Below are 118,860 nucleotides of genomic sequence, written 5' to 3' on the forward strand. Positions count from 1 at the left end.
CTACTTTTAAGAAAATGAGAAAAAAAACATAAGAAATTCTTATTTAGGATCCAGTGTGTCTCTGCGAGTCTCTGGCAAAGTTTCAATTTGAATCATCTGTATAGCCCTGCATCCTAAGTGCCTTTCCCCCCCCACCCCCCCTCTTTCTCTTGGCAGTAAGTATTAAACACCATCAGGGAACTGTATATCTTGCATAGAGTTATTCAAGAAAATTGATTTCAAAGCTAGCTGCTGAGTCCTATCAATTTTTTTTTTTTTTAATTCAAGTTGAAAGAAAAAGCAATTCTTTCTTCTCCACTGAATGAAACATTTCCCCCCCAAAATGGACAAGAAATAGAACAATTTCTTGCATCATAGAATCCAAATGTTCTGTCATAGTCACTGTCAAAAATGCAGAAGGTATTCTTTGCTAGGTGTGTGATGTTACTTTCTATCTCTTTCAAAATAAATGTATGAGGTTTCTCTAAATAATCTGAGAAGGCAGTACACACAGAAGCTTTGCAAATCTGCTTTTGAGTTCCTTGTCCATATTCATCCATTCAGTCCAGTAACTCAGCTTTTTATTTATTTATTTATTTTTTTTCTTTTTTCCACTTTCATATACCCATTTTAGGACACTGACATGAAATTTGCTGTTCCAAAGTCTGCATTGGGCTCTAAAAAGATCATGAACATGTTACAAGGAATATGCAAAAAGAATAGAGCGCACTGCATTTTCACTAGCCAAATATTACTGGAACAGTAGTGGGGCCAGTAAGAAGAAAGTCCCCGTTTCAAATGTTATAAGAAAGTATATCTTGAAAAAAGCATTTTGAAATACAAGACATTTTTACACAGACCAGCACTGATTAAATGGGCCTTGGGGCATACTCTTTCAAGAAAAAGAGTCAAAGGAAGAAAACCACTGTGTGTTCTGAGTGATCTTCCTTTGCTTTTACTGTAACTTTAAGTCCAATTTGTCACAGCGTAAAATGCATTTAACCAAAAATTTAGTTCCATAGTACCCATGTAGTGTAAGACATGAATAAATAGAAAATAGCAAGCATTACAGTCCTTAGAACTTCCAGGCTCTCCAGATAAACTGCATAAAATATCGATGTAATTTCTTGTGGGGGAAAAAAAAAAAACAAAACAATGGAATTTAGAGGCAATGCTTCCTACAAACCCTACCAGAATTTGCCATTAAATATCCTTTAGGCTGTACTTTTACTTAGAGCTGGAATGAATTTATCAGGCATTAAAAAGACTACTGTAGCATGTTCTAATGAGATCTATGTTTACACTAAATCTGGTTTGGTCAACATTAAGTGAAAGGTGCATACCTAAGGAAACTTGCATTTTTTCTTCTAGTGGAAAAGGGAAGCATTACTCTGGAAATACTTAACAAACTAGAGACCAAATTGAAAGTTGGAGGCATAACCTTCTGGTAGTTGTATGTGTGTATACATATATATATAAAAAATACTATTAGCTGTCAACTTTTAACATTATCCCTCATAAACTGTTAAAAAAAAAAAAAAACCACAACAAACCACTTTATTTCTGTTTTGCAGAGGAAGAGAGGTTCATAAACAGCATAATGCTATAAAGCAAAGGAAAGCACAGCAATAATAGCAGGGTAGCTAAGTCCTAAGCTGCAGCGAGGATAAGCACAAACACATGAACAAAGAAAAGAATCTGCTTACCCTTAGAAAGCCTCAAGTACAAAGGAACTCCAGCAAGATACCCTTGCCTCCACTGCCAACCCTTAATTGAGGTCTTGAAACAGGTGAAGCCAGGATCCATTGGATTGCATGCACCTGAGTTCCTCTGGGCTTACTCTGCTTTCCCACCAGGTGCTCAATCACTGTTTCAAGCCACGACTTAGTATTTCCAATACAGATGTTCATTACCTATTTCTTTTAGTAATGATCAGGATGATCAGTCATTAGTGAAGGCTGTAAGGTACCTGAGAAATGAGAAATGGAAAGTTCTGTATGTTTATAGGATCATCTGTGTTGGGAAGGACCTCCAAAGTCCAACTGTCAACCTGATCTACAGAGTTCAATCAGTGTGTTGCAAAGGCTCAGACTCCAAGCACAATCAGTTTAGGATTCAGCCACAACCAAACCAGAAACATAAAAGAAAACAAATAGACAGATGAGATAACCAAACTACCAATAATTAGAAACTGTGTAATAGCCTGATACACACAGTTTTCTCTTACTAGTAGTTCAGTTTCCTCAAAAGATTATACACATAATTCAGAAAACATTTATGTCATTTAAATATTCAATGGACCTGTCTTCAAATTTGTAAAAATCTTTGCTTGATAACAAAGCAAAAGAATGATAAAGGAATTTACTTCCTAGTGAACTCATAGCCACATAAAATTGATATCTAGGGGCTGAGAAGTTTATAGTTGTATAGATTACTACCAGTGAGCATGGTAAATGACAATTTTTGAATAATGCTCTGAAATAATATTCTTTACCTAATTTCCAATGAAGTACATAAAAATGAAAATAAACTGCACTTCTCTCTATTCTGTACAATAAAATCTGTTCTCAGTTTAATTTTGTGGAACACAAACATACATAAAACAAGGAGAGTGTGAAAAGGTAATATATTGTCTCACAAGTGCAGTTAAATCAGAAAGTTTTGCTAAAATATTTTCCTTTCTGTACTGAACACATTATCTTGTGAAGTCCTGATATTCCCCTGCCATCCATCTCTCCTCACTTATTTTACTTGAGTCTTTTCTGTCTGAATATTGCAAAAGAAATGTGTCATTAAATTCTTTTCAAAGTGGCGTTTCTGAGTATGCTGGGATTATATTCTGTGTTCTTCATGAATCACAGGCTGCACAACCCGAGTGTCAGCTGTGAGCAGTTCATTACTGCTACAACTGCAGTGAGTGAAATGACTGTTTTCAGGGCTCCTCAAAGGATGCGATCCGCAGACAGCCCTCATTGGCTGCAGAAAGGATGAATCCTACAGCCATAATCTTTGGGGTTTTTTCCTTCTTTTTTTAAATAGAAAATAAATTGACAGCCAAGGGAAAATAAATAAATAAATAAATGATATATTTCTATGAGACACAGAGACCTTTGAAAGGAATTTGTCTAAACAAGGCTAACTGGAAAGCAGAAAATAGTTTACCAGAAATTATTCTGGAACAATCCTCTATTTTTCCTTGATGGTTTGCTTTTATACCTTGTAGAGGTTTTCGAGCTCAAAAGCATTCAACATCTGGAAAGCATACATAGGGCCACTTTGCATGCTGGATGTATATTTGAAATTTTCTGAAATGTTTTCATGTAGTTAGACCTCCTGTTTGACTTATAATTACTGATTCAGGCAGTCTTTCTATAAACTTAAATTTACATGTATGCAGTGGGTTCAGTACATTCCTAGTGGCTGAAATAGCATTAAATCTTTATGACTAGATTTTCGTGAGTGGAAATTTAGCCAGTATATTCATTTTGCATGCATCTCACTATCTTACAGGCATGGATGGGAAAGTGAAGAGCATGAGTCTCTTAGGAATTGCAATGTAGAATAATTCTGAATGATAACTATCTTTATGTTAAAGCCTAGGCTATTCCTCACCAAAAATATTATTTACAAAGACAAAATATTTTTAAAAAGAAGAGAAGAATGTTTTAAAACATGCTGTATTCATTCACTAAAAACATTTGTCAAGTTTAAGCCTGAACTCTAGTCCTGGGCTCCCAAGGGAAATTCTACGAAGGTGATGAGAGCCCTGGAGCATCTATCTCCCTTATGAGGAAGGCCTGTGACTGTTCAGCCTGGAGGAGGCTGATGGGGGATCTAATAAATGCTTATAAATATCTAAAGGGCAGGAGTCGAGTGGATGGGGACAGACCCTTTTCAGTGGTGCCCAGTGACAGGACAAAGGCAACAGACACAAACTGGAACACGGGAAGTTCCATGCAAACATGAAGAAAAACGTACTTACTGTCAGAGTAAAGGAGCACTAGGAATGACAGCCCAGGTTGTGGAGTCTTCTTCTCTGAACACAAACATCCATCTGGATGTTTTCCTGACCTGCTGTAGGGAACCAGCTTTAGCAGGGAGTTGGACTCTATGTTCTCCAGAGGTGCCCTCCAACCTCTACTATTTTGTGATTCTGTGATACTTCCAGAACCTCTTGACATTGAGGTGGAGCGCTGGAGGGGGGACCAGACCTCATATCTGGCAAATTGTATCACTGAGGACTACAAAATAAGATGTAAACAGTCATATACTTAAGTTTTAAGCACAGGGGTGACTGGCTTCTGGGCACATTTGCCAAAAATGCCTGCTACTCCTGAGATATATTTGACAACCTCTCACACAATCCAGGACAACAAACATTATATTGAAGCAAATTTACATTTTCATGATACCACACTCCAAAACGCAGATTAAAAGTGTAGGAATGTTCCACTTTTTAGGCATGTCTTTCCAAAAAATTATTAGATACCAACTGTCACTTAATCTTTCTGAAGGATCTCAAATTTGAACATCTTGTATCCCTACTTGTCATTTCTTCTTTACTTCTTCCTTTCAATTTTGAAGACGTAAGACACCAGCAAAGTTCATGACAAACTCCAAACCTCAAAGATTTTAGGCTGGATAAACACCATCCACACTTCCTTTCTGAATCACAAAACCATAGAATATCCTGAGCTAGAAAGGATCAACAAAGATCACTGAGACCAATCCAGGGCTCCACATAGCACAACCCAAAAACCAAACTCTGTGTTTGAAAGCAGTGTCCAAATGCTCCTTGAATCCTGGCAGCTTTAGAGATTATAAAAGTTCTTGTCTGAAAGATGCTATTGCGGTGTCTAGAAACTGTCCAGCACAAAAGCAACTTGAATGTGGTCATGACTGTGTGTCAACTAAAGTCAGTTCAGATTGGCTCAGCTATTGTGAGGTACATAATTAGACATGATTAATACACCAAAAACAATCCTTCCTTAGTGGCCAAAAGTGAGTGGCAGTTTTCAACAACATATCTGGTGGAGACAGAGAGAGAGATGAGGACTGCAGACCCTTCATTAATGAAACCAGGTGTTGGATCAGTTGCATGCCCATATTTCTGCAACTGAGTGCTTCCAAACAACAAAAACCCTCTTTTTTCTCCAAACTGAAATGGAGTTTCCAGATCAAAGAGCAATAAAAACACAAACAAAGAAAAGAATAAACACAGTGCATAGCAGCTCTGGGCATATCATCCAAGACACGATAAACAAAGCTGCATGTGATCATTTTTTCCACTAAGGAGAAATGAAATTCTTTTGATCTGATAAAATGCACAGGTTAACAATCAGAATGAGAGCTGCAAAATCACAGGTAAAATCCTATTTTGTTCTTGACAAAGCAGAAATTATTTCTTCAAAACGGAAAAATACCTTTTGACTAACCTTATTCTTTTAGAGTTTACCTCTTTTTATTTATTTGTTTGTTTGTTTGTTTACATATTATTGCAAATAATATTTGCAATTTTTTTTTTTTTTTACAGGAATAGATCTTTTTACAGGAACTCTTCATTTCTTCAACCTGCAGGGGAAAAAAAAAAAAAAAAAAGAAATAGATCAAATATAGATTTGACACAATTCAAGTCAGAAAAATACATCATACAATACATAAAAGTAGAAAGCAGGAAAAAAAGTATTTAAAAATTTTGTCTGAGAAAGTATCACATATATTCAAATGATAACTGAGTACTGCACCTATTTTTTCTTAGTCTTTCTGTAGTTTATATTTTATATACACACCGCTACAATTCACCAGAGAATTGCACAACATATCAGTATGCTCATAACACCGAGCATTCAGCTGAAACCACCAAGAAAATGTTAGACTCTTTGTTAGCCAGAAGTCTGTTTGCACGTACAATAACTATATTTATTACCATGATTTTTTTAAATCTCTGATCTTCTGATCGATTTAAAGTAGTGAAAGATTTTGTATTTTTTACACTTCAAGTTGATAACAGAATGCATGCACTTTGAAGGACTTTAATGCCATGTCATCCATGGGTATAACCAGGTTATTATTGAAGATAAAGCACAAGAATTCCAACAGATGCAGCTTTGCATTTGCTTTATTTGGCTTATGTTTAAACAGCTCCACTTCTCTGCACTTTGACAGAATAAGGCTATAGATTGAATTAATAAATAAAGCAAACGGGACCAATTAAGTGCATACAGCCCTTTCCCTAGTGTGCTTGCAGGTATACTTGCAGCACTGGGCAATCTTTTTCTTATGTTAAGTAAGCAGATCTGTTACAGAGCAGAGCTCTTTTATCACTTGAATCCTTTTTCAGGTTTGAAAAATGGTACACAGCAGGAGAGCAAGATATTGCTTATAATATATTGCAAACCTTTGTTATCATTAAATTAATTTAAATACTTCAAAATAACCCAGAGATTTTAATTTATTTTCTAGGCATATTCCAACTCGCATGCAGTGCATGGTCTTAATTCTCTTTTAATATCCCATATGAATTCTGTGTAAAACAATCATTATTTACTCAGCACCAGTGGCAAAGGAAACCACTGTGACGAAACCAAGTGGATTCTCTATGGGCAGCAGCATGGAAGAAACTGGTGTCCATTCAAATGATTCAACTTCTGAAAATAAAATTCACATGTAAATTACCCAGGGCATAGAACTTGCAGTGGAACACTGATGGTCTTAAACAACATTTTGACAATAATAAAAAATAAATTAAATAAACCAAAATAGCAAAATGCATTCATTGAGCATAAAAGGAGCATTTCAGTGATTTTCTCTACAGGCTTTTCACTCTCTCTCTTCTATAGTAGCTTCTGATATTATATTATAATATCATAATATCTTTCCATTGCTATTTCACCAGCTTTCTATACAGTTCCACATTTCTTCCACCTGCAGGCAGCACCTCACCTGATCTCTGACTACAACTGGAGAAGCCACACTTCAGGAAACAGGTAACCTGTAGGTAGAACCTTGCTGACTTTCAGAAGAGAAGCTCTTGCATGGAGTCACTGATGGGATCTGGCCTTCAGCTGTAAGATGGTGCATGGACTTTGCAATAGCTTTCACATCTGGGGTCCCCATGTATGTATGATTAGTGATGAAGTACAAACAGTGAAAGAAATGATTTTGATACCATCAAATAAATCATTGCATTTCAATATAATATAAAGATGCTTTCACTTTTTTACTAAAGCCTCCATTGTTCAGCTCTGGGTGGGTGCTGTGGCTGTAAATTGTTCTTTTCTTCTCTTGGAGAAATAAATGGGTGATCTGAGGTAAAATTTTCATTGACCTGAGCTTCAAGAAAGAAAATCTGAAAGAACAACACACAGCATTGTGGCTATAAAACTGTCTGCTTAACAGCTTTAAGTAATAGGCTGTATTTCAGGAGATTAATTGAACTGTGGTCAAATTCAACTCAAAGCTCTTTCATTCCCATGTAATTTTCAGCCATCCATTGTTCACCCATTTAATCAACTGCTGCTTGCTTTGTAGGATCAAAAGAAAAAAAAAAAAAAAGTAGCAGCAGGCAGATTGCCATTGAGGTTAGAAAGACAAAAGCAGTGATTATGAAGTTCTCAACACCCTCATAACTCTTTACTGAAGGTAACCTAGCACAGCATCCAACTCAGATCACCCAACCCATGTGCACAGAAATGGACAAGAAAACAGAGAGTGTGTGCCCGCAGCAGTTTTAATCAGTTACAATCAAACTAATTTTGAGTTAAGTTGTTCTCAGGGAGGTGGCGGGATAATCACTTAGAAACACATCCTCTGAAATAACAGTCATTTGATAATCCCATGCTGCTGTAATCATTACATTCCTTGTTCATTTGCACTCCTACAAAGCAAGCATTTCCAAACATCCCCTTCTGATGTACAAACATAAGGAGAGCAAAAATTATATGTAGGAACCTTAACTAAATGACAGTAGAAGTAATCAAGCTGAAAAACATCTGCCATTACTGGCTGTGCAGTCGAGTTTGCTTTAAGAACTACAGTGTAGCAGTCTCATCTTGTGAACAGACAAATATCTGGTTAGCTGCCAGGAGAATCAGCACAGCCTAAACCTTCAGATACAAGTCAGGTTTCATAAGTTTGGAGATATTTTCTAATAAAGGTATTACCACAGTACCCAGCAGCCTTTTTATTCATTCAGGACACCTAAGCAGGATGTGATGTAATGGCAAGGATTGGGAAATCAGCACTTCTTATTTAAGCAGAAAATGTTCTGTCCTGCTGCTGACTTGTATTTTGCCTGAAGGTCCTGCAAGAACTAGGCTCACTGAAGCAGCTGCACTTTCACCTTTGATATTTCCTGAAATTGAAATATTTTGCTTATGCACTGTGACAATTTTGCCTCTTTCCAGTGCCCCTCCAGATCTCTTTGCTACTCAGACTCTTGCAACCCAAGGCAGATACCTGTGGTCTGACCCTGAAGCTCAACTCAAACTCAAGAGGGTGAGGAAGATTTCAGGAGAAGCATAGGGAGAGCTTCTTCCTTCCTGGAAAGGAATGAAAGCTAGGATTGGCAACCCAGTCGCAAGCCTACAGGGCATCAGCACAAATGTTGCAGATGCCTAACAGCACTGCTTCATGCAAGAGACGTGTTTCCAAATATGGTCCACTCCCACAGCTTCGAGTGAGAACATCTACCTTAGGATGGATGCAAACAGAAATAAGCTATTCAGATGCACAGTATAAAACAATATCAAATTCCCCACAACCTGGGCAGGCAACCTCTCTTTTTCTCTCTTGCTTCTCCTTCTGTCTTTCATTGCCATCTTTTCAGCTTCTTCCCAACAGGATAAAACTCAGCAGAAAACAGCTTCCTGACTTGGCTTGCCCTAACCAGAATTCAGATGCACATACATGAGATGTCATTTTAAAAAACAAGGTTCTTCTTACAGAGAAGCAGTGCTTCTCATAGAAGTGTTTTCCAAAAAGGTTCAGTGACAAGAAGCATGTTTTCCCAGTGGATAAACTGAGGCTTGGAGTAATGGCATGTGTGGTCATCCACAGACCATTGAAGGAGCATTGCATTCTCCCCAGCTTTCTCATATCTCTATTACTAAGAAAGGTATTTCCTCAGGTCCAAATGGAAACTTATGGCTAGATCCACTAAAGGGCATATTCTAGCATTAGGCACACACAGCATTCACACAGCATGTAGTTTTTGAACACTGTCTATAAAGTATAGGTTTTCCAATTGCCAGGCACTGCTCTAAAGCCTTAAGAATAAAAAACTGCAGACAAGCTCTTTATTTTCAGCTTTGCATTTTGCTGGAAGCAGAATAGCATCTTTAGAAGAAATTACTATTGCTCCCATGCAGCGTAGAGGGTCTGTAATTATTCAGAGCCTCCTGTGGGGCCCTATACAACAGTGATATTCCCTGTCCTCATCAGCCTTTTGTTTAACTGCAAATATAAAGGTAAGTAAAATACTTGGCATTAATCTCTACCCTAAATCTGGGGCCAGGTGAGTGTGAAACTTTACAGTTTTAGGAATAGGTTATCTCATTCAGTCACTGAATTACAGAATGGCTGAGGCTGGTAGTGCCCTCTGGGTCCATCAGGCCCAACCCCCGCTGCAGCAGGCACACCAGAGCAGGGGCCCAGACCCACAGCCAGGCAGCTCCTGAAGAGGGAAACCTCATACACAGTCTCTGGGTAGCCTGTGCCAGTGCTCCATCACCTGCACAGCACAGAAGTGCTCTGAGGGAACCTCCTTTGTTCCACTTTGCACCCATTGCCTCTTGTCCTAGCACTGGGAACCACTGAAAAGAGCCTGGCTCTTTCTTCATTGAACTCTCCCTTCAGGTATCTATAGACACCAGTGAGATCTCCCTGAACCTCCTCTTCTCCAGGCTGAAGAGCCCCAGCTGTCTCAGCCCTTCCAGAAGTGTTTAGCCCTAACATTCATCTTTACTGAGACGGAAAGCCCAAAGCACGCACCCAGAAGATGCCTGTACTTCAATTTTATCATTTAAAAATTGTGCAAACATCTGCTCATTCTTTCCTCAGTCACTGAAGTACTGAATTACCACAGCAGCAAGTTTTCCCTGCCCCGCTGGAGGAAACATGCTGTGCTGGTGCGAGAGGGAATATTCACGGAGAGCTCTGGCTGGAGAAGGGCTGTGAGACCCCACAATGAGCAGGAATTGGAGGCTGTATCAGCACCCTGTGGCTGCCAGTGAGTTCACCCCAAATCATTTTTAGGGGCAACTACTATCCTTTCCCCTCTACCCTACCCTCTCCCCCATCTCTGTGCGTTTCCCATCTTTTACCTGTTTCCAGACAGAACTGTTTCTTACTCTGTGGCTTTGCCCCTGCTCTGTTCAGTTCCCATCACTTTTCCCTCCTCTCTCCTGTGTCTCCATGTGCCTTTCTTCCCACTGAACTACATTTAGAAATGTCTCAACCTGTGTCTTTCCATTCCTCCTCTCCTTAGGCAGCTTAGAGACAACTGATTATGGCCATAGTTTGTTCCTTTAAGGGTGTTAAAATAAAATATTTAATCATTGGAGGTTGAAAATCAACCTACCAGAACCAAAAGGTAGGGCTTTAGAAACTTAAAAAAACCCATAGGTTCCCAAGCAAAAATCAGCACCTTACTCTTCCTTGATACAATATTGGCAATATTATTTTGCATTTTCTCTTTCACTGCTGTTAGCCCTTTTTCCTCCCATCTTCTCCAACTCGCAGAACAAACCCAGTCTCTCCTTTGTGCTTGTTACACCGCTTCCTTTCCTCATTTTCTGCTTCATCTGCTCAGCTCATAGCCCTCATGAATGTCCCATGTCACAGACTTCAAACCAATTCAGAAAAGGCCTTGCTTTAAATTTGAACAAATTATTTCAAGGAAGAAATGCATAACAAGAAACTGGTTAGACACTACTTTTATACTGTATTCCTTTCCTACACACTTCATTTTTTCTTTGTCTTATGTTATAAGCTGTTCAGAAACAGAAGGATTTTAACAGTAGTGAAAACCTTTATAAAAGGTAATAGGATAACTCCTATTGGTTTCAATGAAATCAGGATTTCATCTTTTTCACAGTTGCTCCTCAGTAGACTGCTGCTCTTTTCAAGATGTATCAGTTTCATTTGCAACTGTTAGTGCATGGATGCTATAAGGAAAATCCAAGACAGGAATTTCCATTCAATTTAAGGAGCTAACATCTCTAGAACATCTGTTTCCAGAGAATAACACAGTAAGATGTTTACTGTTCAGATATTTTCTTCAATGATTTTATTGTCTGTTCTTTACTGTATCCCTAAGCATTAATTAGAAAATTGTTTTGACAACAAAAAATTGCCAAAGAAGCATAATTGTTATCCTTGCCATAACTGTTTGTGACCACTTTCAATAGCCTTTTCAATCACCCGTATTTATATTGATTTTGAAATCGCCATGGAATTTAGCAACAAAGCAAGGCTGTATCATTTAAGGCAAATGACTTACAAAAGCTATAATCTTTGGAGAAAAAAGAAAAAAAAAGAAATTAACATAAAGCATATGCAAACAAATACACATTTTGCTCCATGGTGGAAAATACCATGTTGTTAGTTTGCTTTCTTTGGTTGGTTGACTGTTTTTCAAAAGAGTCAAATACATAAAAGAGACCTGCTGTCCTGCTATTTTGCTAAAGCCATGCTTCTCAGATGACTTAAGTATCTCAGCATGAAATTCATAGCAGGCAGCATGATGATATATGAACTAACTCAATTAATTAGATACAAATATGGAAGCCAAAGAGAGGAAAAGATAGAAAAATTCACTTCCACAAATTCTCTCTGCATAGATAACTGTCACAGGAGAACTTTCATTCAAAATCTTTGTCATCATGACTTTGAGAGAGGACTTGTATCAGTACCTCTTCCCTTCTGGAAATGCACCATTCACCATCTCTGAGGTCTGAGGCACCATGCAGAAGTGTTTGACCTTTCAGGACAAATTGAACTAAGAATTATCTGCTCTGTGATTCTCATTCAGTGGGAGGACATCAGCGAAAACGTTACGTTAAACAGCACTGCAAGCTTCAGGGGTCAGAAGCAGCAGTTGAGTAAAAAAGATACGAACATACAAACTTCTAGTTTAAGTACCTAAAATAGCAGCTAGAAAATTGAATGCTTTTATGGGCCTTAACCTATGTGATTTGCAAGTCCCCTTGGTTCTCTAATTTTAATTTGCCTGAAAAGAATCTCTTAAAAACAATGCTCACTGACATTCCATGTTTCATCTCTAACCATTTCCTAGAGCAGACATTCTCCCAGCATCTTAGGCAATCAGTGTTTTGCAATTAATGACCATAGAAGTCCATGGATAAAGTCAAAAGATCAGTGGTAGATAAAAGAGACAAGGCTACTGTGACAGAACTGAATCTGTCCAATGACAACTGCTACCAGCACTGCAGAGAAAAAAAAAAAAAAAAAAAAGGAAAACATTAACACAATAGTTTGAATAGCAGTAAAATAAGATATTATGCTTACAGAAAAAAAAATATATATATATAGCAGACTTTATTACTAATCTCAGATTAGGAACACATCACTATCACTCCCCAAAATGTCAGTTTCCTCTTCTTTCAGCACACACACACACAAAAACAACCCTGAAAAACAAACAAGCAAATAAATAACAAATAGTGATCAGTTTTGAAATCTAATTTCTGAAATAAGTTCACCTCCCTGGACTTGTGCAAAACACTTTACTACACTGTCCCACACGACATCATTGTCTCTAAATTGGAAAGGTGTGCGTTTGATGGATGCACCCCTTGGTGAATAAGGAATTGGCTGGGTGGTCACACTCAAAGAATTGTGAATACCAGGTGGATACCAGTGATGAGTGATATTCCTCGGAAGGTCAGCACTGGGATTGGAAACATTTAACATCTTTGTTGGTGTGATATGGATGTAGCAGGTGTGCTGATAGCACCAAGCTCCCCAGTGCAGTAAACATGTAGGAGGGAAGGGCTGCCACCTAGAGAGACCTTGAGAGGCAGGCTTGAGTGAACATCATATAGCTTAGCTAGGCCAAGTACAAGGTCCTGCACCCTTGACAGGGCACTCCCATGCACAGATACAGGCTGGGCCAAGAGTGGATTGAGAGCAGCCCTGTGAAAGAAGGACCTGGGATACTGATAGGTGAGAAGCTTGATGTCAGCCAGCAATGTGCTTGCAGCCTGGAAGGCCAGCTGTACCCTAGGCTGCATCAAAACAGGGGTGGCCAGCAGAGAGAGAACTGCATCCCCCTGCTCTGCCCTTGTGAGGGCTTCATCTGGAGTACTGCATTCACGTCCTGGGCTCCCAGCACAAAAAAGACATGGTTCTGTTAGATCAGGCCCACAGGAGGACACAAAAATGATCAGAGAGCTTCTCCTATGAAGGGAGTTTGAGATAACCAAGCTTGCTCAGCTTGGAGAATTAAAGACATAGGAAAACTGATCATAGTCTTCCAGTACCTAGAAGGAGCTAAACTACAAGAGAGCTGAGGAGGGTCTTTTTACAAAACAGTGTAGTAATAGGGTAGCAGGGGATGTTGAAGGAGGAGAAAGTTATTTTAAATATAAGTAATAATTTTTTTACTCAGAAGGGGCTGAGATACTGGAACATGTCACCCAGAGAAACTGTGGATGCTCCATCCCTGGAGGCCAGGTTGGATATGGCCCTGCCTACAAGCAGGGGTTTGGAACTAGATGATCTTTAAGGTCCCTTCCAACACAAACCACTCTATGATTCTACAAAATAAAGTCATGGAGATCCGTGCCATATTATTAAAAAAAAAATAAAAATAAAAAAGAGAGAGAGAGAGAGAGAGTTAAAGAAAATCTGAAAAGTTCCAATGCTTAGGTACAGAAGAAGCCACCAGCTACAGGTAATTAAGATGATGATGCTGTTACTTTCCAGAAGATACTCACACAATCATTATTTTAGAAGGAATTAAATAGAGGAGCTGTGGAACAAAGTAGTAGAGGATTTCCACAGGAGATGGATCTTGTCACCTTTCCCATGTCATACAACATACAATCTTTGGCCAGAAAGCAGCTTAAATGTGTTGCCACATGGTCTAGCAATTAGAATTGATTATAGATGATCTGTGAGGTTCTTTTCAACCCAAGCCATTCTATGATTCCATGATTTTGCTGCAGCCTAACTACAGGCTTTACTCCAACAAGAAAAAGTATTCGTATATTTGTACTTCTAAAGCTTTTCCAGTTCCTCTATTCAATAGTGTACTAAGTAAATACATACTGCCAAGCTTTGCATCTATGCAAAGTCTTAATCTGGCCTTGAAAGGTTCAGCATTCACCTCTTCCTGCTACTACTACTACAGCAGTTTAGGTACCTGTCTTATTTTTCAAGACAATTTGAAACTGTGTCTGATTAAGATTGTTGCCAATGCTCATCTCAGCACTGGCTTCATTAGCAATGCTGAGATCACACTGTTGGAAACAGTATGACAGATCTGTTTGTCTCAAGCTTTAAATAATACACTTGCCTTTTCAACCAGTATTTTGTATTAATTCCAAATTTCAGAAGTAAATCAGCAATTGCCAGGACAGTGGTAGGACTCTCAGGACAGCAAAACTTGCATAATCCAGAGGCTCGACACCACTGTGGCTGTTGATACAAACACTGAAGGTAGGACTGAGGTCTGCTTTTGGCATACCTCGAGGAAGCGGGATGGAAAAAGTTCTCGCTGCAAGCCTTTGGTAACACACTTGGGTGTCCACCCTTTCCTCCATCACTTACATTGTTGTCTCTGGAAAACGTACCGCTGTGGCCAGGATTTAATGCCAAATGCTTCATAACATTTAATATGCATTCACTTCATGTCTGTTTGCCTCTCTTACAGTTCATAACAGTAGGTGCTGGGTTAATGCATCAGCACTTCACACTACTCTTCAAAGCAGATGAGCAGCAGTCCTAGTAGCAGCTAGGTACAGCATGCATGGATAATGCAGTAGGTGGCTGTTGCTAAGTCAGGCACAGGGATGGATTGCAGCAGTTTTCTACAAAGCCATAGGTTCTTCATGTACAGTTCCGAAGTAAACATGGGTATGAAACTCAAGAAGACTTGGGCAAATGAAAACATCTAATACTTAAATTACATTGCTTCTACAGTGTGATACCCTACATTTCTATGAATGAAAGGCTATAACTACATCAGAAAGTCTGGAAAGAGCTCAAACAATTTGCACCCCAAAAGAAATTTATTATGCTAAGCTTCTGAAACAGTCATCTCAGACAAGTATTTAGAAAACCATAAATGCAATCACTTAGAATGATTACGCACCTCCCAGCTATATATCTAAGCAAGTTAGCTCAGAAACGTTGCATTATATAAGGTTGTTGTTGTTTGTTTTTTTTTTAACTGCCTCTTCTAGTTGTCAGCACACCGCATCTGCTATAATGCAATACTGCCCTCTTCTGGTAGAATTTAATAAGCACAAATTCTTGATGCAATTCCACAGCAAGATGAGAAAGCATTTTTAATTTTAAGGGATATATTACACTCTACATTTTGTACGAAACAATTTTGGGGGGAGAAGACAACAAAATAAAACAATTATTATAAATATTGAATTTAGTTTTGTAGGATGTCATGCTAAAGGCCATTACTTCTATCAGATTATTGAAACTCAGTGTTATAAATTTAAGAGCAAAAAGTAAAAAATACTGCAAAGTTTGCTCTGACTGATTTCAACATGTAAATCCTGCCTAAATACTATCATTTAGTAGAGAGAAACAAACTGATGGCAAAGACAAAAGTAATTGAAAGTTTTAGCAAATACTTAAATTGAACAGCATAAGTGATGAGCAAAACTTGCTTTCTCACTAACAAAGATCTTTGACAGTACAGATGTGAGAATATGTGTCATTAATATGAATATACAAACTGATCTGCTGTTCATCTACCAATTACTTCTCCCTATAAAAATTTTTCCTCCTTTAATCCTTAATCCCTGCTCCTGTCCCAGAATACAAAATAATGACAGCCCAGGAGTCAAGGTCATAGTCAAGCTTGTTTTCACACTTCTGTGATGAGGTTTTTATGATCATAACGCAATGCTGCAGCACAGAAATACTGGCCTTCTATAGTAGCAGAACTCGGAGAAGCAGGTTTGGGATAGCGAGACGGGACCTACATGTGGGATGTGGACCCCAAGTACGCACAGCTCCCCAGGCATCAGTTCATGAACTGGGCAAAACTGCTCAGGGTAACAGAAGTACAATCTGAAATGCAGGGTGCCACATACAGGTGAGTCTGGATACTAGTTACAGCTGCAGAACAATGATGAAAGCTGCAAACGCACACAGCTCCATGCAGATCCTGGTAGAAGACAACAGCAGTATCAACAAATTTCACCTCTCAACGACCACGCACTTCAGATTCAGCGTTACCCTAATAGAGCAGTTAGAAACTGTGGATATAAGATGGAAACAAATGACAGCTGAGCATCACTCCAAAAGAAGTGCTTTTATAAAATGCAAATAAAATTGTAACACCTGCACTTCTAACTGCTCATCTTCTTTCTATCTTCCAAAGATGGAAAACTACCTACTGCACTCTGCTAACAAGAGATTAGTGAACCTCTGGATCTGGATAAGGAATCAAGTGGAAGCTTCAGTGAAAACAACTTCAGTCATGTTGGTTTACATTAGAATACAGAAGAAGTCCTTGTTATGGACATACATATGGTACTGTACCTGAAAATCATTTAGTGCACAAGAGCTACATAGTTTTCTTTATAGATTTCAGAAAAACTTGTAGTAAAGATCTGAAATTTACTAATACAATTCCAGAAAGTAGGAGTCTAAAGTAAGGATCCTGAAATATTATTTATTGTTTTTTGGTGTTTTTTTTTTTTTTTTTTTTAAACATGTCACGATTTTTAGAGATGCAGCATGAATGGAAACTATTAGACTTCAAAAATCAAAGTATACAGAAGTCTGTTAAAACAGAATATACTATTGCAAGACCTCCAAAGGATGTCTGAAAGAAACAGAAGTCTGTTTATTTGCCTGCAAGGAATACTTCTAAGTGTGAGGCAAACATACACATGTAGCTAAACAACTGAGGCAGGCCACTCAAATAAGCAGTGCTGTAGTTCTGTATTGTCTTAGATCAGGAAACTCATGAATTCTTTTCCACTTAAGAACAAAAGGCCAGAAAAATGACAAGTAAACACTCAGGAGGGGAAAAAAGGAAATATTTAGCACGCACTCACAGCTGCTTTATTTCCTCTCTTTGTCGATATTCACCATGGTTGCTAGTGAATGCATGAAAGAAGAAGGAATGTTTCAGTGCTTTATCTCCAGCACTGGCAAGGTGTAACAGATCCCTAGATTGCAGCAGCAGAGGGTCCCTTAATCTCTGAAAGTAATACACAGAATACAAAGGCTGGCAATCAGAAGACTGTAGAAAGAAAGTATTACCATCATATTACAAAGCACTGATAAATCAGTATTCTTGGTTACAAAACTGACTATAAGCATGGTGCAAACCAACTGCTAAACAAGCCAACCCTGAATTCATGAAGATGATGGTACACTCCAAAGTTACAGAAACAAAGCAGGCATTTATCAAGCCATCAACCTAGATTTTACTGGAAGTTATCAAGAATCGCTTGAAAGCTTTAGCAATCCATCAAAAAGTCCAAGAACCTTCCCAAAAAGAAGTTTATGGAAAGTGCCTTAGCACTATTCAAGTATTGTCAAAATAATTACCAGGTCATTAAGGTGGAATTCTATGTACAACTTCAGGAAGAATGCAGCACACAATTCCTCTACTTTTCATAATAATTAGAAAAGTCAAACAAATACAGAAGCGTTTCAACCCATATCAACTATACAGATAACTGAAGGAGACAGATTATTACTCAGTGAGTTAAAACTACTTTAAATGAGAACTGAGCAAATTCATTTAAAATTCCCTATTTGTTTTGAAACTGACCAGTACACATGCACTCCTAAAGCAGCTTAGAGGAAAGGTAGATGGGTATGTTAAACAAACAAAATACGTATGCACACACACACAGGAAAAAGCACATTGAGTCGTCAGTACCTAAACAAACAAAAGAGGCAGTATCCAGTTGAACAAAGCTCTTCCGATTCATTTAAATGTAACAGATTCTCAAATTCTTGATATGGCTTTGTCGTCTTACCTACACATGGGATTAATAACTTCAGGTCTTCAAAAACATTTGTGTTGGTCTCAATACCTCCTCCAGACCAAAGCGTTTAAAACCTTGCAATTTGTTCAACACCCTTGCTATTCTTACCTCAAAGTTGTTCCTATTTATTTTGACCTATTAGCTCTGTTCAAGGTTAAACCAATCTCAATATTCAGAAATGAGAGTAAAACTATTCTTGAGTACATAGCTGAAGCATAGTTTCTGAGCTCTCTCAGAGAAAACATACTCTTTACGTAAGTGCTTTGGAAGTATTGTTGGGCCCCGAATACTTCTTCTGTGTCAAGAATAATATCTCACCTTCCAACCTCTACAAAAATTCAAAATGTAGCAAGTACTATTCTTCCAATATTTCTGAGACTCAATGATTACCTTCATTACAAAATCAGTGTCCCAATTATGAATAAACTGACACCTGAAATTCCAAATAGCTTAATACTTCCACACAAACACAGGAATTCAGCAAGCAGAAATCACCAGAAAAACCATTTTATTGCAACAACGTCCCCATCAAGTGAGATGGCAAAAATTAAGTTTTATTACATTTTGCATTTCTACCTTTTTATGTAAATATAAATTCAAGAGTGTAAAATAAATCCACATATAAAAACACAGAAGAAACATTCTCTTTCAGTGAATGCAAAAAGACTTACATACTGAATAATCATGACAAATCATCCGTTGTCCATTTTTCCAAGTACACAGGAGTGAAAGAATGCAGTTTATTCTCCAAAAGCATCCTGTATAGAGTCCTTAAAGTATATAAGTGATATTCAATAATCTCAATTTCTTGAGTTTATTGATGTATATTTCCAAGAAAAGGAGAGAGAAAAACCATCTCAAACTTCAGATGATTTAAACTCCATCTAAAATAACCTACTTAAAACAAGATTACGCTCAATTCTTATAGCTGAAGCATTACAACTACTTTATTAGTATCATTATTTTGGAAAATTATTTCTTAGTAGTTCTTCCTGTCTTTAGAATGAAGTCAGAGTATTTAATTCAAATAGCATTGTTTACTTATACTGTAAATATATTGCGGAAAATAACTCCACATGCTGGTACAACAGGCCTTCATGAAGTTCCATTTAAACATTACTATCATGTACCTTAAAAAAAGAAAAACAACAACCAGGGGCTGCAGCATGAAATGCACAATAAAGGGTCACTGTCATAGAGTTATGCATCTTCTTTCTCATCTTATATATATGGAAGTCAATACTGGACTGTTAGTTCAAATTAATATTGGCTGGTTATAAATACTTGGACTAGGAAATTTACTGTTTTAAAAAAATTGGTTATATTGTCTGTTATTTCACACACACAAAAAAATATCAGTATTAAAAATCTATTTTGCAGGATATTTCTTCATAAGGAATGTTTTTCACTGGGTCCAGGCAGATTGTTCCAATGACTGTGGCTTTTAATGCATATCATGTCAAATTCTTAATAAACAGAGTTTTGCCTCATGGTTACATTACAACAAAGAATTATGAAATTAAGATGTTAAGAACAAAGTTTAAAAAAAAAAAAAAATCAGAACTGCAAGTAACTTCACAACTAGAAGAGGAAAAATTGTAAAACAATTTAAATCAGCACTATCGTGGATCCCCACAGGTGCACTGCTACTCATAGGTTTCCAAAAGATGCATACAATTTTATGAATAGTTTTGTGCTAAGAGCCATGCTCAGAAACAAAATATAGGCTAGCACAAGTCTACCTTCTTGGAGATGCATGTTAAGTATAAAACCTACTTACTAAAGTGCATTTGCCAAACAAATTCTAACTTTTACTATAATAACTATTTCAATAAGCAATACAAACTAAATTTTGTTGAAGTTCTACCTCTACTTAAAGCAGTAAATACAGATGACAAATCTAAAGTACAATCTTGTATTACAAAACATTATGTCTCAATGCCATGAGCTGCAGAAATAAACAAAAAGTACTGTCCTAAACATCTCACAAGTGAGGAAGTGCCTCTAGTTAAAATACTGAAAGCATACAATGGAGTTAAGTATAAGCAGAGCTGAAGTAAGCATTGCTTTCCTTTTCATTCAATATGATGTTTCTTTAAGGCTCCGGGATAAGCTGTTACTTTTCTCAAGATCTTTTGGCAAAAGATAAATGCAGAAGTAGTAGGGTCACCTGACGTTTCAGAACTTGCACTTTCATATTTCATTAAAGCCAGCTAATTCAGTGTCTGTACACATTTATTGCACTTGTGTTGTTGGAATACATTTATACCAACATAGTAATAATGATTGCAACAAAGCCATAGTAAAATTAACTTTTTAAAGGGTCTGGTACTGACATTAGAGGATAAGTGTCTGCATGTTTAAAATGTTCCCTAATAATAAATACAGACAAACTGCTCAAGTCGGATGCACGTGTTTAACAATTATTTAGCAGATATAAAATTTCACTCATCCTATTATCAATACAAATCTGTTAGGGATCAAAAAGACATACCATGCAAAATATTGTTTAGTGCTGCATAATGGAATATATATTTCTATCCGAGTTAAAACAGCATTTTCAAAATTTAAAGAAAAATAGATTTTTAAAAAGGGATTTTACTGTTGAATGCAAGTCTTCCTTGTAGCAAAGATAAAGGTATGATTTATCGCTGTACTTCAGTCTTGATGAAAGACTAATAATAATTTGTCCACCTATTTCTTAATAAATGCTACATTTTCAAGAATAAAGGAACTATCAGTAGGCATTACTTCTACTTAAAACAAGTTACTTCTCTCTGTAATAGGTCAAGTATGCTTTTAAAGATTCAGGTAATGGTAGACTCATGATTTTCTCTCTCAACAGATTTCGAGGAGGCTCTTCTGGCTTCAAGGCCTCACTGTGATCTTTATCCTCCTCCTCTTTGTTATCATCTTCCATTCTTTCATCTTCTTCACTATCTAGAGGCTGAGGAATGAGTTGATTACCAACAAACACGTAGGTGTTAATCCTGCGTCTACGACATCGCCTGCGTTTTCGTTTAGGGGGAGCCTTCTGAGCAACGCCTTTAGCTTTCATCTCCTCATTTATGAAGTTTCTCAGGGTGCGTCTGATATATATTCGAGCGAGGTCCTGAAGATTCCTAACAGCACATGGAGCTAAAAGGAAAGAGAGTTATACTCAGTAAGCAGAATGTCCCTCTAACAAAAACATTAGTTGCAAGACAGTGCGATTCGTGTTTAAGAACAAATGAAATTTTAGCACATGATGAAATACAGAAATGAAATGAGAAGATTGAGGGTTCCCAACAAACCCTGTAGCATATTCTCTACTGAAAAACATCTCTTACTCCAGACATACTCAGATTTGGACTGAAGATGGCTTCTGGAATATGATTACTCTTCCAGAGAAAGCACACAGTCCAAGCTATTAAGAGATCTTTGGACAGATGTGCAAGTGAATATCAACTATTTAAAAATTGATTTTAGACAGCACATGCTTTGGGAGTACTGCTTGATGCTCAGTTGAACACAAACCAGCAGTGTGCCCAGGTGGCCAAGAAGGCCAATGGCATCCTGGCTTGTATCAGAAATAGTGTTGCCAGTAGGAGCAAGGAAGTGATCATCCCTCTCTGCTCAGACCTGGTGAGGCTGCACCTTGAGCACTGTGTTTAGTTTTGAGCCCTCACTTAAAAGAAAGACACTGAGGCCAAGGAGAGTGTTCAGAGGAAGGACAATGAAGATGGGAAGGGGTCTGGAGCACAAGCCTTATGAGGCTGAGGGTGTTGGGACTGTTCAGTCTGAAGAAGAGGAGGCTCATGGGTGGCCTCAAGTTTCTCCAGGGGAGATTCATGTTGGACATCAGGAAATACTTTTCCAAGAGAGGTGAGGTGCTGGAACAGACTGGAAGATTCACCATCGCTGGAGGTATTCAAGAAACATTTAGATGTTGTACTGAGGGACATAGGTTTGTGGGAAATATTGGCAAGTCTATGATACTACATCAGCCAAACCTGTCACTTGTTCAACTTCTCATTTTTGCTCCTACATAAAATAGTATAAAATTTATGGATACTACTGCAAAGGAGAAAATGAGCATAATGAGGAAATAAATTTTATAAAAACATTGCCAATACAGATCCAGCTTAAAAACACTCAATGAATTTCCAACTAAATATTTTTTTTTTCACTGACTTAAAACTCCATGCTAGTTATTAAAATTTGAGACCAAAAAGATGCTTAATACTGGCAATACCGATTGCAGTTGTAGCCAACAGTAAAAAGACAACATGAGTGGAGAAAAGAAGCGTTACCTTGCTGATTTCATTTCACAGGGCAACTTCAATTTCCTAATGCATTTATAATTGGATAGTAGTGGCAAGGTAATAGCATATTTGTATGTTATTTCCTTCTTTCTCTTCTAACTACACAGTCATTTTAAGAGTATTCTTTTAAACTACTTATAAGAAACACCTTTACTGTACTGCAGCTCATTTCTAAATGCTACCAGTCTATACCGTTCGAATTTGTAATATGAGAATGGTAATAGAGAACTCTAAAATTCTTAAGTTGATCTCTTACAAGATCAACGGGACTAAGTCCAGAAGTCCAAGGGACCCAATGAGACCCATCCACAGATTCTGTGGGAAGTGGCAGATGAAGTTGTCATCCATCACATTTGAAAGTTCATGACAGTCTGGTGAAGATCCCACTGACTGCAAAAGGGGAAAGATAACCCCCATTTTCAAGAAGGGAAAAAAAAATAAGATCCAGGAAACTATAGGCCAGTTAGACCTTGCAAGACCATGGAGTAGATCCTCCTAAAAGCCCTATTGAAGCACATGGGAAAAATAGATAAGGTGAATGTTGGTAACCAACACAGCTTCACTGAGGGCAAGTCAAGCCTGATAAGCTTGGTGGCCTTTCATGATGGAGTTACAGCACCATTGGATAAAGGAAGAGCAACTGATCTCATCTACCTCGGCTTGTGCAAAGCATTTGACACTGTCCTGCATGGCATCCCAGTAGCCAAATTGGAGAAAAATGGATTTGAATGATGAACCACTCACTGGACAAGGGAACTGACTTGATGTTTGCACTCACAGTTCTGGTCAAAGACTCAACGTCCTAGTGGATACCAGTGACGTTTGTCAGGGATTCGTTTCTGGACTGGTGTTATTTAACATCTCTATAGGCAACATGGACAGTAGAATCAAGTACACGCACAGCAAGTTTGCAGACAACACCAATCTGAGTGGTGCAGGTGAGAAGAGATGCTTTCTCAGCAGGCTTGATTGGTGTGGACTCAACACTCTCATGAAGTTCAACAAGGCTAAGTGCAAGGTTTGGGGCAATCTCAAACACAGATAAGGCTGGGCAGAGAATGGCTTGAGAGTAGCCATGAGGAGAAGAATTTGGGAGTGTCAGTTGATTAAAGATTCATCATGAGCTGGCTATGTGCACTTGCAGCCCAGAAGGTGAACTGTGTCCTGCACTGCATCAAGAGAAGTGTGATCAACAGGTCAAGGAAGATGATTCTGCCCCCTCTACTCTGCTTTTATTATACTCCCCCTGGAGTTTTGCATCCAGTTCTGGAACTGCTGACACAAGAAGGACATGGAGTTGCTGGAGCAGCTCCAGAGGAGGGACATGAAGATAATCAGAGGGCCAGCACACTTTCCCCGAGGAGGAGCTGAGAGAGCTGAGGCTTTTCAGCCTAGACAAGAGAAGGCCCCTTGGAGACCTTATAGCAGCCTTCCAGTACCTGAAGAAGTCATGTCACAACAGGACAAGGGGAAATGGTTTTAAACTGGAAGAGGGTAGATTTATAGCAGATACAGGGAATAAATCCTTCACTGTAAGAGTGGTGACACACTGGAACAGATTGCCCAGAGAGGCTGTAGATGCCTCCTCCCTGGAAGCATTCAAGGCCAGGTTGGATGGGACTTCGAGCAATTTGGTTTAGAAGGAGGTGTCCCCTGCCTATAGCAGAGGGATTGAAACTAGGTGATCTAAAAGGTCCCTTCCAACCCAAACCATTCTATGTTTCTATGATTTTTAGTAAGGAACCATTCTTCACAAGCTTACATATACCTCAAAATTAATAATCAGATCAGTAGTTACAACTGATGCAACCTGATATGGCATCCTAGACTTGTGAATGGCTTTTCTCTGTTTTGCATTTAAAACTGTGCATGGAAGCAAGAGGCATGTAAATACTACAGGAGAATTAGTCCACATTGGTATTACGTTAACAGGAAACGAAGTTAACAAAGCAGGAGAAAACTGTTATTGTCTAGTTTCTTTGCTGGCTTTATTTAAATTCCTGGGTGCCACTGAAGTCCTATGTAATACTACTCCTTGCTTTGTCTGTGGTAGCAGAAATTTTCATCTCTGTACCTTTCCCAGCCTTTATTTTTTTTTCCTCATCATGCTATCATCTTATCTCTGCAACAGCTATGCTTTCAGAGACTTTCTAAATGCCCTTCCTAATCTAACTGAAGTTTTGTGTAGTCACACAGAAAGCCCATATAAGAGACTACTAAAGACAGTGAGAATCATCAGCTTCAGACATAAGGACAACTCAGCTATTAAACTTCTGCAGTACCATAGCTGCTATGTAAACCAGTTTCTTCCATTTCCAGAGGGGAGAGAGAAGAGGAATTTTTTTTTTCCTCTGTGAGATTGTCTGAACATCAGTACTTTTGATAAACCTAGTATTAGCTCAGTATGTTAGATGTATTTCATTGGAAAAGAAGCTGAATCCAAAAGGAAAAGAAGTCTGGAAAAGTAAGCTGGAAACAGTGCACCATTTTAATCTGAGATGTTGATTGTGCAGCAATACAGCATAGCCAGCAGCACAAACTATCAGTGAGCTGCCACTATGTGAGGTTCTATGCTCCTATTCCGTCACACATATGTAAAGGATAGCCTCTCCTCTTCTAGAGTAACACCAGCAAGCACTATTAGAACCCACCAAACCAAAGGGAGCCAGTATAAGTGACACTTACGCAGTCCCACAGTATCATGTTTGCCATTGTCATTTCTGTTTGGTTGCACTAGTGGGGCAAATGAAACAGCAAGGATATTTTTACTTTCCCATGTGTTCTGTCCCGTCCTCAAGATTTGTGTTAGCTGCATAAGAAGAACAAAAAATAAATAAATAAATAAATAAATCAGTGGTTACAGTTTTGTCATACTCAATACAATTCAGGCTGATGTTCAAACAGTGCAGTTTTGATTAACTTTAAAATTAATTTGTAAAGGTTGTTCTCTAAACAGCCAGCACTTCCATATTCCTAGAAATATTTTTCTGTCACTGGAGTACTGAAGAAGGCTATTCTGCAGTGGGGAGAGATGCAACTCGAAAATGAAGTCCTAAGGTTTTCCCTCTATCAAGGCAGAATACTGTTACTACAACTACATTTTTATTTAAATTCCCTGTGCATCTGCAAAAATTGACTCCTGTCTACCACATAAATGCTCCAGGAATCAAATAATAAGATGTTCTGTAGCCGAGTGCTTCGTCTGTGATTGGTTTTGTTACTTTCTTTTTCCCCCCCTATGTTTTTTCTCCCTTCTTTCCAGGTTAGAGGAACTCAGATCTTTTAGCATCTCCTTATGTCTTACAGTCTCTAGTGTGCTAACTATCTGTATATAAGACAGACCTAACGACAGTTTTAATTTTGCTACCTAGACTACCTTTGAGATATGCAATCAATCTCAGTTGATAGTATCTTAGTACAATAAATACTTTCTCTAGTATTTATATAACTCAATGACACAGACTACATTTAAATCACATGGATATTCTGAGAAAGTAAACATATAGTTATTTTTGGAAGGTAACCAGCAAGCTTACCAGCAAATAATTTAGTAATTATCTACATTCAAGAGAGCATCCACATAAATCAGTTTTTTGTTCCCTGGTTCCCTATTAGCAAAACAGGGAGAATAATACTTACCTTTGTAAGGCCTTTTGAGATCTAAGGATGAAAAGTGATAACAGTGTGAAGTATTATTAAAATAATACGCCTGTCTGGAAAAAGTCTAATCTAACACAAAAAAAGCAATATTGAAAATTGCTGGAAATAAGTCTTTTCCTCCACTCTTTTTCATTTCTCCTACCTTTAATTACAAACATAAAATCAATTCTCCTGTTTCAGAGAGTGATTTATGTTGTGTTAAAGTATTAACTGAAGATGTGTGGCAAGGATTTCAAGACAGTACTAGGACTAGCATAGTATACTTAAAATATTTAAGAATGGAGTACTAGCTTCATGGAAGAAAAAACAGTTTCATCACAGATAAACAGGATATTGGCAGTTTCCCATCATTTAAAGGAAAACAATTTCAAGACTGCATTGCAAAAACACCTGCTGAATTGCACTAATACACTGAGTAAAGACAACAACAGTTAAAGTTCAACTTTGTCAACTATACATGTTAAAACATTTATTAAATTATGTATTTCTCATACTATATGATAGCAAGGGGAAATTGTCATTAAGTCACCTGATCTTCTATAGGCATTACTAAAATGCCTCCGACTTTCAATAAAATTTTCATGTAGTTTTCATGGTCTTTCTGGACTCCAGCTCCACAGTAAATCCGGTCATACTGATGACTGTCTGAGGCTATTTCCAAACAGTTACCAACCACAAAGGCAGGTTCACAGAACTCAAATCTGAGGAGAAGAAAACAAGAAGAGGAGGCATTTTAAAATAAAATCAGCTTTCTTGAGAAAAGCCAGTCCAGTTAAAAACAAAAATATTTTTACTATCTTCCTTATGTAAAGAAAAGGAAGATTAGCACACATTTTAACAATCGGCATTAAACACAGCAATATTAAACAGAAAACAATGTGCAATTTCTGCTCAATGAAGGATTAAATATATATATATATATATATATTTTTTTTTTTTTTAAGTTAGCGAGTGCATCACATATGAACAAAAAAGCCTGAAAGAAACACCAGGCTTCTTAACAGTAAGCAATCAGACTTGTGATGTTTCTCTGGACAAGGCATACAGTCAGGTCCCTTTAAAGCAGACAGATGTTAATCGTGGAATATTTAGGTTATATATTGTACAAATGTTGAAACAGTCCAATTCCCAATACCTTCCCTCTCGCTTTTAAAAGAGGAAATATAAGTTATTTTAAGAATCATTTTCCTCTACATCTCCCACTTTCCATTTTGAGAACAATCTGTTTTTCTCAAAAATAAAATTTAATAGAAAAGTTCCGACCACACACAAAGCAAGAAAAAAAAATTAATTCTGAGAAACATCTGTTCTAATTTTCTTAAGCAAATGAAAGTCACATAACTGCTTCTGAGTGGGCTTAAGTATAAAGCAGAAGTTGCAAAGACTAAGTTCTCCTGACACTGCATAAAATAGCAAAAGGTGCACACTGTAGAGCTTTATTGCCAAAGCTGCATATGTTCGCCATTACAGAGATATTTGCTGACATTTTTCACATCTTTGCAGCAAGTCTCTGGTTCAATGTCTCAATGGAAGTCTCAATGGAAGAAGTGAAAGCTACAATCAATACTGACAGATTAAAAAAAAGGAAGGTGGCAGGTGGGGAGTGCAGCCAACTGCACACAAGCAGACAGCAAAAATAAACTGTGGTTGAAGTAATTTAAAAAAAAAAAAAGAAATATCTACAAATACATTTGGCAAGGTTAAATGCTCAGAAGAAAATGAAACCCAAAGCACTGATTATTTCTTCAGTGAAATGATCTCTTAAGTGCATGGGGGATCACATATTTTTCAACATTTAGCAAAAGTCAGACAGCTCAACGTACAGTTTTAATTTCAGGTTGTCTACAGCTGAAGTAAAGCATCATCACACTGATTTTACTTGAAAATTTAAGCAAAGTACCGTTGTGGGCTTCAAAAGTACAATAAAAGCCAGAGATGAGTAATAGGGCACTCCTCTGAAATGCCACGTTAGATAGCAAACAGTCACTGGCTCTAAGTTATATACTTAGAACAACAGAAGACAGACTGATGTTGCATAATCCGACAACTTTCATAACACCGTTACTCAAAATGCTCCTCCAAAATCTTACTACCAGATATTCCTAAAATGCTTCTACTGGAAGCACCCTCTTAAAACAGAAACACAAAATTCCCAAGAAAGCAAAGACAAGACAAAAAAAACACAAAACATTTCCCAGACAAAATATACGCTATATATAGAGAACTATAAATACAATAAAAGCTGGAAAGAATTTCTCATTTAGCTCTACAGCTTGCAGTCAGAAGTACACAAGAACAACAATGAATAAGTTTCCCATTACACCTGTAAGAATCAAGACAGGCTGAGCACTAGAGACTATGTCTGCCTATTGGTGCGTTAAACTAAGGCTGGACTACGTTAATACAAATTTGTGGAGGCATAAGGCTTATTACCAAGACAGAGAGATAGTGGTTAGGCCTACTACTTCAAAAATGACCTTCTTCACTCCAGTAGCTCCAGCTAGTTTAAAATCTATTTGTCAAAAGTAAGAGCTTCCTGAAAGACTCATTTCTCACAGTAGTCTTAACTAGAGTACATGCAACTCAGAAAGACATCTTTTCAGTTTATTTCAGATGGAAAACAAGGGACTCAGCTCACTTGGCAATGCAATAACACCTACAGTAGTACGCTGACTGCCCATTTATATCACATAGTAATAGAACTGCCATACACATCTTTCTACCCAGAAGTCTATATAAGGGTAGGAGTAAATGGGTGGAAAAGATTTTAAGCTGTATCTAGTCAAAGTAACACTTGAGTTCAAAAGCCAGTGCCGTTCATTCAAGCTGCCTGCAGAATTACCTACTTTGTGTTTTATGACATAAACAGTGTCAAAACACAAGAAATAAAAATGCATATGAGGTTCATATTTAGAGCATTATGGAATTCTCAAATTTAGTTAAGTTGTAAAACAACGGATCTCAGTGCTTCCTCTGCACTCCAAGTAAACCTTCATCACTGAAGAAATGAAGACTCCTTGCTCACCCCCTGAATCTTTGACTGTTACCACAAAACTGTACGCATATCTCAGAATCAGGAAACTGACAAATAAATGTATCATTTTGTGGTATCTATGTAATCTAGTAATAAGTAATTAACTTCCAAAAGACTAAAATACAATGTATAGAATTTGTTATCACTGACTTTCCCAATCCATTTCCAAAATGAGCAAGGTTAAGCTCTACTGAAGTATAAGCCTCTGACCATCTGATCAGGGAATGATCTTTAAGTTCAACATAAGTTTTAGCAAATAAATGAGAATAATATCTACCAACAGTATAATAAGTTTGTTAGTTTTAACGTAAGAAAACAGCATCAATCACATTGTTTTACAATGGAATTTAATCTCAAATCCAAATTCCATCAGTCCCTTATGATACTACATCCAATGAGGTAATTTCAATACCATTACCTCCAGGATATGAAAACAGATCAGATATTCAACTTCCTTCTGTGTTACACTGAGTTATTTTTATTATAGTAATGACTTTGTTGAAAAGAAATGGTTTAGTGCCTCAACATGCAGTACTGGCAAATACATAAACTACCAATCAAGGAGGGGTAATATTTCACTTGGTTACCAATTTGAAATGGAACTATGAAAACAACTTAAGAAACAGCAAGTTTTATTTACATTTTGTTGATCACAGTTAAATAGCCAGGGTACAATTGTATCTGGAAAACATGATTTATTTTTTTTTCCATAGATTAGGAGCCAAAAAAAAACCAAAAACCTGAGACTAAAGAACTAGAAAAACATATAGATGTTTGAATCACATCCAGTTCTTCAGTTGAATCTGGTATTTTGCTTACAAGAAAACAGCCAAAAGAAAAGAAGTTAAGAGTTTCTAGTACAGATAACACATTGACTGTGTTCCTGTGTATGAATGAACAATTGCCATAGGATAAATTTAATTTCATATAGAACTTGTTTAGCAGTGGACCAAGATAGTAAAGCAGTTTCAAGTACCTGAAGTGCGTTAATCTGATTCTGTCCTTTCTGCCTTGTCCCTCAAGGATAGGCATTTCATGTCCATCCCCCCCAGCACTAAAGTTTTACAGATTCAATACAGGCACAGCACTTTTCTTTCAGGTAAGTATCAAAAATTACCTGTAAGATTTAAAGAGTGTTTTTGTCTTCATCACAGCACATTAAGAAAATAAGTAAGGAATAGTTCATTACTACACACATTCTTTTAAGAATCTCCACAGGTATCAACACAAAGAAACACTATCATCGGGATAAAATGAGCTTCCATTTAAAAAAAATAAATAAATAAACATTTTTAAGCGAAGAACTAAGACTGAAATTATTTTCTCTTGTATCCATATCCACCAATCTAGTATTCATGTGGTAACAAAATATGTAAACACTAGTAATCCTACTAAGTTTTTTTCCCAAGGTAGTTAATTGGTAATTCCTATCATATAACCTACCCAGACAATCTAATTTCCAATTACTTCCAGCTCTGAGGAGTACAGCATCCCTCAAGGGCTAAGCTCTCCTGCCTATACAGCCTTCATGGATGTAGTGCATTATTAACCCTGACATCTCTTCAAGATCAAACTAGAGGTAAGGAGTTGTGTTTTAAGAGATGTTCCTTTCTAAGGAATCAAGTTCAAGTTTAATAAAATTGGGCATAAAATCACATACTTTGAATAAAAAGCAACTTTTAAAATCCACAGATTCATGTTTAAAGCAAACAGTGAAACGTGTTGTAAGATGCTTATAAAAATACTGGGGAACTATTTGAACTGCTGACATTTGTCTTTTACACAGAGAAAAAACAATTCTTAAAGTCAGCATTTCTCCAGTTACATTTTACACTTGTCCTTAACCACTAAAATTCATACAAGGATACCACCTAATAGCACACTTCTGCCTATTTTACTGCACTTCCATCTCAGCTTGGTGCTCAGTCCTTACAGAAAGAAAAACCCTTTCAGTATGAATTTAGGATGCTGGTTTGCCATCCACAATCATTTCCTTGTGTTCAATCAACTGAAACCCATACAAAAGGGGACAAGTGTCATCAAGCTGTTCTCCCCCTAACAGTCCAGAAGGCTCTTTAATAAAATAAAATACACAGTAACCCTCTCAGCAGGTCCAAAAAGGGAAAAATAAAATAAACTATAATGCATATTTTTATTACTGACAGAGGGGGCAAGAGGATCAAAACAAATAAACTTACAGCACAAAGAACTACTGTTCAATGAGAAGACTGCCAAGTTGTTACAGCAAGCCATTTGAACTATGCTGATACTACATTGGAACAACAGAAAATTTGTGTTTTAAAACATATTCACCAACAGTAGGGAATTAAAAGAAGAGTACACAAAGTTAACTTCAAATCAAACTTCCCTTAAATCCATTATTTTCAGCTAAAAGATGCCTTAGGATGGGCAAGGATCTTCTAAACCGTCTTGACCACCACAAAAACCATCCTTTTAAAACACATCTATAGAAACTGAAAAATAAGTATTTCCTGTAATTATCCTCAGAGAATGAAGAGCTACAAATAATCTAGGAAGTTCCAACTCATATTCATTTTTGTTAAAAGAACAGTACTTTCAGGGCTTCTTCTGTATAAAACAATTTCATAATTTACTAATCTTACTCCAAGTATACCTAAAGCCAGAAAGAAACTTTAAAGAAACTTCCAGATTGTTTAATCTATTTCATTTTTTAAACTGACATAAGTCTTATATTCTGTGAAAACTACAGTTGAAGGTGAAACATGACTTTCTGTATACCATGCCACAGCAATGCACAACATTCACAGAATGGCTTGTTAGCATTTTTCACCTTACTTTACTGCAAAAGTACTCTAGATCAAGTAACAACCAGATTTAAAGATGCTTCTAATAAACTGCAGAGTATAGGAATAAATTTTCACATTTCTCAATAAATATTTCCCATATTCTATCCTGTTGGTGATGTTCATTTAGGATCCTATCACTAAGAACTACATTAGATACTAAGAACAATTATTAAAAATGGAACAACAGAATGACAAGAGAGCAAATTTTTTTCCTTGTTTTTTTTTTTTTGTTTGTTTGTTTTTTGTATTTTTCTCTATTTCATTCTGCCTTACTTATGTATTTATTAAAGCACTTAACAAGTACGGCTCATGTATAAATGCATTCTTATGGCCTGCTAGCATGCTTCCCTGGAAAGTTACATGCATTTCACTTACTGGGACTTCCTGCATGTACTCTTTGAACATTAGAATAAACAGAAACAAAAGTATAAAAACTTCTGTAACAAAACAGTTGTTACTATCTACAGTAGCAGCTTTTAAGCCCCTTACATACAATTGCAATAATGGAGATTTTATTAGGATTACTAAAATAGCCAGAAGCAGTGCTGACTAAATTTTTATGCAATAATTTTTTCCTGATCATTTTTCTCATCCAGGTAATGTTGTAGGCCAGTGGGAAATGCATTCCAGCTTCACTTCTATTTGTTATCTCAGCTTTAGAATAAAACTGCTTTTGTGCTTCTATTGGGCAACCTCAGCTACCTTTGCCTGTTTATAATTTCTAATAGCCATCAGCTTCACTGAAACATATGAAAAAACACTGCTCTTATTTATAAAGAAAAGTTAGAATGCTGGACCTTAAAAATACTACGACTAACCTTACTCTCTCTTCAGCACTAGTTAACAAACTTAAACTTCATTAGGTACTACATCTAAAATCTTGATGATAAAAGCAAAGTAGTACACTGAAGGAATATATATATTTTAAATCAATTCCACAGTGAAGTTTAAGAAACCTGCATTCCTAAAAAAGGAGGTGAAAAAATGTTTTATCACCTCACTCTGTCACCAGGACCCTAGTAAATTCATGGATGCAAGTCCCCTCAGAAACAGTTTATTGTTTCTGTAGACAGAAGTATTTGCTTTTTTTTTTTTTTTTTTGGTACTGAAGCAGAAAAGGTAGTTTTATAGATTTAAGATCATCATATTCTATACTAAGAGTTTTTGTGAAGCTATAGATTTGATTTGGTAGCAACAATCCATTGCTGTTCTTCTCAACTTCTTTAATGTAATAACAAATGCTCTTAATACTATCAAAACTTGCAGCAACTGCAGATTTCCAAAGAAGGTAGTGTCCACCACACAATTTGTCTTATTTCTAAAAGATTTTGTATGTGCTTAGAGATAGCAAGAATACAGATTGCTCCAACTCTCAAACACTTTCAAAACAGTTTTCTTTCTAGAAAGCAGTAAACTTGACTGCCACTTTTGGAGCCTCCTGGCTTACGATGTTTATGTATATTATTTCTCTTTAATACCTCTAACTGAAAAAGAGACATTTCAAAAGCAGATTTTCTTTCTGAAAATGTTAATTTCCAGCGTCAAAGAATCCCTCTGAACTTCTTACTGTCATATGTTTTTCTCGCTAGAGCAATAAAAAAAAGCACAAAATTTCCACTAACCAAATCTAAGAACAAGTTAAAAGTAAAATATGAACTGGAAAGGCTACCAAGGGGCTTTGAGACAGGTTACTTTTCCTGCACAGATTTTTATTGCTATCATTATCCAGCTGAACAGCAAAGAATGGTTTTTCTTTGAACATATACAAGGAACTTTCAACTTCAACTCTACTTTTATGAAAGTGAGCTTGCAGTGTTCTACAGGAGCCCTGAATTTCAACAAAGACAAATAAATACTTTGTTGGAAAATTAAGCCATTTTTCAATGCCAATAATTTTCTTATAGGACTTCAGAAAGAAGCTCAACCCATAACAGTTATACCAGAAGTAGTACTAGGGTTCTTGCAACTTACCATTGAAGTGGTTTCTTTTGATCTTGAGAAGGTTTGGTGATTCTTTCACATCAGGGACTTCAGCTTACCCAGGTTTGGTTTTTGATAGGGTGCTAGAAGATGGGCAACCTAGCCTTGCCCTGTGTCTCTCTCTCCAAGCTGGATATTCTAGGTCTAGAAGTTGACTGGGAGCAGAAAAGACAACACATTCCCCTTCAATAAAAACAGGTGAAGTGGGGCCTGGTACTTGCACAATGTGTTTCAGATAGCCTTCTTAAGGAATTTTTTTTTTTCCCCCTTAAATGGCATGCATTCCCTACTCAAGGTTTAAAGTACAAAAGAGAGTCATATATATACTTTCAACTCAAGAGTATTTCGTTTAATCTACACCTAAAATCTTCTGCACCTCAATCATAACAATACTTCCAGACGATGGCAAATCTCCCTTGTTTCTACTAGAAAATATACACCAAATAAAACCAAGGCAGTATTTTACCTCTCAAAGGAACAACTCCATCTCAATTCAGACAAAAAGTATTTTTAAAAGATTGGTGGGATATGGATACAGATACAAGTGCTTACTGAAATTATTTGTCTTTCTGAAACAACTGTATTAAAAGCTTTTCCTCTAATGAACAGTTCAACAGACAACTAATAGAAGGATAAACTGCCCTTTAAACAAAGAGTATCTCAGATTTTTTATTACCTCGTTACTTTTACATTGCTACCAGACTTTAATCAAGTACCTACCCCAATCATTAAAAAAAGTCACATGTAATTACATTTAAACAACATTTTTATCAGGAACCATAAAAAAGCATTATTATATCACACAATGCTGTATCATCCCCTATGAAAAGTGGCATCAAAACATCTTGTTTCATCAGGAGAAAAAGTAAATCATCATAACCCAGCTCCATGCTGCAAGTCAGATGCAAAGATAAAGGTCTACTGCTTCAAGTGAAAGAACACGACAAACAAAATTAAAGCATTTATTTAGGATCCAAGCTGAAGATTTTGAAGGATCTACATTTAAGGTAAAAGCCCTTTTACTTTTGTTTAAGAAAGAGACTTCTTCAAATACTCAGATCAGACTGCAGAATATTATCCACTGAAGAACACAGAAAGGGACGAAGGGTTTCGCAGAATTCCCATCTGCAGATCTCAATTACATGTGCTCTCCGTATTCCTTCTATACCCTATGAACCTCCTTAGAAGCTGATCACAGGTGTAAGATATTTTTCCTCAAAACATGCATACATTCATTGAGACAATCAGCTTCATTCATACCAGCCTGACAGACAAAATCAGATTTCAAACAGTATATATGTCTTCTAGGTATACACCAGTGTTCAACAGCAGGCAGACACTGCACACCTTAAGAGTTCTTTTTGACAGAAGATCTTTCCTCTGTGTATTAAGCAAATCAAATCAGTAGCTAAGTTCAGAAGCAGAAGTCCACACAACTTTCAGTAAGTATATTTCATATATTTCTTTTACAAGCCAAAATTCAGGAAAAATTTCCTGAAATAATAATCAAAACTAGCTTTACTGACCTAGAGTACATTACTTTAAGAGGCAGACTAAAAGTGAAGACATACTGTATATATTTGATATAAATACATACAGAAAATATTATATATAAACATAAATGAGCCAGTCAATCAGAAGAAAAATGTGCCATCTTCAGTAACTATATTAAAATACAGTTAACCATAATTAACTATTCAGACAAGGAGTTACAAAACCTTCCACTAAATCCAAAACCCAAGCAGTCAATCAGTATTACGTGAACAGCAGTTCAGTTACTGTCAAGTAGATTTATGCAAGAAAAATTAAAGAAACACGTTTGTTAGGTTGGTGAGGAGGATGCTTCCATAGCCAGTGCTTTATATTTTTTCTGTTGTAGATTATTAGAAGTATATGCCAAGTGATGTACATGTAAATTAGTGAAAGCATAAATTATATTCACTAATTTTTTTTGACTCCTCCTCTGTATAGCACTATATAACTAAAAATCAGTTTAGCTATCAGTGTACATAATGCATAATTTAGAATATTGTCTCCAGAGCTGAACTCTAAATTAGCAGAAAGTACATTTCTTCTGCTTTGAGAATACTTACATCTCGTATTACACATACTCACTTCCTTCCTTCCAACAGTACATGTGCACACATTCAGTTATGCCAAGTTTAGCAACACTGGGATTAGTTCTTTTCTCCCGGTACTTGCAAATTTTTAAATACAAACCATACATTTCTGGTATTTATTCACATAAATCAATCAGATTGATTTTGTTTAACAACGGTGTACTTCTTTGCTTCCCCTCCAATTCAATTTCTCCTCATCATGTATGCAAAAGTATTAATTACCAAACTGGTAAGACTTTTCAGTCCAAGTCAACCCTCTGTGTGTCAGAATACATATGCACGAATACAGGCGCACACAGGAATTCATTAGCAGGCAGTTGCATCTTACTTAAAAGAGCAATTAATGTAGTATTAATGATGATCGTAAGTGATCACAGATCTCACTTCTGTATTAATATCAGCTAACAGTAAAAGTCTGTATTAAATTTGAGGCGATGATAGTAATATATACATACTAAAACATGACACAGTTTTAGATCTCTGTCCCTCCAACATTCTTCCAACTAAACAACTAAAATAATCTAGTTAATGCTAGAAGTACAGAACTGAATACAATTAATTACAGCTAGCTCTAAGATGACTCTATTTCAAGTATAAGAGCCTTCTTTTATGTAGAAGAAGAAAAAGAATGGTCTGTTGTCAGATGAAAGTTCTTTAAGATTGGTGTAAGGAAAAACTAGACGGAGTTCCAACTAAGAAAATCAAATGCACAGTAGTTCTTAAAGATATTACAAAGGCAAGAGGATAAGAAGAATTTTCTCTGCTCCCCTCTGAGCAAGAGAAGATGGGTAAGGACATGCAATTCTTATGCTATGAATACAATTTAAAACATTCTTCTGAATTTCCAGCAGCTACCTTACAATTACTGGTAGAGAAATTATTATCCATGAAGAGTTTTTACACATAATAGACCTAGCTGGAACACAGTTTTCCATTTTGAAAGGGCAGAGAGGCCCAAGTTCTGCATTCTTACGGACAACTTATAAACTAATGAAAAAAATGGTTTAGGAAGTCAAACCAGTAAGGTTCAAAGCCTTATAAAACTGAGATAAATCAGGAAGAGCAGGTGGTGCCTGAGCGCAGATGGAGACTCTTAAGTCCACCTCTTCAGGTAATGAACAAATACAATCAGACATTAAAACCAACAGATGCAAATTAGAAGTTAACTGCGTACCAAAAGATGTCCAATTACGTAATAAGAACTGACTTAACAGATACAAATTGCACTGTAAAAGACATCCGCATAGTGCATCATGTATATATGCATGTACATGTAGTATATACACATGTATATGAGTGTGTGCATGTACACGCACTCCCAAAATGCAGCAAGATCAATTTTGTGAAGTACTACACAGCAAGAACAGTGTCACACTTCAAAGCCTTCTTTCCTAAGCCTTAACTTACCTTGTGAACTAGACCGAGAAACTGTTCTATGTTGCAGTAACAAATACCGTTAGCCATGTGTGATGCCATTCTTCTACTTCCCTCTCTAAGTTTATGAGCAATGATGTGGTCAGTTAAAATAAAAAGTTGCTGCAAAGTGAACCAGACAAATGAGATACTTACTTATCAAAGCTATCACTATATTTTATGAAGCTCTCCAATTTTTCCTTGGCATATTCTACCACATCTGAATGAAGCTCTATTCCATGATTTATCCCAAAAGGTCCTGTAAATAAAAACAGCAGTTTCTTTAGTCACAGCTCAATCACACAGAACAAAACTGTACTTTTGCCTGTGAAAGTACTAACATCACGTAAACACTGAATTCTTCAAACACACTAGGCAAAGATATTTTTGTATCTGCCTTACAGATGGTTAAGAGGAAACAAAACAAGGTAAAAAGTCAAAAGATGGAAAAAAATATAAAGAACAGCAATAGAATTGTAGCAAAACAGTTTTATGTAACTAATTTTTCATCGTAAGGATGCAGAAAAGATTGACTTACTACAGACTGAACAACTTCCTTTTCAACAAATTATTTAGTTGGAAGACAACAATAATTATGATTTAGTTCATACTGTGTTCTTAAAATTTTGAAACGTTTTCTTAGTTTCTGACAATTCAGAGATTTTGTATTATATTCCCACAATTACATTTACTCTATTTTGCAGAAGTCTGCTCCTGTTTTACTCAGATAGCATTTAACTTCCACCTAGAACATGGCAACTGGCCACATTATGTTCATTCATTACAATACTACTACAGCTGCAGCACTGATTGATCCTGCAATCAAACCCAAGTACATTTCCAAGTTCATTTGTATGCTAGAAGTTAAAGCTATTTTCCAGGAACAAGAAGAAATCATGAGACACTTATGACTACTTTCTACATCAGGAAAGTTCTGAATCAGTCACATTCACTGTGATGTTTCCATATTTCATATATAGTCAATAACCCAGATACTTTAGTCACTGGAACACAACTGGAAAAAAGAGAGAGAAGAGAAAAAAAAAGCAAGCAAATATCAATAATATTAGAAAAAAATAAAATTTGTATGTCTATAATTCTAAACCTTGCTTAAGTATTTAGCTCAAAGATATTATTCCAAAGAAATAGTTTTCTTAAGACACTAATTACAAAAAAACAGTTGCTAAAAACTTTTTCTCCAATATACCAAAACCTACTATACATCACTAAAGTGATTACTAACAACAATTCTTAACGTAACACATCATACCAGATAAAACCAAGCTATATGCTCTGCTCATGAGACCTAAGGTCAGCCAAGAGGTAGATAGATCTTTCAACTTGTGAAAACACATACCTCCTGCTGACAGCCACATCTATTTAAATTTATCATATTATAAAAGGTACCTCTTACGGTATCTTTTGTGATGTTTATTTAATGCTCCCTTGCACAATAATAACCTACCACATTACTAATCAGCATAGGTGCAGACCATTTAATGGTCCCTTGCACAATAATAGCCTACCACATTCCTAACCAGCATAGGTACAGTCTTGTAACATGCAGCAGCATCCAATGCATGCTTTCTCCTATTATAATTGCCACGCCTTTAGTCTCATAAAATAAAAAAACACATTGATGCCTCCGGTCCCAAAATTACTCAGTCCTTACAATACTCAATTTTGAAGAAAAAAAAAAAAGAACTAAGGAACTGTAAATGCCCCAACAGTCTCAAATCTGCAAATGCAACATAATGTCATGTTGTAATATACCGTATTACCCATAATTTGAACAGAAATGCAAGTAGATTCTATTCTTTCATTAGTACATTTGCAGATGCCAAGGAGTCATTCATTTTAAAAACCAGAAACCAACTTCTCTGTTACTCTCCAGACTGAATTCTCTTTCAGCAGAATTCAAACGCTGAAATATAATTCCACCATCTAGTTTGAACTATGTATTTTAATAGCATCAACAGTTAATCTAATCTATTTAGAAGTTTTCTTTTTTCACACATCGCTATACTTAGCAGTGTAGTGTATACCACTTCCAAAATCACTTGCTATTTTAATTTCATTTTGATGCTGACAGCATGGCAAAAACATACCCACTACATTATCAAATTGGAAGATACCCACCTACTGTCAAAGAACACATGGTTCCCTGTTACTATTCACACTGCACACTGAAAACTGTTTAAAAACAGGTGGGCTTTTAAATATACATACACAAGGTCAGCTCCAAAAGTAACACCTCCCATTTTATTACGTTGGCCCACAATGACAGAGGCAGATATCAGTGTTATGTCAGAGACTGAACCTTCCCACCAATGCTCTGCTTTGTTGCTGTGAGACGGATGGCAGCAGCGGAGCAGTCTGACATGGAAATGCATATGAAGCAAAGGTGCATCACTGAACTCCTTCATAGTGAAAAAATGGCTCCCACTGACATTCACTGATACTTGTTGAATGTTTATGGAGACCAAACAGTGGACATGAGCACAGTGAGATGGTGGGTGGTGCATTTCAGCAGTGGTGATAGGTCATCTCTGTTGGTGCAGATTGAGAGCACTGCATGCAAACTCTTGTTCATCACTGGCAAAAATGCATAGCTAATGGTGATGACCATACTGAGAAACAGTGTTTTGCCGCTATTTGCTCTATCGAATAGCTTGACTGTGCTCTTGGTATCTGTTGTAGTTTCTATGGAAATAAGTAGGATGTACTACTTTTGGAGCAACATACGTATTTATCAGAAGCATATTTGTTTCTACTCCTTTACTCCATCGTTTAAAACAAACACTAAAATAAGGAAGAATTATTATACATAATTAGTGATCTTATCAATGGGAGCAGAAAATAAGAAAATGAAGTACTATGGAAACATGAGAAGCTTGCTTCCAAATGTAGCTGAACAGCTACTGCTCCAGGCTCCTCAGCACTACTAAGGATATATCAGCACCTGAGTTGGAAACAAGGAACAGCTGTAGCTTAACTGTGTTCCTTAGGGGGCTGTCAGCCCATCTAATGCTCAAAGACAAGTCTTTTTTTTTTTTTTTTTTTTTTTTTAAATTCCACATATAATATTCTGAAAGACAAGAACTCTGCTTGATAGGGTCTAGTGAAGGAGCATTCAACAGGTAACCAAACACCATTTAAAAAAAAAAGGTGAAGCACATCAATACAAGTGCAATATACATAACATCTTGAACATCACAGCTCAGGAAGAATACTGAAAGAACAAAGCTTTACACAGAGCAGGGAAATGTATGAATACTATTACACAGGTATTCTTAGCATAGAACTTAACTCATAATAACTCATATTAAACAGAAACACCCTCCAAAGCAGATATCTTCAGTTTAAATTTTTACATGTTAATGAACATAATTTCTGTCTCTACAAGGGAACAGTACCTTTGCCACTGCATTTATTAACAGGAACAAAATACAATGCCAGAGATGCCAAAAAATGAAATCAACAAATGAAATTTGTTACGTACGTATTAGGGACAATTTCTTTACGTGAGAATGAATGATAAAAACTGAAATCAAACCAGCTTCTCACATTTCAGATTTGTGTGTCTATCAACACACGCAACAAAATGCCCAACCTGCTAGAAGGCTTTCTTCAACAAATAGCATCCATTTAGTAGTCACTAAAATTGCACCTATAAGAACTATGTACTGAAGTAAGTAGTAATATAATGAAATTCATATGTAAAATAAAAACAATTTTTAGCATAAATGCTTTGTATTCTAAGTATCATATTGAGGTTAGAAAATTAAAGCATTTTTTCTTCTAAAGGTAGGTTGCGCATGGATGGAGACTTAATTTTCAATTAAGTTTCTTCAAGAGTCATGAGGCAACATAATTTATATTTCTTCCATAAATGGCATAAATATGATACATATGCAAACTAGAACTTTAGCCCTCAGATTGTTCCTCTATGCTTTTCTCTTCTGAGAAATGAAAGGTTGTTTCCTCTCATATTAAAATTCTATGCTACAAAAAATACAAGCAGAACTTCCTCCAAAACACTCTGTGAAATGCCAGTGGACAGAAGCATCTGTAGATAACAGTTTATCTACAGCCTGCAGATAACATACAATATTGTAAAAAACATACATCAAAAATCCAGTTTTGTGTGTCATTATTATTACTTTTAAAGAAGTGCAAGTTCTACAAGGCTTGTATAATATTCTAATAATATGCAGTGGCAATGTATTAAAATAAATATTTTCAAAGTTACCTAATATTAATCCCACCATTGTACTCAAATACCCGGTTCCACTACCCAGATTTAGAAAAGATAATCCAGGCTGAAGCTTCAGAGCTTCCATGACTTCAGAATAAATGCAAGGTGCTGACAAGTGTATATTTCCATGCTTCCAGGCCAAGTCTTTATAAGCATTGTCCCTGTATCCTTCCAGATAATAATCACCACGATCAATTGCTCTGAAGGCTTGCTCCACACTCTCAGTGCGGATATATTGAGCTTCTTTCAAGTTATCAATTAAGTCATCATTGTCTTCTCCAGCACTCACAGCTCCTCCCATGCTGAATTTCTATGGTGATTCAATTAGTTTGCAAAATACATCAGGAGGAGAGTTTTCTCAAAAGCATTTAGTATGTAACAGATCCTTTGTTGTTCTTTCAAAAGCACATCACAAATGAAACCTAAGGGGAAAAAAAAAAAAAAAAGATAATTTATATAACTTGAGTTTTTAGAAAAATACATCAACAGTTATTAGAGGGTAATGAAACACTGTTTGCACTGGATCTCTTAGAGAACTATTATAGTTGGACATCATACTCGGTCAAAAAAAACATCTGCCCTTCAGATCCAATGGTTTTCAGCTTAACTTTAATATTTCACTGTCTGTCTACATTAGCAAGCACTAGAGTTTATATGGACTGCAAAAAAGTACTGAGAGACTCTCACCCATCACTACGTTTGTGAGGCCAACCAGCTTTGGACTAGCTCTGGAGCAGTTTTGAGAACTGAATACCAAACAGCAGATGAAGCATAAATATAGTTGAATTTTAAAGAAACCGAGTTAACATGCTCAAAAACCAACAGTGTAGTGGAAAACAAAGCAGACAGTTGGTAATGACAGTGAGATGCATTTCAGATATTCACTTGTGTGCTGAACCAGAACACAAGTGTAGAAAACTGCACTGTTCTGGATTCAGCGACTGGGAATCACACTGAAATCCTCCTAATGGATCTAAAGGAATTAAACTAGTACCATTTCTTTAAGTACCTAGAATGTTTTATTAGCTTGCCAGATTTTAAGTGACCAGAAAGTTTTAGGAATTCTACATAGAACACTCACTTCAAAACAACTCATTCAGAATGGTATTTTATCCGCAGTTATGACATTAACCATTGCATTCTCAAATGCAAAATGTTAACATCTGGATTTGTTATGTAAATTATCAGCAAAATAGGAACTGAATACTGGAAAAAAAAACATTTTAGATGAATAGCTTACCCAAAATGAGCTAGTTACTAATATTATTTACAATGCTATCTCAACCAAAATAACAACAACAACAACAACAAAAAAAAAAAACGAAGAATCTTAGTCCTTCTGCCAATTTACTTCCCTCCTGTCTTTTACCTAGTTTTATTTGTTGAACAATACATCAAACATAATATACAACCTAAGTCTGAACACGAGTTGTTTCTCCCAGTATTTGGGAGACTTTTCTCAAGAAGAAATAAAATACTGTATTTCAATATAAAAGGTAGACTTGGCTATTTCTAGAAGTATCATTCCAAAGGTATAATCACAAGTAGTATGTTAAAACACGTAAAGAGGAACATAAGTGTATCAGGCAAGTAGAGGTATTAAATTGTCTCCAATCAATAATAGAAGGATTCGTGAAACATATTGATAATAAACCTTGTAATCAGAAAAGAACAGCCTACTCAGTTCCAAAGGCAAGAGCTTGCTGAAAACTCCCAGAGGGAAGCAATCTCCAGAGATGTTTCCCTCACAGCTACCAGCCCTTAAATTAGGTCAGGGAGGGGTGGACCCCAGTTCCACCCCTTCCAGTACACAGATGAATTGCTTGCACCTGTGCACCCAGAGGTGGACACAACTCTTCACCAGGAGCTCAGTCACTGGTTCAGGCTGTGACCTAGTAGTTCCCTTCCAATATTTCTGAAGCAAATGTAACCTTTTATCAGAAATTACTCCAACACAATCCACCAAATTCCTGTTTTTGTAAAAGCCCATCTGTACTGAGCATGACACCATATGGTATTAGATATACACTTGTTTGACAAGTCTGGGTAGGCTGTCCAGCTGAGTCTTCTCCCAGCTTCTCACCAGCAGGACAGCATGAGCAACAGGGAGGATTGTGTCTCTGTGTAAGTACTGCTCAGCAAAACATAATACAGTGTCATCAACAGTATCATCAACCCACAAAGCAGCATCAAATGAGCTACCACGAAGAAAATCAACTTTATTCCAACCAAAAAAATCAGTATAACTAGTTAACTAGTTAACTAGTATAACTAGTTAAAATTAATAACTACTAAAACAACAGCCATCTTGCCATCCCCTCACTCTAAGAGATTCTTGATTGCCCCGAGAAATCCAGTTCAAAAGATTTTTAACTAAAGGCAAAAATTTGATTGTTATGTTGAAAGATGAATGCAGCTGCTAAAGTTAATAAACATCACTTTCAGCCCTACCTGCAGAATGCATTCACTGCCTCATGCCAGCAGATGGAGAACTTCACCAACTCTGTATTCCATTGCTGAGCAAGCAAAACAAAACAAAACCACTCTGAAGAAAAAAAGCCCTTTCTCTCAAAATAAAGCCTTATAGTTTCTGTGAGATAATATCTCCTGTTTCACATGAAAGTACTTTGCCACCAAAAACATTTGCTAATTTCAAGATAGTCACAGTAGTAATACATTTAATTTATTTAGGTATTGTCTAATTTTATGTTCTTGGGATTACCCAACAGTAAAAGTTAGTTACTACAGTGGCACCACACTTTCCAGTGATGACATGCTTTGAAACACACCAAGTTATGGTCTTTTCATGAAAAATGAATTATTGTGCAACAGAGAAGTATCTTGCTAAGGCATAAATACTTCCTTTCAATGCTTGTTTATAAGCTTTTTCCTTATGAAAGTAAAATTACTTGCTTCCAACAGAAGAAAGAGACACACAGTCACGTTTTCTATTTTTTTAAATACAGAAAAGAAACCATCCCACAAGTTTGTTTGGTAGACACTAGAGGGGAAAAAAAAAGGCAAGTTAGTCCAGGTGCTGTGCTTTTGACAGCTGACCGAGGATCAAAACAAGTGCAGTAGAACACGGCCTGGTAAAAGCAGTCTACATAGATTGCAAAGCTTATAGAAAGCATTCCGTGGAGCATACAGATACCTAAATCGCAGCATCTGCAGATGGAGAGTATTACTAACATTCTAGTTACTATTTTACATAGAGATACAGAGATCATAAAAGAGAAAGCTGCCTAAAATTAATGAAACGCAATCATTAACTTTAGCCTTAGAAATCCCTGGAATACAGTATCCAAAAGAAATTATAGTTTAAGAATTACAATGTCAACAAAGTCTTAAGAAGTTCATTCACTGATTAAAACTAATTAAAAATCTATTTCTCACTCTACATGATTTAAAAATTTCTACAAGTTTACCTTAACATTTCTCATACCCACAGTAAAAATGAAAGGTCAACAGTTTTCAGCTTTTGTAAAAGGTCACATAACTGCTGAACAATACCTTTGACATGCATCTAACTTGCTGTAATCAATTTTACTGGAATTCCTCATCTTAAGTATTTTCTAGTTTGGTTAACTGTTTGGGGTTTTTGTTGCTGTTGTTGTTTTCTGGGGCAAGGGCCATGTTTTTTATTAAAAACACAAAAACAAATACTGTCACATTAACTGAACACATGTTCTTGGGCTATGTCAATCTAAGAAACATTAACGAGCTTATTTTAACCATAACGTGAGCGTATTTTAATTGTTTTACATGCCCTGCAATCCTATCTGAGAAGTCAGTAACTGGTACAAGCTTTGCCAAGCTTTATTTGCCAGCTCTTAATTAAATTCTGCACATTTCAAAAGCTATGTAAGTGTATTTACATTTTACGTTAATTCCTCAGGTCAGTAAAGCCCACACACTTGTCTTAGACTGAATACCACATAAGAAAGTTATTCAATTAATTTGATAGACAAAAATCTTGCCTTTTTCAGATCCATACAATATCAAATCTATAGCATTTTGTAATATTGACATGTCCTTTAGCCCACCTTGACTGTTACCCAGTCTCAAAGGATGAAAACCAAAACGAAGTATAATAGATGTCATTACCCATATTTTCAAGTCTGCTCCTCAGAACTAATGCATTCTGAGAAAATCTTACTGTCATTAACATACCATCTCTGAAATTCTCTCATCGCACTTTGGACTGCAATGCTTCCCTTGCAGTTCAAAGGGGACATGCAAAGTTTCCTGCTGAGCCTTCCTTCTTCTGGGGAAACAGCACACAGAAGACATAAAAACAAACCACAAAGCTATTAGTAAAATTAGATGCAGGAGCCAGCTGTTAGATTTGCTGAAAAGCGTTTCCCCTGCAAGAAGAGAAAACTAACCAGACACAACACAAAGCACTGAAAAAAAATATAGTCCATTTTACACTGTTTCCTCATGGCAGAAGTTAGCAACTTTAATCTCATCAGCAGATGCTTGAAATTTGCTGGGCAAACAAGTACTAAATCTGCTTCTACTAGAGTCAAAGTAGTAAGAGAAACTGATAGAAATGTGATCATATTTTGCCTGTTCTTGTCCTCTCTAATGACTCTCCACGAGCAAAGGATTCCATTTTCCATTTATCTTCCCCTGTTGCATCAAGTATTGCAGAAGTGCCATTAGCAGGGGCAATTCAACTCCAAACCACAGAGAAATTACAACACTATTTCCTTCATCATGCAAAGACTAGAGAAAAATCAAAATATGAACTGTGTGCTGGAAGCAACTGTAATAGATGACAAAAAAAAGCCAGAATAGACAGTCGGATACAAAGACTGAAGTCTTTATACACGTTTAGGAACTTCTGAACTCATGTCTTCTTGTTAAAGCACAACTAGAAGCAACGAAGTTTAGATGTTCTGGGAAGAGTAACTGCTAATTGAACTGCCTTCTTCCACAGCTATTGTTTTCTCACTTCAAATTGGTTAGGAGGAAAAAGGAGGAAAATTATTGTTTTTATGGTACAGTAGCATACTGTCGGTGACTTAAGGGAAACTAGCAGAAACACCATTTTATTTTTTTTTTAATCTAGTAGGCTCATCTCATTCGAGAGCATTCCCTCCTAACCTGCTGTCCATGTAGATCATTTCAAGAAACTTTTCAAGTTCAACAAATACAAAAACAAGTATGGTCAATCCTCCAATTTAATACACCACTCACAGCATACTTCAAGGTTCTTTGCAATATAGCAATGGAAAAAGGAACAGACCACAGGATTAAAGCTAAGCCAAATGAATGTAAACAGCTATGACTACTGACTTAACCTGAATTGCATTGACCTACTTGGGCAGACAACGTTTGTCAAGTCTGGTGTAAGCTTAAACCCTGATCAGGCCTTCAACAGATGTTTATGCAAGTTTCCAGGTGTGCCCTTACTTTCACTTGCTTCCTTCTTCTCCAGTCACCTGCACTACTGCATGTGGTATTTGGTGTGTTCTGAAGACGCACTGAGGCTCATGGCTCCACAAATGTATGAGCAGTGATAAAGACATCAGTGCAGATTTCATAGTAAAGTTACTTCCACCTTCAGAGTTACACAAGGTGGTATAATTTTTGGACCATCTCTGCTGCTGAATACACTCGGTGTATACATTCAGTGAATTTCTTTCCTTTTTTTTTTTTTCCCCTCTTTCATAATTTGTTTTCCCCTCCTGTGAACTTTTTTTTTTTTTAATTAAAATTTTAAAAAAATTGAATTTTGGTGATTTTCCACTTCAAAATTTCTCTCCTTTCTCTAGGCTGGGACACTTCTTTTTTCACTGTTTTCTTCTAAACTGGCCTATTTCCTCACCTGAAATTTGACCTATCCTCTTCAAACAGTAACAAGATTGAATGCCAAAATAAGCATTTTTCTACACACAAGTTCTATGTGCCAGGCCTGTATTCAGATTTGCTGATTAAGATCTGAAAATTCATTCCTTCATATTGTAAGGAAAAATCCCAATACTTCCTGAGTGTAACTCTGAATTTGTGGTTTAGCACCATAATCCAATTCAGTTCTCTTTACTGCTTAAAATCTAGATGACAAAAAAGAACCCACCTCAGGCTTCAGAAGTTTCTTCTTAACACAGTTTCCCAGCTGTGACACCACAAACTTGTTCTGAATGCCTACTTTGAAAGAAATGAATTCAGTGTTTCCACAAATTCAACAATGCAGACTGTAGTACTGGGGTGAATTCCCAAGTGCAGGCTAGTTCCTGAAATTTGAAGGTGTAGATCCGTACTAGAAGAGTACTAAAGTAGCTCTATATCCTCAGAGAGGTAGCCCTCAACTGTGCTCTCTATTTCAGTCTGTTTATGAGTTGTCACTATGGTTAGAGACCTAGCTCCTGTTTTCACATCCTAGAATATCCTCCAGGCCCCTGGATGACCTTTCTTAATTATAACCTGCAGAAAGACAAGAAACCTGTCTCGCTTGCCTAGTAATGGACTAGAACAGCATGACACGCTTTTTCACAATATATGGATAAGAAGTATGTCATCAAAACAAATTTGCTACCCTGACACTTATCATTAGCAGTCAGCTACACATCAGTTGTTACAGAACAATCTAACAAAATACAGATTAGTTACATGCATACCATGCATAATGAGGGAAGGTCAGCTACAGCTTGATCCTGCTGTTTGCATGATGCTGCATAAAGTGATCTCATCTCTGTGGAGCGTAAGATGTCCCAGAGACCAGGCGAAGTCCCAGAGGAGTATCTCAAACAACATGTCAACTTAACTCAGTGCCCCAGTGTGACAGAGAAAAGCCCTGATCCTTCCATCCAGCAGAGTCCTTGCAACAACCCAGCAACAGTTCTCTTATAGTGCAACCTCTTTGAAGGACTCAGCTCCTGGTTAAGTGTGCCTACAGCTCCCAGGTTACAACTATTTTAAGTCTATCAAGTAAAAACTGAAAGACTATTGCTTAGTATCATACAGACACTCCAGAGAATTTAAGACTCACAGAAACAGCAGGTATCAGATAACGTTGGCTTCTTCACCAGCAAGACTAAATCATCAGGGGACTTCAGAAGGTGGATATGCATTCTCAATGTATAAAGATGTCTGACAGTCATTGAGTTTGTATTTGCACCTGTTTTTTTTTTTGTTTTTTTTTTTTTTTTTTTTTTCCAGAAGAAAAACTGCTATATTTACAGAAATTAGCAAGTTAAAAAAGGCCAGGCTGCAAAACTCATCACCGCAACAAACAGCTCTGCTCAACAATATTTAACAGAGAATACTCCTTGCAAACAGGCTTATAGAAGCTAAAACAATCAAACATTAAATGTTTTAAAAGCAAGCATTTCTCTTCATGAAAGAAAATGTTTAAATTTAGTTTGTAGTGATGACAGAAGATAGCAAACCAGACACCATAAAGTAAAGTGATACTCCTTCACCTCTTTAAAGCAGTCAGTTGCAGAAGGAGAGGGGTATACACATTTCAAAATACAAAGCAGGCTTAGTACACAAACTGAAACAATCTCCTGAACTTTTAAAACAATTGCAGCTTCTGCAGCTACAGTCTTAAGTGGATCAAGTCACAGAATCACAGTTCATATAATTTTCAGTAGGATAAATGTGGCTTATGACTGAAAATTCACTACTTCAGCTAGTGCTAAAGTTCAAAAGCTTATTGTGCATAAACATTTCAAGTTATTTAAATAACTCACTTCCAGCAGCAACAGAACAACATAGGCCTGTTGCCTTTAGCAAAAGAAAATAGAAATGAGGTCAAGAGTAAAAATAGAAGACGGTTACATTCCTGACACTTGAAACCTCATCTCAAAGCTATGTATTTACAGCACTCTCAAAAATAATCATAAAAATCAGCAATTCAACTTGAAGCACACTACGAACATTTGTATTTTGCGGTCTTCAGACATAATTCTGAATAGCATGCAAAAACACCATGAACAAATCAGTACTATACTATCAAAATGTCTACTTCCACAGCCTAAGAATGTCAAGTTTTATTATGTACCCCTTCATAAGACGCTGCATAAAGAATTTCAAGTTTTGATCCTGTTTATTAGATTCTTAGAATGGTGCAGTACAATACAACAGCATATTTTAAGCAGCTACTTTATTACTTGGGCCCGTAATCTTCAAGAAGCGTGTATGAGCACAGCCTACTCTTGCATCCTGCCTTTCATCATCAGTATTTCACTACTACCAGCTTCCAGAAGCACCACACTGGATCCTCTCATTTTTTGAAACACAAATGGTTTTATATGCATGCTTATTCACATGTCAATAGCAATTACTTAAAGGCTCAACCTCGTCCATAACAAACCTATGCTTTTTAAGATGTTTAATGCCTACTTTATATGGAGATCAACTACCCCATGTGGTTGTTATTAAATCACTGACTTATTGAAATGCTCAAGATTTACAAATAAAGTATGAACTGAATGTATGTTATAAATCTACCCAAAAAAAGTCCCTATGCAAATGCAAGAGCTATCCAGGAAAACAAAACAAAATTCAGCTCCTTATTTTACGAAAATTAGAGCACTGGTACTGTCATCAAAGTCCATTATAAAAGACTGTTCCACAAAGTTTCAACGTGATTGTTCTAGCATTCTCCCTGTTTCCATTTAAAGCACAAAGCCACGAACAAGAACAAAAGCACACAGGGAAATGCAGTATGATTTCTGTAACAATACCACTTTAACTCACCCCAGTATAGCCCAGTAGCCACTTCTACCACACATTTTCAACTACACTTGCAAATAATTATACCAATTATTTGACAGTACCTATAAAGTTAATCCTATCAGGTTATGTAATAAAAATATTTTTGCTACACAGAGGAGCAGGCACACTATCAGGCAGGGGGGCCCAACCAACCAGCTTGCTGCAGTTTCTCCCAGGGCTCAACCAAGAGCCCATTGACTGCTTCACCTCATCCATCACTGGGCCTCCCCATGGCACCTTGAAGGTAGAGAAGTGGTACTGCTTACAGGACCTCACATTTATTGAGGGAGTCAGGGAAACAGCATATGGGAACTGCACCACACTTGTTATGGAATGTTTAAGGAAGGAACAAGAAGGATTAAAGGGGTTGGGGAGAAAATACAGAGAGCTAAGGTGATAGAAGGACAGGTCACACGTTAGCAGGTTGCTGTCAGTGTGTCTAGCTGTACTCCCCCCCAGTCACCATTGCCTGTCCTGTCTTCTCACCTTTTCCTAACCCTTTGTTCTGGGTATAAGGCTCTATTCTGCATGTACAGAAGTCTTAATAGCAGCAATTGGGGCCCATGTGGCAAAGGGTCATAGGAAACAGTGTGACCCCTGGTTTCAGCAAAGAAGGGGGTAAGCATAAGCAGGTCAGGTCACAAGGAGCACCAAACTGGACTGGCTCACAGGTATGTGAGGCCACCTGGGAACCATGGGTAGGGGTCAGTACCTGAGCAGGGTAACTGGAGGAGTCAGTTGCTGGAGGGAATGGTCTGAGCCTAGTGCTGGAGAACCTCGGGTGTCACAGGTAGATGACTCCTGATAGGTGCATGCATACAAAGACACAGGGAATAAGCAGACCCAATGGCCCATTATAGGTAGAACAGGCATCTAACCCCAGTAACTGAGCAATCCACACTGTATGTATGCATGCATGCATTTCACAGAATCACAGAATAGTAGGGGTTGGAAGGGACCTCCAGAGATCATCAAGTCCAACCCCCCTGCCAAAGCAGGTTCCCTACACCAGGTCACACAAGTAGGCATCCAGGCAGGTCTTGAACATCTCCAGAGAAGGAGACTCCACTAGCACTTCCCATTAGCATTCAGCCTAACCATCCAGAAAGAGCAACAGGGTAAGCAGTTGGTGCTGCCTGTACTTGCACTAAAGCTGTGTTTTCTGCCAGTGTTAACACATATGTGCAACTACGCATTTATGTATGCATGAGCTCAGGGCTGTCTTCTGAGAATACACACTCACTTCTGGCCATGGGTGCCTAAAATTAAGGCTCAAGTGACAGACATATCCAGTCCCTAACTTCCCAGACTGAATGCTGAAACTTTAGTTGTAAATAACGTCTGATGGCTTCTTGTTTGAAAGTAGTAATTCAAATGTTATTCTAACATTCACAAATGCAATCTGCCCAAGTCTACTCACTTGAATTTTCTCAAAAAGATGGCATCACTAGCAGATAAACCAAACCCTATTCTGTTTTGATGATGGCAAATGTCTTGCCCTCTTTAACGTCCCAATGCTTAACGCCACTGAGCATGGCAAAACAACATGTGATCAATGCCTAATTATATACCTGAAGGTAATACTCATTCCTTACTGCCATGAAAAACAGAATCAGGATTAAAGTTCTACTGCAAGAAAAAAAAAAAAAAAAAAAAAAAAACACCTCTATGACTAAGGAGACTGTTTCAGAAGGAAACACTTTGGTGCAAGACCAGATTCTGAAAATGTAGCTTAATAACAGGTACCTACATCCAGTAAAAAAATGCGACTGCTTTCTGAAATACGGTGACATTTCATCTAAGTTCCAACATATTTTAAAAGCTTGTATAAATTTAGAAGAAACTGATTTCTGTTTGCTTTCTAAATCATACCCTAAAAAGAAACTCTAATTAGACACATTCTATGTTTGGTTATTTTTAAGATTTTGTGTTTGTTTTGTTTAAGATAGCTATAAGATTGTTTCTTCTTCACTTACTCAAGTATTAACAATTCCTTTAAGAGCACAGAAATGCTTTTACTATGGTGCTGACATTCATTTACAATAGTCAAGGTTTAGAGCATTCTTTTGAAGGCAAATGACAAGGGAGAAGCAGACAATGGGAATCGTTTTACAACTTATTTGTTGTATTGTTGTTTTGCATATCCTACTACTGTTTTAATCCACATAGTCTAAGATACTGACAAGCTTCTACGGCTAAGATCACAAAATTAAAATACATGTTCCCAAAATTTGAACTACTAAGAATTCAAACTTGACCAAGTTGACCCAAACCGCAAATAAAGCCCATTAAGCAGTCAGTACTTTGAAATATTCTACAAATAATTACCTGTCCTTTACAAATATTCTGACCTACTTCTGATCTCTCAACAACTTCAGGCACACCTGATTTTCATAGCTCTTAAACATTATAAGCATTGAACAAACACCCCCACAGCACTTCCTTAAGAGCCAACACACATAAGCACATTTTTAACTTTAACGCATTATAGTTTTATTTCATCTCAAGATAAGAATTAAGTACCATTGAAAACATGGCTCCAAAGTTAGAATTTACCTATGGGACTAACAGCAGGTGCAGTCTAGAGAAGGATCTGGAGCTTTCGGAAATGCCTCAGTGACCATTTCAAGATATTTATACAAATATTTTACCAAGATAAGGAAGTTCAGAACCTTTTATTGTTTGATGTAGCAGCTATACACTGGGACACGTTCATCCCCTAATCCTACCCAATCAAACTGTTACAGATATAAGCACAGGGGTTTCACCTGACAGAGGTGTAGTTTACAGATGTAACACAAGAGGCTGCTACAGTCACATAATCTGCCTTAGTTACATCATGAACAACCCCAGTTTATCCAAGCTAAATCCTACACTGACTTTCCTGAGAACTCAGCTACTCCAGTACACATCTTAGAATCTCAGAAAACTCGACAGTAATGAGTCTTAGTTATAATTAACTGGGGTAAATAAGAGACTTAAAGCCTATGGGATTTGTAACACTGCAAACTGTCAGCTCCACAGAAATTATTAAAAAAGACTCAGCAACCAGTCTGTTTCCTCCTTCCAGTTTCACTGACCTGACTGCGATTACACCAAATTTAGTTTGTAGAAGAACACAGCAATGCTTAAGAAAATAGACAGCAAGTGACTACACTGAATGAAAACAGAACCACATTTCATTCTCGAAAGGGTAAAGAGGAGGACAGTTTTGAAAATAAACAGCAGAGTCACATGCTGCAGCAGAAGAGCCAGCAAATCCCACCTGCCAGAATCCAATATCAACAACAAGAGCTAACAAGAAAACTATGGGCCTCAAGATTTTCCAAAATAAATCAATTCCTTCAGTGATACCAACAGCCTGATAGAAGTATTCATAGCATTCCTGACTACTTGAAGGTATTAGCACTGCAAGATATTAACCTTTTGCTTTGCTGCTCTCATTGGTGGATTAAGGCATTCACTCTTTCAGCAATTTACATTTCCATGCATTTTAGCTGTACCAACAACTAAAAAGTCATGTTGAAGATATCACTACCAAGACAGCGGCTCCAACACTCTGCATTCAAACATTTGTCAAGAATCACAGAACTGTAGGGGTTGGAAGGGACCTCCAGAGATCATTGAGTCCAACCCCCCTGCCAAAGCAGGTTCCCTACAGCAGGTCGCACAGGCAGGCATCCAGGCAGGTCTTGAACATCTCCAGAGAAGGAGACTCCACCACCTCCCTGGGCAGCCTGTTCCAGTGCTCCGTCACCTCACTGTAAAGAAGTTCTTGCACACATTTGTGCAGAACTTCCTATGCTGCAGTTTCCGGCCGTTTCCTCTTGTCCTGTCTCCACTCACCACTGAAAAGAGTCCGGCCTCGCCATTCTGCCCCCCACACCTTAGATATTTATAGAAACCATATATAAAGAAAACCACATGGTGATTCCTGAATATCTGTTGAAAATAATAGTACAGAAATAACACAAATTCTCAGAATAGTAACCACTTCTCATTTTCTCCCAACCATAATTCTAATTCTTCTTTCAATGTTAAAACAACTGTTTATAGGAACCAAGCTTTACATTTGAAACAGGGATACCACAGACATGTCAATCTGTGTGTAACTTACCAGCTGACTATTACTACCAGAAGTTCCAATGATTTCATCATTCAACATGTGGAAAACATATATATAATGAACTTGGCTCATCTTGGAGGAGCAACTTTTGTGTTACTTTTAAAATAAAAAGATATGAATAAATAATGAAGAGGTCATCGGTGAGACATTCTCTTTGAAATTTAGATCCCTTTCACTTCTGAAGACAGAAGTTGATTTTAAATGCTGTTTGTTCTGCTTTAAGATTTTTACTGACACAAACATTTAGAATAGTAGCATTCATTCAGACACGTATTCTATATCTACTGTACTACTGCATACCACCTCTCAGTACATCTTAAGCTACTACTATGTATGTAAAAAACTTGATTCAACTGTTCCTCTCATCTTTAAGTCTAAATTAATAGTTGTAGACAACAGCTAAAAAAGCTTCCCAAAGAGAGTCAGATGCCACCTGCTGGAACATTACCTGCTATCACTAAGTTGCTGTTGCTCATCCTGAACAGTTTTCACAATTGCTTAATTCACTGCTAGAAATATGCACCTATCATTAAAGGTTATAATGAGCCAGTTGTTAAAAAATATATATATAAGAAAGGAAAAGTCCTTATTCATGGTATTAAAAAGCATTGTTATTTAGAAATTATACAAATAAAAGTTTTTGCAATACCAGCAAACTGTTGATACTTGAGATGAGATTCAGGTGCTTAAACACAGACCTCCAGTATTATTTCAGATGCTCCTGCTAACTCTGGGCTACTTGGTCTATGACACTGCAACAGCCGGTGTGAAGTAACAATGGACACCTTTTCTGTATGATTCCTGTCCTTGCAATATGATTTAAGACCACTAAGAAGCACTCCAACTGCATACAGAGACGTATCCCTCAAAAGGAACACAACAGTTGGATCTGGAAAAGGAACCAGGTATGTACTCTAAGGTGTCATAGGCCAAAGAGGCCTAATAAATAAAGAACCCAGAGGCACTCCAGGTTCTATGAATAGGACCAAATATAATCATTACACTGCCACATGACTGGATGGCTGTGTGTGCATGTGTATTTTATGTGCCTGTATATACATAAAATAAAAATATGTAAAAACAATCTTCAGTAAAGCATGCCTAACAGCAAGGCTACCTGGATTTATCCTCTTATTACTTTCTCTACCCCCTGCTCTCACCCTCCCCCTTTTTGCTGAAATTTCAGGAAAATGTAGGCCTTCAGTAGACACTGTCATAACTAAAAGCTTCATGCTGACTACTCAAATAACGATACTAAACATCTATTTAAAGCTGCTGAAGGGTAAGTATCTTTCCATATCTGAAACGTGAAGCTATTTTCATTACAAGCTTTCAGGCTTGCTAACAAACCACTTGCTCTCTAAGACCAAGTTCAGCTCTAAATCCTCACTTAAAAACAGTAATTCCACTTGTCCTCCAGAAACACAGCAAATCACATTAAGCATTTGGTTTGCAGCATTATTCTGAGCAAATACCTTTAGAAAACTTGGAGCACTGGTTAATGCTTAAGGAACTGTGACCTTCAATAGTTAAAGTCGCTTAAACAACACTCCAAATACCCCAAACTTCCTGCAACTCATACAACATAATGTTCTCTATTTTGAACTAAACTTGAACATCCTTTCTTCACTAAATACTACACAAAACAAAGATGAACTCCAAGATTAGCTTTCAATAAATGTATTTCTAAGTAGTGGGCTCCAAGCTCTTTCTCTGCCCCAAGGCAGCCCTCTAAGTGGAACAGCTTACTCCCCATTCATGGCCGCCTCCCCTACCCAGAACTCCCCCACAAGAGAACGCACCAGAATTGTTACCATGGTGACTTCTTGATGTCACCTCTGAACTATTCTGGGGCTGCAGGGTGTTGGTGTTTTGTTTTGTTTTTAAACTGCCTTATGATTACTTCTAAAGTACTGCCTTCCTCCTCACAATGAGGGATGGCTTATATTTTCATGTATCAATTTAAAGGACTGATAACAACCCTTGATAAGTCACCTATCTATTGCAGTCATAATCTAGTGCTTAATCCAAATAAAGGTATCTTCACTTTCAGTTCACTTTCGCTTGTTACTTTCAACATTTTCAACAAGTTTCTCTTCAGAAGTGGTATACATCTTGCTGTTGAGATTTTTAAGAATCCAAAACACAGCTGTCGGGATTTCAGGCTCCCTGTCACAAGTTAACATCACTGCCAACTTTGCAGTAGCAAGCTTAACTCTGAAACCAGTTGGCATGATGCACCAGAAGGACAAAAGGAAAAGAAAACTAATACTACTGTTCTGAATGGAAGCCAGCTAATTCTTCAATCCCTGGTGGAGGAATAAGACATTTGACATCTTGAACTGCTACAAATTCTGTCCTTTCTTCAAGGCTCAGGAAGTCCATCCCAATTTTCTTAAATGCAGCAGCAGCAACTGCTGTAACAGCTGACATTCAACAGGCCAGAAGCCTCTAAATAATATATTGAACACACAAGTAAGCCCAAAAAGAATTGGAGCACGGGAGCTATTTCCAGATGTTTTAACATAATTGTATCCATATTATTTCACATGAACTACTTTACTGTCTAGAACTCCATAGGAGAATAGGGAAGAAATGGGATCATTACTTTTACAAAACAGACACATTAGAAGAGCTCTCCTTTAGAAAAACCCACATTCTTGCTTAGAAACTGATTCAGTTGACCACCATCTGACTCTACTGGAAGACCTCTAGAGTGCCTTTAGGCAAGTCACACTTCTAACTGTTCATCTGCAAAACACTGGGAAGCATTCTTCTCACCTCTGAATTTACATTTTAAGTAGGTAAAATAAAGTAGATGATAATCAATTATGCTTGCACCTAAGACTACCAAGTGCAGCAGATTTTGAGCCACTTCTCTTACACAGAGATAACTACTGATCAGCAAGAGAATTGCTTGCAAGTTCTATTATTCTATTCTACAGAGTAAAATAGTAGATCTGTGAAGCCCTTACTGACAAGGAGAATAACATTGGGAATGAACAGTTAGATGTAAAGATGTTTCTCTTCCAAAAACAACTGTGTTGTCAGATGTCCTTCAGCACGCAATGAACATACTCATCAATTTCAGAATTACTTTCAATGCGTTTGTTTTTCAGGAATCTTAAAACTACTGGCATAAATGTTTTTCTACGCAGCCTTTCAGAAACTTGTCCATGTTGAATTTTGGGAATACATCTGAAAGAAAAGAAATGCATTATCAATCATGTTTCGCAATAGGAACTTGAAATTTGGTCCCTGTATTACTGTTCTTTGAAGTCTGTCCAGAAGAGTTACTACAGGCAACATGCCCTTTAGAGACTTTCACCTCCATCAATATCTATGCTAAGCTTAACTTCAGGCTCCTGAACTCACAATATTTTAAAGCAACAGCTCACCAAATTTATACAAACGCAGCCAGACGGCTGCTCTGGTGCAGCCCAGAACAAGCATGGAGAACTACAATGCATGTTTAGTAGTTCGATCCTATTATTAGACTCTTGGGAGGCACAAGCCTCTACAAAAGGAGCAGCTGCAGCTTGGGGTAGTCATCAACAATGAAACAAAAGACTAAGGAATAAAAATGACCAATGTGGCAACATGAGGGCTATAAAAATGGCAAGATTTAACTAATAAATCTAGTATTTCAAAATAACAATGGACTGTTCAAATATCTAGATCAAGTCACAATAACAATATAAAAGAAGTTTGAGGTTGGATGAAAAAAATCCACTGATAAAGCCAATTAAGAAAAAGAATGACTAAGAGTTTACTGTGAAGATCTGAGACAACGCAGGGAAAAAGAGCCTCTACCTGCACAAATCCAGAGATAACATTTGGTTGTTCTGAGTGCAAGTTCAGAATTAGCTCATCCATTTCTGTAATTTCATGACACACTCTTCACTGCAGAGCTCCCAACAACATCTAATTGTTTCTCTTTGCGTATCTGAGGCACATTCACTGCTGTCAAACACATCTGGCTATATGCCCATCTCCATCTGAAGCTCTCATAGCTTTCTGAACACAGTCAAGTAAGTTATGTTCCTGGTGTTACATGATCTTTATTACCCAAAGTCAGTTAAGACACTGATAGATCTTTGACTCATTTGTCCACCTACACACCCAAAACACCTCTCAAACTTCTCCAACAAATGAAGCAGGAGTTCTGCTGAAAGCAGCTCAATTTATACAAGCTTGACTCATTCCAGAGATGGTCTGCTTAGGGCCCAGAATAAAGTATGAGTTGGGGGAGGAGGGGAAGGGAGGGGGGGCAAGTATCACATATTATAATTCTTTTGCAAGAACAGTGAATTACAGTTACAAAGGTACTCTCCCAATGCACTCTTGTTATCTACTAACTTAAAGCATAGATTTTTTAATCTAGAAAAGCACTTCATTACACAGAGTGAACAAACAAAAACTGGCATCTTTATTTATCTGTTCAAGTGCTGACTGCCCTCATCCGAGCATCTCCTCTCTGTGCACCTGAAAAGTTTACTGCTCATTACCAGAAGCAGCCTTACTTTCTTGCTTAAGCGTGCAGCTCAACTGTGCTTAACTTTGACCTGTCAAACAGAAAGAACACCCACTAAGGACAGCAGCTGCGCAGCTCCTATTGAGTACTGCTAGGACACAGACACCTTCAACACACTGCAGCAGATCCATCTCTTCCCTCACGCAGACCCCCCCCCCAAAATGTTTTCCTCCCTCAGGATGAATCCTGCTCACCACCCGAGTTACTTGTTCTCACCGCAGGATGTTTCGTTTTCCCCTTTCTCCTTTCAAAGTCCGGGCTGCACAAAGCAGGCCTCGGCTACTAACTGCGTATCAGAGAGATGCCAAGATCCCTCCCTCCACTCTCCCTGCACGCCGCGCCGTGGCAGAGGGCGGCGGGACGAGGGGAGGAGGCAAACTCGGTGGCGGGGGACGTGTCGGCGGAGAGAGCAGCGAAGGGGGGGAGGCCGCCCGGCGCAAGGTCCCGCTCCTCCCCCCGCCCAAGCGGAGAGCGATGTAAACAGAGCCGGGAGCGGCACAGGCGGGGAGCGGCCCCGTTACCTTTGCTCTCGTCCGCAGAGCCGAGCGCTGCCTGCCGGAGCTTGCGGGTCGAAAGGCAGCGTTTACGTAAAAAAACGCGTTTCTCCCCTCCACCAAAACAAAAGGAAAACACAGCGGGGAGGAGCCGGAACGCAGGGACGGCGCTCCTCTCAGCCGCGGCCTTCGCCCCGTCCCGCTCAGCCCCGCACACCTGCGGTTTCCCCCCCGCCCCGTCTCGGGCCGCAGATCACGCACCGCACACACGAGAGGAGGCGGCGGGGAGGGGGGACAACGCTCTCCCAACCCCTACAGGCGTCAGCTAGCCCGGGGCCCGTCCCGGCTGCGCGAAAACAACCTCTTCCACCCCCCCCCCCCCCCCGCCCAACCCCCACGCGCCTGCGTGCCAACGGACAATGGGAGCCGCAGTCGCGGACGCGGGGGGGAGGAGAGAGGTGGTAAGGGGGGCTGCGTTTTCCCTCACCCCAAACCGTCCCGGCTCTGCCATAGCGGCCCCGTAGCACAGCCATGGGGAGCCCCACTGCCGCCTCCTCCTCCCGTGCGCGGGGCACTCACCCGGCGTGCGGCAGGCACCCTGCTCAGGGCAGAAGTAAAGCGGAGGAGCGCTCCAGCCGCTCCCGCGACCGCCCACGGAGCGAAGCAAGGCCGGCGGGCCACGCAGCGGAGGGCTCGGCGAGCTCCGGCCGCTGTTTGTGTTGGTGTAAGGCGCCGCAAGGGGAGGAGGGGCCCCAACAGCTGAGAGGATGTAAACAGAAGGTCACGTGACGCCGCCGTCGCAGGCAGCCGAGCCTCCTCCGCGCCGCGGTGCCGGCTTTAAAGGGGGAGGGGGAAGCAGCAGCGCTTTGCTCTCTGATAGGTCACCCTCTGCGTGTCCGAAAGCCAATGGGAGGAGGATGTTTAACGCTGTCGTCATCAGTCGCTAGGGGATGTAGGGATACTCACCGTAGCGCCCAACGGCCTTCAACGGGCTGGCCGGCATCGGTCGGGGTCGTAGCGCTGCTGTCGCCGCTGTCACCGCTGTCCGCGCTGCGGCCGAGGGTCGGAAGCAGGCACGCTTCTGAACGCGGAGGAACGGCACTGAGTGCGGAGGGGGGTCCTGGAGCGGCCGGCCCCGCAGGGAGGGCAAGGGGTGCACAACTTGTTAGGCCTGATGTTTGTAAAAGTGTGCAAAATGTATGATGCCCGTCTGACATCGTTCCACTTTCTCCGAGGCTGCTAATTCGACAGGATTTTGACCTTGATGTGACAAGCTCAGAGGGAGAGTGTCACCTCCTCGGATCCCAGCTGGGAAGGGCCTCCCGATCCTCAGGGAGAGGGCATCCAGCTCGGATGTGCCAGTCAATATACAGAGAATATACAGTTTGTAGAAATTTAAGGCTACTAGATAGAAAAACCTGTACAGACGCTACAATTAAAGTTGCAACGTCGGTAACTCGGTGACATTCAAACATTTTAATCTGGAGTGGTTTAAGCGTTGCAAAATGCAGCCCAGAGGTGTAAGGGTTTGAGTTTTAGCCAAAGTTTGAGTGCTGGTGGAACAGAATTTCTAAGTGAAAGCCCCGGATTAGGTAAAAACATTGCTGGTAAGCAGCCAGGAATGAATGTCACTTGGAGGGGAGGGGAGGAGTGCTGATGCCTGCTATAGTGGCTGTAGATAGCTACAGTTTAAGGTGGAGGTAATTGCACACATATACTGGGGAGAGTTTCTGCTAAGATTGAGAAATAATTCTTTATTTTTAGTTGGTCAAGTAGCTATTTTGTTACTGCTGTAACTAATCGGCTCTTGCCTACTGTGCATGAAGATTTCCTGCTTTTCATTCCTTCTCTTTTCATCATCTTCCTAGATCTCCTTGTGTATAACCGATATCTTACTTGTCAGACAAAGTGCACTTAATATTCATTCAGGACAGAAGTTATGGTTATGTTTTGTTCATTTGATTTTAAAGATTTTTTTCTGATAACTTTTTTTCTCGCAAATTATCGTGGCATGAACTGATATTATTTTCTTTCCATTCACAGTGGGCATAAACATTGTTTTAGGAAGGTCATTCTGCCTTCCAAAGCTCAAAAAAAAGATTCAATATTCAAGCCTAACTGAATATTCTACTCAAGCACATATGATTCTACTAATTCCTGTCACCCATCTTCAAAACAGAAGGCACATATTTTCTGTTGCAGTATATAGCTTGAATCTGGATGCAAATTGTATTTATTGCCACATCATTTTAAGTTTGACACATGCATAAACTGGATATCCTTTCTTTTCATTTGACTGTAAGTTAACATTCCTAAAAACATATGTCAGCTTAAGTATTATGTGACAGACTCTGCCAAAGTTCTGTGCAAATTAACTGAGTTCAAAACCCAGGTAAAGCACTTCTTAATTTAAGAATATCCCTTCACCTTTATTTAAAAAACAGGTTGTTTAAGCTAACATGCCCCTCAAACTTCAATAATCATTGGAAGTGGATTGGGCTGGGTTTTTGTGTGTTTATTTGCTGTTTTTACTTTTTCAAATTCAAGCATTCCTTATTCTTTCAGGATTTGATATTCTGTTATTTTTTTGTGATCATACAAATAAAATATGAACTAGGTGAATGAATCTAGTTTGTCTTCATTCAGTGCTGCTGGCAAAGGTTAAAGCATTTTCATGTCTAATAGACTTCCATTTTTATAGATAAATTTGAAATTTGCCACAAGTAATCATTAAGGTTAAATACAGAAATGTAGCTGCTACTACACTGAAATGAAAATCAGATATACACAGCAATTCAGAGTCCATTCCAAATAAGGATTGCCATATGTATTGAGTAGTTAGGTATACTGAATACCACATTTCCACAGGAAAAAACTTTCTCTTTTACATGCTGGCCTTCGTAAAAATGACAACAGCTTAAAAATAGAGTGATGCAAATAGTATCCCTTGAATGTAATCCTGTTGGCATGAAAGTAACAAATAATGTGTAGTTCACAATGCTTTTATTTTTGTGCACATTTCAAGTCATAAAAATCATTTATATATCATTACATGTAATGTGGCTTGCCTTGAGTCAGTTTCAACTTTATGTTCCGTGGTTCTGCATAATTGTTTTTAAACACTTTCATATGCCTCAGGAAGTATATAAAAAATGAGTATTTTGTCTTGAAATGTTATTTTCAGGGATATTCGATAACAAAAATGGCCTATAAAGCTTGGCTTTGTAAAAATATTCAAAATATTTTTGACGTTCTGCAATACACTCAAATTTCAATAAAGATAAAACATTATAATGTTCTGTTGCATTTCTTACGTAATATCCATACTAATTAAGGATTTCTTTTTTTCCCTTGCTTAGCTATGGAAAGGCTATATAAGGAGAAGGATATTAAAAAACAAACAAACAAACAAACCCTATATCTAAGCTATGTTTCCATTCATTTTTGTCACATTATTATGCATGTATGCATTTTTAGACAATGTTGAAAGCTTACAAATCATTATCATTTTGAAAGAGTGATTTTTCATTCTAGCTTTTACATTTACATTTGCTTTTGGAATCATAGAATCCTCAAAATTGGAAGGCACCTCTGAAAGCCATCTAGTGCAACTCCCCTGCAATGAACAGGAACACCACAACTAGATCTGGTTGCCCTCAGAGCCTGATCCATCCAGCCTTGCCTTGAAAGTTTCCAGGATCAGAGGGCATCAACCACAGCACTAGGTTACCTATTCCAGTGCCTCACCACCCCCACTCTAAAAAATTTATTCCTTTATCTATCCTAAATCTACTGCTTTTCTTCTAGATGAGTGAAAAAGACATAGAGTACAAAAATAGAAACAAATCCCAGAACGATTTTAATTATGGATATTTACTGTTGGAAGAAGTAATTGATTTTGGCCTTGAAAACTAAACAATTAAAATCTCTTTCTAATGAAAAGTTACTTGTGCCTGAGATTTCAACTAATACTTTATGAAGGGCGTAGGCTTAAATAAGTAAAACAGGATGTAGTTACTATTGGGTTGTCATGTGTTCTGAAAAACACACATAAGAAGTATCCCCAAAAAAGTAATAAGTGATAATAAAGCGATAAAGTAATAAGTAATGAGTGAACATAGAATATGAGTTTCATTTAAGATACTATGGATATGTAGCCAGATAACCTGTTCTATAGAGCTGTATTTCTGTTTAAAGCTTTATCCCTGGGTACCCTTTATGTATTTAGATGAACTGACTTGAGTGACATGATTTTATATTGTTTATAAACATATTTTATGAACAATGTAATTTAAAAAAAAAAAGACAAAAATTGAAAGTTATTTTTAAACAAGGGAAATGTTAAGATTTTCTATTCCATCAAATAGCTTCAATTGTTAGTGGTCAATCGAATGAAATAATTATGAAAGATTCAGCATTACCAGCTCTTGAAAATCGAATGTTTTTGTTTCTTTTGTCTTTTATCTGATTGAAAACATCCATTATGTGCTATTATATCAGTGAAGCTGGAAAAAAAAAAAAAGTGTCTTTAAAGTGATGGCAGGACTACCGGTTTTCACTTAATGGTAGTTGCAGTCTCTATTTCTTGTGTCATGCTAATGTAGCACACCCATTAGAAACTGAAAACGTTGCAGCTGAGGAACTCTGAACAAATAGCTTCACCAACAGCAGCGAGTAGGATAAGAAGAGTTCATATATTTCTGACTTCACACTTAGTGGAACATTTAGATTCATTTGAAGATCAGAAGTTGCTGTTTTACTTCTATTCCACAAAATAAACAGTGTCTTTCTACCATAACCTACACTGAAAGCTGTTATATTTTTTATGCTTAAATCTTTTAACTTTGTGTAACTTTATGAAGTGCAACATCCTGTTTCTTATTTGTTTTACGTGTAACTAATTTTTTTCAAGTTTCCCCAACCTTGCTAGACTTCCTTCCTTCAATCTAATCTTACTGTTTTTTGTTTCAGCTTTGATTATCAAGCATTTTAAAACTACAGTTGCTCTCTTTTCATATGCCTTATCCTGATATTCATGCTTTAAAAGAGTATGTGCACTGAGCTCTTATTTTTTCCCCTATTATTTTATTTCATTGCCTTCTTTTATTTTTGTGGATTTTCATTCTTGACAAGCCTTGATTGATCATTTTACAGTTGTGGAGCACACAGAGCCTGTGCTGTATAAGTAGCAATTACACTTTTCAGATATTGTCCTCTGTTCTCTATAGCATGTATTATTTCTGGGAAGAAGATACAGTGAGCACATACCTCAGACAGTATTATGTGTAGTCACTGGCATAGCCCGTTTCAGGAAGAGTGCTCTGAAATGCAGAAGACCTGTAGTGTTTTTCTCCTGTCTCAAACATTTGGTCTTCCTGTTGCCAGACAAACCTCGACCCAAACAAAACTCCTTAAAACAAATGTGGGTAGTAAGAAGCAGGCATTCTTAAATAAGGCCCCGGATGCCCAGAGAATATTTCCTTTTTAATGTGCACACCCAACAGAACAAAGGTACATTCCTTATATAAGTTTTGAGTACATTATGCCTAAGTGCTTGGAGAGAGGTCTACAGTTGTTGTGAGGTCTCTGTCCACCTCATTCATGTGTGGTTAGTTAACGATGGGGTAATCTCTCTTTTAGCAGTTTAGATAGATATGCTAATTTTTAAGGTGCTCCTAAAAGAAAAGCTTAGCTAGACTGACAGTATTCCCACATTAACATAGTGTCTCAAAACTAAAAATACTGCACTCGAGAAAATTACAAAGAGGAATTACAGAAGGAAAAGTAATGAAATCACTTCTGAAAAACAGTTCATTTTACCTTAAATGTTTGGCCTGCTCATTGTACTTTTAACATGTATCAGGTATTAATTCTTTTCTCCTAGATATTGCAGCGTCTCTTCTGTTTTTCCATTGCTCTCTTATATATCCCAACAACTACCATGCTGTTTCCAATGATTTATAGTAGGTAGTGCTCCAGTTCCCAGGAAGCTTCCACAAAGTGCCAAAGCCAAGTTGAGTCTGTTCAGCTGTGTAAGCAGCACCAACCCGCTGACAGTAAGGCTATAATGGAGTTGTCTGACTGCCTAGTTGTATGTCATATTGTAACCTCCAGTTACACACCTAGGAAAAGATCAGGTTGGCTCTGTAGGCTGTTGATGAGGTTCTCTGAAGCAGGAATGCAGCTACACTGCTTTCTTGTGTGACCTGGCTCTGGAAGTGGTTTAGTCACATTTGTAGGGTGCCACATTTACAGATGAAACTTGATAGATCTTACCTGTAAGACTGATGAGATATAATTTTGCAAGCTGTAGTGTCTCTTCATCTTTGGCCTGCTGCAGTTTGGATACACAAACCCAGGATAAGTCTTAGATACAAGTGGTTGTATGTTGATCATATTTAAGATCAGAATAATGTGTCCCAAAGGTATGTTTTTTTTTTTTTTTAACTGAAATTATCATGGCTGTAGATTCTGAAATACTCTCTTCTCAGACATAAATTGCATTAAGCTTTTGAACACTTACACATTCTGTGGATTGTGATTGTGCTCCTCTAAAGCAAATAGAATCAGTTCCAAATAAAATGTGCTGGGTCTTTAATCACATACATTTATTTGAGATGTCTGAAATCTACGATGCCTCCCAAATCTCATGCTTCATGTAAGCCATCACAACTATCATTTGTCCTATTAGAGAAGGAAACATAGCAGAAACTTAGAAAATTTTTTTTTTTTTTTTTCTTTCTTTCTTTTAAACAGCCCTGAGTAAGCAGGAATAGCAGTGATATTTAGCCAAAATGATACATCTGGACGGGAGAGTGCAAGATGTTTTCTTCACTTGTCATGGAGTCCTCTGCTAGGCTGGTGTTAGTATTCTCAGGTTCTGGAGCAGTCATGTTGGGAGTGCTACTGGGTGTTGGCAAAGAATGACTCATAGCCAGGGGTATGAAATAATTTCAGCTGCCAGAACATAAGTTATTCTCAGCTTATATTTTTAAACATTGAAAGCACATGCTAGAAATACGCATAGTTTTTAATTGAAAGATAAAAATGTCTGAAATTAATTGGAATCTGTTGCCATTGGCCTCAAGATATCTCTCTTATGATCTATTTACTATATGAACTTATTTCAGGTTACTTTTCCAATTTACTGCCCAGGCCTTCATCTTCTTCTGTTAGGAGCAAATTTGAGAACATCATAATGGAAGGGTTCCAGTGGCTTGGAATCTCTGATAATTATATAACCAAATTTTTTTCATAAAACATAGCACATTGATACAGAGAATGGTTGACACGCTATAACGTCCAGTTACACAATCGAATGTTAAAAAATAAAAGTAAAAAAAATTGTTACCAAGACTAGTGTTTGTCCTGTATCTCATCAGCAGATATTTTACAAATGGGGATCTTTTAGCCATTTGAGAAAAAAATTATGAACACCTGCTTCAATTACAATTTTTTTTTTCCATGACTCTAATGGGAAAAGATGCATCTTCCTTCAGCATTCCTTTAGCATTTTGTAACTTGTCTCAGAAGTATATTAGTACAACACAATATGAATATTTCAGCAGAAAGTGTCACCTCTGTCCTATTCATGGATTGTAAACTGCAAGCCCAAGACATTCTCCAAGAAATTGTATTGATTTTAATCTAGCTGTAAGTGACAGTGAGTCAACAACAGACTTTTTTGTTATTCTTTGCTTAAATCAAGAAGGTGTTATGCTAAATTTATGATGCTATTTTTTTACAAGCAACACAACCCTTAAACTGAGAAAATTATAACTCATCATGACTAATACTTTGAAGCCAAATAGTCTATGAGCTTCACTTAAATGAGTCAGTTGGAAGATAGTTACTATATTTTGCATCTTAACTAATAGCTGAATTTTATTCTGAAATTAACAGATGCTGGGAGCTTTCCTGTATTTTTGCCTGATTTTATTAAATGTGGAACAATATATAATTCCATGGATAATCAACCAACCTACATGCAATAATTTAAGAGTCTTTCAAGTACTACCATTCACTTAAGAGTATCCATTAGGTATCTGTTTCTTATATTCTACTTTTAAGTGGGAAAGATGAGAAAAGCTGTCTGCATATTGTTAATGTGTCAAAAAATCCACATCTCTAGTTTCATTTCTAACACTACTATAAGCAACCCAGCAATCACAAGAAAAAAGCAAAGCAAGAAGCCAGAGCCAAGGTGAAGCCAGGGAATCCAAACAATACAGAGATGGAGGTAGTAGTATAGAGCAACCTGAGTTTAAGTAGATCTCCTGGCACCATGGACAGAACTGGGAGTGGAGGTCCCCGGTGCGGCTCATCAGGCCTGCCAAGGCCAATTGGTGCACTCTGCCCTGATATTATGCTTTTCAAAGTATCAAGCCCAAATAGAACTCTCCCACATTTTAATTTGGCAGGCAACACTTTTCAGTAAATATGTTAGTGCAGTGTATATTAACAAGATTAACATTGTACTGCTTAGTCATATTAAAGGTCCATCAAACAAAAATCTGATTGTTTCATATGATCTGCTGTGGTAACAAGTAAATTTGTGATTTTTTTTCTCATTTGTTTCATTTGGCCTAACACATGGATCTTAATGTTCAAGACAAGGTCAAGTAAGCAAACCTGTGTTTGTGCCAAGTCTTGAGTTAAGCTGTATGCAATAAGGGAAAGATGCTAGCTAGTGAAAGATCCTGTTGAAGCCAATTCATTCTTACATGTAATAACAGGAATGAACATTTTGTACTCTAGAAGGTCTGAATAAGCATGTTAAGTCTCCACCCTTTAAATCTTGTTCCATCCTGATTCCTGACAGTTCTCAATTTTCTACCAAAGGAGTTAAAAACTAAATAATCAAATATTTGGGAATAAAACAATTATAAGCCTTCATAAGGATTGAAGGTCCTTAAATCCCTCTTTAACTTTTCATACAATTACATGAAAAGAAAATCTTCACTGAAAAAAAAACAGGTCTGAGAGAGGAAGATTTGTTTGATTGGCTTTTTGGATAATGTGAAAATTCATCTGCTAAAGGCTGGAACTTCTCATCAAATAAAACAGCAGCCTGGAATAAATGGGACTACATCTTAGACTAAGTTTATGCCTACATAATACTTCTAATTCTGTGTGTTGAGCCTTTCAATTGCAAGAAAGTCTTCAGTATAGCTTGAGAACAGTATAAAAGTATTCCATTAGTATTAGGCTACACATAATAGCAATTGCAGAATCTGATCCTGAAACAATTGAAATTTCAATATGCTAAAAATATAATTATACATTTTATGTGCCAAGTTAGCTTCTCTATCACTTACTTCTCCACTATTGAAGCAAGAAAAAAGGCAAGGAAAAAAGGCCTCTTTTTCCTTCCCTAAGAAATGCGCTTTTAAAAACTCCGTTGCTGTATTTTTTTTGCTTTTTCTAAGATATACTCAGTCAGAATCTACATTTGTGTAAAAATATTTTATAAGGCATAGGCAACAACATGTTGATACTAGAGAAAACCCACTAATTATTTCTGTTGTCTCTTCCTTTTTTAAGGTCTGTAGATAGTTATTTTTTGAGGTGCTTTAGTGCTTCACATATCACATATTGAAAAAACAGACCTAAAAGCATACTGTAGATTACAAAGAAATCTAGCTGTGGCAATAAACACAAAAACTTAAATTGTATCAGAATTGACTTAACTGCGGTCAATGAATGATGTTTGTCTTGGTTGCCCGGAGAGGTTGTGGATGCCCCGTCCCTGGAGGTGTTCAAGGCCAGAGTGGATGGGGCCCTGGGCAGCCTGGTCTAGTATTAGATATGGAGGTTAGTGGCCCTGCATGTGGCAGGGGGGTTGGAGATTCATGATCCTTGAGGTCCCTTCCAACCCAAGCCATTCTATATAGAATCATATGATTCCATGATTAATAGTGAAACTATATGCATGTTTAAAAAACAGCTGAACAAAATGAATGAAAGAACAAAGCCAACCATTCCCCCAAAAACCCACATAACTAAGGCTATTTAATTACACACTGCTTTGTTCAAACACATCTTCTAACATCAAAATATATTTATTTGAAGGCTACTGTCTTCATATATTTTATGATTGTCTTCTACCTTCCAAAACGTCACCAGTTTCTTTAAAGGATGATTTAAGAATACTTTTTATTACAAATAAATAAATGAAAGGACTTGAGGAATTGCAGTTATTTCCTGAACCTCAGCTGTGTAGAGGAAATGATAGAAGTATCTTTTTTTGTAGAAACAGATTTTAGTAATTCACAATGAAATCGTAAAGATCTAAAAGCAATTCTGAATAATTTTTATGCTTTTTTTTTTTAATTCCAGCTTACATTTTATTCTTTTCTGTTATTGCACAGAAGCAACTTTAGAGCTCAATTCATCTTTATCCCAGATCTTTAATAATTTCTGTGAAGTTTCCTGTATAGAACTTCTGGGCCTTCTAGAGCTTGACTGTCAGGGTGGCTTCAATTCCTTGCATTTTACGAGTGTGTTGCTGTTACATGATCACCTAGCTACGTGACCCCAAGGCTTTTTGTGGATTTTCCTTTCCTACTATCTTTATTATCATTGACATTAATAAAGTCAATGCATTACCTTCTTTTATTCTGACTTTCTAGCCTGTAGCCAGGAAGAATCATCAGAGAAAATAGCAGTAGCTCTTCCTTCTCTTGGTGATTAAGATGTAAGAACAATCTAACAGAACCTCTGTTTAAATCATTTACTGATTCCCTTCAAGCATTAGAATTCATTTCTTTTATCACAGGTTAATCATTTTTTTCTGCAATAGAAACCAAGTACATGGCTGTAGTGTTTGTATGGCTTTGCTTAACTAGTTCAGCTGTTTCAGAGGAGCAAAACCATACATCTCAGCCAGAATCTAGATTTCAAAACAGAATCATACTGAGAACCCAGGCTTTAAAAAGCACGTGGATTTGTGACTGAGCCGCAGGGATTGTAATGTTACATAAATGAAGCACACTCCTCATTCAACATGGAAAGATGAAGACCCAGCAATCGAGTAATGCTAACTGCCTTCCTAGGAAGGCATACTATTTACTTTCCAAGGATGCTATGATAAAATTTGACTTATTAGCAGTTTGAAATTCAAAAATTTTAAACCAGCTTACTCAACATCACTGCATTTGAAGACATCAAAACCTATAAGTATACATGAAAATGAACTCTGGTAAACATTTTTCGTTATGGCTAATATGTAATGATATTTAAAGGGTTCTTCTTACACACAATTTATTTTTGTTAAAGTAGAAGCCAGTAACATCCAAAGGTGGTCATATTGCAAAGGTCAGTAACACTTCAATTCTTGAAGTCAGGGACATCATTATATATTTTTATTATTGCATCTCACCCATGTATCTCAGCTATCAGTGTTGTCTTTTAACAGATCAAATGGCTTCTGACCTTCTGATGTCTGTGGTAATCTTTATGCTGACATGTCTTCTGATTTTATGAGAATTACTTTGAGAAACATGGTCTTTAGCATAAAGAAAGGAGGCAGATATGTCACATGAGTCATAATTGTTACTAATTTTCAGGGAAATCTTGGATAGATCTTAAAATTGAATCATAATAAACAAACAAACACAAAACCACCTTTGAAATATTTATGTCAGCACAATATTAAGGAAAGTTTATTAAAATATTGCAGAGAGATTTGTGTTTAGTTGGCACCCTACTGCTGTTATTCTTCCAACTGGGACATTAATGCCAGGGGAACTGATTCCGTTAGCCTATTTTTAGATGACTTCTCTTCACAGTGCAAATACCAGAGCACCATAATGCTCTCAAAGACCAAAAGCTCCCAGAACTGTCTGGGAAGAGTGTAAACTCAAAAGGTTATATGAATTTGGTAGAGATTCTTCCTCTGTTCAACAGAAGATATGGTCTGCATTTCTAAAAGGTCCTAGATCTGCCAGTCATCTCACATATGCAAACACCTACATCCATAGAGAAAATAAAGGACCATGGCCTTCATTACTTCTATCCACTTATGTTAACGTTTAATGCCAAAGATTCTAACAGAAGTTGAAGGATAATTTTAATACAATTAAATAAGAGAAAAGTAATGATACTTCTCATTCCCACAGCTTTTCAATGTAAAAATAATTATCTTCCCAGGTCTCTGTAGAATAGGCATGTATCATTATCCATACTTTAAAGAGAGTACGGTGAGGATTGGCAAGGTTAAACAAATTTCTCAGAATTAGACAAAATGCAGGAAACCAAGAATAGCATTCTAATTTCTTGTCACCTTGTTCAGTTCTGTTTTCACAAGATCAGCCTTCATTAAGTTGTCATCTGAAACAGCTTTTAACTGATTATACCATGAAGAAATTAAATGACAGGCATCCAAAGTTCATTTAGGAGACAGAGTATATGAAAATCATTGCACTGAAAGTGAGTTTTGTCAGATATGACAGCCTGAACTCCCTGCTTCATTCGATGCTGCTTCATTCGATGAAAATTGCCTGTGAACTTTCTCTGAAACTGGTGCACTCACTGAAACAAAAACAAAAGTTTGTTTATATAGCAGAAATGACCAGATTGTACCACATCTAGATCTCCTCCTAGCACAGAGTTTTCTGCTACTCTAGAGAGCCCTAAATATTGTTGATTTCCTCTAATAGTTTCTGTATCGCGAGCCTTCATTGTTACCAATGATGGTAGAGAATGATCTGTAGCTCATGACAGTAAAGAGTAAAGCCCTTAGCTTTACTCTTGACTCTCTTTTACCTGTTTCAGGGGAATTGGGCTAAACAGGCATATCTGCCATTTTTGTCCATTCTTGCCAGATTTTGGAGAAGACTTCAACTTGAAAACACTAAAAGCAAAACTGTCTCCTGACAAAGTCACATGACAGCTATCCTGTTCAGGCAACTTTAAAACCTCAAACATCAATACAAACTGGGTGATGGAAGGATTGAGAGCTGCTTTGCAGAGGCAAAGGTGGAAAAAAGCTGGATACAAACCAGCAGTGTGTTTGTGCAGCCCAGAAGGCCAAATATATCCTGAGCTGCATCAGAAAAGGGGTGGCCAGCAGGGAAGGGTAATTGTCCATCCTTGCTCTGCACTTGTGAGGTCCATCTTGAACAATGCATCCAGATCAAGGTCCTCCAGCACAGAAAGGGCATTGGAGCTGTTGGAATGGATCCAGAGTAGGGCCACAAAGATGATCAGAGGGGTGGAGCATCTCTCCAACAAAGACAGGCTAACGGACCTGGGTTGTTTTGCTTGGAGAAGAGAAAGCTCTGAGGAGATCTCCTTGTGGCCTTCCAGTATCTAAAGGGAGCTTGCAAAAAGTTGAACAGAGAAGTGTTGTGATAGGACAAGGGGGAATGGTTTCAAACTAAAACACAGCAGATTTAGATTATACATTAGGAAGAAATTTTTTACTCAGAGGATGGTGAGGAACTGATGCAGGTTGCTGAGCGAAGCTTTGGATGTCTCATTACTGAAGGTGTTCAAAGTCAGTTTGGACGGAGCCATAAACAACTCTATAGAATGGGAGGTGTCCCTGCCCACAACACATAGTCGTTCTTCAAGATCCCTTCTAACCCAAACTATTTTATGATTCTATGGAAGGTAAAAATCAGAGTTAACAGTTAAAGTCATGTTCTTTTTCTGTGAAAAGAAGATTTAATTTACTATTTATTTTATTTATAAGTTTATTTTACTATTAAACTGTAAGGAGTGTACACTGAACACAGTGCCTGAAGTAAATAAAAAAATTATAATCCTGACATTTCTGTTTAGACTTGTCTTTAGGGGATGAGTTCAAAAACTGTTTTCATGAGTTTTTACAAATTTCATCTACAGCAAAAATTTAACTGCTTTCACTAAGCATCACTGCCAGGAAAGTGTCAGAATTCTTCTCAGTAAATCTGCTTCTACAAATTTTTCCCAGGTAGAAAAAAGAATATGTTTTGCAAAGAATATGAGTCTTGAGTCTTCTGGCACAAAAAAAAAAAAAAGAAAAAAAAGTCAGTACATTTTCTTCTCCCATCATGACAATGATTGTGCAAAACGGGTTATTCCTTCAAGACCCTGATGAGGCATACTGCTGACATGCAGACCCCAGTCTACTCAGGTATACATGAGAGCTGCCTGCAGTGGGAACTCTAAGGAGCAGCCTGCAAAAAAACATTGGAGCAATACTGATAGGACCTGAGAATCTTACTGCAGTTCTAAGCTTTGCTTGTTTTTGGTTTTTTTTTTGTCTGAGGGGCTCTATCAGGGCACTTCAATTTTAGGGCACAAAGAAGTGCTTTGCTGACAGTACTGACTCCAGATACATTACTGACAGCATACCTCATTTGCCAGAGGTCTTAACCCTCTAATGACAGTAAGGACTACTCAGTGCTTCCTCAGTAAACACACAGACCATGCTTGAAAGATCTCCAAGATGCATTCAGGGGGTTCAGAGCAAATGCTACTCTCTAAATACATAAAGGAATTGCAAAACTGGGTTTCTCTCACCTTCCCCCCCCTTCATTTTATTTATTTATTTATTTATTTTTAACTCAGGTGAATTTTTATTTCAGAAAAAAAGCTTTTTTTTTTTTTTTGTAGAGACATGAGAATTTTTTTTTTAGTAGAAGAAGATAATAATTGCAAGCTTGTTCGTTGCTTGGAAAACATTCATTCTGTAAGAACACATTAAGACAAAAAAAAAAGCTTGGCTTTTTTTTTTTTTTTAAACTAATTTGTCATATCTAAATCTAATATAACAGATCTCAGTCCAGAGCATATTGCAAAATGTCCATTGCTGAAATGGCTTCTATCCAAACCTACAAGTGTGTTTTTTTTTTCCTCCAAATTTATATAGTTCCCTAGTGTTTGACCATTTGCAATAAGTACAGTAGAGTAGATCAAGCTTCTAAGTCTAAAGCTTCAGGCTTTTAGCTGATGTGATTCAGAGTTATTAGGTCTACTGGAATGATTTGTATTACAGATGGGAAGGAGAAATGCATAGACGTTTCTGCTCCTTTAGAAAAGGATTGTGTCTATAAAATAATGCCATTAGTTTTCCTCCTCAGATGTGTTCTAAGAGAAATGTCAGGCAAAACCCTAAGGGAAGGATTTTGGTATGATTTTTTTTTATATTTAAAGATAATGTTCAGAAGAGAAGGATCACTTGTTAGGTAGGTGTTTTATTTTGAAGTGAAAAAAGTGGAAGGCATTCCGTAAGGGACTTGAAAACAAATTTATCACTTCACACATTAGGTTATCTAGAGATGAGATTTTTGGCACAGCTTTGAGGACAAATGTCTATGATCAAAGAAGTTTTTGCGGATTAGCTGCACATTAAACATGTAAATACACTCACATCTAATGAGTATGTAATGGACAAAAATGATTAAAGTATCCTTTTGAATCGCTGGCTAGATTCTAGGTATATACTTTATAGTGTTAAGAATAGCACTTCCCTCTCTTCCCTCCCCCCCCCCTTTTTTTTTTTTAAAAAAAAAAAAAAAAAAAAAAACATCCTCCTCCTCTGAAAAAAAACAAAACAATTACACTGCTAAATAAAACTTATTTTGAAAGACAGAAAGAGGAACATTTTGTTGTGGAATACCAACCCTTTGGAAGCTGGAGACAATGCTGACTGTGGCGAAGCTCTCTCCATCACTCAGGAGTCTGACATCCTTGGCAACAAGCTGGCCAAACTGCATGAATCTGATGTTTGTATTGCTTACATCTCTGTGCTAGCAGCTGTTACCATGCTATTAGCCTTCTGTAGTCCTCATGTAACCTCTTGAAACTTATATGGGCTCCATGCTCTGAGTCTACCTGCCAAATATTTAAAAAAGAATAATCATTATCTCTCACTTTCTTTTCATTTTCCACCTGGGGGTGAAAATAGCTTGATTAGTTTGGGCAATGACAGGAAGCTGGAAGTAGTCCAATCATGATTTTTCAGTCTGAAGGATTTATTTCCTTTCATTTCATTTCTTTCCATTCAGCTGGAGGTAATGAGGTTATGCAGGTCCGATTTCAAAGGACACAATTTTGAAATGCTGTCTTTTTCCTAGGTACATTATAGCTTTAAAATGATGATTCTGATGAAGTTGCATAAACTAGACTATAATCCACTTTCTTCCCCTAGAGACAGGGTGGCTCAGCAGTGAAGATATAGTGATGTTTTTTTTCTCTCCACTAAAGCACACAAGAACAGATCTGCTGAGTAGGAAGTGCTATTTTTACATAATCACTTTTCAACTTAGAGCCTCACTCCAGGCATTTTGAAGAGACCAAACTGAGCATGCTGATAGTCACTTCTCTGGCTGCAGAACTGTGCAGTGTAAATCACTTATTAATTTAATAGCATCCTCTTTAGCCATTCTGCTCTCAACTAACTCAAGTCCTTCCCTATAATTGCTCTTAACATTTCTGGGGCTTTTCATCTACAAGTTTTCTCTGTAAGAGAATTCATAGCTATTGAAAAGAAATTTTTATATCATTACTGTCTAAAAAAAAATAATGGAATACTGTTTGTTTTCAAAATTCTTTCTGATGTAGGATTAAACTAGGATGCATTGCTATAGTATCTGAACATCTAATTTATTCTCACAATCAGCACGCTGAGGAAAAAAAATGCTATTATCCTTATCCTCATTAGTCATGGGAGTTTTTCACTGCAAGTTATCTAGTACCCACTTAAAGGAGCTAAAGCCAACTTTCATATCTTGATAGAGTACCTTAGGAATAGTTCAAATGTTAATAAAGTGGCAAACTTCATTAAAGGAGTTCATGCCAAGTGATGCAGAGGCAGATCTCTGCAGATCAAACTTAGACTCCTTTCTCTTCATCTCCTAGACTCCCTCCAGCTGCTGCCATAGACTCGGCAGTTCTTTCTATTGTCAGTAGCTCTGGTATTAGTGTAGTTCTCTCCATGTGGATTACGCTCAACATTTCTTTTGTCTAGGCCTTACTATAGTCTGGGCTGGCTTCTAGCAACTCTCCTGTATCTATTGCCTATCACAAAGAAACAGAGGTGTGAAAAAAGCACTTCCCACCAAGAAAAACACTCATAAATCATAGACTTGTGAATGATGGAGTAACAATAACTACTCAAAGCTTTTGTGGAAGGCGAACCTTTGGCTACAGGGCATAGTTTTTCCACTATGTTTCTTACCAGTTAGAATATAGATGCAAATTTATTTCATACATATTTGTTCATATGTATAATTGATGCAGAAGTTTTCACTTAAGAAGCATGAGGCTAATTAACTTTTTTGAATGCCAACTGGGCTACAAGGTGTTTGTAATATGTAGTTGACTCCCAGAAAAAAAGGAAAGAGGTGTCATAAAGGTAATCAGAGATATAAAGTATTTTTAAGGCCTCCCATCATTTCTTCCTTTCAAGATGAAGCACAAGCTTCGCTTGTTTTCAGACCTCACTTTAAATATCCACAGAAGCTTTTACATCAAGACAGTGTGCAACTGCAGAGGGCCCATATCTGTAGGTGGACTTTGAGTAGAGCTCTCAGTTACTGACTTGGTGCATAGAAGTCACTAAACATTAGTCAGCTTAAACTCAAAGTACATTTTCATTTGTCTCATGCTGAAAGTTAATATCATTTTAGGTTCAGTTGGACAAGGACTTTTCTCATTTAAGTGTTTCACTGAGTTCTGAAGCAAGCAGAAGGAATGAAAAGGTAAATTGTGAGCATCACCTATATGCATATATCTGGGCACTTATCTTGTTATTGGAAAGACATTTTTCATATGGTCCTTTCAACCAAAAGTAAGAAACAAAATAGTTTTAGGACTGGAATTAAATGTGAACTTCCAAATGTGAGATAGATTCCCAAGATACACTTTACAGTAAACTATTGACTTGCTATGGAATTATTCACTTAAGGAAGCAAGGCCACATTGGATGAACAGACAAGTGAAAACACCTTTCTCAATAATGGCATTTTGGGAATCACCTTGAAAAATCACCTATATGAATTACAATATCCAAGCAATAGATTTAATCACTGCACATACTGATCTTACAAACAAGCAAATAAGTATTGTGCCATGTTCATTTTGAGATTTAATGTCATGTACACATCAACAAGCTTAAAGAGCTGGAATCCTTTATGTAATAAACAGATAAATGACTGCAGCATTCTTTACATCCTTGTGTAAATAATGCAGTCCACTGAATAAGTATTTTTAGTTCTCACTGTTCAGTGACTCATCTGTATGTTAACTTCAGTAAGGCAAGAAAGAAGCTGATGAAACAGTTTTTAAATGATAGTTGAGTATTTTCCCAGGAAGAAATGTATTATATGATGCAGTTCATTTGGCAAGCTTTAACACATTTCTGAAATATAGGTGTTCTATTTTTTTCCTGCAAAGTTGAACTGAAAATATGGTTTTACTTCATGTATGTTTTTAAAAAGAATGTTTCACATAAATTAATGTTGCATTTAAATGTATATTAGATTTGGTAATACAGAATTATGCATTAATATATTAGTGTTTGGACTCTCCTTTTGTGCTGCTTTCTCTGAGAACCTGAAAACACTCCAGGAGAGAAATGCCAACATGCTAAGAAATGCAAGATATTATTTGGCAGAAAAGCATTAGTAAGAGAACTTCTTTCCAAGTGTAAAGATGAAAAGATAAGATGACATCATTTCTTCTGCCCATGAGAATGTTGCTTTCATGTTTGAAGTGAAGGGATTATTAGAAGTGTTATTAAAAACCTTAGTAAAAAAAAAAAAAAAAAAAATTAAATTCCAAGATTGATCCAATCGCAGTCTACCTGCTAAGGTCTTAGAAATGAGTAATATTAATAGTAATAATAATATTGAAGGTTCTTGTAAGAGACTGCATACCTGTAAAACGAAAGCAAAAAATATTAATTTCTCTATGGCACTTTTTTTTTTTCCCCCCCAGTGGCAGATATTCTCCCTTTTCTGCCCAATCTTTTTGATTAATGTAGTTCAAAGGCTGCCACCTCAACTGCTGGAAATCAGTGCTGTTTGGTGCTGACAAAGAAAAATCCGTATAGACACAGGGAGAATATGGTTCACTAAGGGGAGTATCAGCTAAGAGTAGGAGAAATGAAAACAAAAACTGTCCAATGAATAGGTTAAAAAGCATAGCTTTTGTTCAGATTCATCTGCTCAAAAATGAAAACACAATTTCAGTTCTAATAGCAGAGTTTTCCCTCATTATTTACACACGAAAAACAATTCATTTACTGTTTTTCCCTGTGCAGGAGCTACAGAGATGAGGAAGTGCTTGTAAATATGTCAGATCCTGTGATTGGGAAATTTCAGCTTGTATTAAGCTTCTGCTTAATTTCCTAAAATTTGCAATGCCGTAAGAAGGTCAGAAGAATTTTCCCTTCTCTCGCGACTGCTTTTGCAGTCTGCGTTTCCCCGATGCGCACAATGCCCTCTGCTGGTGAACAGCTCGCATATCAGACCGGATCGCAAGACGCACAACGGCTGGAAAATATAGGGACGTAAATTTTATTTATTTAATGTTATTAGTGCTTCGAATTCCTGGTACGTTTACATAAATAGAGGTGCTATGAATCTTTCTTCATCTTTATTTGGAATGTTTGTAGAAAAAAAAAAAAAAAAAAAAAAAAAAAACAGTTGAAACATTGCATTTTATCCCAACATATAAACACTTGGGAAGATTTTGCCTAGATAGTGCTCTGGTAAAGGCTTCCACTTTCACAGAAACAAGGATTAAAAAAAAATTGAAAATAATTGAATGAAAAATGGAAATTGACAACTTGCCTTCCTTAATCCCATCTCCCTGATCATAGAATGGTTTGGGTTGAGAAGGACCTCAAAGATCATCTAGTTTCAACCCTTATGCCATGGGCAGGGTTACTAACCACTCAACCAGGCTGCCCAGAGCTACATCCTGCCTGGCCTTGAATGCCTTCAGGGATAGGGCATCCACAACCTCTGATTCCTTTATTTGAGAACTGGGAAGAAGGAGAGGCTCACAGAAAAGGAAAGAACGAGCATATGAAGTAGTGACTGGAAAAGAACTTCAAGCTGTAAGTAAGGATGCTGTCTGTGGCCATTTTATTCCTGTGATGTTCCAAAAGACAAGGATTTGTACTCTCATCAACAGCAACAGGACAATAGAGATATACTTGATAGATAAATTACTAAGCTTCCTTGACGCAAGTTTTTTAAACTCAGTATTTATGTGTAGTTTTACAACTTTTTAACATGGCCACTTTCCTATGTCAAAGACTATCAGTCTTAAAACATACTAACCTTTATACTCAAGAGAAGGCAAAATTTTAAGCAAGACATGCGAAAAAAAGAAGTGCAAATGTCGCACTTATTAATTATAAGATTCCAGGAAGAAAGAATAACAGATGCACAATGCTGCTTCTTTAAAATTCAGACACACTATTTTGTTCTTCTTCAGCTGTATTTAAATACTACTGCTGCTGAAAGGTGTTGAGATTATCCAGTATAAACCGATTTAGACATTAAAGAATTTTCTTGCCTTCAGTCAGATTGTTAGTGACAGTGTTGTGGGTTGCAAAGGGCTGATTGTGAAATCGGGTGAAAAACAATAATTCAGAACATTCGTTTGAACATGACAGAGCTGACTGGAGGCTCATCATAAAAACCAGCTCCATTTAAATAAACACAGGGGGAACTGATTTCAGTTAGTTTTATTCCTGGGGGAAGCAGGCACACATAGTAAAAATTAATAAAAATAAATAACAATTCTTGCTTAAAGGTCAAATGTGCTTCTTCCCACAAACAATTTGTATTGAAAGTTAGTGGAAAAAAAAAAACAAAACAAAAAAACAAAAAAAAACCCACCCAACAACACTCCAGTTGTATCAGCTTTTACATCCCTTGAATGAAAAGCACTCTATGTTTAAACAAACATCTTATTTCAGGTCATGGCCACTTTATTATTATGAAATGTTCTCATGCCTTTAAGATCTTTCAAAGAAATTTCTCTTGAACCTCAGTTTTGGCAGTGAACAAGAGATGTGCTAATTAGATAAGAAAGCTAACTCCATTTCTATGTGCCTGCCTGTACTTAAGTCCTAAGGCAGCTCTTTTCCAGAATGATCCATGCAGATAATTTTTCTCACAAAACACTTGTTCAGTTATGAGTATCACTTGCCTTATTTTTGTTTGTTTGGTTGTTTTCTGTGGGGAGACAAGTTCATTCTGACTACTCTGAACGTAGCCACATTGCCATGAAGGGAAGGCTGAGACAATGAACCATTTCAGAACCAGTACCAGCAAGCCCTCAGCACCCTCAAAGTGCCACACAGACCCAACACATGGCCATTGGATAGTTATTTCTCTTGTTGAAGGCTAGCACAGTAACACTGGACTAGACTTTCTTCCTACTAGAAACGTTTGGTGTTTATGTAAGTGTATACGTAAAGTAGGATATAATGAATGATCCATTCAGGGTGGTCTAAAAAAAAAAAAATCAGGAACACTAATTATTTATGTGAACAAGGAAGAGGGATCTAGAACTTCCTATTTGCAAACATCAGCAGAAGCTTCCGAGAGATGTATTTGAAAGCATTCTTGCTATCTACTACAAATGTGAGGCCCCAGAAATTGAAGGCATGTCCTACAGAGTGACACAGCTACCATTTGGCATAGCAATCTTAACAAGATCTGAAAAACCAATAGGCTACTTTTGTGGAAGAGAAGAACAATGTTAGGTTAACTTTATAGTAAATCCAATAGTCAATATCATTCCAAATTAATACTGATGACTTAAAGAACTGATGACTTTTTGGAAAACAAATTCATGCCACACATTACAATTCTAGTGAGGAATTGCTTTCTACATGATATTTTGTGGCTTACCAACTTCTGGGGAACAGGTAGTTTATTTTTCAGAGGTGCTCCTTGCATTTATCTAAAATCTTGTCCCTGAGTAATTTTACTGACAACAGATATCATGGTTAAACCTACAGTTGCTCAGTGTTGACATTTCACTTTTTGTTGTATGCTTCTTAGAACCCAAATCACTCAAAGTGCATTTGGGAATGAACTGACTTTCAGAGATCAGACTGTATCTTAGAACAGGTTAAGGTCAACCAGGTTGAAAATAATCTCAAAGGATAATGGGACAAAACAGAACCATATACTGCATTAAACACAGTGAACTGTTTTTCAGTCAAAACATCTGAAGCTTGGGAAAACATTGTTCCTTTCGTCAATTTAATACATTTATTACTACCTGTCCTCCCTATGAAGCAGCAAAACAGCTTCTGACAAGATCTTTATAATACCAGGCAAAGCATTTCTGAGAATACCAATAGCCATATACAGAGAAAAGGCTGACTCACGCAGCTGGTGATGAGGATCCCAAGTTGTGGAACACTCCTTCTCAGGAAGGAATCTTCATCCAAAGGACGTTCTGTCTCCCCAAGATAGCCCTTAAAATCAGGCTAGGGGGAGTGTGGACCCAGAGTCTACCCGTTCTGGTCAGGTGGGAAGCATAGGTAAATTTTTTGCACCTGTGCTTCCTGGGCTATCCATACCCTTTCACCGGGTGCTCAATCATCAGTTCAGGCTATAGCTGAACAGTTTCCCTACACTACTCAAGTCTTATCCCTTGCCTAACCCCTGTTTTCTCTTCTGCAACTGACTGATAAGGGAAGTGATAGCCTATGGTTAATGGGCTCTCAGCTCATTTTGACAGATATGGAAAATACCAATAGCTTAACTGAGAACCAGTGATTTGCAAAGGAACGTATTTTGGCTAGGGTCAAGCTTCAGGATTTTGCAGCTCCCTAAAACAATTCCTCACTCACGTCACCTTAAACTACCACAGTGAATGTGCAGTCCTTGGTCCTCAGCTTGTCTCCCTGGGCTGATGTTTCCTCTTCAGCCACTAATTACACTGAATCCCAACAGGTGACAGTGGAGGAGGAAGATGAATCATTTGGATTCTACTGCTGTGGACTGACTTATCTCTGAAACAACTGGTGAATTCACCAAGAGATATAGCCTGCAGCCCCCGCTCCAGGCCTCCACTTCTTGTGAGCATCATCTTTGTCAGCACACAGCCCACTGAATCCCAAGCAGAGTACTGGTAAGATGATTGAAAATGCATTAATCACTAAAAATTTTGCCTGTTGCAGTTCATTATGTTGAAATACTTTTTTGGTCTCTTATAATAGCTTCTGAGCAGACTTACATGACAAATCACAAAAGTAGAACTGCAAAACTTATTGTTCAACTTAGGTTCCTTGATGTTTCCATCTGCATGGCTCTGTTCAAACAGCACATGCAGATGAACATATGGTTCAAGCAGGATGAGACTGGGAGGTGGGAGAATACCCAAGAGAGTAAAGGGCTTCTTACACTAGAGGTAGCTGAGCCTTGGGAAGAAAAAAATCCTAAGTATTCACTCATTTACTGACTCCAAGAAAATCTTCTATTTCCTTTTACATCAAAACACTTGCCTTTTATTTTTATTTTTATTTTAGTTGAAAGACAAAAAATAACTTGAAATAGAGATAATATGTAATTGGCTTTTACCCAACAGCATTTTTTATCATAAATTGAGACTGGCTGGCTGCCCTGGAGATTCTCTTTTTATTAAATTGTCCGTGCCCTGCACAATCTTCCCCAACATCCCTGAAATTCCAACAGTGATGTCTTGAGTTGGCTCAGGAATTATGTACAGCCATCCCTTCACATTGTTAATGCTATGGAGAAGAGAATAGTGAGCAACAATACCGAGGCTCGGGCAGAAGAAAATGTATATAGGTGTTTTCTCACGCAGAGCAGCGTGCCATAGATAATACATTTGAAGACCACTAGGTGGCAATTTAGCTGCCCTGTTTTAAATGTTTAATATATACCAACTTTATTTATTGTGTTATACTCTAACTTGATGCACAGCAAATAGAACAAAGTTCTGGAAGATCTATACTCTCTGTTCCTGCCAAATTTATTGAAGTCTCTGCTTACTGTACTACTCCTGGATGTTCATTAAATTCAGTGAGCACCTCTGAACACATTAATGAACATCTCTGGCCTGGTAGCAGGGCAAGGAATTTTTCACTGTCACAGAAAATAAGAGTTCTTCTAACTCGTAATGGATATTTTGTGGTGTAGGCTATATATGACTTGCAATTCTCTATCCTGTCAAGAGGCTGACTCTGTCTGCAGCCATAGCTATGTGGTTGTGAGATAGCTACCTGCTTACACTGAATGTGAATTTGTACAGCAGCACAGCTAAGGTGGCAGGGGAGCTGCTGTGGTCTTTATCTATACTTACTAGATGAGTCTATGGTGATAGCACACACCTCCTATCTTCTACTAACTGAATACCCAGAAATACAGTATGAATCACTTTCCTAGAAATTCAAAACAATGCACCTTGCAAATGAACAACTATTTTACATTTGTCTGAGAGAACTGTATTGCTGCAGAAAGGCCTCCACATCTGGAAGATTTATGACTGGCATGTAAAAAGAGAAAGACAGAGGAATTGAGCCATTCAAGTACATGTGTATGCAAAAGTACGGTTTTCTACATTAAAAATGGTATACAATTTATACTAAAAATGCTCAGTCTATATAAAAAAGCATTGCAGACTGCATAGAAGAATTGTGTTTTAGTTGCATAATGCTTCACCTTTGGGTTAATGCTCATCTTTAGTTCCTCACTTCAGTATATAAGATTTTTTAAATGACTGATCCCAGAACTTCTGTGAAAAGTATTTTTAGTAGTGCCCATGGTTTATGATTCAGTAAGGAGAAATACAAAATATTCTTTTTAGTGATCTCAAGTGACACACACTAAAAGCAATGAGCTTTTGATGTGCTAACATTTGTTCCCATTAAAAAAAAAAGGGAGAAAAGTAGCATATTGTAAAATTTCACCCTTCAGATGCTAAAAATAAGAGAAAAAGGAAGACAAGAATTGCTTGAAGTCAGAAAGCAACAACACAATATGTAGTGCTTCTGTAGCTTCAAAGCAGGCTGACTCAGAAGCTAATGTTTTGGTAGAAAAGGTCAAGAAAAAAAGGCTTATGATTCTCAGTGATCTTTATATAAAGTGACTCTTTGGTCTCCAGTTACATAGCTGCTATTTGATGCAAAAAGTTCAACCAGTCTGCAAATAGAAAGCAAATACTGCAAACACTCACGGCCTACAATTGCAGAGGGTGAAGAGGGGGAGAGATGAGAAATAAAATGTAAGGAAAGTAATGAAGGCTTTTGTGGAGACTGCCTCAATCCAGAAAAAAAACAGAGCAGGATAACAGAGTAAGAGAAACCAAATTTATCAATAACTAGCAGTATGAATAATAGAGAGATGGATACCACCATAGCACCTTTTTTTCTTCTGTGTCCTCTTTCAATTGAGTATTTCATTTTTAAAGAAAACCTGATGGGGATTCTCAGTTAAGGTAAGAATAAACTGGGTACAGGGCAAAGGGGGAAAGGTAGCTGTTTCCAAACAAGCCGGTAATAAAGGAAAATTTATTTGTTCTTTCATCTGTAGTTTGAGAACTGCATTTCTTTTTGTTCATCCTAATGAATATGAATATAAAGGTATCAGTGGGGAAAAATAAGATTTATTAGTAGTAAGAGGGTTAGAATAGATGTGAAACTGTGAGAATTTAAGATTCCCAGGTCCCAGTTTTGAACATCGCAAGATTCTCCCACTGCAAATGAAGATCAGGTTTGTGATCACCTGAAGAACCTGAACATTCGCAAGTCTACAGGTCCTGAGGAGAAACATCCTAGAGTCCTGAGGGAATTGGCTGATGTAGTTGCCAAGCCACTATCAATGATACTTGAAAAGTCTTGGCAGTCAGGCAAAATCCTTGGTGATTGGAAAAGAGGCAACATCACACCCATTTTTAAGAAGGATAAAAAAGGATGTCCCTGGGAACTACCGACCTATCAGTCTAACCTCTGTGCTGCGGAAGATGATGGAGCAGATCCTCCTGGAAGTTACGCTAAGGCACATGGAAGACAAGGAGTTGATACAAGAGAACCAGCATGGCTTCACCAAGGGCAGATCCTGCTTGACCAACTTAGTGGCCTTCTATGATGGTGTAAATACATCAAGGGACAAGGGAAGAGCCACTGATGTCATCCATCTGTCCGGACTTCAGTTAGGCTTTTGATACAGTACCCCACAAAACCCTTCTCTCTAAATTCGATAGATATGGATTTGATGGGTGATGGATGAAGAACTGATTGCAGGATCAAATCCAGAGAGTGGTGGTCAATGGCTCCATGTCTGGATGGAGATCATTGACAAGTGGTGTCCCCCAGGCATCAGTGTTGGGACCAATATTCTTTAATATCTTCATCAATGACACCAAAACTGGGGTTGAGTGCATACTTAGCAAGTTTTCTGATGACACCAAGCTGTGGGGTGCGGTCCACATGCCTGAGGGATGAGATGCCATCTGGAGAGACCTAGACAGGCTCAAGCAGTGGGCCCAGGAGTGCATCACGAGGTTCAAAAAAGCGAAGTGCAAGATCTTGCACCAGGGTCATGACAACCCCCACTACCAGTATAGGAGAGAAATAGAGCTGTTGGAGTGTGTCCAGAGGAGGACTACACAAATGATTCAAGGGATGGAACATCTCTCCTATGAGGACAAGCTGAGAGAGCTGGAGCTGTTCAACCTGGAGAATAGAAGGCTCCAAGATGACCTGATAATGGCCTTTCAGTCTCTAAAGGGGAGCTAAAGAAGGAAGGGGAAGCTCTAAAGAAGGAAGGGAACAGACTCTTTAGTGGGGTCTGTTGTGATAAGACAAGCAGACAATGGTTTAAACTGAAATGGGAGATTTAGGCTGGATATAAGGAGGAAATTTTTCACATTAAGGCTGGCAAGGCACTGGAACAGGTTGCCCAGGGATGCAGTGGAAGCTCTGTCTCTGGAGATGGTCAAAGTGAGGGTGGATGGGGTCCTGAGGAACCTGATCTAGCTATGGATGTCCCTGTTCATTGGGACAGGGGAGTTGGACTGGATGAATTTAGTGGTCTCTTCCAACTCTAAGGATTCAATATTCTAGCTTTTATTCTTTGTGCTTTGAAGCTTAGATATTCCCTATGATTTGATATTGTTAAAAATCCTTCCCTGACCCTGTGCTTTTTACAGCTAAGGAGAAATAAATCACACAAATTACCACCCAGGGTTTTGTTGCACAATAGGTACAGGGTACCTGAACTGAAGCCCTGCAGCTCTCTAACAAAGAAAGAGCTTCCTTGGGAGACTCTGCTTCTTCAAGTTAAGCAGTTGCAAATTGCTCATATTGACATAAAAAGTAGTTTTAGTTGTTTATTTCCCACTTGCAAGTTGTGAATCTTCATGTTCAGCTGGTAACCAGTAGAAGTAGGAATCTGTTTTCCAGAAAAAAAATGTCTTAAAGAAAAGCCTTTATCCTAGAAGTATTTGCAAAATTAACAATTACTTTACTTTCAGGAAACAGTATTTTATGATTGTTGGTTTTCTTTTTAATCAAATTAAAAAAAAATAATAATAATAAAAAAAAACCAAATCACATCAGATATTTTCTATAACAGAAGTTTGAACTGTTTTATAACATTTTAATTTTTACAAAGTGATCATTTTCCAAATAGTCTTTTGTCCCCTTAAGCCAAGTCAAGTTATTACATATGGGTATTTCATCATATATGGCTTTACAATTTTTATTTTTAACTAATCTTTAGAGCAATTGCTGTGTTACTTGTTCTTTATTATTTGCTCTATTATTTGATGCTGTATTATTTCTTTTCTTTAAGTCAAAAAGAGTTACCTAACCAATAATCTCTTCCATTCCCTATCTGAAAGTCTCAACAAAAATCTCTCAATTGCACAAAAATCTAATAATGTACTTAAAACCTAAACTATGAAAAGAAATTAAAGGCTATAGAGAACTGATATTTTTGTCTTTTTTTTCCCCCAAAATTATACCAGTTGTCTTCCTACTTTATAGCTGTCTTTTATCTTCCAGCAGTGGCACCCACCATCTGACTTATGATCTCTCTGCGGGAAGTCATTGAGTGGCACAATAGAGTTAATGAATTGGTCTTTCACCTCCAAAAACCTGATCTAAATGCTAGTCTGAGATAATGAGCATGATGGAGTTTAGTAATGTCAGCAGAGTATTAACTTCTGTTTAAAGGAAGAACGAGCACTGGCAGGAAAATGGATTTTAAGAGATATTTGGAGCAATTGCACCTGCATGCATTATGGCAACTCTAGCCTTCCTTCATTAGAGTCATATTCACATTATCTCTTTGCTGTTTGAATAGAATTTGGCAGGGGTTTATCTGCAGAGCATATCATTTAGCAGGGATCTTTCTAGATATTTAAGTTCCCTACCACTGTAACATCTAAGCAGCACATTTATGCTACCTAGCAGTTCAATCCAGGATATCTCTATCAGAATCAGAAAGGAACACTTAACCAATCAACAGTAATATTTCTTATCACATGCATACGTAATGGCAATATATTCTGGAAAAGATACTGTCATTGAGTTAACTATAGAAGCTTGCAGAACTGACAGAATGTTCTTCATCTCAGTGCAAAAAAGCCAAATACAGTGTATTTTACTAAGAATCCTTGTCCTTGCTGAAGGTAGATTGCAGGGATGCAGCAGATGCCTTTAGCAGCTACAAGGGTGTCATGCTTTTTCAGAGAGACAAGTAAGAGGTCAGAAATACCTTTCCCACCACTTCATTCATGCAAAGGGTTTATGTATCAGTATGTCCATATGTCGTAGCTGAAGCAACTGCAGAGCACATGATCTTGTATAGCTTCTCCTATCCAAGTAGAATAAATTCTGATCAGGATCAAATAAAAATACGTCATGAATTTCCAAGTTCCATAACTAATTAAATAAATAAAATGTTTCATCACCTAAAAAAACCAAGAATATGCAATCCAAGAAGGATACTAGCTCCTAGAATCACAAACACTACAGACTGTCGAACCATCTGGACAAATTAAAAAAATATATACAAGTTTATTGGCATACTTGTATCATCTTTCCAGTTTCTCCTCTTCATTTTTTAGAGCAGATCACTCCTGCACTCTCATGGGTCTTTTTTTTCAGTCAAAAATAGAAAACACCTAACATTCTTTTCTCAAATTCATGTCAAGATGATAACCATGCTGGTCTGTTGGTATAGATAATCTTCTTAAGGCTACTTCAAAAAATACTGACATAAAAAGATCCCACTTACAAACTTCCACACACTTGCCAAAACAATGATGGACTAGCTGTCACTCAGTATTTCTCTGAAAAGCAGCACAATGATAGATTGCAGTGTCTGTCTGTTTTTTCTCAATCTTCTGACTTTGCTTCTAGAAACAACTTAGGAAAGAGCAGATGGCTTGAAACGAGCAACAGGGAAGGCTGCCTCTCTCTAGCTGGAGCTACATCAAGAAGTCAAACAAAATAAGAATAAACTATAAGCCCCAGAACCCATCACCACCACCACCACAAATAGGCTCCAGACAAGAAAATCCCTAAAGGAACAGCAAGATAAATCCCTTCCTTACTTTTATCCCTGCTGAATTTCTTTCCCTGTGTGCTTCATCTGTCTTCAGGGATGGTAACCTTCTGAATGCTTCACAAAGCTGTACAACAGACCCAGCTTATCAGAACTGTTAGGGTAGCTGTCCTGTTGCCCTTGATCCAATTTCTTTCCATTATACAAAATTCAAGCTTTCACTTCATAAAAATAAAAACAGAAAATTAGGTGTTTACAAACGAACCACTGAAACTTCTCAAGGCAATGAAACCTCGAATAAACTAAGGGAAACAGAATATTGAAATAGTTTGTATCATCCTGAGCACACACAAAAAAAGCCCACTGTCTTCACCTCTTAACCAAAAAAACTTTGCTTTTTTTCTGAGATGACAGTATCTGAGCAACTCCTTCCTTGAAGGCATTGATACTTTACACTCATCTACAGACTAATACTGTTGATACATTTTGTGTCTCTCTAACTTTAGTTCTATTAAAATATGTATATCAAAAAGAGCATGCAGACCGCCAATAGTTAATAGGTTGGTCTTCTGTCAACTTTAAACTTTTGTTTTCTTTATGCTTTTCCTGCTTAGGACTGTCCTATGGCATTTAGTGCTGCCTCTTAGGGCCTACCTGTATCAGGAATAGAATCATTAAGTCTGTAAAAAACCACTGAGATCACCTAGTCCAGCCGCCAGCACTATGCCCACTAGCCATGTCCCTCAGTGCTGCATTTCCATGGCTCCTGAACACCTCCAGTGATGGTGACTATCACTCTCCTGGATAGCCTGTTCCAATGTCTCACCACTCTTTCTGAGAATAAATTTTTCCTAATATCCAACCTGAATCTCCGCTGGAACAACTTAAAGCCATTACGTCTTGTCCTAAAAGGAATGATCAGTTCAAGCCCACTTCTATATTGGGGCAGGTACATGGCTTTCTTTCCTGGATAGCTTTACTGTAGTCAAGGCATAGATAGAAAAAATGTCCAGTCCCACAGTTTACTTTGAAGATTTTAATGGACCTGATCCAAGTTAAATTAACAAGTTCAAACATAACTTTTATACAGATGAGATGGAGGACTGCTGTTAGTTCTTAAGACCATGTCCTAATTCTCAGAAAAGCTGAGGTGGTTTCTGACAGGTTTGAAAATTTCTTGGTTAGGGTTGAAGTTATGAGCGCTCCGTTTTGGCGTTTTGCGTCTCTGGTGTAATCACAGACTTCATAAATGGAAAATCAAAATACTGAGCAGGCACCACCAAAATGCTGAATGTGGCACACACCTTGTTGTCTTCAGGGTGTGTTGCATAGGCCCTTTTGTGACCCACATGCATGTGAGTGGACAGCTTAAAAGACCTACAGGTCCTGGCATACGCACAGCCCAGGAATCACCGCTTTAGAGCACATATGTTTGATGCTTGGGTAGGAGTTATCTTTTGCTTTTACAGCCTGCCTCACAGTGCTTATAAGTCTGCTTGTCCTCCACTACAGTTGAGAAGGAAGCTCTGATGTGTGCTAGTGTGTACTGCAATGCTACAGCTGGTCAACTACATTATGCATTAGCGTATTTCTGTATGTCAGAAGAGAAAGGAAGTCTTTTGGCCTGCCTACAGCACACCAAATTCTTTTCTTCTTGGAGATAACATCTTTGTCAGAAGCCCCAGGGCACACCCTCCTCTGAGGGAGGATACCTAAGTGAAAGAAAGGGCGGACAAAAAGGAAGACAGAATATCTGGAGCCAGCATAGGAAATACGGGTGAGGAGCAGATATTGGTGTCTGAGCAGAGCAGGTCAGAAACACAGCTGAAACCGAAGACAAGGAGAAAAAAAATCACCCATTCCAACAGTCTAAGGGAGGTCTGATATCAAAGTATGTTCTTCTCATTTCTGCTCTGAGAAAAATACACCTAAAAAAAAAAAAAAATTCTTAGATTCTTTGAGATTATTACCTCCAGAAAAAAAACTTATGCAGACCTACTTCAACATTACAGTTTATTCAGAGCAAGCATCCATAGAGCTCCAAAATGCACCCTTAGACCTTAATGGCTGGTACTACAGCACTTGACTGTATTAAAATTACTTGAATTATTTTTTTTTGTTGTTGTTTTTTGTTTTTTTCATCCAGATGAGTATTTTCTGTTCATAATTGTAATTCAAAATGTACTTATTCAGGGTGTATCACGTCTGGATGTGCTCAGAGCATAAGAAATAACAGAGTCACAATTTACATGGAGCTGTGGTCAGGTTAATAAACCTTGCAAGATTTCTTGTTGTTCTAGAGCAAGACTGTGCACCCCAAGCAGAATGTCATCTTAAATATCATTATGTAACTTCTGCAGCTTTGAAGATTTCTGTCCATTCAGCTGAAAATACGGAGTGACAACACTCATTTCCATCTGTGGAATACCAAATAATTTACCCTAAAATCAGCTCTGTATTTGTGCCAAAAGTGTGTATACAGAAACTGATGATATTTCAAAGGTTTAGATTTATTTTTCAAGGAAGTCAACAAAAAACTTTTTATAGAATCATAGAATCACCAAGGTTGGAAAAGACCTAAAAGATCACCCAGTCCAACGTTCACCTATTCCCAATAGCTCCTGTTAAAGTCAGCAGTCTTTTCCAGCGTAGTATAACAGTAACATGTTAAAGTAGCCTTATGTGAATATCTTATCTTCCATACAGGGGATGAGGCTTCACGCAGAGATAAGAGATCACAAGTGCTGAAACACATAATGCCATTCAACATGCAGTTAATGGAAAATAATGGTAACATTTATTTCTTCCGCACTTGCTTCATGAATACCTGAAAAGCAATGCTTATGTGAGGCCCATGCTGCTGATCTCTGCACTTCACACCCCCAGTGCATGCCAGCTCTGCTGCCTGAGCACTTTTCCAGCTCTTCAGTGATAATGAAAACGTGTCTTGTGTACATAATCTTACTTGTACAAAAGACTAGCAGGCTTCTGTTTTTTTCTGTGAACATACAAATGGTGGAAAATTGACCAGATTAATACTCACCTGACAAGCTGAGATCTCAGATACACTGATAGGTGTATTAAAGTACAGTGTAAATACTGCTTTTGCTTTAATTAACAGTGAAGTGGCTCTGAGCCTGCAAAAGGGATGAAATATAGGCAGTATTTCTGTAGAATGATTAAAAAAAAAAAAAAAAAAAGGGCAAGGCAAGCAGTACTTATAAAGCATTGCCAGAATGTTTCATATACCCAAAATGAGCCACAAAACCCTGGAAAATGTATTTTTGTTTTTGTTATTGTTACCTAATTTTAGTATTGCCATACTGCAACTACATGTACTTTGGGGATTGCACTATTTTAAGACATTCAGCATCCAGATTCCAAAATTTTTAGGCTGTTCTGTAATGTGTATTTTTAAATAGGAAGAAAACCAGTTGTCTGATCAAGATGAAATCTCTGTTGGGTATGGAAATGGAAAGAGAGAAATTATATTTTATACAACACAGTAATTTCTCCTAGAAAGAAATACATCTTCAGATTATAAACAAATTGAGAAAAGATACTAAAAACTGTAATATCTTAATTATTCTAGATGTTCTACTGGCAGGAACAACTTCAAAGGAGAAAAAGTTTTCAATTCTTTCTACTTTTGGGAAGAAATCTGAAAGTACTCATAATTCTGCAATCTAGCTTTTGATCTTTATAATCATGTAGCTTACTAATTTTAATTCACGTTCAGGTAACTTGGATTCAATTTTGTGGATGAGAAACAGAATACATATTACAGTTTTAAAGATGTCTTCAAAGGGAAGTTTGACTCATGCAACTATTGATGCTTGTTCCGTTGCTCAAAGTGTCTGAACTTGCTAACTAGATTCACAGAAAACAATTTCTTAAAACCCAATCATTATAGCAGCTATAAGAAACCAGAGGAAACACGTATAATGAGTGAAGAAAACAAACAAACAAAAAACTATAGAACTTGGAAAAATAGGATAGAGAGATAGATTCCACTGTTTTTACCTTAACTTCCCTCTCCTTCCCCCTGCTGCTACCCTCCCTCCCCCTTCCCCGGTTTTTTTTTTGAATGGAGGGATCATCATAGCCCAAGAAAAAAGTCCTGTTTGTACATCAGAATTTATAGTTAACGATAAGGAAAAAAAAATACGGATGATTTAAGAATTTGGAGAAAATAAGGCTTATTCTTGAAAATAAACAAAAGCTGCTGGCTGTGTTGTATAAGGTAGAACTGAAGGAGACTTAGTGAACAAGAGCAAGGTAGCATGATAATTGTACATTATGTTAGTACTGTTCCCTTGTTTGAGTGCTTGTGGCCCAGGGGCATCTCAGCCCAGGAAGAGACAGTGTCATTCACTGCAAAATAAATAACACTGGTAACATTCTGTTCTTGTTCTTCTATATAAAATTGAAAAACTTATTCATGTGCTTAAACCTGAATATTCAACTTCTTACTCACTTTTTTTACATGGAAAAACATATTTCGCCAGTCACTGCATTTTATTGTTTTTGTTGTTGTTGTTGTTTTCTTTTTTTTTCCCCCATTACTGGCAAAAAATAAAAAAATAAAATAAAATCAAAGGCCCTGCCTTGGATGGAAATTACACTATATCATATCCTTCAGTAGTTAAAGAGAAGCAGGGATTATATTTATTTATATAATATAGTGATTTAACAAATAAAACAGCAATTTAACAAGATTCACAATGGCTGAATACACTTGGTTATTTACAGAATAGAGGACAGGATTAAACAGACACACAAAGGAGGCCCTTCTGTTGAGTAATGAGGTTCAACACTGACCCCCCTGCTATCTAAACTCCTCGAACCACAGAAGTAAGGAGCCTCAGTGTGGTTGAATTCACTTCTAGTCCCAGACTTGATCAATCACTTATGTCTGAAGGATTAGTTGCGCACAGTCAAAGATATTACCTTAGCAAAGCTTAAAATGAATAGTTTACTGAGGATCAGTATAGGCAAGGCAACCTGACATCAAGGTGCAAGAGCTCTCTGCACAGGTGTAACTGTGAGGCATCCTTACTCAAGAGGAAATCCTGTTGTGCAACCTGCTGCCATGCAAGAGAGCTCAAGGGACTCAAGCTGCTCACTATTTTTGGGGTAATGTGATTGACTCACAATCATAATATTTAGTGCACGATCAACTGGCACTGTTGAACCAGGTATCAGCTACCATTTCTTTAAATGCTCAGTTTGAAACTGTGCTGTAGCCATTATCTGTCTCAGAGAAACCTTGATTGTCATCAGTGGGTGTTGCACTCGAAGATCTCTGGAGATCCCTTCCAACCCTTACAATTCTGTGATCAGTCCTGAGTAGTCTCTGGCACCTCACTGTCCACACGAGCAAGGCCTTGGGAATAACTGCCAGTCTGAAAGAAGATGTCGAGGCAGGAGGGGAAACACAGTATCACGGACCCTAACTGAATTTAAAACTTTGCTACCTTCACAACAGGCTTCTCAATAAAAAGAACATCTTAGTATCTATGTATCTTCACCCACAACATATTAAAAAAAAAAAAATAAGAATGATGTTTCTAAGTCTGAATCTAGAAACCACATTCAGAGGTTTTTGTTCTTTGAAATAATCAGTAAGCAAAACTAGCTAAACTAAGCTAGCTTTCATAGCAAACCACAAAGACAGCTTGCTTCATATTGCTCACAGAGTAAGTAAAACTGCTGAACTGTTGAGGGGAAGAAAACAGACAGGAAATAGCAGACAAACCCAAACGAGAAATAGGGCATGAGAAAGCCAATGACAGAGACCTAGACAGGCTCAAACAGTGAGCACAGGAGAACCTCAAGAGGTTCTGCAAAGCCAAGCGCAGGGTCTTGCACTGGGGTCATGACAGTCTCCACTGCCAGTACAAAATGAGAGACGTAAGGACAGAGCACAGCCCTGCTGAAAAGGACTTGGGGGATGGCAAGATGGACATGAGCAGTGGAAGGAAAGCTGGACATGAGCCAGTCATATGCTCTCACAGCCCTGAAAGCAAACCATGTCCTGAGCTGCAGCAAAAGAAGCGAAGCCAGCAGGCCTGCTCTGCACTGGTGAGACCTCATCAGGTGTACTGCATCCAGATGTGGAGTCCTCAATACAGGAGAGACACGGACATGTTGGAGGGTGTCCAGAGGAGGGCCACAGAATGATCCAAAGGATGGAACACTTCTCCTATGAGAACAATCTGAAAGAGCTGAGGCTGTTCAGCCTAGAGAAGAGAAGGTTCTGGGGAGAGCTGAGAGCAGCCTTTCAGTATTTAAAGGGGGTCTATAAGAAAGAAGGGGACAGAATCTTTAGCAGGGTCTGCTGTGATAGAAAAAGTAGTTTCAAACTAAAAGAAGGGAGATTTGGACTGGACATAAGAAAAGTTTTTTATAATAAGGGTGGCAAGGCACTGGAACAGGTTGCCCAGAGGTGGTGGATGCCTCTTCCCTGGAGACTCTCGATGTCAGGCTGGATGGGGCTCTGAGAAACCTGATGTAGCTGCAGGTCCCTGTTCATTGCAGGGTGGTTAGACTAGATAATAGAATCACAGAATAACAGAATAATAGAATCACGGAGTCATAGAATCACAGAATGGCAGGGGTTGAAAAGGACCTCAAAGATCATCTAGTTTCAATCCTGCCATGGACAGGGCCACCAACCACTAGACCAAGCTCTGCCCAGAGCCAGATTCAGCCTGGCCTTGAATACTTCCAGGGATGGGGCATCCACAACCACTCTGGGCAACCTGTTCCAGTGCATCACCACCCTCTGAGTGAAAAATAAAAATAGATGACCTTTCAGGGTCCCTTCCAACTCAAACAGTTATATGATTCTATGATTCAAACAGGTTTCAGGGAGCTCTTTGTCCTACATGTATCATCTGAAGGAATCTTCGTGAGAGCACTGGCACAGCTCACTCTGTTTGCTGATTCAGGTGGTGTTCTGTGGTCCCAGCAGGAGAGGAGCATTTCCAGCCAAAGCCTGAGTACTCAGCAGCATCTTGCCGCTGCCACAAAGCAGCTACATTGTGGCTGTCCCCTGTCATTTCCCAATAGCAACTTCTAAAGGATTGCAGACCTCATCCACACTTGAACATCGCCTCCTCCTCAGGGCTGGAGGATATATGTCCCACATCTACCCATAGTGAAACTGAGCAGTGTCCATCAGTCAGTTAGGGAAGGCCCTCTTGGAGCTTTGGTTTGTTATGATGAGGAATGCTTCTGGAAATCAAGAAATTAGAAATGAGAATTTTGGAAGTGGCAAAGACTTTGTGCATAGTCAGTGCATGCATTTGTTTCCCTGCATGTTCCTCACCATCAGACTCAGAGTGTTGGCAAGTACCTGTCTGTGCAGGGGAGAGAAATGAGACAGGCAAGGGTGCTACCTTAAATGTCTGTCACATATCAGAATGGTGACAGAGGGGAAAAAAATAAGAGCAAGCTGAGAAGTGGCTTGTTCCAGCGCCATTTTATAGGTGTAGCAAAATGCTTGATTATGTGATCCAGAGGCAAGAGTGCTCCAGCTGTCAGGTGCTGTATTTCATAGACACAACTAAAAACTAGCAGAGTCATTGTGATCAAATACCTAGGCAAATTAAAAAAAAAACAAAAAAAGAAAAAGAAAAAAAAAAGATGGATATTTGTACAGAGCCATACACGCATTCTATTTACTAAGCTTTCTTTTTTCCCTCTTCACGCCATATGGACATTTGAGTGCTTCCTGCTAACGGTATATATGTGCTGTCTGTGATCATTACTCTGGAACAGGAAAATTGGAACTTAGGAAGGATTTTGTTAATAAGCCTTTTCTAAACGACACTTTTACAGTCCACCTCTCAAAGGAGTACAGTGCCAACTTTGTTGTGAGGCAGATGGTAGTGAAAAAGGTGGATGTGACTCTGATCATTTAACAGGGAAATTAATTTATGTGATACTAACCAGTCTCCAAATTGGGTTTATTGGCTCATTACAGTTTCTCCAAAATGCCAAAGCTTTATGTTTTAAAGAAGTTGAAGGTTATTTTCAGGATATTTTTAAAAGAGAGAGATTGAAGAACTGTATTAAAGGTAAGAAGGCAACCTCTATACAACTTCTGTTGATGGACTTTGCAGATCAGAGCAAATTCTGCTGTCTGGCGGTATAATATGTCTTTATCCATCCTTGGCTACTCAAAAAATGAATGCTTTTAGCGTATTAGCACTGTACTTCTAAAGTGAAGACACCTTTCATTGATCAAAATAAACTAAATATACAATTGCATAGAACTACAGCTTACAGATATTTCATAATTTCTTTTTACAAACATTTGAATCCCTTTATCACGGAATAATTCTGTGCCTATTTAGTTTATTAAAGACAGGAGAATCAGGAGGAAATCTGGAGAGAAAAAGGAGATTCTAATGTCTTATTCTAGATGAGTAATTCTTACATCGTACTTACAAAGTTCATTTCTGGCTACAGAGAACACTAAAAAGAACAAACAAGCTGACATCTTTGGACATAACTTAAAGCTTTAATTTTTTAAATTTCTCTTTGTGACTTCCTCCAGTGACATGTTAGCATTTATTCCCCAAGCATAAAATTATAGTTCATCGTCACAAGCTTGCATATTTTATCTCTACTTGTAGTATATGGTATGCTGTTATCTTACTGATAATTAGAAGCTCTTAGTTTCTTTAGCAGGAAGCACTCATTTTTTTTTTTCCTGAGCAAATAATTATATTCTTAGATGTGCTGCATTAAAGTTCATTGCTTCGCTTCCTTCAGAGTAGTTATTTGTGCTTATAAATCATCTCAGTTGGAGAGGATTTCATGTTAAGTATTATAATACACAATCTGATGAAATTTGTAAAGATTCTGTAAAATTCACTCCTGATTTATTATTAGGCAGCTGTATTCAACTGTTATCCTTAATAATTGTTAGACATTGCATGAAACATGCACACAAAAATAAAACACTACTCTGGAATTCTAGATCTCTTTCCTTATTTATACTAGTAGTGTGAAAGTTAATTCCTAATAGCCTTTTTTTCCTTCTTTTTCAAGAACATATAGTATTTTAGGCTTTCTGGTTTTTTTCCACAATATTTTTTTTTTAAACTTGGTGGAGTGGAGACTTGTAAAAACAGTACCAGTTTGGATCTTCTTTGCAGGCATACCTGTGAAGAAGCACCAAGTGTGATGTGGGTAATATCACAGATTAGGCTAATGTTTTCATTTCCATTGGATGGGCTTTTTGTAGATCCTATGCTGCAGTCTGGAGGTTTCAGGACATGCCTGATTGCTCTAATCACTTGAAGTAGAGGCTTTCTTATGTTTCTCTTGTTTTCATTCAGCGAGCTAACATTTATTAGCAGAAAAAAAACCTTTAGAAAATTCTTTAGAAAACCTTTAGGGAAAAAAAAAAAAAGGTGCTGACTGCCAGAAGCTATATTTCTGAGGATTTTGAAAGTTATTGGGTGACTTCAGGTTTCTTTTAAAATAATGAGACCAAATTTATGATATAGAAAGGGCATATTTCACAGACACTCAGATGTAACTTCTACTACATTTCAGTCCTGCACTAATACTCATTTTTTCCAAAACAGATTGTCTGTAATTAGTTGAAATAAATATCTGCTGCGGGGTTTAGGAAATCCTCCAGAAGGACTTGGTTAGAATTCAAGGTTCCCAAATCCCAAATTGATACCTAAAACAGTCCTCTCTAATCCTGGAGATATTTATGACAGATAGCTGCAAACCTGTTTGACCAGGAAGTTTTCAAGGCAAGTCCTGCTCTGCTTCTACTGCCAAGCAACACTTCTACCTGTGCAGTTCAGTGGCTGTCTCCTGTCTAGATTATTATTAAGATCCAAACAATAAGCTTGATTCCACTTCACCCTAACTAATTTGGGTTTTTGAGAAAAAAAGTCTTGCATACAAGATGTTCCCCCACAACCTACAAAAACCCAAACAAGCAGTAAAACATACCTATGTGGGAGTATAGGAGAAAGCAGCAAAAGCAGTGCCAAAGCTCAGAGGTCATACAGGTGATTCCACATACCTCCTTTATAAAGAACCACCGGACCTGCATGCTTGGGACAAAACTTTTTCCTCCATTCTTGCTGTAGGTATTGTATATCAAAGTACCAGCTGATTGACATTGGGCTAATTAAGAACAACAATTTCCTCCCTTTTGGTTAGACTTTCCTTTAAATTACTTCCTAATTCTCTTATAATTTATATTGAAGACTCTAGTGGGTACAGTTGCCTGACAAAAATTAGTATTGTTATAAAAGTTTAAATGGCAATTAAAGACAGAAGAATACTTTATGAAGCTTGTTGCAGTGAAATGGAGCAATCAATAGAGGGGCTGTTTATGGAATAGTTTTTAGTAGTGCCATTAGATTGTGGAGTACTTCCCTGAGAAGAACAGTAGTAGTCCAATTGTATGAATAATACGCTGTTGTTGTAATCAAGGGCTGCATGTGTCCATCTGGCAATATAAATTAACCTTGAAAAAGAGGTGTATGAAATATTAGTGCTTAAAGAGAAGTAACACTCTCTAGCATGACCCAAGAAATGCTAGAAGTGGTAAATGGAAATATACATTGTTTATGGTTACGCTCACAGATTAATACAAAACTTAATAAGATACTCTTAAATCTTCTCCCTTATAGTATTTGGTTATCAAACTAGAAGTTTCTAAGGCTGAATTTAAGGTATATCTATACAATTATAAGGGAAAAAGAGAAGTATTTTAATAATCTAGATGGTTCCCACATATTTTCCTTTTGTAGTCCTACCTTTGATTACTGGTCCTGTTTCCTGTCAGGCTAGCATAGGTGGTTGAGAAAGAAGTGCTGCAGTTTTCTTTAAGGTTGCATCTCCAGATTGAGAAGAACATGTGGTGCTACTGGCAGCTCAGTTTTCTGTGGCCTTCTATTTTATTATTTTTTTAATCAATGCAGTAATATTTCCAGGGGTATGAGGAGAGATGTGAACGTTTTTGTTTTCAAGATAGAAATCTTATGGGCCAGTTATCTGAGACCAGAGCTATCCAAAAGTCCTATCAACACAAAACATGCTGAGTACTAACAAAGTTACATAAGTGCCATCTACACCAGCTCACCAAATAGCAACACCATTCATCTTTCCTCAGATCAAAATCTTTTGATCCTACCTCTAGCCAAAAGCATGCAGGATGAGGCTTTAAAAAAAAAAAAAAATCACTTCTTATTCCAAAATAAAAAATTACCAAAAATCAGAAAATGGAATTTTCAGTGCAGTTCAGACAACTTCTCTCTTCACAGAATCACAAAGTTGAAAATGACCTGCAAGATCATCTAGTCCAACCACCCTCCCATTCCTATTAGTACCACAAGCACTAAGCCATCTCTCATAGCTCCTCATCCAGACACCTCTTGAAAACACTGCCAGGGACAGCGATTCCACCCCCTCCCTGGGCAGCCATTCCAGTGCCTGACCACTCTTTGAGAGAAGAAGTTTCTCCTAATGTCCAACCTAAACCTCCTCTGCTATAACTTCTGGCAGTTTCCTCTGGTCCTACCATTTGCCTGGGAGAAGGGGCCAGACCCTTTTACACCACAACCTCCCTTCAGGAAGTTGTAGAGTGCAATGAGGTCTCCCCTGAGCCTCCTCTTCTCCAGATTGAACAATCCCAGCTCCCTCAGCCGCTCCTCATAAGGTTTGTGCTCCAGACAAGTTAAGAGGTAATGAAGGGCTGACTCTGAATGCTAGGATCCAGCACTCAAAGCATGGCAGATAATAGCTTACACTAGGGTCAAAAAAAAGGGGCCTTGTTCTATGAAATCCTGCCAGCTTTCTTCTCCTCCTATCTCTATGTCCATTTTAAGTAAGCATTCAGTGCCTAGGAAAGCTGAGTGGATCTATGATTGCATACCCAGAGATCCCATAAGAACATGCTTTAGGACAGACATTTAGTACTGACAGTGAACCCTTTCCAGAAGCCTTCAGGACTGACAAATCTGTGCCCCTTCCAGATATAATTTCTTTCCTATTCAACTGCTAATCTCCACTAGCAGTACTGTATTCTTATCTACAAAAAAAATTATCAAGTACTTCCTTGAAAAATCCTACACACTATTTTGTGGGTCATTTTAACAGATTATATATTAGTTTAAAGGGCTATGAACTTTATGAAAGTCCAGACAACTCTTTTCAGTTACCTAGTAGCCACTGCTACCCACTTGTTTTAAGTGACTATTTAAGGCAGACTTTCATAAAATCACAAGTTTTAATCTAAGAATTCAGATCTGTTTAAAATGGATAATTTTTTGAACCCCAGAACATTTGCAGTGAGGTTCCTGACACATTCATATAAAAAGCAGCACACTGACAAGGTATTCTTACCATTTCACACATTTCACATATAAAGACATGGTCCATCCAGGTTTACTATCTTTGTCTGCAGTAGACCTATACTGATAACTCACAGAACTAACGTTTCTCCATGTGCTTTACAGCCTAGATGATCTGGGGAAGTGAATATCCGAGGAAGACATGCAGAACCTGTTGGAGCTATAGAAAGCCATGTGCAGATATCAGAGGTCACAGGGCAAATTGTGTGAGGTGATCCTAACTGCCTAACTCCCACAAGCCTGAACAGCCTTTCATTCACATTAGCACCACAGTCCATCATGACACATGTTCTGTGAGGTCAAGTTCAGGGAAGTACGTGATTGCTCCTTGTGCAGGTGCTGTGCTTCAGCAACACCTGTCAGCCTTCTTCTGCACATAAAGCACTGGCTGCTACAGGAGCCATGTGCCAAAGTGGCTCTGCAGGGCCCCTCTGATGTTCTGAACCCTGGCAGCAAGCCAGAGCTAAAGAGCCCAGCTGGCACCATGCAGCTTTTTTTTTTTTTTTTTTTAAGAAATTCTTGGGCACCTTTACCATTCCTCCTATTCTGCTATGACAGTACTACTCTAGTAGTCTACTATTCCTAGTGCTTTTTCCCATATCCATAATAATTCTTCTCCCTTCCCTGTTATCTGTAGTAATGTAATCACCAAACTGGCAATAGTAGCTTTGAAGTTCATTTTGGTATTTAAACTCCGAGAAAGAACATAAGCCATTTTTGTTTCATTGTCAGGAGCATATACTATCAAAGACCCTAAACATGATTTTATAATTTACCTTCATACAGAAAACTGATAGTTTGATAATGCTGAGAAAGACAGGGAAGTCAATTTGCTCCTGATTTTTTTTTTCATATGCATCCTGGCTGTGTTAAATGGGCTAAAGCCAACTGAATTCTTGACTGTCAATCATCCATTCTCTTGTTTCATTACACAACCCATTTCTTAAGGTTTGTCACAGCAGGAATTGTTTTCATTTTTGTTCTGCTAATGGAACCTGATTTGGAAAAACTCAATAGCAGTCATTTAAGGAGCCTTAGCTTCAAATGAAAAATATGAAACAATTTAGTTCCCAGTGGGGAAAAATGTGGGTTGGAGAAATAAAAAAGCAGTGAAAGAAAGAAATGCAGATAGATATAGAATCACAGCTCAGTTTAGAGTCTCAGAGCCCAAAACACTACAGGAGTAATCCATGCAATGAACCAACTGTGTGAGAAAACCACAGGGAGTTTCCAAAACATTTTCCCTCTGAAGGAGATAAAAATAATTTCCATAAGAATTATAGTCAGGGGTTTGTAACCCACACAAAGACAGCATACTAGGTTTCTAGCCAACTGTTTCTCTACTGTGGCTACATAGAAGTTTGCAAAGCTTCCTCCTGTTCCCAGATAAAAGACTTCATTCTACAGCTCGCACAGTAGAAATGTCCTTATTTCAAGTCCTGCTGACACCTCTCTTACAGAGGTTGCTAGCTATATCTCTGGATAACTTTACACACGTATATGTGCGGGTGATATAATATCACTGCACAATTTTTGTTTGGTTAGAGTTCAGTCTGGCAAAGTTTTCATGGCACATTTACTATTTTAATTAATCATTTTCTCTCTTCATGAATTTCACAGAAACAAAATAGGTTTTTTTTCTTGTTTTTTTTTTTTTTTTTTCAAATACTCTTTAGCATATGTGTAGCAACAGAATCAGAACATTCACTATTTGCAACTCACTTTCTCTAGCTCTAAACACCTTTTGGTTTTACATTCACAGATACTCAGCACCACGTTGTAAAAACATTTTACATGAACAAATTTTTACTTTCAAGAACTAATTGTCAGGAAAAGTAAGTCAATAAAACATCACAGAACCAAGGAGTATATGGTACTGTGGTATTTAACTATGGTTAAATGCATCTGTTGCATTATTACCACTGGAAAGAAAGTAAAGGAAGCAGCCTACTTAGATCACCAAAAGTTTTATCCAAGTTTCTTATGAATTCTGTGAATTACATTTTTTTTTTTTTTTTAAATGGTATTAGCACTGGAAACAGCATGTAACATAGCAAAACCTCAAAGACTAAGCAGGTAGGTCAGCCAAAGCTGGTATTAAAAGAAAAGCAGTGAACATAGTGATATTTGAATCCTTCTCTCAGGATGGCATTGAGGAAAAGTTTGAAGAAAACCTGAGCAGCCAAATTCTACACACTGCTTTCTGATCAACCTATTAGAAGCTAAAAAGAAAGTCTTCCACATAAACACACAAAAGAGAATTTCTCCATGTATAACCAATGGATATCAAAATGTTACAATCACAAAATAAACAAGAGAGTTAGGCAAAGTAGATTATGATAACAAAAGAGAATAAATGGAAGGCTTACCCTTAGTTGGACTCACCACAAAACACCAGAAGGAGGGATCTCCAGATGAAAACCTTCCCCACTGGTAGCCAGCTCTTAAATAGGTCTAGGAGGGGTGCAGCCCGGCTCCACCCCTTCCGGCAGCACAGGAGAATTGCCTTCACCTGTGCTCCTCTGGCTGGCTCATGGCTCGCCACAGGTGATCAGTCAGAGGTTCAGGCCATGACTCAGTAGTTCCCATACACTCCATGTCCAGCTCCACCAATCCACTCATAGCTTTGGTACAAGATAACTGATTTGGGCAAGATAACTGACATGCCCTTGGATCGTGTCTGTCCTGGTTTCAGCTGGGATGGAGTTGATTTTCTTCATAGTTGTTGGTATGATGCTTTGTTTTGGCTTTGGGAGAAAAATGATGTTGATAACATACCAATGTTTTGGATGTTGCTGAGAGATGCCATACAGAGCTGAGGATGTTTCAGCTTCTTGTACTGCCTTGCCAGTGAGAGAGGCTGGAGGTGGGCACAAGGAGCTGGGAGGGGACAGAACCAGGACACCTGATCTAAAATGGCCAAAAGGATATTCAATACCATATGACATAATGCGAAAAAACTTTAAAAACTGTTAGGAGTTGTCTGGAGTGGAGGGTCCAGATCAGCTGCTCGTGGCTCTGGCTGGGCACTGGTCAGTGGGTTGTGAGCAATAGCATTGTGCATCACTTGTTTTGTAAATACATGCTATTATTATTACTATTATTGTTTTCATTTTCTCTTCCTTTTCTGTCATAGTAAATAGTTTTTCTCTCAAACCACAAGTTCTACTTCGTTGTTTTTTTTTTTTTTTTTTTTTTTCCAGTTCTTGAGTGAACAACTGTGCGGCACCGAGCTGCCTGTGGGTGAAACCTCAACAATATCATTGCCACTAAACTCCCAATCATCACATTTCTGCACTCAGCAAAACCCACATGGATTCATATGTTGTCAACATGAGATAATTAACCTTGAAATCTATCTCCATTCTCTTATCTCGAGGTCCTGTATTCCCAAGTGTAAGAAAGTATAGGCAGAAATACTGCTTACAACACATGCAAATACTGTTCATATGTAATACAACCAAGGTCATTCACTCTGGAGTACCTGCCATAACTATGGAATGGAAACGTTGCCTAAAGGTTTGAACTGAAGGGGGAAGAGTTTTGAAAACTCTGTTATAATGGTATTAATAGAGTAGAACCAGATGGTGCAGTCATCAATAATCTGAAAATATCCCTGGTGCATAGTCAAAAGCAAAGTAGCATGAAAATTAAAGTAAGAAAAATTGCACTCACCATTAAGGTCCTAAAAAACCTTTAATGGCTGCTCACCCTATTTGTGCCGAAAGGTCACACAAACATATAACAAAAGCCTTTTGCAAAGGGTTGTATTCAGAAATGCAAATTTTTCATATGAGAAGTCACTGAAAGAAAATCTTACCATTACCTGAGTGATTTTAATGTTGTGTTCTCATGCAACTGAGTTAGAATAAAAAAAACTTCATGCGGTAGTTATAAGTGACACCAAATTTTTATTTACGTGGCCCACTAATGAGTCAAAAATTCATCTGATAAGCCTGATTCATCATTCTTGTGTGGGTTTTGTTATTGGTTATACATTCAAAGACAAAAGGGCTAAGATTTTTTCATGCTGTTCAGGTCCTACTTGTGCAGCTGTTTACAGTTACTATGCTACAATTGATACAATTGATAATTTTATTTATCTCTGTAGTTATATATGTATGCATTTTTATAAATCAAGGAAAGAAATTAATATATATATACATGTATACATACATATGTGTATAACATATATACAATTGTTGCTCAAATAGTATATGCACATGCATATATATTTGTAAGCAGAGATCCATCCTGCTATCTGCACAAAAAGTAGTACTAATCCTCAGCTGCTACATTTTGCTTTATGAACCTCTCCATCTAAGTCTGCACTTGATAGTGGAATGAAAGAGAATAAAATAAGTACCACAGCAAACTGTTATTTCAGTGTTCACCAGAACTAAGAAGATTTTTATTATTTTCATAGGCACTTATGAGTCTACACAGGCACTAGCAATTACTTAATGCAAGCTTTAAATTTAGTCCATTAACTAGAAAAAAACCCACCACACATACACATATTCATTTGTGTTTTTAGAACCTTTACATGGATAGAATCTGGAGTTTTGTTTTTTTTCTCCTCTGGGCTCAAGGGAGGGAACAGTATCAAAAATAAAGATTTCTCTTTGCTAATCCCTAAAGAAAAATAAAAAACAAACAAACAAACAAACAAAAAATCACAACACATCACATTTCTTTGTACACATAAGATTCTCAGTAGCTCAGGCAATTTTGCAGTGCATGTCAAAAGGCAAGTAGGATTTTTTTTTTTTTTTTTTTCTCTCACAGGTATTCCCTAACAAGAAATCTGGAAGCCTTTGTTCTGTGCAAAATCAAACATCTACTTCATGCCTTCAGAGATTCTCATGCTCAGGCTTTGTAAAACAAAAGGTACACATAGTTTCTCAGGGCATGTCAGCTTTTATGAAACTGAGCATCTCTTTAGCAATAAGAGAAGCAAATGGAACAAAACATGGCAGGAGATTATACTTGTCAAGAGGGAAAGAGCACAACTGCCAGTAATAAAACCACCCCAGCCCCACAATTACCTGTTTATACTGAAGAGAAAACTTAGACCAATATTCTTAGAGGTGATGTACAGGGAAGAAGAAGTAAATTTTCAGACCAGGAGAATACCTAAAATTTTTTTCTATTCTTTTCTTTCTACTGGTTCACACTTCCTCCTGCTTTGTACTACCAACCTTTCCACAGGTTCCCCTGACAAGAAGCAGCTCTGGTTGGCATTAATGAGACATGTGGACTACAGAGAGCATGGCTTTGGCTGTGACAGCTTTTCTAAAGCATCAAAAAGAGATATTGTCAAGGGGCACCATATGGCATAGGCACCATAAAACTGGGAAGAGAGGTATAAGTTTGGATGGAGAGTTTGGGGCATGCTAGAGATGACAATGCATATAGGATACTCACATAGACATACAAAGAGCGAAAAATTTTAAGAAAGCACCCAGTTTTTAAGCATTTGAGAACTGCTTAGAAGAAAGGAATTCAAAGGAAGTGTATAAACATGGAAAGGTTGCTTTTGCTCAAGAGAGCAAGCAAATAAGCAATAGTAAGGCAAAGTGTTTTGCTCAGCCTCCAACCCTGCTGCAGCTGCATGTTATAGAAATGAAGTAACTTCAACTGTATGATACTTGACCTTTCAGGGATGTAGCCAATGCCTGAATCTAACCCAAACATACCCAATTGTGTCAATGATCTTCAACAACTACTTCTGGAAAGGATATTCTCTTCTTTTTTAGAAAGCTATTCACTCCATGAATCATCTTAGAGTAGGAAGGATAGGAAGGAACACCCATAACAAAAATGTAAGGGCCAGAAAATTCTCATTATACATTTAGAAAATCTGTAGTTTTTATACGCTCAAAAATATCAAAAAGAACATACTACTTGTGTGTTTTTGTTTCTGTTTCTGTTTCTTTTTTTTCTTAATAAATCCAATGAAGACCTATTCATTTGAACATGATTCATAGGAAAAGCCCAAACAGAAATATGATTGTGGTCCTGTTTTTTGCCTCTTATTTATTTAGACAGATGGTAATACCCTTCTTTCTGTGAATAATTTCTATTTATGCACACTTCAGAAATAATTTCCCAAAGTTAGCAGTATTTCTTTGGAAGAAAATCCTTTTCCAGCAACCCCCTTTTTAAGAGCAAGGGGAAAATATTTCAAGGATACATCGGTGTCTTAGGATCCCACATCATTTTCAAAAGTGATTTAAGCCCCCCAAGCCTAGTCTCATTGCATCCAACAAGATTTAGGATTTGAAGGGATTTACAGGGATGGTTTTCAGCTCTGCTTGGCAGAGGATTGCAGTACAACCTGGAATTCCAGCACCAACTTGCCTGAGCACAGCTTGGGATCCCTGGACAGGAGTTTTAAGCTCAAAAGAAAGAGATTTTCAGCTTTTTAAAGCAAACAGCTGAGCAGGGACCTGCCTCAATTAGCCAACAGTATGAGACTGAAGAATGGGGCTTATGTGTCCAAGCAACTGATGTTATGCCAGTTGAGGTGGCTCCCCTCACTCCAGCTCCTTGGCTGCAAGCTCTGCTGGATGCAGACACGGCAGCTAAGACAGCTCTTTAGGCAGCCCATGCCCCAGTTGTCAAAACCTCTGTCTGACTTAAAGGCCATCTCTGCTGAGCTTTTTCTTCAGCTCCCTCAGCCATCATATAGCCTGGTATTGGGCTTTCCTTCCATCCAGCAGCAATGGAATTTCTTTTCTAATTTATTTTTCTAGGAATCAGCATGCTTCAAGCATACTGAGGGCACTATTGGATAGGTAAGCCACATATGAAAGGGATCTTTTGGTACTCAGTTCAGTACCCCAGCATCAGGGCTTGCAGGACCTTCATTTAAGGCAGGATTTAGAACCTTTACTGCGGTGTTGAAGCAGTGACTAAAAATAGTTTGAAAGCCTCAAATATCAGTATGTAGGAAAATACTGTTGCTGAATTGTACTGATGTTTTCACTGTGATGTGGTTTTAGAACTCTCAGTAGAGCCTCTTCAGGTGCTTAATGTGGCCTTATGATCTTGCTTGAAGGAAACGAATTGTTTTTGAAAAACGGAATTTATTATCATAACCTACTCACACTGAAAATCCTAAATGCGATTAGCATCATGTCAGCATAAGTAGGTTAAAAAATAGGTTTCTAAGTATTTCCAGGAACGTGGCTCTTGATGGCTTTAAAAGACATGAGTGGTTATCTGCAGCCTCAGAATCCAAAAATTCTTTACAAATGGCCCCTAACTCCCCTGAAACTTCATTTTATTTGGTTGGCATTCATTTTCCGTGAGCATCTGAACTGCAGTTCGCAGACTGAATATCGAGTAGTTATAAACACGTTCAAAAACCCTGAAAAAGAACTTGTCTTCCTTCTGAGTTAACTCTTCACCGTGGCTTATGCTGTTGAGGCAGATGCACATTGCATGTCAGGCTCTGTTGAGACGCACCATAGTATCGCTGTCTGTTTGCTTTGGAGTCCTGCCACCTATTGGTCTATGGAAGCAGTAACCGCACGGCTGTAACCCATGGGAAACCACAAAGGAAAATACATCCTACAACGCCAAAATCCTAAACAGCAAGAAAGCTAACAGTGTCACCAGAAGTTGCTTAGCCTCTTTGCAATTGCCAGATAATTTTCTGATGGTTTATTAACACCCCATCAGGACTAGACAGTAGCTAAACTTCAGTTTCTGCCCTTCAAAATCAAAACATTGAAGCTCTAATGTTACTCAAAGGATTCACAGACTTCCCTAGAAAAAATGTTCATATGTTTATTGATGAAAAATAGATTTAAATATACAGTAAGCATGCACTACATTTACTTATTTCCATTCAAGTTGCACATAAATAGCTCATTCTGCAGCTGAAAACAGATCAGTCACTTTGTCTTTATTGGCAAATGCATTATTATTCTTTACCACCGACACACTGCTCTGTGGAGATATTGTAGAATTCTTATTTAACTCATGTTATCCTGGTAATGTATGACTTTTAAGGGCCTGACTGCACTCTCAAAACCCATCTGCACTGTCAAGAGCATTTGGAGAATGGCAGCAGAGCACAGGCAGAAGCCCAGAGGTGTGTGTGGTGCAGAAAGAAAAGCCTAAGCAGTAATAGCAACAGTGTGGAAGCAGAATTGGATACTGCATGAAAAACTGTTAATTTCTATGACTTCTGGTACTGAGATTTGCGAAGGAACAACAAGGATTTTCCAGACATGGTCTAACCTGCTTTTAACTTTTCTTAAAAGCCTACTTTCTTCAAGAGGTGTTTCACTCTCAGATAACCATCTTTGTCACACAGATCCTGCTCGACGTACCCCAGGGCATAGTTCCCCGAGGAAAGGAGCTTCACATCCCAGGAGGGCCAGCCAGCCTTCTGCTGTCTCTGCTGTGCAACGCAGTCAGCAGCGAGAATTGCATAGAGGAAGCAGGAATCAACATGTCACAGCTGTAGCATGGGCTTTGGAAAATGAGGCGGTGTTGTCAGCATAGCTTGCCCCAACAGCTCAAGCGAGTTGTGTTGTGACTGTTGATGCGAAAGGGGCTGGATGGATAAGACAAAATATTTTAAGAAAAGGGCTTGAAAAATATATCACCAACAAGAAACTTCCAATCTGTTAGTGATTCTTTGAATATTGGGAACGTGAGACTGCTTAATTCACAGGCCTTGCTGTCTTCTGTTCATTATTTTGTGTACCCAAAAGAATTCACTAAAGTGCACTCCACACGATGACAGTATGACAAGGGCCAATTTGTGAATAACTTGTCAACAGCTTGAATGAAACTCTAGAAATCCATAACAGGTGCTCGATAGCTATAATCGAGTGACAGATGGATTAGATACATGAAACGACAACAAACTGACTGAATGGGAGAGGGAGAGAGAGTGAGGGTGAGAGTGGGGGATGTTCATTAACTATAGAAGAGAGCAAAAATACATGAATTATTAAAGAAGTGGATGCACCAATTTGTGTGGATGCTTCCTGCTCATCTTCATTGGGCCTGGGAAGAGGAGCTGTGATGCCAGCTACTGCACAGAGCAGCAGTGCTCTTGTATCGCAACTTCAGAAAGCACCACACCAGAGCTCAGTACTGGCCTTGCTTGCAGAGGTCACAGTTGCATTTTGGTACAGGCACAGGAGCTGAGTTGGCAATGGTCTCCAGAGCAGCTCCCATAGGGTCATCAGTATGACCATGCTCAGCTCCCACCAGCACAGAAAACTATAGAATATGCCAAATTGGAAGGAACCCACAAGGATCATCAAGTCCAACTCTTGGCTCTACACAGGACCACCCAAAATCAAACCCTATGTTTGAAAGTGTTTCCCAAGCACACTTGAACTCTGTGGCAGCTTGGGCCTAGGACCACTACTCTGAGGAACCTGTTCCAGGACCTGACCTCTCTCTGGTGCAGACCCTTTCCCTAACCTCCAGCTGCCCCTTCCCTGATGCAGCTCCATGCCGTTCCCTCTGGTCCTGTCACCATCACAGAGAGCAGAGCTCAGCACTGCCCCTCCGCTCCCTGTAAGGACTCTCCATGAGGACTCTCCTCAGCTCCTTTGCTCTGTTCTGGACAAACTTCACCACTTTTGCTGGTGTTTTGCCAAGTGCTTACATAGCCTACAAGCTGGGTGTTATCAGCTGTGTCAAACCTGGGCAGTGAAGTTCTGTCTGTCTCCCAGTGGAGGGAGAAGGGACAAGTATTGTCAGTGGTGCCTGCTGCTTGTGTGCCCCTGTACTGGTTATGTCAGAAATTTGTGTTTAAGTTCAGTAAGAACCAGTTCTCCAGAGTCCACACCCAGCCCATTCCCCCTATCTGTCCATTACCACTCTGCAGATCCAACTTCCCTTTCTTCCAATGAGTTTTCCTTTAAAGTACTTCTTCCTTTAAATTAAATCTGCCTTTCCCTAATTTTCCTCTGGTGCACATAGTGCCATGCCACAACCCCACATTTGCAATCATTCTATCCAAACAGTGCTTTTCTACAGCTACCTATTAAGGGAACAAGCAAAACCTTGACAGCTGGTTTGCTTTCATAGAGTGACCTATCATTTTTTTCTTTCCTGACAAATCTTGCTGTGCCTTGTATCTTCCCTAGGAGAAAAATTTGTAAAATTTTGGAATCTGTGTACATAATGAACAAGATGCAGTTACTGAATAATTCAGTTGCAAAAACAAGACCTGCAGTGGGTAAATCTCTGTTCTCTCTGCCACTAATGCCATGTAAGTACACAAGCAGAACTACTGCTTAGAAAAAAAAATAATATTGTTTGATGTTTTTGTTGTGTTGTAACTTCTGTACCAGAAACCCTAGTGATAACAGAGTATAGCCCTCTTAGAATAAGGGCCCACCACAGTCCAGGCTGCTGGGTTTCCCTATGGTGGGGCTGTGTTCCCTGGCTGTGTGGACAGAGTGTGGCCCCTAAAATGTCACTCCAGCCCACTCCAATTCCAAAACTAGACCTTTAAACCACAAGTCTAATGTGTCAGAATTAACACAAGGAAGACACTATTTTCACATGCAAGTGACTTTCAGCTCCTAACAATTAAGAAGTTAAGTTCATAGATACAGAGTGTAGGGAAAAGACAGTCCTGTACAAACATGCAAGGCTAATGCATTAATTAAATACATTATTATCTCATTTAAGCTCCACTTCACAGTCTTTCTGTTATGCATGGTTGCTTGCCTCGGGTGAGAAAAAAATGTTACTCTAAGATTTCTTTTTTCCCTGTCTGATATTTATATAAAATGTATAATTTATATAAAATGTATGATCAGGAGGCTGAAAAAGAATAATATAAGAGATCACAAGCTCTGATGAAGGGACTCAACTCACCACTAACCCAACAGTAAGGAAAGATAATGTAATGGTTAGTGCTTCCTAGACAGCACAGGCACATGCAAAAAGCAACAAAAACATATTAAAGCAAATTGCAGATCTGTATAGATCAATGATATTTCAGTCTCTGGAAGAGTTTGAATGCCTAGAGTGGTTCTTTATTGCAGCAGAAACAAAAATGAGACTGGAAAAAATGACCTTAGAAAAAGTTTCCTTCTTAGGAAGTCATTTTTCCAGTCTTGTTCAGATCTGACTAAATGTTTCTCTATTTTGGCTGAGAAACCCATTTTGGATCTAGTAGGATTGCCCTGTTCCAGAGTTTTTAAAAAAAAAAAAAAAAAAGGGGGGGGGGGGGAGGAAAAGGCTGATTGCATGCTCTTGTGACTATGCCTTCTTTGTAATGCACACTGTAATTATCACCATGTAGAGAATTTTGCCTGTCTACTCCACAGCTGCTTGTGGGTGAAACAGCAACTATAAGTGAGTGGGTTCACAGATGTTCAGCTATTGAACTACTTCTTTGCAATCCAGGCCTGACAATAATTTGGATGTCAGGGATCTTCAAGCATCTCAACCAATGTTGGCTTTCCTATTCTGAGAAATCAAATCAAACTTTGGCCTTGTTGATTTAAAAGCCTGAATCTCTATGAAAATTGTGTGGATCTCTCTGCTTTGCCTAACATTTTGGAGGAGTCATTAACACTAAGAAGGCCATTAGCACTTTGACTAGAATGAGGGTTGACAGAACAAGCCCCGGACAATAAATTTTGTTTTGCTTTGTTGCTGACAGGCCAGGCATAAAAGCCCTGTCTAAATGCCCTAACACCTTGTTAATGGTTTTGTCACCAATTTACACTTAGTATCTCACTTAGGGCATCCCAATGGCCAGTGCACATCTTGGTCAAGCTTAATGCTGACAGAAAGATGAAAGGAACACTGCTAGTCCTCTAATTTCAAAAGTGGAAGGTGAGAGGGATGAAGCACCAGCACCTTTGTGGTTGTGGATTCATGCACTTATGTGACCAAATGGTAGGCAGATGTCTGCCTATATCTTTCACTTCTTCATGAATAGGAGTGAGAATTTGCGCTATTTGCACATAATAAACTGTTTGAAATGTAAATGGTATTTAAACCGTGCAGATTTGCTTTCAGACTTCCCCCAAATCTGTAGTTTGCAGATGCTAGAGCTGCAAGAATAGTGCTTTTTCCCAGTTGTCCTGACACTATCTGTTGAAAGAGAAAGTTTTCACTTGGTTGGATACTATAAACAAGAAGCAGACATAATCCGAAATGCTTCAAACTATAACTGTAACAAAATAAAATCCACTTACATAGGTCATCAGTGATTTGCCACAAATATCCCAAATGAGCAAGGGAGGACTTAAAGAAAGCCATTACATCGGCTTAAGTAACTTATTACTTTAGTTCTTCTGACCTGCAGACACCTATTTGTCCACAGTTCAGTTTAGGTTAGTGCTTTCAGCTTGAATCAATGGGTAAAAGGAATAGATATTTCCTATAGAGGTTATGCCTCCTGGATATCATAAAACCTTTCATTAAGCCATTCATTCTTCATTGTTATCATGTATCACTGATGTAGGGACTCACATTTTGTAAAGACATGGTCTAGGTTCTGAATTTACTAAAGATGTTTTTGGAAGACCATGAAAACAAACATACTAAGTGTGACCAGACCTCCATTGAAATCTGAAGCTGAAGGCTCTCCTTATGAAAAAATTCCACATGTGAACTGTAATTTCTACGTCAATTTGAGACCTGGAATAGCAATACTTTGCAGGATCCTGTATTTCAGAGTTAGGACTATTTCTATCACTGACGTACATGAGAGTGTTTTAGGAGAGGTGATGCACAAATGTCCTGTTAATTTTCAGATTTTCTATATCTTCCTGAAATACCTTTGTAGTACACATGTAGTACCAACTACAACTTACTCTGAAGAGAACACAAAATGCAAAGGATGAAAGAACGGAATTGCACTACAAATAAAAGTATTCAGTCCACAGGGGAAAGAGATAGTATTTAAATTTTGGAGGCTACATTTGCCCCAGGCCAATGCTGTATATTCAGCAGTAGGCTTTCACTTCCTAATTGCTAGGACTCCTTTGTGAATCAACATCTCCAAGAAGCCAATTCTCCACGATGCTTCTTTAATATACATCTTCTAATTTGCCCCACGTATATTTCAGTTTGCCATCTGATAATTGGAATTGTGTGGGTAGCAGCCGGTACCATCTGGCTTGTTAATAAGTAGAGGATAAAAATGTCTAATGCCTTGCTCTACATAAATACAAGAATTACCCTACAAATAAACAGCTCTCTGAAACCCCAACCGGTGAGAACAAAAGAAAATAATGTGGTTGTAGCTCATTAAAAAACACTGAAGACAGAGTGAGAGAGAAGTGGCAAAGCCTCATCACTCCTTGTCTGAAGTTTTAGTGTAACTAAAACATATGGGAAAAATAATACAAAATTAAACGTGATAATGCACTTTTCACACCAAAACATATTGGGCCACTATACAAATGATGCAATTAAAACTGCTGCCTTCAGAAGCCAAAACCCAAGCTGAATAAGTACAGTACAATTAAAGTTTTTGATTTAAAACCAGCAAAAGATTTATCATAATGAACCTTGGAACTGAGATAATATGACTTGGGGGCATCAAAGCTAAGCTATAGAAAGCCACATGTCCTACAATGTGGAGTTAGAATTGGAAGACTGATATCAGCAGATTTTAGGGCACAGAAAGGCTTACAAGTTCATTTGCATGTGAATGGCCAAGACCATGCAAAATCTTGCGTGTAAACAGTGAGGTATTGTAATCAATACTTTAATTAACAGGAAGGCAGTGCAAAGCTGCCTGCATTGGGGAAATAAACTCTGATCCCACAGGCTAGACGCGAAAGCCACGCTGTTGTGTTCGGATGCTGCTGGAGCTCATACAGAGCCTTATCTGTGAGGCCTCATATGCACTGCGACAATGTCCTCTAATCTGGGTATAGAAAGGGCATCACAAGTGCTCCCAAGATGGGGAATGGAGATTTAAGCCTCTTGCAGAGGAAGGGCTGCCTGGCCAAGGCCAAGACTGGGTCCAGGTTGGAAAGTGTAACTGCAGCCTGCTGCATGTGGGTGCTCACAGGGTGGGGAGGAGGCTCGTAGAAAGTGCCTGAATTCCTCCCCACCACCAGTCCTACCAGTAACCCAACCCAGGAAGGAGATCATGCTGGCAGAGCTAGTATCACACTCCTGCTCCCTCTGTGCTGTGACACAACACAGCAAGAGCAAGTGCACAACACACAACAGCAAGACCAAAAGTGTGTGTGTATACGTACACATATATACTTATATATTTTACAGAACAGGAAAAGACTCATGTATGGAAGCCAAAGTGGCTCTGTACTGAGCAGAGGTGTTGCAGTCTGGCACCCTTAGGTGTCATTGTTTTAGGAAGTTGTTGGAGTGCGTCCAGAGGAGAGCCACACAAATTATCCAAAGGATGGAACACCTCTCCTACATGGACAGGCTGAGAGAGCTGAGGCTGTTCAGTCTAGAGAAGAGAAGGGTCCAGGGAGACCTGAGAGTGGCCTTTCAGTTTCTAAAGGGAGGTTATAAGAAAGAAGGGGACTCTTGTGATAGATAGAACAAGGTGACAATGGTTCAGCCTAAAAGAGAGGAGATTTAGACTGGATATAAGGAACAAATTTCTCACATTAAGGTTGGTGAGGCACTGGCACAGTTTGCTCAGAGGAGTGGAGGCTCTGTCCCTGGAAGCATTCAAGGTCAGGGTGAATAGACATAAGGAAGAACTTTTTCTCTCATAGAGTGGTCAGGCACTGGAATGGCCTGCCCAGAGAGGTAGTGGAGTCGCCATCCCTGGCAGTGTTCAAGAGGTGTCTGGATGACGTGCTGCATGATATGGTTTAGTGCTTGTGGTGGCAATGGTGATGAGGAGACGGTTGGACTGATGATCTTGTAGGTCGTTTGCAACCTTGTGATTCTATGATTCTACAAATGGGACTCTGAGCAACCTGATCTAGGGTGTAAGTGCCCCTGTTCATTGCGGCAGAGTTGGACTAGATGACCTTTGAGTCCATTCTAACTCAAAGGATTCTATGATTCTATGATGTCTGTTCTGTGCCCTGTCTGTGTTTCTGTCACAATGATTGCAAAAGCAAGAATCCCTGATTGCCTGCCTAGTTCAAATATTTACATTCATGTGTAAGACTTGTAGTGCTCACATTCTTTGACACCACACCAGGCATGAGAAGTGCACCTTTCTGTCTGAGCTTGCATAGGCTGCTGCTGACACGCTAGGCTGTGATTCATGTCCTTGCCAATCAGAGCATGCAGCAGCTGAGCTTCCCTCTGCTCCCTCTTACAGTGAATCATTTTACTCTTGTAGCAATCAGCTGATTTCATACTAAATCCATATGAGATGCATTATCTCAAATAAAAATGCTTATGCTTTTATAGTCCTTACTTTAGTTGTTTTGAAACTTGATTTCTCTATTTTGAAAATGTAGTTGCAGCCTGAACAGCAGTGCTGGCTGAAAGATGTATTCAAGTATACCAATCATAGGAATAAAATGTAGACCCTGTTAATGCCTTAGGAGAAAAAGAATAAAAAACATAGATGATGGGCTGCGTGTAAGTAGTGATTAAGTGGAGTTTTAAATCAAATGTGGGGATTTGTTCTGAGCCTGCAGAGTACAATGCTGAGCCACTTCTGATGGGCACAGGAACTTACCTGGATGCAGTAGATTTGAATGACTTCACTGGTACCATTCAGCGTCCTGAAAAACCACCGGATTAGTAATTTATAATTACTGCAATCAAGACATTTGATATACAGTGTGGTGTTGCAGATATCTTTCATCTAACACAGCCCATATTACTCAAAAGGCTGAGCCTGAGGGATAGCTTCCCAAGCTGCCGTTTCCTCATTGGACTGCTGAATGCACAGGACTTTCACTCGCAGCAGTCAGCACTGAAATCCCCCAAGCAGCAATTCTGTGCAAAGAGCTGGGCTCTTCAGCCTGAGGAGACAGTGCTGTGCTTTTCTCTGAAGGAATTTGATTTATACACATTTTTCCAGTAGGTTTTCATGAGCTTTTTAAAACTTTCTTTCCTTCCTTAACATGCATAAACAGATATCAGTATGAAAAAAGCCCAAAACTTTCCCAGTTCTGGGCAATTAACTCCTGAAGTAACTAAATTCTTCCTGCTTCTAAAGGATCGCATGAATTTCATTCCAACAAATTTGAAATCAATGTAGAATCTGGTTCCTAATCCAGATTTTGACTACTGTGTCAGAAATAATCAGGGACTGCACAGTGATTGTACATATGATTGTAATTAGAGAAGATTGCATGCCATGGACTCTAAGCTGTAGTTCCAACTTCAGTAACAACTGACAGGGAACTGTCTGGACAGATGCTATCTTCAGTTAAATAAGGAATGAGATTTGGTCCTTTGTTTTTTCTTATTGCTTTCCTTCAGAATTTTAAAGATATTATGTACGGACATTGAAAGAGGAGCTTGGTAGGAATTAGAATTAGGCTTGGTGTAACATAGAAGATGTTTTACTCTTCAATACTAGGGATGGGTAGAAAAACCTGCTGAGAATTTTTGGATGCTATGTAATCTGAATTGGCCATAAGAAGGGAATTTGGAAAAGTCCCTGCTTAGTAAAAATAGCTGAGCCTCCAGCTTCTAAAAATGTGGCCCCTTCAAAGAGATCTGAAGCTGGGCAACAAAATCACTGATCTAGTTTGAAAAAATCTCATGCAGCAATACTTTCAGAGTGAAAAAATAGCAATTTAAATAGCAAGTGTTATCCCATAGCTGAAAATTCCTGAGAAATACTTGGACAATATCTGTGGGAACATTTGTTATGAACAAAAATGCAATTGAAGCAATTTGTACCATGAAGTCAGACAGGAAATCAGGCTAATCCTTTATGAAATTATGTGTGAGCTAGGCTGTCTAAAACTCACTAGAGCAAAAGAGACAGAAGAAAACCAAGCCAGAATGAGATACTGAAAGGTAGTGAAACTGGGTCACTGTCCTACATTACACAGTAGCTACATGGAGCTTTATCTATCATCCCACAGCAACCCAAGCAACATGAACAAAGGACTTTGTCAGCTGCAGATCTCCGAGAAACATCCAAGAAATGCAGCTGCACAAATCATAATGCAAACTTCATGAGATAAATGCTGAGGAAGTTAGAATAAATTGTCCAAGAAGAGAGGAAGGATGTGCCTTTTGTCCTGACTCTGCATCATTGCAAGATCACAAATTCCAATCAAGGAAATCTGAAACTCATTTAAAAAAAAAAAAAAAAAAAAGGTACAATATGAATAGGATGAAGGATCTCTGAGTGGAAAAGCC

General features: G+C 38.0%; 1 protein-coding gene and 1 long non-coding RNA gene across 8 annotated transcripts; both read right to left on the reverse strand.

Annotated features, from left to right (window-relative positions):
- Positions 1-18,673: 18,673 nt before the first annotated feature.
- On the reverse strand, positions 18,674-60,440 carry PCMTD1 (protein-L-isoaspartate (D-aspartate) O-methyltransferase domain containing 1). Of its 7 annotated transcripts, none has more exons than XM_052703662.1 (6): positions 60,258-60,399; positions 41,789-42,216; positions 37,693-37,795; positions 26,691-26,862; positions 25,187-25,310; positions 18,674-21,335 (listed from the first exon to the last, which is right to left on the reverse strand). In XM_052703662.1, exons 2-6 carry the CDS (start codon positions 42,093-42,095, stop codon positions 20,965-20,967), a joined length of 1,077 nt encoding a protein of 358 aa, XP_052559622.1. In that variant the 5' UTR covers positions 42,096-42,216; positions 60,258-60,399; the 3' UTR covers positions 18,674-20,964. The 7 variants fall into 7 exon arrangements, with proteins under 7 accessions (XP_052559622.1, XP_052559624.1, XP_052559623.1 ...); XM_052703664.1 differs by lacking the exon at positions 60,258-60,399 and adding an exon at positions 59,706-59,727; XM_052703663.1 differs by lacking the exon at positions 60,258-60,399 and adding an exon at positions 59,379-59,463.
- Positions 60,441-73,674: 13,234 nt separating this feature from the next.
- LOC128091330 (uncharacterized) lies at positions 73,675-82,122 on the reverse strand. The gene is made up of 3 exons (XR_008211355.1): positions 82,023-82,122; positions 75,290-75,488; positions 73,675-73,840 (listed from the first exon to the last, which is right to left on the reverse strand). It is a non-coding gene; the product is annotated as an uncharacterized LOC128091330 (long non-coding RNA).
- Between the last annotated feature and the right edge of the window lie 36,738 nt (positions 82,123-118,860).

Source organism: Tympanuchus pallidicinctus, unplaced genomic scaffold (genome assembly GCF_026119805.1).
Source record: "Tympanuchus pallidicinctus isolate F22 unplaced genomic scaffold, pur_lepc_1.0 scaffold5, whole genome shotgun sequence".
Classification (NCBI taxonomy): Eukaryota; Metazoa; Chordata; class Aves; order Galliformes; family Phasianidae; genus Tympanuchus; species Tympanuchus pallidicinctus.

Excerpts from the sequence above, each read along its gene's own strand:
- PCMTD1 (XM_052703662.1), bottom strand. The coding sequence starts at position 42,095 with ATGGGAGGAGCTGTGAGTGCTGGAGAAGACAATGATGACTTAATTGAT. Across the intron at positions 37,796-41,788 it reads AATGGTGGGATTAATATTAG|GACCTTTTGGGATAAATCAT; the intron begins GTAACTTTGAAA and ends TTTTATTTACAG. Across the intron at positions 25,311-26,690 it reads TAATGCCTATAGAAGATCAG|CTAACACAAATCTTGAGGAC; the intron begins GTGACTTAATGA and ends CTTCTTATGCAG.